At 40.7% G+C, this 143,465-nt stretch overlaps 1 protein-coding gene across 1 annotated transcript; it reads right to left on the bottom strand.

Moving 5' to 3' along the window:
* Positions 1-27,198: 27,198 nt before the first annotated feature.
* On the bottom strand, positions 27,199-112,982 carry LOC117725719 (protein unc-13 homolog C). The gene is made up of 33 exons (XM_034525724.1): positions 108,932-112,982; positions 98,523-98,545; positions 97,816-97,868; positions 96,605-96,683; positions 94,120-94,125; positions 93,838-93,909; positions 89,775-89,994; positions 88,686-88,913; positions 85,300-85,441; positions 83,650-83,819; positions 82,120-82,235; positions 81,678-81,841; positions 76,958-77,114; positions 76,445-76,513; positions 69,068-69,157; positions 67,930-68,058; positions 62,812-62,945; positions 60,716-60,801; positions 50,584-50,710; positions 49,061-49,157; positions 48,092-48,235; positions 47,846-47,923; positions 45,842-45,919; positions 45,065-45,091; positions 41,814-41,902; positions 40,622-40,759; positions 38,662-38,785; positions 37,283-37,342; positions 35,469-35,549; positions 31,869-32,016; positions 29,196-29,288; positions 28,652-28,811; positions 27,199-27,484 (listed from the first exon to the last, which is right to left on the bottom strand). Exons 1-33 carry the CDS (start codon positions 112,977-112,979, stop codon positions 27,199-27,201), a joined length of 7,716 nt encoding a protein of 2,571 aa, XP_034381615.1. The 5' UTR covers positions 112,980-112,982.
* Positions 112,983-143,465: the final 30,483 nt, after the last annotated feature.

Below are 143,465 nucleotides of genomic sequence, written 5' to 3'. Positions count from 1 at the left end.
TTTTAGATTTTACAGCCTTTGGTACGTGCAGAAACATTCATTCGTACTTGTCAAAGGAATTTATGTTGCTTTCGTGCATTGCACCCTCCTCTAAGATCTCTGAAAGATTGTATTGTTCAGTATTATGTTACTGTAAAACCCCTCCAAAAAAAAAAATCCAGTAGATGTTGCAGTTGCAGTTTGGGATCTGATGTTCCAGTACAACTAGCACCTACTATGGACAAGGAAAGTAAGCCACCTGCAAGCAATGAGTGTTAGTGCTCCCTTTCTTTTTTACAGGCTCTATTTAAGTGCGTTTATGTTGGATGTTTTATGGAACATGAAAAGAAAAAATACACACAAAAAACAATGAAAAACAATACTTTAAATGCCTGGTCACAGCCAGCATGTAGAGCAGTGATAATGTAGAATTCAACTTCAGTAAAAAATGGCACATAACATAAAAGCTCGAGAGTCCAAAATGGCGGATTGTTGTTTATTAGCTTTTTTCACCATTCACTTTTAGTTAAACTCCCATAGATAAAAACTGTTCCACAAAAGAGCAAAATGGTTTGCAGTAGACACGATTTGATGGTAAAAATACGTCATTTAAATGAACTGAACTTGTTTTCCTGTTAGCTTGGTAGCTTTGCTCAGTCGCTAACTGACTGTTAGCACGTGTGTTAGCTCAGAGAGCTTTTTTTCTCCCTGTTCAATAACCTTATCGAACGAAATGGTCTGCATTGCTAAACAAAATGTCAGTAGAAGAAGTTAACATTGGAGGTGAAATATAGAGAAGTTCCGTAAGATATTGAGACTGACCATCGCAAGCCTGGCCAGGCCAGCTACTGTTGATGTTAATGTTTAGCTTATACAGCTATAACTGTCCCTGCGAGTAGTCACAATGTCACCAAGCTTTCAGCTCCAACGAATTTGTCTGGACAAAGTGAATGCCATTTTGTGGTGTGAATGCCGCGTAACTCTCATTGCCTGTAGGTGGAAGAAGTGTTAACATTTCAGCAGTTTTCTTTGCCTGTAAGAGGCGATGATTGGCTTGTGTTTCCTTGTGAGAAAGAAGGAGTTTGTGAGTTAGTTACAAGTTGGTTCCACTCAGTGCTTCACATCAAAAGGTCTATTTTAAAGATACTAATATTATACTTTAACTCATTTCCCTTTTGGAGGAACGAAAGGATGAGGGTTACTATGAGTGTGATAACAACTGTAGATGAAACAATGTCGTACATCTGTATGACTTTGAGATACCAAGGTTGGGGTCAGTTAATAATAATAATATTTACTTCAAAGGTTGACAGAATAAAGCAGAGCATTGAGTCCTGCCCTGTTGTACATGATGTCTCATATTTTCTCAGGTGGCTTTCTTGTCATCCAGCAGTGAAAAGGGAATGGATAGACTCCTTCCATACTGCCCGTGTTTCTACCCATGTCCGATCAAGTGTCAAAATCTCACCAGCTCAACTCAATCACATCAGCAACAACAATGTAAACTCGCTTGTGACATATACGAGACGACCTGGACATGTTTCTCACCAACATAATTGTGTTTTTTGTAAAGTCGTATCATTCTTGATTTTCTTAACAAAATGCATGGTTGGTACCTCAAAGAGAATTATTTTTGTATTCTTGCCGTGTATATACTTACCTTCACAACAAGATTAACATGTTGTTGTTTTTTGCTGCAGTAGCAGTCATATAGGGACAGAAGTGAATGTGTTTTTAGCAAACCTGGGTCAAACATTGATTGCAAGATGTTTTGGGGATCAATTAGTGGGGTTTGGAGAATCCAAATTCAGGATTATTCAGATTTGACCAACTGTCAATGACAGAAATGTTTAATAAATACCTTCTTATCAGACTTACAAAAAGATATGTATGGAACCCACGCTACTGTGCTATTTGGCAAACGAGCAATTCAACAGCAAGTTCCACTCTGGCAGCAAACTGCTGCTGTACCACTCAACTCATCAACACTAAGTGACAACCATGTTTCACTTGTGGCCCCATTCAAATTAGTGATGCCAGAAGCAGGTTTCCATCAGCCGTTAAAGACAAATATCTGCTGTGACATCATTGATTCGGGCCACTATTTAAATGTAAAAAAAGCAATGCAGTCGCAGCTTTCCGCCCTGAGGTTCGATGATCATTTGCCCTTTATATGCAGTAAGCTAAAGCAAACCACCAAAACTATGTTTGTATGTGTGTATGTTTTGATCCAGGTTCTCTACAGACACTGTTCTGTATTGATGCTTTCTCATCATCCTTAAAAGCCAGAAATAAGCATAATATTCTTAAAAGCATTCCAGTTTGATACCTTAAACATACCTCTCTCAGTCCAGGTCAGCCATGATGATGAACCTTAAGAAGAGAAGTGCTAAGATTCCAGACTCTGTTCCTGCTCTGATCGGGTTCAGTTCTTCCATTCACCATTTGCACACACTGAAGCCTGAGCTGCAGTGTTTGCAAAGCTCCTTGGGACTACAACCAAGTGGATGGAGGTCACTGAATCAGAGCCTTTTAGATAATGTTTTAAGTAAGTTGTCAGTCACTGTGACGAAAATTAAATTGACCTTCCAATTGTGATTGTTGAAATCGTTTGAGTACAAAGTTTGTGACGTTGTCTCTCATCCAACATAGCCATTTTCAAAGGACAAAAATTCACAAGTTTTACTTTTGTATGTATATTTCTAAGTGGATGCCAAGCCACTATATTGCTTTTCATATAGCAACGGTTCATCCTTCCATAATTTGTCACTGAAGAACGACCACAGTTAGACGCAAACACAAATGTAATGCAGGAGTTGGATTTTGTGACAATGTAGCGGTCAAAGTCTAACATGCAATGATAGTTGGAAATTAAACGGTACAGCATAGAAGTAATAAGAATAAATAAGGGGGTTTCACAAAGCCGTTTTGCCTATATTTCCAGTTATTGGATCATTATGGTACGTGGAGCCGGGTCTGAAATGGTGATAAGCATAAAACCTGCCTCCAGCATAAAGGATGTATGCTCTCATTATAGGAGCTCCGTTAACTATTTATCCCCCTCATTTTAATACATGTACGTTATATTGTTTTGATTGTCTTTTTTTTGGCTTGAACAATCAGATTTTTGGGAGGAAAAATTACTCATACTCTCATTTCAAAGAGATGAGAATTCTGATCAGTTTGTTGACACTGCATATTTTTGTAATAAGTAGAACATATATATATGTACGCATCCCATGTTGTGAGCCAAGAGAGGACGAGACAGACTGTTTAATTTTACTCTCCTTTAGTCAGAGTTTATACTCATTACAGGGGCCTGGGTGGTCCAGTGTAGTGGTGAAGGGGTCATTGGAGGTAATCTAAATGGACCTTCACATTGCTATTTTGCAATAGTAGTTATTACTAAGCTTTGTAAAGAGTTTTAAAGCATGGACTCTCTTAAACCCAGACGACTGAAGTGCTAAGCAGGGAGAAGGGCTAAAGGGACTTCCTCCTCTCAGTGCAGTCCATTTAAATAATACTTGTCTCTTCTTTACTCAGGTGCCCCATCTTTGCATAAGCATATTCAACTCAGATACAAGTCATTTGTTGTCAAACAATGTCTCATGTTGTTCTTTTGGAAAGTAAATCAAGGAAACCCTTATGCATACATGTTTGTTTTGTACAAAATCGCTCAGTGTATTCCTGTCTCTCTGGCTTTTATCTGTACATTCTGGTGCTTTGGTGGTGAGCTGCTTTGTCTTGTGATGTCACATTGTCTTCTGCGCTAGTTTTGTGTGTGCCGGCTCAGTCGTGCTTTTGAGAATACGTAAACTCAGACTCTTGACAATTTTTTGCAGATACTCAGACACCTTTGTAATCATTATGTGCTGAACAAGAACTTATCCACGTCAAAATGTGCTGCTGTAGGAGCAAATTGTAGGAGCACTTAATAGATTAGTACCTCTTCTTGGGCCGTGAGCAGCTTTGGATTGTCATCTTTACATTTCTAGAAGTGCAATTTTCTTAGTCTGTAAACAACAGATGGATTACTCAGTGTTAGTCATGACGGCCGTGGTAATGATTTGTAATAGAAACATTGCGTGTTCAGCGGTATCATCACACGATAGGTAGTACTCGTGGTTTGTAGAAATAATTCCACTGTGTTACCATTTTTGAAAATGTCCAAACTCATAGCGACTCTCAAGTTGTCTGTTGAAACTACTCTTCTGTAAATAAACATCAAAGAAAGAACAAAGCAAGGCTCTGTGTGTTTAAAAAAAAACTAAGCCACACTCTGCTCCCTTCAGCCTAACTTGAATCTCACTTTTATTATATTTTCTATCAATTCCAATGTGACAACTTTTGCATTATTTGTCATTTTCTAATATATTTTTGTATCTTTATGTTATTCCTCAGTGTATGATATATTGTGTTGTGCAGATTTACATTCATAGACTATGAATCTTTGTCATGATGCTACAGTAGCCCAGAATGGACAAACGAAACACTGGCTCTACCTGAAGGCAACTGTAGTTCTTTAGACATGTTTGTGAAACTGCAGTTAAGTGATTAAGTGTAAAACCATGGTACCGCCAGCCGCTGTCTCACTTCCTCTGCTCCAGTGTTATTGTGGTAAGGGTGGCCTCTGAGCGAGACAAATAACATTACAATGGTTTAGGACTGTGCGGCTCACGTTACTGCTGCCTTTGAAAGGGAGGAGTGAGCAGAAGGGTAAGCTGTTGGTTGCAATTTGCAACCACACCACTTGATGCCATCAAATCCTAAATCCTACACACTGTGCCTTTAAAGAAATAGTCTACAATATGTTGTTTTTACAGAGAAATTGAATTAAGTTACTTTCTCAAAGTTACTACCCCAGTAACACACAATATAATGTCTTATGGGAAACAGCTAAATAAATCCTGCATAGTAATAGCTGGTCCAGCTTCCCTTTGGGCACACTCAACTTGTTTTTTCGCCCACTCTTTTCACTCCAGCAGAGACTAATAATCAGTCATGCTTAAAGATGTTGTTCTTTAATTTACCACCGGAGGGCAGTGTGCTCCTTCCCATTGACTCTTGAGAAGAAGCATTTTAACCTGGTACCACTCCCATTTGGAGAGATTGCTGCCTGAGTTTGGACCTCATGTGCTGCACTGACTTCACACCTTCCTTGGTTGCAGGATTGTGTAATTATATAGAATATAGTATATTCCTTCCCTCCTCATTACTAGTCATCACCACAAGCAGCAATGATAAAAGAATCTCGCCGTCACACCAATTTCCCCTTCAAAAGGGTGTGAAAAATATGTGCGCATGTTTACATTTTGTGTCTTTTTGTCAGTCTGTCTATGTTTCTTCTGTCTGGGTGTGCATGCGCTCGTGTGTGTGTGCATGTGCAGAATGGGGTGTGTGGGTCTGATCATGTTTGCATGTGTGCACAAAGGAGGCAGACAGACTGACACGGGAGAGGCAGGTGATGGAGATAAGAGGGTGAAGCGAGGGCACAGAACTAAGACGGGAGCAGTGAGGTGACATCACGTGGCAGAATCCCCAGAGGAGTTCGATAAAAGCTCTCGCTGAGTGACAGAGGGGTCGTGCTCACGATCGTCCGCCACTCATCACCGTTAATCAGAGGGCCAGGCTCCTCTGCAGAGCTCTGAGAGAGGACATATATGCACAGACCTACACATGAACACACCCACAAGCATATAGACAAATACAAGCACGCATGCATGCATCCTCATGCTTTACTGCACTCGCCAATGCACCTGTCTGAATGTGGTAATGTGTATTGTTAAAGTGTGAATTGTGTTTCCGTCCTCCAGCAGCAGAGTGGTCACTGGGCTAGTTCAGCATGCCTCATATTTCATCTGGGAGGCAGGCAAGAGGGGCGCAGTGAGTCAGGTGAGGGCTGAACTCATGAGGTAAAGTACAACTCACTACTTGTGGGGAAATGCTCAAAGCTCTTGAATCGGTCCAATCATTACGCCTCTTTCTGCTTTGATAGTAATGTACAGCACTACTACAGTCTCCACTTTCACCCTCAGTTTTGCATGTTTTACTGAACTCTGCATGCTCTCTGACAGTTCAAAGCGTACAGTAAGACCCCCTGGGTTGGTGCTTGTGGAAACTGGTGGTTGTACTATCCAGTTATAGCCACAGTACAGAAAAGAAAGTACGGGGCCACTTGTGGTTTCTAGAGTCCAAAAAAGTAGGATGGGAGCCAGAGCATTCATCTATCAAGCTCCTCTTTTATGGAACCAGCTTCAACTTTCAGTCCGGGGGGCAGACACAGTCATCACATTTAAGAGTAGACTTAAGACTTTCCTCTTTAATAGTGCTTATAGTTAGGGCTGAATCAGGTTTGCCCTGGTCCAGCCCCTAGATATGCTGCTATAGGCCTATAGGCTGCTGGGGGACGTTTTAGGATACACTGAGCTCCTCTCTCCTCTTCTCTCTCTCCTTATGGACAAATTAACATCTTTTCATTGCATATTACTAACTCTACTTCTTCCCCTGAGTCTTCTCCTGGGCCCTGCCCCCTGACTGCTTGCCCCTCCTTCCTCATTGGCCCTGCCTCCTTCTTTGTGCCTCCTACCTCAAAGGCCTGGCCTCATGCCTCATTGGCCCCGCCTCCTTTGCAATGCCTCCTGCATAATGGTCCGGACTCGTGCCTCCATGACGCTGCTGATGCCCCTCCTCTCTACCTCTTTCGGTTTACATGGATTGTGGAAATCTGGATCGTGGTCCATGCCTAGTACTCATTATTCATAATTTCTGTCATATTCATTGAATGTGTTGTAACTCTGTAACACTGTTCATTCTGTACAGATGACATCTATTGCTTCTGTCCATCCGAGGAGAGGGATCCTCCTCTGTTGCTCTCCTGAAGGTTTCTTCAAATTTTTTTTGCGAGTTTTTCCAGATCTGATGTGAGGTCCTGAGACAGGAATGTCGTATGTGTACATATTTTTAATGCCCTCTGAGGCAAATTTGTAATTTGTGATTTGGGGCTATACGAAATAAACTGAATTGAATTATAAATTAAATCGCTTAACATGATTTTTCAATGTTGGCTTGTTCAATTTCAACCTCTTACACTAAACACATCCAATTGACATTTGGCATTCCTTTTTTTTTTTTACTATTCCTGGTTTACATGCCCATTTAAAAGCTGCTGCTGCTGTCAGCCGCTGCCAAGTGTTTGGTGTACGACATGTGGCGATGGCATCATGGTAACAGGTCTGGCGCATGACCTCAGCTGAATGTCATTCCATCTCTGCTGTCTTTCCTACTGTTTGCCTTTAAATGAAACCGAAGAGAAACCAGAAAGAAATATAATAAATATCTAAGAGTGTGTCCTTTGTAAAATGTACTTAGGGATACACACTTTATATGTGTGTCGTCGATATCCAAGACGTCTTCTTCCTTTCAACTTTCATAGTATTCTAGAATTCTGAAAGGTTTCACAACAGCACTCATAGTAGTCATAGTTGTCTTAATGCATGTCCCTGTTTCTGTCAGGATCAACATAATGTGTCCGCTCTCTTTCCCTGCATTCATTTGGTTATTCTCTGAAATAACTATATGAAGTAATGCCACTTACAAAGACAATTTCTCAATGTCAGCCGTACTGTGGTTTGTAACCTGTCAATTAAATATTCCCCAAACTAAGAAGCGACAGCCTGAGGAGAAAGAGAATGAAGGAGGATGAAGCAGAGGATGAATGAATGAAGTCAAGCGAGCGGGGGATTTGAGAGGACGATGAATGAGGGGAAAGTCATCTGCTTTATTTGGACCACGTATCTCTGGAATCATATTAAATCCGGTGTTGTTTACCATAAGCTTTAATATACCTTATATGTAAAAGGTGAGCTCACAGGGCCATGGCCGGCAGAGAAACCAGGGAGCTGTCATTGATGGCTGTGGCCTGTTCGCCCCGGCTTCTTCTCTCCCCTGGGTGCTGTGTGCCACTCTCCATTCACTGTTGACTGGCCACAATAGGACCCCAGAGGGGGAGCAGCTTTACAACTCACTGTATGCCAATGTTACATACTGGAACCTTGGGCAAAGTGTGACACTGTTATTTAAAGTGAGGAAATGGTGCATCCTTGGTCCCACCCTTGGTTTTATTATGTTGAAAAATACAAGAGCCAATGTAAGATTTCTAAGATCAATAGGCCTATGGTGTTTTTATTTTTTTACTTTTACCAGTCTTATCCTTCATTGTCTCTCTCCTACATCAGTCTAAACCACACAGATCCATGGCTGATACGTGAATGTCTTGAATCTGACTGACTGCATGCCTGTCTCCCTGGCTCTACATAGGGCCAACAGTGAGTTGATCCAACTTTAGCTGAGAGCCACGGCAATGAAATCCGTCAGCTTTGGGCGATGCATGTGGATTAAAGCCTGCGTGGTGCCTGCCAGATACAAAGTGCTGGCTTCTGGCCATCAGTCATCCGACAAGGCTTTTACTTGCCCTTACATTATATCCAACTCTGACCTGACGTCAAAGCTGCAAAGCTCAAATCTCTGCATACGTAGAACCAGCCTGGCAGAGTCATATAAAAACAGGTTCTCTAAACACCAGGGATATAGTTCTACCAGTAAATGTTTGCTAGCAACACAACCTTATGTATTTATGCTGTTTTGCATTCAGCAACAGCAGTGATAGCCAACTTTATGCGGCTAACTCTTTCCGAAATATGGGACTTGCATGAGAGTTTATGAGGTTGATGCAATGCATCCTCTTTGCATTCTCCTCTGCTTTTGTTGTTGGCTTTGCTGCATAAAGGAAGAGGAAATACGACAGAATGCCACAGAAATAACTTGGGTTGTTGCATTGCCAATGACAAATGGCAATGACAAAAAGTCATAAAGCAATTTCTTGGAGAAAGCCAAGCATTTATGGGCATGTGCTCCATCCAGTGATAATAACCTCAATGCTAAATACTTGCATAAAAAAAATAGATTAAATTTTGTGCACAAGCTAAGCCTGCCATCCATTATCAGTGAACGGTTTCCAGAGTATGTCCACTAAATCTCATTATAGTAGTATATTTTTTAAGGCTGAATTTTCTTTCTTGGTGAGAATACATTTTAAACACATACATGTGCACAATTTAGCGCACCATGCACACAACACAGCACCTTACCCTCTGAGCATGCGTTGAAAATGACAAAACAACGACTGTATTTCTGTGTTCTAAACGTGGTGAGAATGAGTCATTCTTTGGAGGCTTGTGTAGCACAAAGCTGGCTGCTGACTGGCAGTGTTTGTTAGTTTGCTAGTGCAATCCCGCTAGCTGGGCCTGATGCACGAGACCTATTTCCACATCAGTGAATGATACAGACTAAATCTCAGTGGGCTGGGTGACCCACTTTTCAGCTCTCCAAGTGTATGTTAGCGTTGTGCACTGCACACCACACAGCACCCGACCGTTATCTAGATTCACTCACATTACATACATACACTTATACAAAAGGGACAACAGCAAGGAGTGCCAGCCATTAACAGTGTATCATAAAGAGCACCAAGAATGTCAATAACAAATAATGTGTTGTTTATCTTACATTAGCTTTAGTGTTTCCATCAGAGCCCTGATTATGAAGCGTTGTTAGTGTTGTAGACTGAATTTGAAATTAAAGAACAACGTCATGAGTTGGCTCCTTGGTCAAGTCAAGTAGGCTAATTCTGCAATAGTTGCGTCACCAATGTCATCCACTGTAGCTCCAGTTGCTAATACATAGCCCAGATTATGCTAACAACTCTTATGCTTTACACAGTACCTTAATGCAACCACAGCTAGTTCAAACTTGACTGGTCACTATTACTCTGACTACATATGGACGTATGAACAGAAGCAACAAGGCCAAATATTGTCAATAACAAAGGCTTGTCCCGTTGCCAGCAGCTTCTGTATTGATTTGCAGATATCTGTGTATTACCTTGCAGCACTCCCTTAAAGTTGTAATAGAAAGTAAAGTGGTACATCACCGCCAAGGACAAGCTCCTCTCTGGCATACCAGTGAGGGGCTTTCAGGGCCATGTGCCTGTAAAATGTGTTATTAAATTATTGTTATCTGCCCCATTATTATTATTATTGCCATATAATTCACACATGGGGCTAAAGTGTGGGGATAGTGATAGGAATAATGGAGGAGGGAAGTCTTATTATTTGCAACCTGTGTCATTAGGGGTAATGGCAGACGACTGGTATAAAAAGAAAAATCATGTCTTGCCTGATTTGATATGTGAGATCCAAAGCACTGCTGTAAAAAAAGATCCATAGTGTGAAATGCAAAGCACATATCTAATCTGGTTAACACTGCTAATGCAAAAAGACTGTCAGGGTGAAGGATGATATATCTTTGCTTATTAAGGGCTCATCGACAGGGTCCATGTGTAGCCCCCACCATGTGATGTTTACACCAGAGGCTCTTAATCATGAGATCATTTTCATTACCTTGTCTTTAATTTTTCCCGGATTAACACAAGTATTTCTAAACATTCGTCATATCAACAGTAGACCTTTACATTTTGGTTGAGAGACAGACAGACATATTTAATTTGGTTCAGGCCCAAATATATCATTAAAAAATTCAAATACGTGAATGACAAATACTTCTGAATATTAAAATGTATAATACCCATTCAAGTGGAAGCACATGGAATTCAGAGTGCTGAGAATAATAAGATGCTTTGTACCTTCCCTTTTCCACTTGCCTGACAAGAACAGCTGGCACATTGTGTTGAAAGATACAGAAAACTGAGATTAATTACATATGTGAGATGCTTGCGCTGCATCATTCTGAATCTCTACGATGTATTTGAGATTCAAGAGGACTTAGAAAACCTTCAGGAGTAAGTTCAATTTAATTGTTTCACTTCTAATTCAGAAGGAGTTATAAAAGGCTGTTTGCTATTGGGTCAAACCTGGGAGCATCTGCAAAGCAAAACAATTAAAATAATGACACAGAGGCTGTGTGATTTGAATCACGGTCCTGGGTAGTGGCCTTCTATTCATCAGCATTCATCTGCTGGACATCTCACGGAGGCTTTGTGCAGCAATGACCTGGGCTTGACCCTCAATTAATTTCTTTATTGTCAAGGGTTGGCCCTCTCCCAACACCCTGGAGAAATATCCCGCAATTGATCAACTAATCTTTCAGAGAGGCCGCTTCATACATCCTCTAGATGTCTATTCCAGAAAAATGTTTTGTAAAATTCTGTTGTGATTTTTTGACAAATATATAGCATATTTGGCATGCTCTGTTTTAAAAATATTTAGATTAAAGGTGTTTCTATTGCAATATCTTTGCATGAATGGAGGTGCATTAAACATACTGTTTGAAAGCATTACTGCTTTGCTACTGTGGATGAATGCCATTCCGTTTTTCTACTTTAAGTTATCGTAAGAGAAGATTTAAAGTGTACGGTTTAGTTCAGGGTTCAAATATACAGGCGATCCGTCATGGTGTGTTGATGTTTTTTTGTAACCCAGTTATATGTATATATATATATATATATATATATATATATATATATATATATATATATATATATATATATATATATATATATCACTGCCAGTGCAGATGAATTGGTTTCAAACCTGACATTCACACCAAACAAAAGCAAGCTTATCTCAAAAGGCTGCTGCTTCAATACATTGCACACCATTGAGCGGAAACATCATTCAACCAGAAACTGTTGCAAACCGCTGAAAGCTCCATGAGTAATGTGTCAGCGGTAGTTAGGTACCGCAAGCTGTCAATCATAGAATCTTTTATTAAATTGACTTTCATATAATATAATGGTTTAACCTTTACACTGTGGTAACAAAGTCATATAAAGGATGTGCAAACACGATTTGACTTGGGCCAGCACAGTAGGGACACAATGGCATATTGAAAAGCTCATCTCTCATGTCAGACTGATATTTTAGGCGGGGGCATTAACAGAGTATCGTTGTCCAAGAGAAAAGGCTCCGAGAGCCAAACAGATGACTTGAGGCCATCAGGACACTAGCTCAGCCTGAGCCCACTCAGCTGATTTATGATTGCAACGCTCTGCCTGAGATGATTATGCAGGCAGCTCCCTGGGCCCCAAGCAACCATAAAGGTTAAAGGTTCTCCACCACTCCACACCCAGCCATATGGAGAGACCGTGGACAGATGAGTTCAGACCTGCCGATCGTGGATCCAAGCCCTCAAAGGGGTTTCCATTCAATACAATTATCTTATACAAATGTCTCTTCTCAGGTTGAGTTTAGGCTTTTCAAAGTGTCACTTGTCGTGCTATCTGATAGCAGCTGAGCCACGCAAAGAACCTCACTGGCTTTTGCAAAAGGACGTAATCCAATAATTAATGTTATTCTCTCGTTTCAAGTAAAATAAGTGATCCATTTAGGAATAAATTACATAAGAGAAAGCTTTTGACCAATGTGCATCTAAAAAATACAGTACATCATTTTAGAAAGATTAATTGAAAAGAATTGACCTTGCCCTGCAGCTTAAAATTCAGTTAATTCAGGTGTGAAGTGATGTCACCCACAAAAAGACCCGATATTATATTATTCTCATCCTCGTATAAGATAAATGTGTGTGCAGGGACTTTATCTGTGGTGATAGCAATCACTTATTTCAGCCTCATTCACCACTCCATTAACATCATTGTTGGGCAGTGAATTAATGTGTTAGGATTCTAATGGATCAATCATATTGGTCTCATAGATTGTTTATTTTCTGTGCATTCATTTCAGATATGAGTGGGTACGTTTGCTGTGGCGCTGAACATTGCCCCTTTGAATATTTGAATAATTTTCTAGGTCGAGACCCGGACCGCAGTCCACCTATTAGTGACCCTGTACTAAACAGCTATTATTTTATAACCTTTTATTACTTCAGCATGCTATACCATGACTTTTGCAGACATACTATCCTAAAACCAATGTCTGACTTGTTTTTGACAGTGCTAGCCACTATACCACCGTGCAGCCCGTTAGAAGAACCAGCGGCTCTGTGAGAATAACTTTCTTTGACTTCTCCAGTGCATTCAACACCATCCAACCACTGCTGCTGAGTGAGAAGCTGCAGGTGGTGGGGGTCAACGCGTCCACTGTCTCCTGGTTCACAGGCAGACCACAGTTTGTCCGACTGGGCCGTGTGCTGTCTGTGAGGGTGGTCCATCATTGGCTGCAAACAGGACTATCCGGAACAGGTGGTGGAGAGGAGGACACTGAAGAAATTATTGTTCATATTGGATAACCCGGACCACCCTCTCCACCACCTACTGCAGGGACAGCGGAGCATGTTCTCCAACACAGCTCTGCTGTCATAAGGACAGATACAGGAGAACATTCCTGCCAACTGCTATAAGACTGTATAATAAATCACCTCTGGCCAGATCCTCCTCCAATTGAATCAACATCAATAACCCTTGCACCGCTTCACTTTATATATACTTCATACTCACTGAATATACTTAGCTTTTTTTTAAATTTATATTATTTTATTTTAATATATTGTAACCTGGTTAGCTGCTGCTACAAAGACATTTCTCCCTGGGGATGAATAAAGTATATATCTATCCATCTATCTAGAATTGCATAATATTACAGTTTCCTTTCTTGGGCTCACCTTTTTCAACTCATTGTGGCCTCATTCCAAAATATGTCATTCTTTATTGCACAGCAGTAGCAGTACTGGCCTAATACAACCAATATCTCAGAGGACATTCTAATGGGCCATCACTTCCCCAGCTGAAACAAACAAACTACCAGCCATATTGTCAAGAACGATAAACCCATAATATGACAAGTCATATTATGGGTTTATTTTCACAGTGAAAGAGAGAATGTTTCTTTCCATAAGTTTCTGACTTAGAAGCAGTATACATGATTTGTATTTTTGGTATACTGACGGTTAGGTTGGAGTACTGATAATAGTACTTCAGCTGGGTAACACCGTACATGAAATCGTGAGTGCTAACTAATAAGGAATGGTCTGATGATTGATGAATCGTGACTAATAAGTATGGGGGCGGCTTTGGCCCAGTGGATAGAGTGGGTTGTCCTTTAACCACAAGGTTTGATCCCTAGCTCCTCCTGTCTACATGATGAAGTGTCCTTTAGCGAGACACTGAACCAGGTTGCTCCCAGAGCACTTCAAAGAAACCCACTGCTCCTGAAAAGCTTTGGATATGTACAATGCAGAGATCAAATTTCATGTATATGTATTTGAGGATTGTAATACTATTTAAGTTCCTAAATAACTCTGATTGCAGGACTATAGTCTCATAATGAGTTGCTAACAGACTGGGAGATATATTAATGAATCATTAGGTACTGATTGGTATCTTGGAACTAACACTTTGAGTTGTTCCAGATTAACAATGAATCCCCCAATGATTGGTGCAAAACAACATATTAATTAATCATTAGCGAATCATTAGTTACTTATTTTTGTACTCCCTCAAGTAGATGAGTGCAAGTGGTACATTATAATGAGCTGTTATCAAATAGTAGTGCTTTCTGATGACAAGAAGCTAGTCAGTTTTACTGGGGAATTCATAAATAGATCCTTTATAATCAGAGGATCTTCAAAAATAATTGTATTTGCTAATATTACTTATATATTAATATTTACATGCAAGTCATTGCTGTAGCATTTGGGATTAATATATCCTAAACATGTCATAAACAATGTATGTACCAGTGTAAGTATGCCTAAAGATGTGACCAGGGAAAGGCAATCACTCAAAACACAAACTTCTTTTACAAATACAATGCATTAATAAAATGATCATCAAAGACATATGTGGTGTCAATGGGCGAAACACCACACCACACCGGGAGGGATTAAAATGCACCGGCTTTAGCAAACACTTAACTGTTACCCAATACGAGTAGAAATCATGTTTAATTCCACCAAAGCATCACAGCTCTGGTACGTTAAGTTCCAGGACTCATTTCAGAAGATGACAGAATAATGACAGTAAACATTATGCTACATTATACAGGGTAGGTTATTCAGGTAGTAATTTTTAAACGGTTGTTCCTGATTTGTTCCACAACAGCTTTTGAGCAGCTACTCACAATTGTGTGCACCATATTGTAAAAAAAAAAAAAAAAAAGTTTTTACTCTTCACAGTTATCGCCACTGGCCTGTAACGACCGGACATTGGTAAGTCTGTCTTACTTTTAAATTGAGCTAGAGATAGTTCAGGTCATATGAGCTAGTTCTGTTATGAGCAACATTGGAGACCCCTCAACAAGCAATCCATTGTACCAGAACTTGCTACATTGTCAGACAGCCACTCCTTAATATGCAATTAAAATATCCTTTTTATCCACCATAAACAGAACCAAACCATTTTGATAGATTCTCAATCATTGGTAGGGGCTTAGCAGAGCTGAAGAAACATTTAAATGATTGAATGAAGGTATAGAGTGTCTACCTTAGCCCTTAGCTGATGGGTTAACAATCAACTATTGGCCATAACAGCTCACATCGTCCTTAATTGGCTCGCTGCAGTAGACTGCTGGTTTAGCTGCAAGACTATGCATTGTTCAGTAAGTTACAATCATAGAGACGGAAATGTGGACTTGTGTTTAGAAAGGCCATCCTAACTGTACTACGTATGTAGCAGTTGTGTACTCTCTCTCTCTCTCTCTCTCTCTTGTGTATTTTTAATTGACACTTGATCTTGAATTGGCTCCAATCAGCCGTTTATTCTCATGCAGACAGCTCTAGCGGACTCGTGACACGGCGATAGCTTACTGGCAAAGTAACACATTAGCCCGCCTTGTGGCAACAAGCTCCGGAACTGACAAAGCAAACAATTATTTTAGCTAGCACAATGTTGCAGACATTTTGGTAAACTCACAAGTCAACTATAGTAATCAATTCTACAAACAAAAATAAACTTATTTAGATATTATTACAGAGCTTGTTACGGATCAACCTACCACGGAGATAACGTGCTGCAGACTGGGAACATTTTACGTGGTGCACCGCTCAAGTCTGCAGGGGCCCAACAGAGGGCGGTAATGTCACACAACACACTAGACTCAGTGGGAAACTATTACATTGTAAATTATATTGACAAATATAAGAGGAAATATTATATAAATGGTAGGGATTAGTCTTAACAGTAATAATTGCAAATAATGGCCAGTGATGGCAAGTAGAATCATTAACTCTGTTACACGTAGGAGTCAAAACAGCTAAGTCACTCCTGTTTACCATTTATCTTCCATCATTCTAAAATCTGAACCTGGATCAGTCTCTACCTCCCTGCTCAATTCCATCACATCAGTCTCGCTGCTCTGTTTTCTAAAAACAATAAATTGGTCCCAATTCTACTCAACTATTCCATTTATTTCCCTTGCACTTTTAACCCAGGAATAATCACTAAACATGACTGAGACCCACACCTCTCAACACCTCCTTTGTTCACCGCCTGTGATTTTGCTGATTTAGAAATTAAAGGTTATTCTCATGTGAAGTCATTAGGTAGATCCAGAGTCTCTTGATTGCAACCACGTTTTCCTCACTTGTGTCTTTTCCTTGCGTCTTAGTCCCTCTCCTTGTATCTTAGCATGGAAACCATACGAGGGGAAAGGAAACAAAGAAGTATCGAGAATGTGTGCAGACACAAACTCCATCAAAAGTCTCTCCAGCTGTGAAAGCCGACAGACAGCTGAACTAGCTGTGATCAGCGGCCGCCATCATCATGAACAGACGTTACTTCACGTGGCGCTACTGAGAAAAGGACGACTCGTTTCTCTTAAAACATATGTCCTTATTTCCTCTCTCCTTGCATGGAATAGGCACAAGTAAGGGAAATGTGGATGCAATTAAGAGACTTGGGATGTACCCTAAGTCTCCATGGTGACATACCACCTGGGGGTAACACAGATTCCTTCAGATCTTAGTTTGATGAACAGTCTCTCTTCTTAAGGCAATCATGTGAACTAAACCAGAGAAGTGAACACAAGTAGATGTATGAGAGGAAGCGAGAAAATAATCATATCACTGTAACAAAGTGTAAGGTTTTTAAAGATTGTTGCCTCAAACATAGGCTATATGATACATGGGTGGGTGTTGTAGGCTATGCTACATCTTTTTCATGCACAATATGAATCTATCTTGCTGGTAAAACTACTTTTTCCCCACTTACTATGATTTTATAATCTCTATAGTGATCTAATATATCTAAATATGACCATATATAGCTGTGTTAGATCAAATGTAATAAGATACAATAAAACGTTGTGATTTACAAACAGTAGTATACATATGTGACCATTAAAACGACAAGACTACACAGATTACTGTACTCAGGCACAATGGTACTTTGAGCAAAATATTTAGTCAGTTGGTTAAATTTGCAAGCATTTTCTAATCATCACTAAGGTCGTTATAATTCCCGAATCCCGAGGAGTCCATGAAGGTCTGCAATCCATGAAATAGTTGCAAACATATTTCACTTAAAATAACAAAACAAAATGTTTCAATCCAATGTATATTTTAAATAGTAGTGCTAGGGTTTTTTGTTGTAATTTTCCTGGGGATGCCGTTGTGCCACATGCCCATATCGAGAACCACAGACACATGTGCTGTTTTGTGGAAAGCGATGTGACCCCTCTCTCTGACCATCTGCCATGGGGCTTTCCTTCGTACTCTGCAGTCTGGTCAGAAACAGCGGCAGACCGCGGTGACCTAATGTTGAAACTGACACAGACGCCTTCCAACTGGGCAGTGCATCCCCGCCTAGTTATTGATGGTCAGAGTGGGAGATGTCGCCACTAGGAAGTTGTACATCTTAAACTTTTGCCTGCCTGAATCCTAAATTCCATGCTGCACAAACACAGAGCCTCACACACTCATGTACAAATGTACAGTTAACACTGGACACAAATATGCACAATTATTAAAAGCCATCATACCCCGTGTTATTGGGCAAATGGGCAACTTGCATATAAGAATGTAAGAAAAAAGTGTGAACGATTTTGATATTTCGGTGATGATGATATATAGCAAAACTGTCATGTCCAACAGCTATGAGTCCGGGCATATATACGATTATGTTCCACTAGGTTTCATAAGCTTTGTCACACTGGTGGTGGATTTGTGAGGTAGCACCTGCATCCAATCATTTCCTCGCATAATTTACATTAAACATGTTGGACAGCCCTCATGCTACACAGAATTTTATGTGGCATTAAAAACATTATATGCAGGAAGTCCATGACGCTGCCTCAACCATGACAGAAATTACCAGAGGGGATCTTAATGGCTGCTGGGTAGAAACAACTGTAAACATTACCTCTTATCTTAAATAGTGAACCACGGTCTGATTTTATTTTTCCTTTTTAGATTTCCCTCATACATAAATCCAGGAAGCTAGAGAGGTATTTAACAGCTCATTCCTGACTTAAAACCATGTAAGCTGCAGTGCAAGAGACAAAGCCAGCATTTACCTCTCAGCCAGGCTACAGGTTGAAGGGGGGCCTTGATTCAGACTGAGCAGAGGACGATCTAACTGAGGCCCAAAGCTGTAATCACATATGAACAGATGGCCTTGCTGGAGGACTCTCCTCCTTCAAACCCTCCTTCGCTCAGACCTGCAACCAGCAGCGCGCCGAGCTCTTGCTGCCCTCAAAGCGCTGTTACACATAATGGTCCACAGTAAAAGGGTTGATTTCACAGTTAGAGAGATGGCTGCGTTACCACGAGCGATGAGCTCCATCACTGAAACAGCCGAACCATCATGCTCACTTCATTGCTAACCATCTTTGGGCAATTTATAAAACAATGCGTGACCCAGAGCTTTATGTTGTGTTATTGCTCCTGTATACCACAGAGAGGTTTTACATTCCTTAAGACATTTCTGCACCCCAAAATGTCTTGTTGCATGGGATGCCTCTTGGACTTTACATGGAAGGCATTTACTCTCTCTTATATTTAAATGAAAACTACATTCACTGAAAAAAGAAAGGTGTATTGTACAGTGGACTTGCCATTTATCAAGAGTCTTTATGTGGACTCTCATGAGATAAAGAAATATGGAAAATGATAATAAATGGAAAAAAGGTCCTATGTCCTGTGTTCTCTCTTTGAAATCATGGCGTTGATTTATGACTGAGGAACACAAATAATGCCTCTGTTGTGTTTTGCTGTGTATCGGTGGCCCAGTGCAGACAGAAACATATTCCAGTCAAGCTTGAGCTATTTCTCAGGCAAGGACAATAACGGGTACAAAAGAATGTATTTACTTGTTAACTAAAGTTTCATGCAAAGTACCGAGGGGCATCTCACAAATGATTCAAGTGCCCCAGAGCTCCAGAGCAAACAAGAGCTTGTAGATATTTACTGTTGCACGAGCCCAACTGAGCTATTTCCAAGGGCCCTGGGATAAGACAGCTACAGGGTTTAAAATGTAATGATTTGTCAAACCAAAGTGATATACTTGCCATTGAGCGATTTAGTGACCGGATTCTATTTGCAGGCACTTACTTTTAATCAAAAGCTGCAAAATGAAACTGTGCGCAGTCGACAGAAAACTACACCCAGATGACCATATCAGAGCCGGAAATAAATTATGTCTCCCCCTCCCTCGTTGTCATATGTGTTTGCAATAAAACTGTCAACCAGCAAAAGTAATAGAGCATTCATTGTTTTGCGCAAACGACACGCTAACGGTTGGCGGCTCCGCGTCATGGTTCAGTTCAACATCTCATCCGTCAGGGTCCAAAACGGCAGCTCGGTTTTCCCTCGCCATGTCTAATCACCCTCAGATCCCACCTTGTGCTTCTAGGGTGGTGTGTCACCTAGTCCTCAACCATTATAGTGTCCATCTCTGTGCTTTAATGGCTTGCTCTTACATCACCATTGTGGCTGCAGACCTGATTTTGTTTTCTGTTTAATGGCAGGAGGAGGAGCAGGCTCTCTCTGCCCACTGAGACACATAGAGCTGTAATTACACTCAGCCATATTGGGTAGGGAGAGAGGGCAGGGCAAGTGCACACCCATAGGACACTCTCAAAACACAGACTCAAGCATAGTTTATAGGCTGTATATGTGATACACATCAACGTACACACTGCTACACACACAGAATGAGTTTTTAAAAGCAGCGAGAGGAGAAAAGGAACAGCTCTATAGTCCAGTGATGGGGAGAATGGATCAGCCAGGGGAGATGAAACCTGGACAACTTGTCACAGTGATACTGGACAGTGTGTTGGTGGCTCCAAGAAGCGTGGCTTTCAAGAAAGAAAAGTAAGGCATTAAAGTAAAAGCGAGTCACCTAGTGTTAAAGGTAGTTGCTGTAATTACAATCCGCGGCGATCTCAGGTTTTCTCCATGAAAATACATCTGAAGAATACCAAAGTATGATATGGTTTGAAATGATATCATTTGTAGGGCAATGAATCCCAGGAACTGTAACACAAACTTTTCTCACTACAGTCGTTTTCAGCCGTGACAAATAACATCAATGACTTGTATTCTATGGCATCATAGGTCTGTCAATAGTATTAACCTGGAATAGTCACCACTGGTGCACTTACCTGGCCTAATAGCACACCTGAACTACAATGTTGTATGAAACAGCCATCATATGAGGCCTTTTTTGAGGAAGACATTTTGATGTGTCACACAAAGGTGTACACATTTAAATGAAGGGTACTTTAAATTCAGGGTCCTGGTATTGTTCATGCTTGCTCTCTGTAACTCATTGGATCACATGATTAGAACAGAGTCATCGTTAGTGTTATTGGTAACACCTGTGCTTGACTTGGTCATGCTGTGAAAAAGGCCGATTGTCTCTTAAATTGCATTCCTTTTCCACTCAAACACAATGGCAGATGGTAAATGTAGTGCAGCCGGAGGATCTTTTTTTCCAGTCAAAACAGCTAAGTCACTCCTGTTTACCATTTATCTTCCATCATTCTAAAATCTGAACCTGGATCAGTCTCTACCTCCCTGCTCAATTCCATCACATCAGTCTCGCCGCTCTGTTCTTCTAAAAACAATAAATTGGTCCCAATTCTACTCAACTATTCCATTTATTTCCCTTGCACTTTTAACCGAGGAATAATCACTAAACATGACTGAGACCCACACCTCTCAACACCTCCTTTGTTCACCGCCGGTGATTTTGTTGATTTAGAAATTAAAGGTTATTCTCATGTGAAGTCATTAGGTAGATCCAGAGTCTCTTAATTGCAACCACGTTTTCCTCACTTGTGTCTTTTCCTTGCGTCTTAGTCCCTCTCCTTGTATCTTAGCATGGAAACCATACGAGGGGAAAGGAAACAAAGAAGTATCGAGAATGTGTGCAGACACAAACTCCATCAAAAGTCTCTCCAGCTGTGAAAGCCGACAGACAGCTGAACTAGCTGTGATCAGCGGCCGCCATCATCATGAACAGACGTTACTTCACGTGGCGCTACTGAGAAAAGGACGACTCGTTTCTCTTAAAACATATGTCCTTATTTCCTCTCTCCTTGCATGGAATAGGCACAAGTAAGGGAAATGTGGATGCAATTAAGAGACTTGGGATGTACCCTAAGTCTCCATGGTGACATACCACCTGGGGGTAACACAGATTCCTTCAGATCTTAGTTTGATGAACAGTCTCTCTTCTTAAGGCAATCATGTGAACTAAACCAGAGAAGTGAACACAAGTGTGTCAGTGAGAGTATGCAAAGCATATGACATTATACATGTTATTGAAAACACTTATTAAATGTAGTTTGCATTCTTTGATGAATATTCTTTAAATCATATTTGAATAAGTGCTTCTTGTTGAACCACTATTTTCGCTTGAGAAATGTGCTTCCTACATTATATTTGCCTGAAAGAACAACATGCTGTAGAATAGGTAACTATGACAGCCGGCTGTGAATTACAATATTGCTCCATGTTTCATTTAGTGTTTTAATATAGTATTACACTGTATTTTTATTATAGTAATTGCATTTGATGAAACTATCTTATACACTGTAAAACTGGATCAGCTTGCATTCTCTTGCACCTTGTATCATATTGCATCACATTACATGAAGTGATAGTTTAAGTCATTTAAATCAAGTTTATTATGTATAGAAATCATGTATAGAAATCCACCGCTCCACCAGTTTAGATCTTTGGCCTGGCTTGAAAAACATCCTGCTGTGAATGGTGGGTCATGGGACTATAGCGCCTTTCAACCACTCAAAGCACTTTAACATTACATGTTCATTGATACACTTATGGCAGGGGTTATCAAACCATTCATACACTGCATGAACAGCCTATGGAAGCAATTTGGAGCTCAGAGTCTTGCCCAAGGACATGGACTAGCAAAGCCGGGTATTGAACTACCGATCCTCTAACTGAAGGGTGATCCGCTCTCCCATTTAGCCACATTCACCATCAAATGACTTATCCCTCCCTTGAGGTGAGCTCCATCAATCTTGCCCTGAAGAATAAACAGCCCTCTTGGTTGAAGGACACAGAAAAGTCCAGGCTGGATGCTTCATGTCTGTAGGTCTGTGAATCATAACAGCTGGCTGCCTCACATTATTACGCAGTTGGATATGTTCCTTTGGCCCATAACTCATGGATAATGTGTCCTCCTCTTGCCTCTTGTTGCGCTTCATCCTCAGACTCAATTAGTCATCCCTGGAAATCCTTTATTAATCTAATCCAAATGTATTGTCAGTAAGAGAAATCCGCTGCTAGGTCAACACAACATGGATGTCCATAAATTATATCAACCAGCTCATCCTCGGAGATCAGTTTGTCCTTTGAAATGTGCTGCAGATAACCACAAATTCCAGGAGGAGTTTGCAAAAAAACATGCAAATGAGAGGTCAAGGTTGTGGAAGTTTATGTAATGTTGCTTCTTGGCAGCTCTACGGTTCGGATGAGTCAGGTTAGTGTTTTGCTCTGTTTTCCTTCTGGGGGTACATGAGTGACAGTGTTTACCTTTGCTCTTTGCTGGTGTGACTGGCATACTGTCCTAATAAAAACTGTATAAAAGTAGAGATGTACTAACTTCTAAGGCCTTGCATATCATTTATTGCTCACTTATGCTTCCATATATATTTTATTGTGTGGAGGTGTGGGGGTCAACCTATAAAACATTTATAAATTCAACAGTCTTGTGACAAAAACAAGCAATATGTATCATGAATAAGGCTGGTTACTATGGTTACTATGAGCATTGTTTGTCAGATTTCATGTTGTGAAATTTAATTATTTGGTATATTATAAAAGAATGTAAACAATGTACAGATCTAAAGCAAAGTCCCTGCCTGACTGTGTACAAAGGTTGTTTTCAATACATGAGTGTAAATATGATTTGAGAGATGTTTGTAAGTTTACTGTACAAAAAGCTAAAATTGTTGTTTATAAAACAATTTTTGAGGGTCACACATGTGAATTAAATATATATATATATATATATATATATATATATATATATATATTCTTTGTTTCTTTATATCTAATTAATTATTTGATTTAATTTATAAGAATTTAGGATAGGAATATAAATATTCTGCCTATACCTTTTCAGTCATTTAAATTGTTTTTGTATATTAGATTGTGGCTTTAAACAATGTAATGTGTAAAGCCACAATCTTTACATAGTTTGATTATTCAGTCTATCTATGTAATGATTGACTGAATAAAACACACAATACAAAAGGGTTAAGTAAGTAATGTCGTCACACTGTATTGACTATTTTTAATATGTAAATACCTATACAATCTGTATCTATTTTCATGTTATTTGACCTTGGTGAGAGTTGGATGAAAGGTTGATACCATTATTATTATTATATCTAACTCATAAAGAGAAGCATTTTACAGGATGTTGCAATACTGCTTTACAGATTTTAAGCCAGATGCTTTATTATTGGTGTTTTTTGTTTTTTTTCTTGTGTGTGCATTTTAATAATTAAATAGGCTTCCCCCTGTTTTATGGCAGAAATGGTTAGTTGTCGTAGCAGGAAAAATGAAGGTGAAACATATTTCAATAACGATGGCTCAGGTTCCCAGTAAGCCAGGCCATTAGTGTCTAGAAAAGCGCTATATCAATTCTAAGTATTATTAATGTTATCAATTACACTTTCAAAATGACTGCTGTGAAAAAAAAATTGACTTCTCTTCACACTCATTAAAGAATGTTAAAAATAGAATTTACAGTGCAGAAAAGATTGGTATCTGTGTAGATGTTCATACATCAAATTATACGGCACACTAAAAAGCAAACAAATACTCACCCCACGTGTCTTTAATAATCTGTGATAAAATCCCTGTGGAGAAACATGAGCAGGGCCATCATGTCTGCACGAAAGACATTGATTTACCTTATTGTGCATTAACTCAAAACTCAAAACACCCCCACATCATCATTTTCTCTGAGGGTTATTTCCCCTCTGTTTGTATCTCTTCTCTTTAGAAGATCTTCACTGCGCTCTCAGTGTTTTCTCTTGATATTTCTCGTTTTCTTTCTTTCCCCATCTCCTTGAGTATTGCAAAGCAGCTGTAAAGAACAGACACAAGGGTGACACTGACAAATTGACTTACTTAGTTTGGCTCTCTTATGTGCTGGTTCCAGGTGATTACATTCACTGCGTGGGCTTTTTGATCAAGAGACCGACTGTGCCTGTTATTGGTTTCAATGAATGGCAGAACAATTTTTGCAGTGATTCTTTAAAATAATATGTGTGTATTATTCTGTATTGTAAAATGTACCTATATTCAGACAGTTAGATTTTCGCAATGACAGGTACATGTATACTGTCTTTAGGGATTACAAGTGTTTGGATTCAGGCTACATTCTCGCATTTACCCAGAAACTAACTGCTCTCATGCGTCTCTGAAGTAATAAAGACATGTAAACGTGGCATTAAAGCTTTGGAAGGTGACATGTCTTTTAAAAATTATTTCCTGCCACAGAATGATTGACACTATATGGAGCATAACATCCACACACACTCAAATGCACAAGGCATGTGAAAAAGGCCCACCAGGCCACGTGATGGAGAAATCAAGAAAGCCAAACGTTCACTGTGACGGAGGCCCACTCGAGAGTAACTTTGACAAAGTAGGCCTTGAGAAGACCCAACTAGGGTGATGTTATGCAGTAGGTGGTAGCAAACATATTTGACCAGGTAGCCCATGTGTGTCTCATCCAGGAACTCAAAACCATTACATATTTACCCTTTAATATTATTTGAATGATTGCAGGAACAATGGAAAACTAAGTTTAAATATGTGTTTAATGTTGCCAAATGTGCTTCACGGTGTATTGAGGGATGTCTGTATCACTTAAAGGGGAACTCACATCAAAGTGTGTCAGGCCAAAGTGTGTCAGGCCAAACTATTACTAAAAATGTAATAACAATGTTGGCTAGCAATGTGGCTCCAGTGGGAGCTGTGAAAGGGTGACGTATTGCCTCCAGTGTCGTCTAATGGGGCAGTGTTGGCCCGGGACTCCAAGATGGAAAAGGAAAATTAAATCTGTGTTGAGTAGTTAGAACGAAGTGAGTTTATCAAACCTTTGCAGCCTGCTCCTCATCTGTTTGAGGCTAAGCTAGCCGCTATAGCAGAACACCTAATCTCTGACTGAACTTTTGGTGAGAAAGAAAAATGTATGGAATATAAAGATGATACTTGGTTTTTATCCTTTTTCTTCCTTTTAACCCGAACACCTCTGCAAAGCAGTGATAATCATTTTCAGATTCTTTCTTCAATATCAACATTGATTGGTTTCAGTCAATATGAATGCATCTGACCACATTTTTCATTATGTATACTGTAAGCTATTGGATAATCTTCCAAAATGACCCAGATGTTTTAACATATTTGCACATACTTTATGCACATTGAAGAAAAGTAGACTTTTGTACAATATCTCACTAAATATATTTACATGACATACAATTCGCCATCAGTGCAATACATAGGAATGTTGCATATTTACCAAATGTTAGACTCTTTCCTTTATGAAGAAAAATAATTTCGATGACAGAAGCTGCTATAACTAATGTGTAAAGTAACATGTGCAACTTTCATATTGGTTAACAGCTTCACAGGAAATAAAAAAAATAAAATCTTAGTACCACCTTATCAATAATCACATATTAAGCATTGAAAAAGTAATAGATCACATGTACATATTTATCTTCATACATGTAATGGATTGCTTTTGTACAAATATTTCATATAACTTTGGCAGTTTATCAAGAACAAAGTTATCGGAAAAATATTAAACAATAATATCAAACTGTCAGCAATGTCGTGTAAGCTTGCCTTCCAAAGCTCATGTTCACAGTGGTCATTCAGAAAGGCTGGAAGCTGATGGCCAAAAACAAAGAACAAAAAGCCTAAGAAAAGGAAAACATTTCCATCCTTTCTGCTAAGACTGTTAGCACTGGAGGCTGTCGTCATTGTTGTCATGGTTATAAAATTACAAACACCTATGAAGATTTACATAGCAGTCATCGCCATTTAAAAAAACATGGTCTATTTTCAGGTCGACTTAAAATACAAACAGTTTGAAGGCAAGGGGACAGGACCCAGCTCGGTGGCCACCTTAGACTCATGGGAGAGACATGACCGAGAAGAGGACATGCACAACAGTGCTTTGTGGAAGAACGTGAAGCCAAAAAACGAGGATGCAAAATTAAAGACTTTGCAACAATCAAAACGCCACACTGTCAGAAAATGACTTACACCGGACAAAATAATCGAGCAAATTTCAAACATACAAAGTTCACCATAATTCATATACGTTGGTTTTGTTCTTTTTTTCACTGGTTTGGCACTTTATTGGAACAAATCTCTGTTCAAAAAGACTAAATGTTGTACAAAAGGTATTTCATGTCTCGTTAACATAACTCGTAGAATATAGTACTTGATAGTAAGCATACGGTAAGTAAACACTTGTACATACTGTAGTTTTAAAATGAACATTCCAACAGATGTTTTACGCACATGCACAAAAACAAACAAACAAACAAACACAACTCTTTCTCTCTCACTGTCTTGCTGCCTTAGCCACATTTGGGCCTCCTGCGCTTCTCTTTGGACAATCTCATTCCCCAGCTTCTATCCAGAAAGAGCATCTGCTGCTACTGCTTCCTCTCCTTCTCCCTTTTCTTTATATCTCCCACTTAAGACAACACAACATTTTTAATACTGCATTTTTTTTTTTTTTGCACATTATGATACTTCCTCCGCCGAGCGTGTGTCTGTCTTGAGACGCACAAACTCTTTGGCCACCTCGTCATTGGTCCTTTGAGAGAGTATCCTCATGATGGTCAGGCCAGTTTCGTCCATGGAGATGCTTTTCACCAGGGGGTAGCCGGCGGAGCAGCTGCCCTTGTCTGCAAGCTCTCTTAGCTGGATGACCGTCATGCCGATGATGCGGTCCTCGCGGGCAAAGCAGTAGTCCTTTACGGAGACGTGCAGCTCGTAGGCCTCCGGACCATGTTCGTTACTTAGAACACTGGGAGAAATGACACGCAGGGATCAGAAAGGTAATTCTCAAGAGTCTAAATAAGTTCACAAAAGGCTAAATCACTAGTGTTTAACTATACTATAATTCTTCAGTATTAAAAAGGAAACCTTTTAACCGGGGATAAAATAAATGTAGGGTTTGCCTCATTGTGACAGTTTAGACAATGGCAGGTTATCTTTAAGTCTATTCAAATTATAGTAACTCGACTTTGAGTTAATAACAAAATAAAAAAAACGGGTTTTAAACATAATTAAAGGCCATTATGAAGAATCGTACACAAGTGCACACAAATTGCTTTTTGGATAGTGACATTCGGCTCACAATGAATATAGTGTCAGACTGTGGCCGGGTGATATTTCCACAGCTTATTAAATGTGTGGCTGTGATGAGACAATTCATTTGTGTTTTACAAGTGAAATGAATGTCTCATTTCAAATGAGCAATTATTCTGAGGCAGCTTTTTGGTTGGCAGCCACAACAGCGATGCTGGTATTGTTTTTCACCTTTCAACAGTCTGTGTGTGAGTCACTATGGGATGTGTGGTCCTGAATACACCTACTGTACACCCACTGTATTGCCACAGACACGGTTTCAAGTACTTTGACATATTTTGTCACAACTGTGCAAGATGCAGTCATGAAACTACGTTAGATCAAGTTTAGTTTGGATCAAGTTTAGTTTGGATCAAAATGAAGTCTTAGTTCTAAGACAGGTGTGTTCAGAGCAAGGGTGCCAGAAGTATGGGGTGTAGGAAGTGGCGAAGAGGCCATTGCCCCCAACGTCAACCATTGCAGGATAGCCCCTGATTTAATTTATTGTTTTTAATAATCCACAGCAACTTGAACAGCATCTTAAATGATAACGTTCAATATATATATATAAAATGTTCAATATATATATTTATAGAGAGAGAGAGTAATCTATATGCAGACAGCACTGAGTCTGCACTGACGTTACACTCTGCTGTTGATGGTCACTTTAGCTCAGTGACTACCTTCAACAGTTTCATGCAATATTCAGAAGTGCTGGAAAGGCAATTGCATTCCCAGCTTAGACAAACTTTGCCAGGTATTATGTGGTATATATGTCGAAATCCACCTTAGCTTTGCTCCAGCGTCCTCTCTGTAACTGCATGCAGGTTGGATGATTACTCACTATTGGAATGTTTCATTGTACTTTGGTGACCAATTGTTATTCTTGGTCTTGGTGCTGAATTTGCGCTTCTTGTCAGCCAGGTGCGGGCCCACGGCGTTGACCTCCACAAACGGCCGGAACATGGCGTTGGTTTGCCAGATAAGGTTGTTCACTTCGAACACTGAGAAATACAGAGGAAGCAAACATTGTAGATATAGTTTAGGATGAAGTCAACGCCAATGATGGTTGAATATATATTCCTGGCCTTATTCTCTATTTTTCGTGTGTATTTATGTGTATTTATCCTTTTTCCAAACAGAGAACTGGTTAAATATAGAACATATACTATGCTATACTATGCATAGTCAGAGCAAATAAAATACAATTTGATAGGGTAATTTATCTGGTATCTACATTAATAGTAAAACATCTTTGGATATCCATCATATATTCGAACTGCGAGAGTTTATTGTAAACCATTTTAAACATAAACAATGTGAAGGGATCAATCGATCATACAAACTGAGATAATGATGGATTGATTTTTTGCATAGGAAAATCTCACCCTTTACGCTGACTTTGTGCTCTCCAGTGCCAGGGTGAGAGATGAGATTCACTTGCATTGACACCTCCCCCACGGATCCGTTGGATGACTGACCTGAACACACAGCAAAACAACAGGAGGAGAATTGGAAAAAAAGAGCACAATGAAAATCATTGAGAGGAGGCAGAGAGGAAGCCAGGGAGAGAAATAGAGAGATAAGGAAGTAGAATAATAATAGAGATTTAGAGAGAGAGAGAGAGAGAGAGAGAGAGAGAATTCTGATCCAAAACTGTGGGTGCAGCTTTGTTCAAAAACAGCTCTCTCTGTGTCGGTAAATGAATAACTGAAATACTAAACCCATGAAAAACAGTCGGGGACTAAACTTGAATTCACCATACGGCAGCCAAGCAGCAAGCAGCGCCAGGGTTTCCTTTAGCTTGAGGCTGAACAAGAGCCACAACAAGAAGAAAAAATAGAAAATAAATAATCTGCCGGGTTTGAAGGCCATAGAGGAGGCAGATGGTGTGGAGGGATGCACTGAAAAAATGTTCTGCACAATGAAATCCTGTTCAACTCAACAGAAATACACACACACACAACATCGCATTTGACTGTATGCAATAAACTCAAGTGAAATGAAAGGAAAAAACAACTTATCAGAAAGGTGGTAGAGAGTGAAGGCAAATATATAGTTATGGGCAGCACACCCTGCACAGGTACATCAGTACAGTTTCAAACACATGGAGATAAACTGCTGCCAGTAACCAATTAGGACTCATTGCTGACCATGTGCCTCACTTTCCCTGATGCAGGGAGTTGAGTTTCATCCAGCACGGGAAACACACTGGAAGGCGAGTGCCTGTCTGGTTGATGAAGGGACATGTTGATCCAATAGCTAATCAATATGTACCAAGCATGCAGTACCCATTATAACTGGTAATGAAAAATAAGCCTTTTTGATGTATTGTAATTGAAATTAAGCCTAGGGGATAGGAAATTACCTGGGCACATGGCTAAAATAATGTCATTAATAAATAGATGCTGCATGTTTTCTGACTGGGATTAGAGACGAGACACTGGAATGAGCAGTTTGAGGGTCATGGGAGAGCAGAGTGTGAACAAGATGAATGCCGCAATAAGGGAGATAAAAAAAACCAGACACAGATAAAACAAAAGGTGACAGTGGGGAGGGTCAGCAGATCAAGTGAGGAACATGCTAACAAAAAGAGGTAACAGATATGAGAGGTCAGTTGTAAGCATTCATTATTGCAGAGCTGTGATTTAATTCATTTAAATGTTCCCCGTTGCTGTTTAGAACAACTGAGATGGTATTCTAAACCAAACAAAATGAATCAACAGGCGCTTCCTATAGAAGCAGAAAGCTGGGAAATGGTCACATGAAATGACTATGTGTTTATCTTTGCTACTACGGTTCTGTATTGTAGCTTAAAGCAGCTACAGAACAAACATAAATAATACACTTGAATGCATCCAGACACACACGTTACAGAAACAGCACGCCATGGTCTAAACGTGTGGGAGCACCGGGGGTTGGTGATTAATGAAACAGTGTCCACTGTGCTTCATCAGGCATCAGCACATCGCCACACGGTTTAATGACCTAATGCACCTCATCTACTACTTCACTAACTCCACTTACAGGCATCGTGTTGGACCGCCTCAGATAAAAGAGCGACGACATGGTGTCAACTCAAACAGAGGGAGAACAGAACCGCATCGTGCAATCTCCCATAAGCGAACGCAGTGAAACGCGGTGCTCTTATAGGCCCATCTGCCAGTCAGGGAGCACGGGACCGCTGGTTGGGCCTGCCGGCATTCTCTCGTTGACGGTCTGTTCCCTGCTGCCTGCCGATGCAGCGTTCTGCAAGGCTGAACACACTGAGGCAGCCAGGAGCTTAAAGCTTTAACGCCACACTGGACTGGATTCCCTCTCGAATCTCGTCGTACACCTGAAGGTATTTCCTGTATGTATTCTTGTAAATGTGTCAATGGCAGTGTTGTACGTGTGAGAGAGAGAGAGAGAGAGAGAGAGAGAGAGAGAGAGAGAGAGAGCATGGGAGCATTCAATCCCTTCAGGGTACGGGGGTGAAGTGGCCATTGACAAATGTGCTTATTTTCTATTTATTTATTAACCGTGAGGGGATAAATGCAATCACTGCAATGTCCTCTTCACATACAAGCCTTAAAAAACAGAGAGATCCTTTAGAACAGATTAACTGCTTTGTAGAGGAAGTTAAGATATGTGGAGGACAAATTGGGCCAGGAACTGGAGTCACATTTTTAAATACCGCAAGGCAGAGCTTGTGATTTGGTGATAACAAAGCTTTCCTTCCCAAGTAAAAAGGCTCCAACAACAGCAAAAAAATGCCTTTTGGATTTAACTACCAGAGTGTATCAAGTTTACAAACTAGTATCTGAAGAAAGTTATTAAGTGCTGTGGTGTAATAGCATCCACAATGTGTGCTTTTATCCGCACATTTACAGCCACGTTCACAATCTAAGCGTCTTCTAGCATCACTTGGTCCATCCATGCTTCCATTTCTCACCTGGAGCTACCCCATGCGACACTCTCGACAGAACACAGCTCTTAACCTAACACTTTTTCATTACTTTCCTCCTGAGGTAATCCCACTCCCTGAACTGAAACCTAATTGAGCCCATTGAGCTCATTACCTTGAGAGATTTGGGTGCATATATATTTCTTGATCAAGGCATCTGTAGGTTGAGTGTAAAGGCTGAGAGCATATTTGAGGGACTTCATATCGGGGCTTTTTTCAAGGAAGGTTTTCTTCAGCCCATTTCCTCCAGCATGGAAGTATTGCTGAAAAACAAATAAACAGAAAAAAAGCAGCTTGGATTTAGAATTTCCCACGGTGAACAGAAACTTTGGAATATAACTGAACATGATAGCAAACTCTTTTGAGTTCATATACGGCAGCGGGGTTGCATTTGGCTGACAGTAGCCTAGGATTATGTGGACAGGATGCATTTAAAAAGGAGGCGAAAACACATAAAGACACCAGACAAGAGGCAGCAGTAATAGCCACGTAGCTTAGATAATTACCATGTATTTACATTTGAACCCCCTGCTTGGGTGGTTAATGCCCAATTGTGCTGATAAGCCTGATAGCCGAGGACCGAACAGGCTTTGCTCTCTTTTCAAATGCTGTCACGCCCACTTGTGGAAGGTGGGAGGGGGGCCACAGACAGGAGGTGTTGCTGAAAAGTTAAGATGAAGTACTTGGAAAAGCATTTCTAAACCCTTTATTCTTTTGTGCCAAAGCAGTTATTTTCAGATGTATTGAAACCCAATCTCATACCCTTAGAGGCACTGAATACAATAGTACAGTAGATGGAGGGTCCACAAATTGTTCAGCTGACATTTAAGCCACACCATCTCATCACACATAGAATGACGCCCCCAATAGGGACTGGTTGGTATTTATGTTATTTGACTAATTATTTGACTTAATCAGCATCGAGGGAGGCATTGTTTTCTGCTTCATTATTGACTCATGTGTCACAAAATTTGACTGACGTGATGCATAATCTGGCATGCAGGTGGTTAGTCATGGGTGGAGTTCATCCAGAGAAATAAAATCACACAGTAAATAAGGAACTGCATTTAATTAATCTACTACGAAGCCTGCAGTGAACAATATATATATTTTGGATTAAACTTTATGCTAAATTGCTTTCTATAGCCTACCCTTATGTCTATCATATTAACTCAAAAACATGCATTTGCAATAATTATTGTACATTTTCAATTAACAATTACAATTAACTTAATGACTACTTTACTAGTGAAAGAAAAACCCTAAACCTTTGTGACTTTGTGGGTTAATCAATAATCCTGATAATATTTACTGCCATTTCCGCATCACCTTATAAACCTACGTTTGATATATCACAACTTCATTTTATTAATGTGTTATTGAGTTCAATCAGTGCAACAAACTGAATGTACGCAACCTTTCATATTAGATTCAATGTTAGAAGGTTATAAATCAGAACAAATCTTTAAATTAATTTGTAATCTCCCGCAACCCACCTGTGGATCCTGACCCCGTCTATGACTGCTCACAACAAACTGCTATTTTCATTAATGTACCGAGAAATTGGTCACATCGGTCCACATAGAATGGTCACCTGGTCCGCAATTTGGCGATGCCCGAAAGCTACACTCTGAGGGGAAGTCAATAGGTTGTTGGGAAATCTTAAGGTAATGTTAAACATTCATGTTGTAGCAATGCTTATATTGTTTATTATTATGTTTGTTCAAATGAGGTAAAGCCATTCCAATCACCTCGTCGTTGCATTACTGTTTATTGGTCAGGGAGTGTGTTGCTACATGTTGGAAGACGCCCAGAGTGATTCTGCTCGGCTGCAATGCTGCATTCCCTCTGACAGGCGCCTCGGCAGCATCGCCCCACAAGCTCAAAAACATCTCCCTGCCTCTGGCAGAGTTACCTGCCAAGCTGCCATCCTTCCTGCAGAATACTATATTTCTTCAGTCTCGTATCTTTAGCCTTTACCTTTCCTTCTGTTCTTCCTTATATTTTATTTTCCCTAATTCCTACATTTACTTTTTGATTTTGTTCATCTCTTTTCTTGAGGGCTTATCAGCGGTAGGCATCTCGTGGTGAACCAGGTGAGGTTAAACTCCTCTCTTGAGTCTTTAATAAATCAACACAAACAGGTACTCCCATGTATTTTCCATACACCGCATTTAAAATCTATATCTGACAATAGACACAACTGGGTCTTTTCTTGAAGAGAAAGACAAGTGGCGGCGGGGCGTGGTTAGGTTGAGCTGCAGAGGGGACGGAGCGATGGGGTGGTTCAGGGAATGGTGCGGGGATGAGGTTTAATCAGCCTCAGCTGGGGTCAATCTGTGTGTGTGTGTGTGTGTGTGTGTGTGTGTGTGTGTCTGTGTCTCTTCCCGATAAAAGCAATAGAAGCGGGGAGCAGAGGGATCGGAGTGGATGACCGAAGCGACCGGGACTGTGTGCTGCCCTCTTTTGTACCTGCCCGACACTCACGGGGACGACGAAGGATCGTTACAGTGGCATATTCTGATGTGTAGACCATCCACACACAAATGTATTGAGGAAAAAAAAAAACTGCATTTGGAGAGAAAGAAACAGCTGGCTTTCTTTGACAATCCCTCACAAGCCGGAGTTTAAAGAAAGAACCTGAGAGTTCATTATTGGGAATCAGTTGAATAGATTGCATGCCATCTGCCGTCCCAAATGAACTCCTCAATGGAACCAGTGCATTTACCCATTATCCTACCCATTAGCTTTTGCAGGGTCAAAGTTTAGTCTGGATAAAATATTTTCAGTGGGATAATCACTAAATGCACTCAAAGCAAAATATTCAAGTCTCACATGTCTTTGGGGTAACATTTGGGCTCACTAGTGAAATAGTAGAAGCCAATATTACATATTTGTAGTCAATATGTACAGTATATTTTGCCCCTTTCAAATGCATCACTCTCATTTTTTGTCTTTTGTAGATAACAGGTTGTACACTGTTGTGCACTCAATATGAAAAATATGATGCAAATAACTCTCTGAGAAGCATTTTCTTGGTCTGATCTTCTAACTCTCCGAAGGCATTACTGATCTATGTTAATTGATTGTTCTCATTGGAATACTGATGAACAGAATTCCAGCAGCATGATTGATCTAAACCGTAGGTAGTTTCCTTGGAGACAGCAGAATCAATTAGTTGTGTCTGCACTTTATGATGCAGTATTCCCTGAGTGGCACCTCACCATAACTCTCTTCTTGTCCCAGTAGAATGAGGCTTGGCCTTAAAATTGTCTCAAATCCCTTTACAATAAATTAACAGCGCTGCATTTTACACTTTATTTTGCTGAGAAGCTTTGGCAAGTTCCCATATTACTGGATATCCTCTCGTCTCTTTGCAGCTATTTTGTGTCTCAAAAAGAAACAGCAAGGAGATAGAAATGCTATAAAAAAAAAGACGAGATTGCAAGTCATTAATGCCAGCTCATTTGCAAATTGTGAGGTGACAGTGAAGGATAATACTTCTCTTCATTTTTTTCGGTTGACATTAAAATAAAGAAATACACACACACACACACACACATGTCTTTGATCTACACAATTCTCATTGAAGGACATTTGCATATCTCTGCTCTGCTCTACCTTAGGTGGCTCTCCTGTCTTTTCTTAAGGTCAAGTTTAGCCCACCCGGTGTCTCTCGCTGTACAGCCAACACTCTAATCTACATAAAACTCACCTTGATGGTGGGAAGCACGAGGTCCATGGCGGCACACTGCCGTGGAGTCAGACTTCTGGCTTCCTCTCGAGTTACATGCTCCTGGAGGGAGATCAGTTCAAGTCAAACACTCTACAATTGGCAAAAACGGGAACAGAGTTGCACAAATATTAAGCTGTTATTCCAGTTTAATGGTAATGACCTTTAGTGAGCCATGGCACTCGAGATTGAGTATTTACTGTTTACAAAACGGCACCAATTGCAGTCATTTTCAAACTGCGAGAGTCTGATACATTTGAGCCTCGCTGTCTCACACTTGTTCTAATAATCTATTTTAATCATGAACTGATTTGTGAATTGATTACAGCAAAATAGCTTCTGGCTCTGCCTTGTTTCCCAGGTGTTTGCCCTAAAAATGGCATTCATGTTTCATGAAAATGATCTTCAAATCACTGATGCAAACATTACCACAAACGTGGTCCTAATCTGCAGTTTCATCCGTCTGGCTACTCATGTGTACAAAAAAACATTTATTAACACATTTAGAAAAGGGATTCACAATGTGGTAGAGTGTGAAAACGCACATACCATTCCCTCAAATGTTAGGCTGCATGTGCTTATGTTCAGAATATGATATAGATTTATCTCCCTGCAATTGATTTTATGAAGAGCTGGTGTGAGACAAGAAAAGCTTTATTCAACATCTGCGAGAGCTCCAAAATAATGAAAGGCTGCATGGAGGAATAATCTACTTCTCTCTAATGAAAACCACATGATGCTTTTTATTCGATGAAACAAAAATGTTGTGTTCAGATATAATTGATTGAGTGTTTTATGACATGTATCATAATTGAATGAAAAGAAAGGGTTCACTTTCTACCAAATTTGAGGGGGAGCAAATAAAACACAACAAATCCTCCCACGTGACATATGCTTTGGAAGATACGTGCAGCCCAAAAAGGACCAGCTCAAAGGATTGATGCACACAACCTTTGACATTGGTCAAAGTTCAGAGTGCTTGAATAGTGATTTGAGAGGTATTCATTTTGAACATTAAAAAAATGAATTGAGCTGAAGATAATCAGTCATAATCATGAATGTCAAGATGAGGAAGAAACCATTTTTGAATGCTTGAGGTGCGAAAAACACCGATCTGTGTACTGACGTACTGTAAGAAGTCTCCCCATAGAACATCTGACAGACTCCCACAAACATTAGTACAAACAAACACACAAGTATACACATACTTGTATATAAATGCACATAAACACACATTGCATCTGTATTACTCAGAGCTAACATACCTCTCTGTGGAACTGTCATACCGCTGTTGTTAGTAACACCAGTGTAACCACTGATCCATCCCAATGCCTCACTACACAGAGCTCAAGGGATTACACGTCCTCCGGTCACATCAGCAATTAAATATCAGCCAGTGTTGCACTGTACAATGTAAAAGCCTACAGTCGCTTACAGAGCAATGCTTCCAAATTACATAATCCATCCATCCAAATGTGTAGGTAAAGTGAATCTAAGTGCACAATAAGTTGCATGTGCTAACTGATCCTTTTATTTCTATTTCAGACTGTGGTTGAGAGAAACATCTATTTTACATTATTGGTAGCTTGTCATGGTGTTATTCACTCCAACATGTAGTTACATATCTTGAAAGCTACAGAAAAGAGTCTGGGTATATTTGTAGTATCTGCCTTTATACTGTTTACAATATAATACGTAATGTTTGGCATAATTAGAGATGTTCACTGAGATGACAACGAGTGGGCAAAGCTTAGCTAAGATTAGCTAAACCCGCCTTTGGTTCATCCAAAAATTACCTTCAGTTTGGACAGCTGTCCCAAGTCCTTGGCAGCATTGAAGATCATCTGAGCTCCCTGCTGTAAGCCAGACAGAGATGTTGCCATTAATGCAAGGAAAATAAACACTCAATAGATGAATATGGAAACATTTTTTTATAAAAAACAAACCAAGCAACAGAAGACGGGGTAAAATAAGTGTGTTTTAAAAGGTGAAATGTGTAAGATATAACATTAAAAAATGAGTTAATGTTATCAGTAGAATGTGAAGAGGTGACAGATATGTTAAAGTCTATCTACTGGTTTAGAAAGATATCTATGCTAAACAGGTATGCTAAACAGCTAGACCCGACCTGTTCTGTGTTGTAATACCACTCGATACTCGAGAGAGAGAGAGAGAGAGAGAGAGAGAGAGCGAGAGAGAGAGAGAGAGAACGAAGAAGTTCGGCTGCACCGAGCTTGTCAATAATACACTCAAGGCCCGTGTGGGTTTTAGTAGTTTTTTGGGAATAAATCAAAAGTGGCAAAAAACGAGAAACTGTCTCAAACCCTCGTCTTGTCCTCCCCGCCGCAGGGAGGCTGCATCATAGGGAGAAGAGCTTACCAGAGTTACCAGTTAGCTCATTCTGATTCAAAAGGACAGCCCAGACTCCCTGCCAGATCAACACAATTGATGTTGCTCAGGTTACACTCCACCGCCCAGCTGTGATTCCGGGTGCTGGGGTCAGCGTACTGAACTGTATAGAACAGCCCCCAGTTAATGGAACATTAAACACACAGATGGCTGATGGACAATATAGGCTGTCACCTCACGTGGAGATTATAACATAGGAGTGTTATTTTGTCCATCTCTGATTTAGCAATGATGTCAAATTCCATGTATTCTTGCATTGCTATTAGTGGGTAGTTGGCTTCTTTAAAAAAATATTTTTGGGATTGTGCTGGCTCCATTTCTTTGGAGCATGTGGCTTTGCATCACATCACATTACACAGTGCATCTTTAAAGCTACATATTTTGGAAACTCCAAGTGCCACAGAGATGAAAATGTTGGAAAACAGCTTGACATGATGGCATTAAAGTGCACATTCATGTTTCCATAGACAATAAACAAAGAGCAACAAAACCGTAAATAAGATATTCCTGAGATAAAAAAAAAAATTCAACTCTAACAGAAGGATTAACAATTCACCCCACGCGTGTGAAGATTTAGAGATGCCATGTTTCATTTCCTGTACAGTAATTTGTATGTTATGCAGGAGCATGAGAGAGCTGAACAGATGGAGGATGTCAGAGACAGAGAGAGAGAGAGACAGGTGGAGAAGAGGAGGTAGGTGGAGGGCAGGCCAAGAGATAAAGTAACAGAAGAAGAAGGAAAAAACAGATGATTGATCAAACTCACACTCTGGTCACTCAGTGGAGGCAGAACAATTGTTCTCTCGATGGTGTTCAGCACGATTTTCCAAAGCTCTTTGAGGACTCGCTTCAGCACAGTCTTCTCACATATCTTGGCAAATAACATCAAACTGCAACGCGGCAAAATAATAGCATGTGTCAGGTCAACACTCCAAGCACGTGTCTCGAACCGAGCCAACACGGCTAAAGACAACAATAGGTGACGACGCTTTCATAAATAATATGATTGACGAAAAGAAAAAGAAAAAAACACCTGTGATTCATAGACTAAACGCAGCAGCTTTATGCTTTAATCTCACCCCATTGTGCAAGCAGGGTTGCAGAGACAAGAGGGAGGATTTGGTATTTCCATATCATTAAGAGGATTCCCTGTAATACCCTATTGGCCTCAATGTTGCTTTGACAAATGGTTGAGAGCAATTCCCAGAGTTCAGCTGAAGCATATCAGCACTATGGTTCTTTTGAAGAACGGAAATAAATACATTCCTTGAAGGTTGAACAGATAATGCTGGTCTAAAAATAAAAGTCAATATACTATACTGCTGTATTCATTTCATTCGGTATTATATTTATTTTTGATTTATCAAACAGTTAACTGGAAATAGAAACAAATAAAATGGAACTTCGAATAACTCATCATTGGTTGAAATCTGTGGGCCCCTTACCATCTACCTCTCCTACCATTTGTAATTACCTGTTGCTCCAACTACTTCAATAACTACATCAAAACTAGATTTCGACACATGAGAGTCGTCTATAAGACAGGACCATCATTAGCTAGTAATGGAGCACGCACTTCAGTGGTCCCACACAACATAATTAGGCAGTTGATGAACGTAAGCCAATTGACATGCAGTGAACCTAGGACTCTTGGCCACATTGAGATAAATAAAGAGTTTTTCTTTTTAACATTACAGCATGTAAACATGTTCTAATAGAAACCAAAATATATGTATCTACAACCATGCCTTTGTTGTACAATACATGTGTCCTTGCTTTTGAGAAGACAGGTCATACACATTAGTGGGTAGAGGTAGCTGAAATCTGTGTAACTTCACCTTATAGATTCTGATACAACGACACCAAAATGAACCGTGACTAATTGAACAATTCAAAGTTCAATCTGACTGAATTTTGACACCAGTCGGTTTGAATGATATGGAGTGATTGGCTAACCTGACCCACCAGATGGATTGTTCCATGAAACTTCCTGAGACGCTGTCATTGGAAACTGTTTGGAAAGGGCAGGCACTTTCACAAAATACTTGGCAGGTGATTGGATGACCCGTCAGCTCATAAAAACGCTTACCAAAGCCAGTCGGGAGAAAAGTGAAATAACTTTTCCCATCAAGAAATGTCTCCATACTCTCCAGTTCTGATACATCTGATGCTATACTAGTATAACCTCTATAGGAGTCCCTGTGTTATTTAAAACAACAGCCTATGTCCCATCACACACACCTCAACAAAGTAGCTGCCAGTATCTCGTCTTGGCACGCAGATTGTTCTGTGCAGACTTGCTGAACACAAAACACATTACTTGATGTCTGACAAGATGGATTTTCTTGTGATAAGTGATTCTCATCTCATAAAATCACGAGAGTCCAGCTGCTGTGCAAGATAAGGAATTGGCCTGTCAATTGTTTTATCATTTGGTGATATAACTGACACAATACTAGCAACATGAAAAGTGACAAGTTAATAACTGTAAATAAAAATAAGTCTAATTATGTTAGGCCACTAGCCACGCAGTACATTTTACCAGGTGAAATCCTACTCTGACATCACCTTAAAGCCAAAATTGAAACTTGATGGCAGTGGATGGTTGAGCCTATTGATGCCTGAATTAATGACTTTCAATTGGTCTGCAAACGAGGGTTGGCACTTGTACAAAGTACAAAACTGCCACACATGTAAGAGGTTAAATACATCCAGTAAATACTCACTTTTTATCCAGGAGGTCCATAAGAGGCCGGAGGACAGTCTCTGCATCCATGGCAGCGTTGCTCCCTTTGGCCGTTCCTTTCATCTGAACCAGCTCCTGGTTCATCTGCTTCACACAATCCTCGATCACACCTTGGAAACTGTGACAGAAAAAAATAATCCCTTAAACCCTTCTCTACTGGGTTCATATTTTCTACTGCAGCAGTAGTGTAACATTGAGGCTCACTAATGCCATGTTCATATTACACGACTTTAGCCCTTTTTTTTTCGCTCTCCAACAGTTTTTGGAGCTCCTGGACAAAAGCCCCAGATCAGAGGCAAATGTGCGTTCAAAGACGCAAGCCGAGATTCTCCCCGGTGCATCGTAAACACATTCCACATATCCAGTATGCTAAATATCTAAATCTGTCGGGGAGCTACAGCCAATGAGAGTGCAAGGCACGGGTGAGTGCAAACCTGGCAAGGGGAGGGGGGGTCACCTCGCCTGTTGCCTATTTGTGTGTGCTATGTGTTGCATTTGCAACATGGACCAACGTCGTTGTTGTTGTTGCACTATTTCAGACATGTTGATCCCTTTAAGCACACTTTCTTTAAGTCTGCATTTCTGCTCGAGGGAATTACCCACAACTCATAGTATTTTGAGGCTAAACCTGCAGTTACCGGGGGGAAGCTCGGAGGCGTAAAAAACAGAAGAACATGAAAGCAGAGGAATGAAAGTATAGGCTATATTACACACAATTCAACTATTTCTTTGAATTCTGCTTATTGAAGCCATTTTGACAAAAACAAGTTTATAGATTGGACGATAACCTCTGAAGTTGTAAGGCAAGAGCCAGGGAGTAAAAATGTGAAATAAAAAATTCACAATTGTACAGGACATGTTTTGGTGTCATCAATGTAACGTAATAAGTCGCAGCAAAGTGCTGTCCTATTTTTATTTATACCATTTCAAGGCCACCTGTACCAGGTGATGTCAAGTAAGTCCATGAGGGTGATCAGCAATCTAAACATTTTGAAAGTCGTGTCGTGTGAACTTAACACAAGCATGGTGCACAGCGAGACTTCAAGTCAATTGTATTTTGAGTTCATGTCAGTAACTTAACAGTCTTATAGTACAAATTCTTTGAAAGAAATGAATCGATACGTTAACCTTAATGATAATGATCCCCAACACACACACACTTTGAGTCTCACCTGGAGCCAAACACTCCGCTGAGCTCATCCAGCACTGTGTTGAGTTTATTCTGCAGCTCCTTAAGTAGATCACTGGCCTCTGCATCCAGCTGTCAGAGGAAAATAGACAGTTACTACACGATTACACTCCATGCATTAGCCCACACTGACGAGAGCTCTGAATCTCTGCCTCAACTGGGGTGGGGGTGTTAGATGGCAAGACAACAGGAACAGAGAAGTAACCTGCCTCGCTGGTGGCCTCCCACTCATTTTGCCTGCCATCTGTGCCGAGCGATGTTCTGAATGCAAATGACCGCCTCACCTCCAAGTGCTGCAAAGATGACTGCTTGCCGAGTAATGAGACACGGCAAAGAAGCAGCCAGCTAGTGGTCTCTCGAAAGGAAATATTTGTATGCACAACTACACAAGTTACAGTATAGAGAGTTTGCTGTCAGTCAGCCTTGAAATGGTTCCATCTTAGGGAATAAAACGTACTGTAATATATACATAAATCCTACAGATGTTCTAATACTGAGATCCTCTGACTGGAGCTATAGTTTGCCTCAAGCTTTTCTAAATCCATATACTATGTGCCTAAATATCTGTTATAATATTCTGCAAAATCTGACATGACCTTGCGATGAAGTATTTTCCATATACCAGCTCACACAAAGACATTTGCAAAATTGATTTACAGCATGTACAGTATATATGCCCATGCATGGCATGTGTTGGGTTTCTGCAGCACCATTTTTATTTGTATGCATGTGCATGTGATGGATGTACAGATGTTTGTGGTTTGGCGCCTATTATAAGCAAATGCATGGGTGGTTATCAAAATTGTGTGCTGTGCTTTGTGCGCGTGCATTTGTATGTCATTAAGCAACTGCATGTATGAGTGCATCTGCATCACAGTTGGTCTCAGTGTTTATGAATTACGCTCGCCATGTACAAATGTCTAAACATTGATGTTTTGGATGGGGGTGGAGAACACACGTCGCAGAGGCTCAGTGCCGGAGATGGATGTGCGAGGCCAGGCACCGCACCACATGCACGACAGATCGTCATATTAGAATTGGTAAGCTTAGCCATGGAGCCGCTCATCTCGCACATTATTATGGCGGATGGCTCAGCTGGGAAGCAGATGTGTAAACTAAACCTTTTATAGATATTGTTATTTAGCAGACATGCCTCTATCTGCAGCACAAACAAGATGTATGTACGTATATGAGTGTGTGTGTGTGTGTGTGTGTGTGTGTGTGTGTGTGTGTGTGTTCATGTGTGCACACATTCGTACTGCTGTCACCTCAATGGAAATGATCGCGGCATTCTAGATTTTTCCTGTCACAGAGGAAATTGACCATAGAGGTTGAAGTTATTTTAGTCTTTGAGTAACGGATAACATCTTTTCCAGTTATAGTAGAAAAATACTGTAGGCTTTGGTCTTTTATCAGTTCCTGTTGGCCTGGGGAAAGTTTGTGACCGGGCTCTAATCTGCAGCTTGGCAGTCTCTGAAATTGAGATTCTCCATTTCATTTCATTTCCAGGAACACTGTGTCTTAATGTGAATCCTGCTAAAGGATATTCGCGCCGCTGTTATAGAAACCAAGGCACCTGTCACCTCCAGAGAGGAGAATACTCCATTCTGACTGTGTGTGGTTCTTGTTGTGCAAGTCAAATGTCTCCCAGGATGAAAGGCCTCCATTCAAAGCTACTTTGACTTGCCAAGTGAGGCAATTTTGTAGATGCAAAATATCAAAAGGTTCATCCTCTAAAATGTCAGGTTCATGAAAGTCTTGGATTAATTTAAAGCAGGGTGTAATGTCAATAATAAGTGAATGAATGCTGTTTACATTAATGTATATTGGATATACCAGAATACATCCGATGTCTAATGTCCTTCACTCGTCATGTGTACTCTCAGAAACTGGTTTAAGTAGTCAATATGTGTACCAAGACATTCAAATACTTGTTTTGCAATTAAGGATTACCTACATGTTTTATTATGGTAATTAATGTTATGCAAAGGAAACATCAATTTTAGAAAGTATAGAGCACCTGGCTCCTCCATGGTAGCGAGTTTCACTGGACGCTGACTGATATCCAGAGTCCCCCTAAATGCACAAACTCTCTCCTGGCTGACAGCCTATCAACAGCAGCCCAGCTTCGCTTCCCTTTGCCTGTTTCAACAATACAATATCTATTCTCTGGCAGGGTTGCTATCACGGAATATAGTTTGTCCTGAACAGTGCCATATATATACAAGGTTTAATAACCACCATCTCTAAAGTGAGAAGAGAAAAGCATATCAGCAAACCGGCCAACATCTGAAAAAAGCCTTATATCAATCTATGGAGATCAGTCCATGATGAGTCTATGAATCTGGGCACTGAAAGAGATTATTGCTAATCTCTGTTATTGGTAAGACTATGATAACAGCGCTTGGTAATTACATTTACTCTCTGGGAGTTAATTGCTGATAGGAAAACATTCTGTAATGAATAGGCTACTCTGCAGAGAGGACCCTAATGGGAAACTTTTAACTGAAACACACCTCAGCTGCAAAAATAGTATTCTAGAGAAATGACTTAAGATGTTCTTAAAGATACACCGGATTGTCCATTGACAACTGACATTGCTTTTCAAAGGGAGTTTAAGACTTCTGGTGTCATTATTCTTCAGACAATAATGGCCGGGAGGGATCCAGGACAGGTCCAGAACTGCTAACTGTGGGGAGGTAGCAGCACATCAGCTGAGGACACAGCTGGAAAGGTTTGTAAGTGTTTGAGAAGCTCATTAAACACGGTCTGAACAATCCACTCAGAAGCATTTTGTGGCTGCAGCCACAAAGGAATGGAGAGAAATGATCAAAACCACTGCCAGCAACTGGGCGAGCCTCTGACTCCACTTTAATGCGGCAGGAAAAAAAATACGAGGAACAACAGACCAAAATAAATAGCGCAATTCTAAATTAGCCATGGATAAAGAAGTGGCAGACGGGGGGGAAGCAAGCTAAAAATAAAGATGGGATCGGGTCGGTTGAGCCACCATCCCCAGCGTCCTGGGGATGGTGAGCTTGAGCTGTCTGTCCAGAGGGGTGATGGGTAATTCAGATTCCATATGCTCTGTGGCACATGCTGCTGGAGGGGTTTGGGGAGCGGCGTGAGAAGCGTGTGAGGGGTGGCGTGGAGGAACAGGGGGGAGGGGGCGTGCTTTTTGGTATCATTTGGTAAATGGTGGGAAGGGGTGTTGACGGGTCCTATTGCACACACCTTACAGAAGGACACAACCCCCTCCTCCTGGAGACAGAGAGAGAGAGCACAGAAAGGAAATGGGGGGGAAACAGAAGACACAACGACGGGAGACAAAACGCAAGGCAAGACAGGCGTTAGATACTGGAGAAGAGAAACATGCGTGTAAGTTATAAGAAGCCGAGGCGGCTGCTTCTCGGGTTAGACTGACGGGGGTTTCAAACCCAACACACAGACTTATAGGGTTTTAACTCAATGTTTACAAAAATGCAACACATTATACACAAGGTGGGGGTTGGGGGGGGGGTTAGTGGAAGGGAAATAGTGATTGGGTACAAAAGAAGTTATTGAGGTAGTTGTAGACTGAACTACATGTCAGATTAGTCTATAACATCGATAAGTGCAGAACCGAAGGGAAGGATTACAGCACATCACTGTTGGGGTCAATTCACTTTCACATGATATAAATGTCATCTGAAATCATCATTTACATGACCATGACTCAGCATGTATTGCACAGCTCAGAGCTGATCTGAGGACGGAGGTTTAAACCTGGCATCAACCTTGATGAAGTGTCCTTTTGAAAGACACTGAATTCTCTGAAGCCCTGGGGGACACTGTTCTTTAGCTAACCTTGTGGTTTGACCTTCCAGTGGAAGAACGCAGATCTTTGCAGCACTACATTATAATAATTCATACAATATTATTAGTTTGTAAAACGCTTAGTTTAATTGAAAGTGAATTGCCTCAAAACGTCACACAGACACAGCTGACGGACACACTGAAGTAGGCTCAGACCTGTTTCCCACCCATGGACTCAAACATCTTCTCCAGTTGCACACGGAGCTGCTGAATGTTGTTGAGGATGATGCAGGGCTGTAAAAGTACAATTATTACAATAATACAACTAAATTGTTTTGTATCGTACAACCAACTACATATTTATGCTATTTAACAGTGTTGACGTCCTACAAAAACATAGAACATGAATTTCCTTCTTTTTTCTTCTTCTTTTTTACAGCTATTGACATCGTACACTTGAGACTAGCCCATATAATTGCAACACAGTTTCAGAAGGGTACAACAAGCAAAATGATTTTGATCTTTTGACACTTCATCTATACAAAGATGGTAGGTTTCAGCATGACATCGTCAGTCAGCAGGGAAATGCAATACATAATAAAACAGCGAGAGGAATGTCTGCAGTGAGTATGTCAAGCGTTATTGATTCTCAGCTGCACAACAAGTTTAACAGATGACAGACATTAATCGCACTGCGTTTTATGGAGACTGTGAGTAATTATTTTCAGTCAGCACATTATCTGCCCAAAAGACAAACATACAGCACACCAAAATGATGATAGTGGTAACGGATGTTCGTAAAATTATTAGTCTGTGCCCCAGAGGATAAGATTGGTGTCTTTCAATCCAGAAAGCAGCCAATAGTGTCTCTGCAATGGCACATAATGGCTTGTTCTCCAATAGATTCATGAACATATGTGTAAGGAAGTGATAAGATATTCCCAATCTAAATAAAAGCAATGGAGATGAATTGTAGATGCAAGCCAGCTGGCTGGCTGGGACTTTCTGTATAGAGTTTTAATGTTCTCCCTGTGTCTTTCTGTATAGAGTTTTAATGTTCTCCCTGTGTCTTTCTGTATAGTTTTAATGTTCTCCCTGTGTCTTTCTGTATAGTTTTAATGTTCTCCCTGTGTCTTTCTGTATAGTTTTAATGTTCTCCCGGTGCTCAGATTTCCTCCCACAGTCCAAAAACATGAAGGTTAGGTTAACAGGAAACATTACATTTCTGGTAGGTGTGAATTTAAGTGTGAAACTTTATGTGTCAGTCTTGTGATTTACTGCCAAACTCCTGCCCAGGGTGTGCCCCGCCTCTCCCCAATGTCTAATTTGTGCTTTTGTATTTCAAATATATGTATACTACATATGTATACTAGAGGATTTTGAAAATATTTAAAGGCAAACGTTTAAAAACTATGGCCTTTGTTGCAGCGGTCGCAATAATTAAGGCTGTACGATCGCTGCTCTAGATCTTCATCTTAAATAGTGCAATAACTGCACTCCTTTAATGTATGTGTGAAAGACCGACACACAGTAAGTTCTTGGTAGAAAATGGCTAAAATGTGGGTCATGTACTATATACGTGACAGTCTAACAAATTAGAGATTTAATTTGATGTAATCCCGCAACTGTACAACTCCATCTGCCTCTTATTTCCTTCTTTCCATCATCTGTCAGTTCAGCCCTGTCTCGGGGAGGGAGATTTTAAAGCTTTCTGTGGAACAATTGTAATGAGCCTGTCAACTCTGGAAAGAAGCATCTGCCTCCTCCGCTAGCATCCTGTGTGTTATCTCTCATTTCAACCTCAGAGACCTGCAAGGATAATTAGGTCACTCAGAACACAGTGCATTTAGTCGTCCATCACATTAAACAATGGACAAAGGGCACAGAAAATACAAATGACTTTTGCCCATCAGCTATGGACTGTGAGATTAATTAATTTGTGGTCGTCCTTTTGTTTACACTTTGGCAGATGTTTTGTTAGACAGGACAGATTGGGAGTTAAAACAGAGAGAGACAGGAGACCTAGAGACCATTCATGAAGCGCATTACAAAAGGCAGGGCAGCGTTCAGGGTAAACCGACTGGGCTGCTCACGGACAACGCTGTTAGAGACCGGCATGGAAACACCATCATCTGAATAACCATATTTGCATTTCAACCCAAAACAATCAATGTAACCGTTGGTATTATTAACACCAGCAGACTTTGACTTAGTACTCACCACGTTCTCCTTACTCAAATACAAAGGAAAGTCCTTGGATATGATTACAGCATACTGCAGAAGAACTTTATTGATAGTCTGTAGGGAGGGAAAGAGACCACATGTTGTTTGCTGATCTATTATTTAATTTCTGGAACTCATTGCAACCTAATAACACGATAATATTAAACTGAATAAATATACCACAGTCTCTCCTCAACTAAATGGCAAACTCTTGACACAGGAGCGGGTTCCAGAGAGCCTGACCTTTGCAAAACGGCACATGAAGTGAGCCAGAGCCTGTGGGTTTGGACACTCCAGCTTCTTGATGATCTCAAAACTCTGGTTTAGTTGAGTGAACACGTCCACCACCGAACATGAAAAGAGGGCGTGCTCCGAGGTTTGCTGGAACTGTTGCAGGATAGCGAGGGGGAGAGAGCAACATCGGGGTAGAGAGAGCGAGAGATCAACATCGGGGTAGAGAGAGTGAGAGATCAATGGGGGGACAGATGTAGGATCTCAGATCTGAAAACATTTAAGCACCTCCGAATTGTGAGACATTATTAAGGCACACTAATGAGAACATAGACTAACGTGCCAATTACTTAATAATTACGTTACTCACAGAGCAATCTATACCACTTACTGCCAACTTACTAACTAGAAGGTGTACTGTTAACCCTGTATACATGAATACCCAGTAACAACTGAACATATAACACTTAAACTCTCTGAAACTCTACAGAGTTATATCTTTGACACGTATGGATTTCTGCATTAATCCTGATTGAGATAACAGTCATGTTCACTTAAAGTAAAGATGAATCACGGTTTGAACTTTGTTTAGTGGACATTCTGGGTCACACAAATCAAACGCGTAAATCATAAATATATAGTGCTGTGCAATGCTTTCATGTTCATATTTAGCTAGAAGATACATCAATATGTGGCAATGCTTTATGTGCCAAACTTGTTTTGTGAAGCTTGGGCACATTTTCTCTCCTCATACGCCTTTTACTGCCCTGAAAATCTTGTTTTGCTTCCTTTTTTTATCAGGCATGATGCCTCTGGGCGAGGAGTGTTTTTTTACTGCAACATTTCTTTTATCCCCCACACCCTCCTCCGCAAGACATTCAGTCTCAGCAAGCTTTCCTTCTGAATAAGTAACAGTCTTAAGTGGTTTGGTGGGTTAAATATAAAGTTCTATATTGAGAAATAATTCAATGCTTTACTCACTCCATCTTTCTTGTCCCTTCCCAGTGCTCCATTGAGGAAATCCATGGAAACGTCTTCGTTCTCATCAAGCCACTGAATTACAAATGGCTCGAACCACCTAAAAAAAAGAGACATTTTCCTATAGTCATAGTGGGAATCTCTTCTTTCAGAAGCACCAGAAGAGTCAGGGTTTGGTATATGAGAACATTTCAAAGGCTCTTGATTTATTTAAAAAGAAAATTAGGAGAAATTGAAGGGAGATTGTTGTGTTAAATACAAAAAGGCCATGGCTGAAATCCATGCAGGCATTGATATCAGGTTTGAGTTTGTGGACAGATTAGACTGCGAGGCTCAGACAGAGGACGGCAGAGGACGGGCCGGGGTGGATGAGGACGTACTGTACATCTGTAAGTGGAATAATATTGCTGTTCTGTCTGTTTCTCTTTGCCATTTACTTGTGTCATATGATGCCTGAGCTTGTCCTCAGAGCAACGGATGTCCCCCCAAAACCGCTTTGATCTCTGGCTAAGGGCATCTGCTACAGGAGGGACAGACAATAAATAAGGTGGGTGTGGTGACAAAGAAAGAAAAGAGCGACAGACAGAAGAAAAGAGAATGTGTGTATGTGTGTGTGTGTGTGTGTGATGTATATAACTCTGGAAGAATCAATCCTGATGGTGTCTGAGTGACTGGAGAGGGGGAGGGGGAGTCATTAGTCTGACGAACTGGCAGGATGGAGGAGGGCATTGCGTTCCCTGCTTGCATTACACGTGTTTACATTGCAGCTATCCCTGCTTTGTTGCACACAATTATGCATGCACAATGGAACACAGAGTTATGGGTGAAGAAGAACATGCTTTTAGGTAATACATTTTTTCTCCTCATCCAAAATAGGTCATGATCGTCTGCCGGCACAGATTATATGAACATTGACAGATTCAGTCTTGATCTGAACTACTATGATTGATAGTCTCATTCACTTACATTACTGACTGTTAAATAATGTGTATCCTTGTGGTTTATGTGGTAATGGAATACAAATAAAATATTTTCAAAAGTATTTGAAATGAAATGCATAATGATACAGTTTTGGTCAAGAGAAATGTTTTTTTCAGGCTGTAAAAGAGATCAATCTTGGGACCCGCCTTTTTGTCTCAATTATATTATATATATTTTATATATATTAATCAATTATGTATAATTATATATATATATATAGATATATATCTATATCTATAGATATATATAGTTTAGTTGTTTGCCAATTTAGTTGTTTGCTAATTCCAATACTATACTGGTTACAGGAAATAAGAAGAACACAGTTGTCACTCATCTGAGGATAGCAATGTGCTTTTCTTCTCTAAGTCAAGGGTGAGGATGTAGCATCTAGTTGTTCTCTCTCTGCTTTGTAACGTTACTACTCCACTGCACCTTTCAGTCGTTACTGCAAAACCTCACCTCACTAAGTCTGTAAGTCTGTTTAATTGATTGGCAAGTTATATATGTGTATATGCTATATGAAGGTGAAAAAAGAGGATACTTACAGAGAATACTCAGGTGGAACATTCTTGAAGGCCGGCAGGTCACGGACATACTCATTATGGAACCATTTGACTTTGAAGTGAAGATTCATGTATTCAGTACTTTTGCATAGGCGGTGCTTGTCATGCTCTGTAATGTTGATTGAAACATAAGAAGCATACGTTAGCATATAGAGTACATCCACTGGAGTCTTGATTCTACAGTCTCACACTCTGGATTGACCATGAAGCATTGTCAGTGTATAATATAGTAAACAGGTTTAATGTGATCAGCGGGATTATTACATTATCTATCCATCCATCTATCCATCTATCTATCTATCCATCTAAGAAAAAAAAAACAAGCTTGTGATTTTGTATCCAGCTTCTTTCAAGGGAAAGGAAGCACCTGAATGACTGCAAACAAAATTAATCTAAAATGATTTAGACGAGTCATTTAGTTCAGCAAAATGTAGACGTTCCAGAATAATTAAAAATATCCATGGGATCCCCTGGAGAAGAGAGGGATGGTGATGGCCCAGGATATGAACATGAGATGTGGGAAAAGAAACCAATAAAATTGGATGAGAAAAAAAAATATAGAAGAAAACTATTCTGTGCTACACATTGGTGCAGATGAGACACCGACATAAGGAAGGAGGAGAAGAAACAGAGAGAGGAAACTTTGTGTAAGTATGCAAACATTTGCTAACTAGCACTCAACACATTACAACTGAGAACATTTTAATTTTTTTCTCAGTACAACATTTCCTGGCAATACACCCAATATTGGGATATTTTTGTCTGGATTGACCGACCAGCATTGCTATTCACTGAGCTATGCTGATATGCCACTATGGCTAAAATGGCCTGGGTGGTTGGTTCACATGCTTAGAACGGCCTCTCTTTCCCTATCAGCTGCTCTCTGTAACACTTTATTGTTTTGTTTCACTTCTTTTCTACTTTTTAATTCAGTATGCAAATATCCATACACTCCCTTTCTCTGTGGCACAGTGTAGGGATCTATTTTTGGTTCAGCAGCTGTGTGAGTTTTCCACTGCTAACAATCTGGGTTGTGGTTAAGCTACATCTAATCAATATTTGAGACCCATTTGAGACATTTTGGATTAGCCAGGTGTGAACTCTAAGCCATCTCAGCTGTACTGAGACACAATCTGGCTATACCTGGATACAAGTCTAGAGAAGCTGGTTTGTGGATTTTGATAGATTTCGTCTTCATTTTCCAGCAGGTTCTTCTACATGGTGAGGTGGAAATACAGACACACATAATCACACATCCTTTTGCATATACAAGATTCATACATTCACACAACATCAAAGACGTGTTTAAATCCACGCATTGCACCCTGGCTGGCGTGTCTTAAGCCTGATAAGAACCTTTGTGCTTACTTTGATGAATAGTGCATCGGCTTACCAGCCAACACTCCTCTCTAAGCTTGCAGGAAAATATTTACATATGTGCAATTAACATATCTACCTGTGGATAATGTGTAGAAATGCACAATGCAATATTTACTCCTCAGAATGGACACGATTCTGAATGCTCCACCCAATATATATATATCAGTGTGTGCTATATGTGTGTGGTTTGGTGTAACTTTAGAATAAGGATCATCTTAAAATTCATAGAAGACAATTTGTTGAAGACACTGTGTAAGAAAAGATGCATCGTTGCCATAGCCACCATGTCCTACCACATAGGTAGTCAGAAATAGAGCCTTGAATAGCTGAAAATCAGAGTACGGGTAAGTGGTCTTAGCTAAATGCGTCACTAGTAACATCTTGAAATATCCCATGATATGAGGAATGTTTTTTTTATTTTTTGAGCAGCAGCCTATTCAAGTCATTTGATCCACTTATACATAACATGTTTGAGGTGGAATTTGTTCAACTTGCACGTAGAGATTTTAAATTATAATTATAATCTAACAAATCCCAGGAGCCACACGAGGGGACTGTTTAAAGTGTTGCAATGGCCTGCCAAAGGCTGATATGAAACGCCATAACGATAACGGCACCTCGGGGTTATTTTCTTTTTGGAGCCAAACACTGGGAAATGTCGAGGATCACTTCTTTCATCAACACCTAACCTTCAAGGCCGAAGTGGTTTTGATGGCTGAAATTGCCATGGGATTTAAGGTTTCACCTGGATTCACCGAGTCAGTCTTTGTCACCGAAGGAGCAGGTGGCTTAAACATTGAGAATATTGAGTCGAGATTGTTTTACTAGAGACGGCCTGCAGTTATTCTGCTGCGGAGGACATGTAATACCTGAGCTGAGGTATCCACTCTGGCTGTGCCACTTTAATATCTGAGCTGGCACTGCAAGGCAGCTTATACACAAACAGGATGGACACACATGCACACACACAATCACAGTTTGTCACCCTCTCTTTCAGCACAGTAGAGCTCAGCCAGTGTTTTGTTTGGTGCTGCTAGCTCGGTACAGGATATGTGTGTGTTTGCAGAATGTGTGTGTCTACATTACATCCTCTCAAACAGCCATAGCATATAACTGTACATAATCAATGTTTCCACTGCCCCACATGACAATTTGACAGCAGTGCTTGACGAGACGTTTTTCAATGCATCAGAGTTAAGACAAGAGTTGGCATTAACCATTGAACTATATATAAAGTCTATGAAGGGAGATTAATTTACTGGAACTGGAAAAATACAAACAGCATGAAATGAGTTGGAGAAGTCTCAAGTCTTGTTTTTCTGCTTGTGTATGTTCCAGTGATAACTCCCTATTGTTGTGGCAGTGGCTTTAGAAGACGCTCAGACTCAGCAGAAATGGACATCCTTTAAAAGATCATGAATGTTCCATAAGTCAAACTCTGCCTATTGTATGCCTTTGTTTCATATCTACAAGTGGGAATGTTACCCAGGATCACAAAAGATAATAGGTTACATATTCTGAGAAACTTCAATACTGCTAATTTATTTTTATTTTAAGCTTCAAAATATGTGGTATGAGGACATACATGTAAATGTATGCCAGAGGTTAAACATGTGTCATGTTCTTTAAAAGCTTCAGTCTTCCCGAACTCTTCACTTAAGGAGTCATAAAGCTCATATCCTCTCTCTAGGAAATGGAGGCAGAGAGAGACATAATGCGCTTCTTTGCACAATCTGAATGAAAGAACAATTATGTAATTTTCTATTCAATGGGCCCAATGTGATTGTTTGAATAGTGGAGAGAATCTGAGGGAAATGAGGCCGCAGGGGGCAGTGTTTTAATAATACTGCAATAAAACATACGGAAGATACTACATCTGCTTTTTTATTGTAAATGGTTTTGGTATGGGTTTTCAGGTAAGACTTCCACATAAAAATGTTGGGAGGCGAGAGACATTCCTTGTGTTTTGAAAGACGGTCAAAGCTTCCTCAAAACGTTTATTACAGGCAGTTGAATGTGATCAATTTATCATTCATGTATACCATGATGGGAATTATATTAAAACAAAATTCAAATGAGCTAAAGGTTTCCATTAAAAATCACTCTTCTCTCCACAACACTTAACCCCTCACCACCCTTTGTCTCTCACTAATTTACCGGCTGCAACAGCTGTGTGCCTCATCGCCATCTTTACAACAGGTTGGATTGTCAACAGCTTTATGATGTGATACAGAATAATTATGACTGTAATTGCAAAATGCAAACTGCATTATAATGGTTGATTTTCTGTTCATGTAATCATGCAAATGGTTGGTGGCGCCATCCATTCACACCTGTCCACTCTCCACTTCTTCTACGTATGCATCTGTTTCATTTAGTGAGACATTTTTATTTTGGGCCATTATGATCACTACAGCTATTTAATAGATAATGTGACTGGCTGACAAGATAATGATTTATCTCCGTACCCATCCTATTTATTTTTTATTTCACCTGCTGATGTATATAAACATATATAAACAAAAGTGTCAAGTGTGCTTAAATCATATAGCATTGCAATTAGGCACTTAAAATAGCATCCTCATATCTGTGTGTGTTACAATATGCATGTTGCGTATCTGTGCAGAGTATGTGTGAATGTGCCTTTGTGCCCTGCTGGTGATAAACAGTGTGGGCGGTCCTGAGGGAGGAGTAGGCTCAAGGTCCCTGGTGAGGATGTCATCTCATCGGAATCAGCCCACAGGGACAGACAAACTCACAGGAGACTCACCCACTCTCCGCCTCATTGATTTAAAAGCCGTGGATATTATGATGAACTCCAGCGGGTCTCCAAAGAATTTTTATAGTCTAATTGCTATTCAGTGAATATATCTATAGGAACGTGTGGTTGGACAGGATCATTAAAGACAAAAGGCTAGAGGACCAGAATGGCAGCTGAGGCCAGTATGGTTCTCCCTGTGACCTAATTCCTTCACCTTAGCTTCTGACACAGTTATGTCAAAGTACCCTTTAAGATGTATCACAGGGTCCGGCTGACACAGCTCTGCTATAACACCGGAGCCCACAGAGACCCTAACGCCTGTTGATGTGACTCAATCATGTAATGCATTAGGACACAGGCAAACCTATGACTTAATAATGTAAGAGCCCACTTTACTTTAGTCTGATGGATCACCTCTGTGGTGTAATATTTTAATACGAAGGTCCACAGCAAAAACACATTTGGGAAATCACTTAACATGTCAAAAAAAAGAGCCATTTGCTGTTAGCTGAGGCACAGAAAGATCATAATATAATGTGAAGTGTAATGCTGAAAATGGCAAAGATGCATTAGAAACTCAATAACTCCATAAACAATGTCTTTCTGTAGGATCAAAACTCCCCTTGGAGAGGTAATTCAATTAACATATTCTATTGAGTAAACCTGTTCCAACAGGCTGAAGATGAGTAAACGGACTGCTGGAGCATTAGATCTTTAATGACCTGCTCCAGGGACCACGGACATTATACAGTGGATGTACAGGGTGTACTGTAGAACTTTATCACAGAAGTCCAGAGCTAGCACTACGTGTTCTACATTATATTAAGTATAACTGTGATCTCCCCCCGTCCCCGTTGTATCTCCTGTATCTCCAAAGCATTTTGGCCAACATAATAATCACCTTGCCTCTCAGGGCTTCCGTAGAGTACCCGTTTGAGTGTTTCTCATGAAGAAAATAAAGATTAAAGAATAGAACAAATAATTGATTTTGGCTATAGCCTTATTCATTCACTCTCTCGGATCCTCCTCCTTTACTTGGTTTCTTATTTTATTCACTCTCTGTTTGTCTCCCCTCTCTCTCCCTCTCACACATTCAGAGATTCACACAGAGATGCTAAAATTAGCAGAATCCACTTCTGAACCAGCTCTGGCCTCCGAGCAGGAAGCAGAGGATGCATCAGACTTCATTAAGTAATTCACACACACACACACACACACACACACACACACACACACACACACACACACACACACCTACACACACTCACTCGCTCACTCGCTCACTCACACAAACGTACAAATACTCCTCATTCATTCATTCTTTCTTACTTGCATGCCTAACTGAACACTTGCACAGCTACACAGACACAACGTGGAAAAACACGGACCATCGAAGCAGGACATTTTGGCCCGCCTCCTTTAGGATGCCTTACCAGTCACTTATATGTGCCTTCTTAGGTAAGCAGATCATTCTCAGTTACTTCTATTAGTCTGAATGAGAAAGGCTTGGTATACCTACTCTTACCACAGTACATACACAAATAAAGTATGTGCATAATGCAATTGCTTATACATGTATGAGCTTGCATACATATACAGTGTACTATTTAAAAACGAAGGCACTGAGAGAAACTTCAAACCAGGAAATAAAGAAAACTTCCTCTGCACTTTTTTTTTACACGACAGCATTGAAACATTGAATCACAGATGACCTAATCAATCAACTGCCGCTGTTCCACTAACAATTTCTGGCCGTGAATGTGCAACCGGATGATTGTTTTGTGACTGATCCCTGTTGAAACCAGTGTGCCGTTGTGACAGTAATTAAATCCTGTGTGGTTTCACTGATTTCTTTACAGTACAACCAAGCATGTTCATTTTCATATTTTCTGTAGACACATCTTTTTGGTTTTCGAGGGCTTTAACGCAGACACACTTGTGCCTGATACATGTGTCCCTGATCCGGCCAATATGAAGAACAATTTACTTTTCATTTAAAACTCCCTGAGACTTCATATGGGTAACATTTGCATACACATTTGCAACTTGTATTACTCTGCGTGTCAACGTTAATAATTACCGATACAGAATTAATTAACTGTACTTTGTTGCCACCCAGTGCAGTAGCAATTTGAAAGTGTCTGAGGTCTACAGTGTTACTGATTTACAGTAAAAACACAATCACAAAAAAGCATGTACTACATTCCTTTTTTTACTATAGTAAATTACCACAAGCAGACATTTTTCACAGGACCATCTATCGATGAGGTGCATTCTCAACAGTAAAATGTTTTCAATAATACATGAACACCAGTCATACATCCATTTGTACAACTGATATATAGCCACGCTCGTTACACAGCAGCAATGTATTGTGAGGCACTCTATAATGGTTAGTGGACAGGATAGTCAGATATGAATGTCAATGTATCATATATCTATATCATAGCTACAACAAAAACTATACTCATATACCGATGGTATTCGGTACACCGAATCAGCAATTTAAAGTGGGCTCTGCATTTAAAGTTGCAACTGCCAACATTGTTTTTTTTGCGTGGTTTTATAATCTATACAGTATTACACAGTCTACATCGTTATGTGGTTTATGAGCTGTCAAACTCTCCGTTTAACTATCAACCTGACGCCACCAAACCAAACCTAGGACTCTGCCAGCCAGTAGGACCAACAAGAAATGAGCAATAACTCATACAAAGTGCCCCTTTGAGGAACATGACAGTCATGTCCTCCTCCTGGCACGTGTCGCTGTGGGCAGGCAGTGATGTACTGACAAGATGATGCAAGAGGAGGCACAGCAAGGGAAGAGGGTTCAGGCTCAAGGAGCGAGAAAGAGGGTATATGTGACTGAGTGCGTCCATGATTCTTGGCTCCTTTTGTAACACGGACACCCTCAGGACAATCAGACACACACACACACGCACACACACACACACCGTACCCAAACCTGCTGTGACAGCACTCAATGACACCTTAGGTGGTCACATGTCCAGCTGCCCTGACTCAGATACGCACACATACACACCGACAGTAACACTTGCTCTGGGTGACTCTCTCTATCTCTTTATTGATCTACTTAAATGTGTATGTTATCGTTCATAAAAGTGTAAAGAGGTGGTCTAAATAGTTATTGCAAAACCATGAAAATGGGCTGTTTAGCAGAAGTCTTGTAATCATGTGAAAATAATAAACGTGTAGTTCTGTTTTTTGTTCAGGTTTAGTAACTCTTTACTTACAATTAGTATTCATCCTTTTCCCCTGAAACTAATAAGCAGTGTCCACAGAGGTTGTTATGGCAATTTGTGTTGATTATCTAAAGAAATACATTTTACATTGACATTTGACCTAAGCAAAGTAAACGCAATGTGTATCTTCCTGCTGCTGACAAAGTTTCCTGATATTTATTTACTGAATACAATAATGTCGCCAATGCTGAATGTTTCTTCTCTTCTGTACATCTCAAAAAGCATTTAATATCCTTTAACATTAAAGTAGACTCATCCATCCATCCATCCATTATCACCCGCTTATCCGGGGTCGGGTCGCGGTGGCAGCAGGTTCACCAGGCCGACCCAGGCTTCCCTCTCACCCGCAACACTTTCCAGCTCATTCTGGGGGATCCCGAGGCGTTCCAAGGCCAGCCGGGAGATATAATCCCTCCAGCGTGTCCTCGGTCTTCCCCGGGGCCTCCTACCAGTTGGACGTGCCCGGAAAACCTCTAATGGGAGGCGTCCAGGAGGCATCCTTACTAGATGCCCGAACCACCTCAAATAAAGTAGACTCAATACAAGCTAATCTCCTGTATGTAATATGGAATTCAGAGCACATATATTGCCTCCAAACAGCTCTCAACATGGAGACAGCTGAACCACAAACAGTGCAAACAATGGCAACGGTGCTGACAGAGTGCTCTGTGTGTACCGAGAGGAGACCGCACTGATCTGGACATTGTTATAAGAGCTGACCACCGTATGAGTGCAGTGAGGTGCGGCGGCCATTAGCTAGCCAGTGGGGCCAGTGGCACTAATAATCATGTGTGGCCATGGCAACGCACAGGACTAACACATGTCCAAACTCCGACTTTGTGTGTTACAACAGCGTAGGAATGTATTGTATTGTATTCATCATGAAACTTAAAACAACAGATTAAAGCCTCTACCCTAAATTTTACAGAATTCTGTGGGATTGGATTTTGACAAGATTTGGTAGATAATACACCACCAAGGTATCAAAGTACACTGTACAATAATATGATGAATGTTCCATGTGGAAGTGTAAAAAGGAATCAGGATTAGTGATTTTATGTAAATCTCAGTTTCCATAATCCAAACCGCACCACAGAAATACATATCCATATGTGCCACACACCAATGACGCTGTGTCTCTTTAAATCTGACGCACAGGCACCTTCATATGCATACAGTCACTACACATCCTGTATCCAAAACACAGCCTAAAACCCCCTCATATATAAAATTATGTGCAGAATCTATATGTGTCCTTTGTGTGGGTATATCAACGCACTGCAGATCGCAGTAGCACCTGGTTACCATAGCAACCCAAGACGACTTAGCGCGGAGAAAGCAGCAGGGACTGTATATGAGGATAAATCACCAATAAGCTCTTTTGGTGCATCTCTGCCTTTCTCTTACGCAGAATCTTAAGAGCATTTTCAATCCTTGACCTCAATCAGATCCAATGCTTCTCTTACAGCTTCTTCACTACCTTCTCTGTCATCATTAAATACCATGACCTCTGCAACTTTCTAGTTTACAGGTTCCACTTGGATTCAAGCTATGATATGTATGAAACAACACCTGCATCAACATAAATGTAATAGTGTGGCCGAAGCTGTTAAAAGCACCGAGTATCTCTAATATGAGGTGCAACACATTTCCAATGTACTGATTTCCAAATTGTTGCTGGGAATGGTAATGTTGTCTGCTCCCCCCCCCCCAAAAAAAAAATACAAAACATGAAACATGCATTCTGTCCAGATAAAGTCTGACGTTGGTTTGAATTTATCACAAAAGGGAGAGGACTTCTGAAAACACGAGCATGGTGTGTGCTGCATATTAATGTCATATTGCATGATTTCTGTGTAATAAAGCTCAAGCTGAATGTGAGATATTGAGCAGGTGGGGGTTGAAGTCAAAACCCACGTTAAAATCGCACATATCCATCTTCTTGCCAGAAGAGCAGATCTGAGAGTTATTGCTTGATCACTGGGAGTCTCTGCTGTCTTTGGGAAAAAAGACTACTGAAGATGACAAGAATCCTAAATGTGAAATATATTATTAAAAAAAAACACTCTTGAGTAATTAGCGATAGTGGAAGAAATTGATTGATTATTTTGGCTCATGCTAGATTACAGATTGTAAATCACTCATTTCAAATTTTAAAAAATGTATATCTTTATCCTGAACACTATAGGCAATTCTTCTTATACACTAAGTGTCCAGTTGCAATGTAATATAATGTGTAATATAGTTTAACACACTCACACACACACACACACACACACACACACACAGTAGTACACTAACCTGAGTGTCTCTTCTGATTTGGATTATACCATTAATCAATAGTTTATCTTGATTAAAAGAAGTTCCAGTTCCTCTATAATGATCAATAGAGTGAAATCAGGAGATTGTAATCTAGATAGGCAGTCCAGCTGACCACAGCCAGACACCGCCGATAAATAACAGTCACATCAGCCAATAAACAGCACAGAGGTACAGCACAGTAACACGTCACACTTATTCCTGAGTAGTTACACAGGAAAGCGACAGGAACCAATTAGAAACAACTGCTAATTAGTGAATAGTTAACTAGGAGCTACTCATAGGGACTACTCTGGAAGTTGTGCTTTATTCTCAGATCTCATTCACCCCCTTCCACTTACAAGCATGCCCTCAAGCAAGAGATACTTGTCTGATCAGCAGCATTACTCACCTTCCATTGCATACTTCATATCTAGGGCAAAGAGGCTCCACATGATCTCAGCGCTGATCTTGCCCGCATTCAGCTCCTGTGGAAACCTGATGGAATTGAAACGGATTCCAATCAGACTCATTTCCGTACAATGACACGCTCGACTGGGTGGCCTGATGGCTTAGCCCAGCCTGAATCTCTAACAGAAGACTTAACAGACGTGCAAGGAGACACGGGCGGGGAATCTCGTAATGTAATAATCCTGGGTCATCGCCAACCCTGGTTGAATTGGGGAGGGACGGAGATGCATGCACATGGCATAGAGATTATAAAAAGTGCAAGAGGAAATTACCACAACAAAGGTAAGGAAATAGAGAGAGAGAGAGAGAGAGAGAGAGAGGGGGATGCAACCTATTTGGAGAGTGATCTGCTATTTTGAATGTCTATAGATTTTCAGTCAAAGCCTGAATGCGAGTTGTCAGTGGTTAAAACACCCACATTTTCCGACAGTGATAGGAGGACATTTATAGACGACAAGGCCTTGGCCTGAAAAAGGTCAATTTATTTGGAAATGTTTTACTTTTGGTGGAGACCGCCCTGTTTCCAACAAAAAAACACATTTGTCTGACGAATTCCATTTAAACAGTAATCATCTGCTCAGGCAGGACATTGGCTACAAACCACTGCACATACACACACACACACGCACACGCACACACACACACACACACACACACACTTTCCTCTTCCCTCCCCAACCTACAGCACATCCTTTTATGGAGCAAAGGAACAAACACTGAGATTAGAAGGCAAATTAAAAAACAAGAATCAGATAAACAATTGCTCTCTCTTTCATCTCTATCATAGATTCTGTCTCTCAACCTCGATTATTCTTTGGTTTCATCATGCAAGTGCACTGTGGGTGAAGCAGTCAATAAAGAAATGGCAAACAATTACAAACATCTGCAGCTGCATGCTTTCTACTCTGATGTGAAATAAATGATGTTATGTGGTTTACAGGCTGAATGATGAGTATTCATGGGATTAATCTCAAAAGCTTCTTATCTTTCACAGTATTATAAACACCTGCAGAATCCAATTTTATGTTTCCAATCATAAAAAAAATTCTGTAGATCAGTGTATTGCCTCAAAAAGCTAAGCAAGATTTCCAATAAATGTTCTCAGCACAGCAACAGCATTACATGTCATCAGTTTTCCCTCTGGCAACAGCTCCCATTATTTAAAGGCAACAAGTCCACTCCTGGGTTTATAGTGAAAAAGCATCAGAGTTGCTGTCACTCTGGAACTTGACCAGGGGACTATGGAGGAAATGGGCATGAATATTGCAAATCTATCATTAGACAGTGTAGGAGAGAAAGCTCAGGGCATAAACAGAGTCTTAATAAGCATCGTAAATCAGCGAGAGGAAGGAGAAAAGGGAAAGGAGGAGGCGAACGCGTGAAAGGATATGTATGAGCCAGGCAGAAAGAGAAAAATATGATTCATCTTATTTATTATAAAGTGAGCTCCACAGTAATTTGTTTGATTTTATGAACCAAATCATCAGAAGGACCCAAACACAAAAGTCCCCTCAACACCACAAAGAGCCCTTGATAACTCTTTTCTACTAACAAATCTCTCATCGGTTATATAATTTAGAAACTCTGCGTTCCCTTTTTATCCATCCATGCTATGGCTCACCATACAAACTGCTGACTTCTCTGGCTGCCTCCCAACCTTCTTACGCAACACTGTGCTCATTCATGCCTCGACTATATCAGTAAATACATTTTTCAAATTTACAGGCGCAAGAAGGTTTATCATTTTCCCTCATATTTTTTTTACAATCGTTCCATATCAAACAAACAAATGTTTTTTTTAATCTCCTTACCAGTCAACCACATTTATATCCATTTGTCACAAATGGTTGTCATAAACCCAACACCACCGTGACGCTTTATAGCAAGCACTGTGTTCTTGTGTGGTCATTTATACCGTTGAAATTAAATGGAATTTGGTTACATAGAAATAGTGTAATATCCGACTAATATGTTGAACATGTATTTAATCAGATTGCTTGGTAAAACATGTGGGTGGTAAAATAAAGAAGTACCTACTGGTTAACGACGGGGGTGTAAGCTGTCCGGTCCTCATCGATTACTGACACCATGAGAGTGATGAGTTTTGGCCAGAAGTCCAGGTTCTTTATAGACGGACCCTGCTCCTCTCGGGGAATGTCCTGTTTCCGGCTCTACAGAGAACGAAATAAGGATGGTGAGAGTCCAAATACCGTTTGAATGTGTTGAAGGTGAAAATTCACATTTGGGGATTTTGCAAAAAAATAATAAATTGCCTGGGATCACAAAGAGAAATTGTACCGACAGTAACAGACTTTAACACATTTATTCTGTCTTGCATGTCCTAATATTATCTCGCCAAGACTTTTTTTTTTATACTATACAATCGATAACATACTTACATTTTATTATAAATTGAATTTAATAAGAAGTAAAGGCAGATTATCAACTGAGCTCTTTATTACAACAATGCAAGCTTGTTTGGCTGCATCGGAAGCAGATACACTGAACATAAAACCTTAAGGATTACAACTTTAAAGCATAATCACCTTCCGTAATGTGCGTATGTAGATTGTGGGTGCGTGTCAAAGTGTGTCGCAGAAATCTCTGTGGCTGTACCTCGTGAAAGGCGTTAAATATGAAACCTCTCCCTGACTCTACCATCTGCTCAGCTCAATCTGAGTGTAACCACACTGATCTTCGGTCAGCACCTAACTGTCACAGTCAGTCACTCGGCCATGAACAGGTTCTACAGAAAACAAGCAAGGCCACGCACACAGAAAACACAAATCTGAGAGCACATACTGGAACACACTCAGCCATACTGACGGGATGTATCTGTATCATACACAGGCATGATATTATGCAAACACACCCACGCTGATGCTCAGCAACAATGACAAATATTATCTACTGTATGACTGTGGACTATGGGAACTTGCCCTCCCAAGAGGATGCAGTACACATTCTCACATTTGTGTGTGTAACTCCAAGCTAAAGCAAAATATATGCTTGATGTATGTTGGTGAGAATAAAATTGTGTTAAAAATGAAATATGTTCCAATCGGTTATTGAATAATTTAGGTTGAATTATTTAACAGCCTGAAGCCTTCTGTGCAGCACGGAGAGGAAATGCTTTAGTGAGAGCTTGGAAATGGAAATGCAACTCGAGTCAATTCATCATTGATCCGATCCTTACAATCGAATCAATTCCTACAATAATCAAATTGTGTCTCGTGACGTTGATTGTTGTTTTGAATGTCTGGTAATGCAAGGCGAACGTTTAAGCCCAGGAGCTACAGAATTTAATCTCACAGGAACAAGAAACGAAGACACGGTTTACAGCTGATTCCGTGACAGTCAGTCGTTCCAATCATTTGGGTTTGAGACTGCAAATGTTAAGTCACCGACTGTGCCGTGGTCATAAAAAAACAGATTACTCCTCGTTCCATGGGAGGTTCCATCCCAGGCATCATATTGATCAAAGAGTCATTTAACTTCTAATTTGCATATTCACAAGAGTTTGCTCCATAGCAAGCATGAGTAATGCACTGGTGTCCAATGTGGAGGCAACAGGGAGCTTTTACATGTAGCAGAATCAAAGACTGTGTTTGAAGCTGGATGCATGATGACCTTCTAGTTCACAAATCCAGTGGAGTAAACCCTCTTCAGTACGCACTGCTAGAACTGGTCAAGAATGACCGGGATGCTATACAACATTGCTTAGTCTCATCATAAATGAAGGCAAGAAGCACCTGAAACAGATTTGTTTGATCCATCGATTATGAAATTGAAAACAAATTGAGAAGGTTAGCAAGAGATTACTAAAGAATATGAGCAATGTATAAGTTTAGATCAACGCTATAGAAAACAGACCTGCAATCCACTTTGGCCCTTAACAAAAAGGAAGTCCTGGCCTAGTATGAGAGACCTAGGCCATTGGTGGGAGATGTGCTACTACAAGATAAATACCTGTTAAACTGGAAGCATGATATAATTAAACAAATATCTCTGCAGGAGGTGACTCAGCTATGCAAAACCTGTCAGTGGGTGTATAGCTGTATGCATGTATGAAGGACACTGAAGGTTGTGTCATCCCTATTAAATTGGATGCAGAATGCATCCTGCTAAAACACAGAGTCGTTTCCCTTTGCTCATCTGTATTCACCTCAAGTAGGTACAACACATTGTTAAAGGTGATTAAGTAGCTTGCTGACTTTTTACAGTCAGCAACACACCCATGGGCTTTACTCCTAGTTGTACTCGGAAATGAACTCAAGGCACATGGTAGTTTCACTACTTCCATTGCATAATGGCGGTGGGTGCACACTGCACCTGCAGAAATATACACATCAGTGTATCACTCCTCAAGAGGGCAACTAGTGGTTTATGTTTATTGTTTAGCACTTTCAGAACCTGTGTGGGAGGAATCATCATTAGCATATCACTTGCTCCTCATCAATTCTCACAATGTGACACTAATTACAGAGTATCTGATTGAAAGGTGTTTGTGGAGAATGTGATCACATCCCCAAGAGAGAGAGAGAGACAGAGCTGTGAGAGGAACCAAAGCTGTTGCAATGTATTTTAACACCCAGAGGAAATAGGTGGTGTTCTGCACACATTCTTAAAAAACAAACAATGTGTTCGTCAAACACAGTCAAATCAACCATGTGGGTATCGTTGGCAAATATGTGAACATTTCCATTCGGGAGATATCAAATCAATTTGAATTGCCTGCTCAGTAACAAGTAGAATCGTCTTCTAGCTCCTCTGAAGACAACGCTACTCTCACAAACAGGCATAGTGAGTCCCTGCTTTTGCATGCCTGTCATCAATCACCAAAGTCCCTCTTCCAAACCAGAATGCTTCTATTCATATGTCTACATACGAATGTGTGCATATACGTGTACATTTATCAGGCATTTCAGGCCTGTGCACCATTATTTGCCTTTTGCCCTTTTCCATGATTTCTTTGCCGTCCTTCCATCCACCATTCACCTTGCTTTTCAAAATCATACTTTTCCAACCAACGGTTAAGCCAGATTCTCCCTGTCCTTCCTCCTCCCAGCCATTTTACGCCTAAGCAGAGGCAGAAAGCTTTGTTGTTTGTTATGCAAGATGCCTCGTTGGAGTTGGACATTTCACCGCCTGCCTGGCCCCCGTGACAGCTCTTGTGTTCCAGCATTCAGTCACTGGAACACAACTGAGATGTGCTCCATCCGCTTAGTCAAAGGCGACCTAGTGTATGTGAACATAATAAGTGAGATTTGCTCTGCAATGTAGTTGATGTCTTTTTCTTTCTGCTCTGGAGGAAACAATGATGGAGAGGCTGTCAATTGTGAAACTGTGGTGGACGAAGACGTAATTAGGGAAAGTGTCTATCGCTCCGGTTTGGTAATTGCGTACAACCCCTCAGGCTGTTTAAACAAAGAGCGCTTATTATTCAACTTTTGAGCGGATTGCACCCATTATCTCAAAGGACATTATCTTCTGAGGTGGGGAGGCCATTCTCCTTGGGAAGTAAACCGGAACAATAATTCAGCTGATTATTAGTAAACTAGCCCATGGAAAATGTTCACGTGTTTGGAGAAGCTAACTATAACTGAGGACTGGATGATGCCGTGTTTTCTGAAAATAGAAAGAGTCTATGAGTGCTAAATATAAAGACATGCCTTCAGCTGCTCGTGGCATGCTAGTTCCTACATGAGGAGGCAGTATGGCACACATAAACACAAAGGACACTAAAGCTGAAAAGGGATGTTATTTTTTTGATAGGACGAAGGTGAAACGGGATGAAAGCACGGCGTGCGTGCCAGAACCTGGCAGTAGATTTGGGAAATGTTTTACCTGGAGTTACTGACAAATTAATGGCAGTGGTCCCGAAGTCGTAACTCAATTCAATTTTATTGTAATAACTAACACTAATGGACTACTTGTAATAAATACAAATGTTCAGGTATTCTACATGAATTTAAGTAAGCTATATCACGTAGCTCACAGCTCAAATATTTGCAGTGATGGATGTAGTTTGTTCATAGAGACTCCTTAAGGATGAGTTATCTGGTTAGTTTTGCCTATCTGTCTGGCTAATTACCAGATGTTGAGTTGCTAGTTTGTAGATTTGAAGATTATGTAATTACATAAACCAGCAGAGCAGGTATATTGTCAGCTGCTTTCCTTTAAGTTTAGCAGCTCTTCCTCGCACTGTGTTTACTCACACAATCAAGTTTCAGAAAGGCAAAAAAATATTACAATAAACGTTGACAATAACACTTAACAAATGTGCATACATTCTGATAGTCTGCTTGCCAGTATCCTATGTTTACTATCCATAAAACAAAAAAATCCTCTTGTTAGAAATATAACCTTTGTATTATCTGGCTTATGGCTTTCAACCCAATGAAGTTGTAACAAGAACAACCATAATGAAACAAACACAAGAACCCTAAAGCTGAATAGATGGCAGACATATGTCATACTGAAAAAAATCAAATATATTGCAACAACAGTTTTAAAATCACAATCTGAATTCACATTCAGATTTTCAACTTTTTTCAGCAAGATGCACGAAGGTTGCATCAGCCACCGACAAGGCAATGTTTTTAAAGGTGAAAAGTACCTCAAGATGAGGGATGGGCACTGAGACCTAAAATACAAGGACTATCTGATTGGTGGTGTGTTAAGAAAGTATTTGCGTCAAGGGTTTAGCTTCCCAACGAGCGAATTATCAACAAGCAGCCAAAGCTGAGAGGCCCGGAGCTGGAGAACCATGCAGCAGGCCTTATTTTGATTCGACTCTAACACTATCCACACCTCATAACTGACAGCTTATGCTCTCCTTCCTCTTTTTGGCACAAATGTCTTTGTTGTAGATTTCACTACACTCGAAGGTTTCAAGATACATGCTCACTGAATCCAAGTGAGAACTCGACAAGTGTTGCAATGACACATTGTTTAGTGTGTGCGTGACTACATCTGCTAGATGCTAATGTGAGTAATACAGAGATCTCAAAATGTGGCACTTATTCACTTTTTGGACTGTCTATGAATTTGCTGAGAAGCTATTGGTACCTGTGCAATAGCAGAGGTCTGCTTTTAATACGCTATAAGGGTTGATTATTAGGGATAGTCAAAAAGGATCTGGAAGCGGTTTACCTGGTCAAGAAGTTGGTTGTACAATTCATGACAGTTATCAAAAATGTATTTGTATGTGGAGTCCAGACACGCCTTCATGCAGTCCTTCACCACCATACTGGCTCTTGGTGGACTCTGGAGCTCTTGTACCTGCACACACACAAACACATGCACATAATTACAATGTTTGTTGTTGTCTTATAGGTCTCATAGCAATTTATACAACATTAAATCATCCATTAACTATATACAATGTTAGCAACCCAAATCAATGACAGTTACTGTGTCTTAAATGGATTTTTCTATGTAGAGGACCATGGAGTGATAACTTAATGATATCATATTACATGTACATGAAGTATTACTCCCACGATATCAATTCCTTGTCGAAAAAGGGCAGCCTTCTTCCATCCATTATGTACCATAATTGGCATGTGGCCAGACTGTAAATGTGCAGTAAATCGTAGCGTAAAACTGTAGCTCCTGTGTGTGAGCAGCTGGGCGTATACACAGTGCAGTGCAGCCTGGGCCTGGCACAGAGTGAAAGCATTGGTAACCTAAAGTGACAGATTTCATTCCTTTGCTTATAGCTGCCATCTTAGCTTTGCTCCAGTGCACCAGCGCTACTTCCCCCACTCACGGCAAAAGAGAGCTGAGCGGAGCCGAGCTCGTCATAGCGGAGCACGTCAAGACGTACTGTTGTGGGAGTGAGGGAGAGGAAACAAGACAGAGCTGGACGCATGTTCATACCGGCTAGCTGTAGCGTGCAACACACGATACACAAACATCAGCCTGCAGTCAAGAACATGGTTAAGCCATAAGAAATTTGGATTTGGATGGCCAGGGGTGTTGAGAGGGACAGGTTTTCAGGAATGATGAGCGTGAATCGATTATACCTGAACGAAACATGCCTGAAATCAATGTGGTTTCATGTTTTTAATAGAATGTTGTGAGATTTCACAGACATTGGCCAGTATTGAAGGTGTCTCAGTCACTCAGTCACTGCACTGCTGTGGTGAAAGGTTATAGATGATATATACAAAGGATAGTGTTGTGCTCCATCATCGTGTATCACGATGCTTATGTTTCCTTCAATGTCGCTTAAATCGAGTGCCAAACTCCATCGTCTCCTATCAAACTGTACTCCACTCCTCGCTACCTTCATCCTGAAGAAGGTGATGCTGGTCAGAAGATCAACAGTGGACTTGAGATCTTGGAGACGCTCTGGGTTTCCTGCAGGGAAATTATCCTAGAGTAAGAAAGAGAGAGAGAGGGGGAAATAACATGAGGAGACATCTTGTTGAAAGCAGCCTTTTTTAACGTCACACACCCTTAACCACCACATCACATTGCGTGGCCCGAAACATTGAAATTGATCACAGAACAATGCCCAGCAATCATAACAAAATGGCTGTCTATCTAATCGTTTAGTGGACAAGGGAGGTCTCCGTTGATGAAAGCCTCTACTTTGGGGCCATGAAGTCATCAGGCAGTGCAGAGCACCGTGACGGGGAGCATATAAAGCCCTGACAGCAGTGAGGAAATGCATCACTGCCCCATATATTATACTACTTATCCTACATCTTCAGTGCTCTAATACAACTTGGCTTGTTTTCTATCCCTCCTCTACCTTGTCAATAAATGCACAATGGGGATTCATGAAATCCTCACAGCAGCCTCTAGGTCTGACAGCCCGAGCACAGGAGAGGTCTATTCGAGATCAAGGCCGATCAGCGGAAACAAAACTCGCCTGACATCTTTTTCGAGCCGCATAGAGGATAGAGGTTTCTATTGGGTTGATAAATGATTCAAGATGACCAGTTTCCGAAGAAGAGGCAAAAACAAAATTGAGTTTTGATAAAATATCGACCCGGGCAGTGGTCTCAAAAAGAACAGTAGAGAAGGGAACGTGGATGGCTTGTTAATGCCCTTCAGACAGTCAGCTGTTCACTTACAGTGCATTTCTCAAGACACATGACAAATAGGAGCAGTCAAATTTAGAAGTGAAAGTGTAGAGCCTAGTAAAGATTCAAAGCCTCCAGGACTCCAGGAAAACAAGCTTGACACACTTTCTGCACAAGCAAATGTGGACCAGTTATACTATATTTGGCTGGTGAAAGGGGAGAAATAAAAAATAAAATCTGTTTGGAGCAGGCAAGTGAGAACATCGGTCCCTTTGAAACATGGACTCTGTAGCTTTCAATGCAACCTTGAATGCCGCCGTTAGCACACACCCTGAAATCGCTGTGCTGGAACGGTTACGACAACCGCTCAAAATGTGTTTTATCGGTTTACTTTGGTTGTAGGAATTGCAACTTTTAGAGAATGAGGCCAATTGAGATACTATAAAAGTAATTCTGAAGAATAAATGTAAGGTAATTCACGAAGACCAATGCTCCTCCAGTATTACCGGACTAATATGTGCTTTATTGCTTTTCCAAAATAGGCATTAACACTTTTTATCTATCACCAATGAAAGAGCTGAAATAGCACAGCAAAAATAAATGGAATTTCCACTCCTGTCAGTCTGCCTTTCAGTGATAGTGGAAGTCTACTTTGGTTTTAAATGAAATGATGATTAAAATTGCACGCTAAATAATATACATATAAATGAAGAAAAATATGCTTCACAGTGTAGCATTTTAAATCCGTTAATTAGTGGATTCTGACATCGAAAGGTAATCCAGCTGTGCAATTATGGTGATTGAAGTCACGGAAAGTCAAGTGCTCATTGACACTCATTATATTTGCAGCAAAGGAGTTAGGTGGGTTCTTCACAAAAAACAAATGTCAACATGCAAAATGTTATGATCACAGCTACCAATCTAATTAGGCATTTGACATTCTGTTTTGATTGCAGATGGCAAGATGCATTTATTATAGACTATATCTGTGTAAAGCAAGGAACAACTGGATTTATCTAACTTACAATCACAGCTTCAGACAGGGAAGCAAGTGTGGGATGGTTATACACGGTTAGCTTAAAAGGGCAAGGCACGTTAGCACCGTATCATACACAGAGGTCATTCAAAGTGCTTCACAGGCAAAAGAAAGACAGAATGAAGAATGAAACAAGAGAGTAACAAAATAAAACAGCATGCACTGGAATGTTGCTTCTTACTGCTGCTGACCAACATAAAAATGATAAATCTAGTACCTTACTTTACAATTACTAATGTTTAACACAGATGCAAACCTCTTTTTCTCTGCAGAATCATATACTCTCAATCTGTAGTGTTTCTAAAAGCAGTGACAGCGGTGTAAATAACTTTGCCTAACTTTAACAAATTCTCTGTCGCAACACACAAGGAGCAGAAATGAGAAACTCCAACTTCATCAGCAAAAAGAACAAAGGAAAAAGAAGCAGATTTATTTCCAAGAAGCAAGTGAGGATACTAAGAAAGCAAATCATCCACCTCAGAGCCAAAAGTAGACAACATAAGCTGTAACTTCCAAAGATGACAGAAATCCCATTATGAGAGGAGACGAGGAGTGAGTGATACTGATGAGCTTTTTGTTCTTTGTCTTTGTTCTAGTGTACAATGAATATAACGTTGGGCCAGAGCCTTTGCTGAGTGCAAAAACTTAAAAGCAGTGACTGCTTATCATCAAACTAATTAAAATAAAAAATACACTCTACAGATTCATAATGACCATGTATGAATATAACTGTGTTTAAACATTTCATATTTTTACAGGTGCAGCATAATGGATAATAAAATGTTGCCTGTCAGACACCGGGCATCAAGTGGAGCAAGTGAAGGTAATTATGTGGAAAAAGAGATCAAAAGCAGTCATGCTCTGACGGGTACTGGATCTAAAACTGCCACAGGGACACTGCACTGGTCACCCTGCACTCTGACCATCCGCAGCATTTACCACAGAATATTTGTCTATCTGTGTGGATGAGTGTCTATTGAAGTTAAAAGGTATAAAAAGATTGCTTAAAGCTCGGGTAAGCAGATTATTTTTGCCGTTGTTGGGAAAAAAATCCATAATAACCCTTCAGCATATTGTAATTTAAGTGGTCTGAGGGAAAACTAGACTAGAAATCCTGAACCGATCCCTTTGGTGAAAGCCTCATTCAGCGGCAGGAAAGGTTGCTATTCCAGCATTAGCAACAACTGCCCATAATGCTAAGCGACCCAAACAAGTAGGGCGGACTTATCAAAAAGAGAGTCTGACAATATCAATGAAGCGTTTCAGAGATAAAGAGAATATGTGGAGCCTTTTACTCATGGCTGTGGTTAGCCTTAGTGAGAACTTTTGCATCGCGAATAGCAGGGGGCTAAGCGATTAGCAAATATTTCTCTCAATCTCTACAGCGCTTCCCCGATTCCTCAAATCACAGATATGTCATCTGGAAGGGCTTTACAGGGTCACAGGTTAGCTCAGAAAATAGGACCGTAGCTTATAGAATTGTCCGGTTCAGAGGGGCTGAAGAGTGGGGAGAGCTGCAGTATGAGGGAAGTTGTTTTTTTGCCTTTTCCAGACAACTGCCTACCCTGGAGTATCACTTTGATTACAATACCCTGAACGTTTTCAATGGAATTTTCATGTTACACAGAAAATAATCATTTTAAACCATGTATATATGCTTATAGAATACATAATGATGCAATGATTATTATTTTCCTTCAGAGTTGGCACAGATGTTTCTTATACTCTGCTGGTGTTACTAGCTTATCTCTTATACTTGTCTCCCAAAGGGGGGAGTTCTGGATTATGCAAGTGTTACTCTGCAAAGAACAAGGTTCGCAGTAAAAGTGTTATTCTCTGCAAATATTTTATTTCTCAAGAAAATAGAAACATATATTTGTCTGCAATGTTGGGATACCAGAAGCCAGTTGTTTGCTTCTATAGCAGACTGTGAGATGTATAAATACATTCTGCTGTGGAGCAACCTTGTGGATATTACCCAGTAGTATACCTTTTCATGTTAAGCTTTAGCAGCTCCCTTAACAACTCAATGTTGCTGAATATGACACAGTCCTTCTGTAGAGAGCTACAGTTACAGCATGGAACAACTATTTTCTTTTCTGCAACAAAGCAGGTGTTTGCATTAAGTAACCTGTTCTCGAATGGCCCACTGTAAGGCTGCACAGAGTTACATCTTAAGATAATATCCCAGGGGAGCTTACTGAACAAACATCACTTTATATCAAAATGTCCAAACTAAGCTAACAGCCCAACTCCCTCGCAGTGTGCTATGAATACTGATATGTTCTGTCTTAACCAGAGAGACCTGCAAATCCCAGCTGGGACAGACTGGCTATGCAAGGTGCCACTGTGTATCAGGGCCGTTAGAATAAAGTTTACAAGGAAGAAACGCATATGTAGCAAAATGTAAAGCGGCAGGTGTAACCCTGCTCCCTCTCCGCTGATTCGAGTCCCCTGTTTTACAAAAGCAAACTCAATCTCCCTCAGAAAGTCATTATAGTGAAATCCATACGGTGAACGGACGGAGTAGCCGGATCTGAATTGTATTACTGTCCAATAGTGGCAGGCCGGCTCTGTGAGGCGGCTTCAGAAAGGGAGAGAGTGAAAGAGAGAGGAGGAACTGTGTGCATGAACCACTGGTCTGTGGCAGGCTTCACAAGAGAGCAGCAGGGCAGCGCTGGCAGGTGAAGCCAATGTGATATTCTGTGACTGCTCTCATCGCCAGACAGCCAGGCCATCTGAAAATAAAAGGGGTCATCTCTCCTTCACTTAACCCTCTGTTGCCCAACCACCATGCCTCCTTTCATTCCTCATCTGTTTCTTCTCTCCCATTCCAAATCAATCTCTGTTTCCCTCCAACTCTCGCCCTCTTTGTCCAAATCCCATCTCGTCCAACTCAGTCTGCTTATTTCATCCAACGTTTTTTTTCTCCAAATCCTCTCTTTTTTTTATCCCTCACTCGCTATTTGCCAGTCCATTCTCTGTCTAACTCAAGTCCTCTCTCTTCCACGCCATCTACTTGCTGTCCTTCTCCCAGCCTCTCGTTGTTCTCTTTGTTAGAAGACAGGAGGATCTCTCTATATGCCATCAAGGTGTGTCTCTGGAATCCTATGTGGCTTCACACAGAGCGCCGTGGTAAAGAATACGGGAATAATAGCAACAACACACTCAATGTCACATTGCCTTTTGTTCCACACTAAAGGTGAGAGGGTCATCTTACAGTTCACTGTGTGATGCCACCAGCTGGGGAGAAGATCTGTGTGTGTGTGTGTGTGTGTGTGTGTGGGTGGCGGTTCAGGTGCATACCTGCGTCAGTGAGCAGTTGTAGCCAAACAGTAGTGTGGGTGTCGGCTTATTTGTGTGCAGACATCCACATCTCTGCGAGCGGGAGATGTGGGTTTGTGTGCTTGTGTGTGATGTCTAACAGGTTTAGCTCTCCTGGGGTTGCTCCGGAAGATTATGTGCTGTGTGTCAGGATTTCAATCTGCCTGAGTAGAGTACAGAGGACCTTTGACCTGCAAGTGGCAGATCTCTAGCAATTAGAGATGCATTTCTGATTGCAAGATTCCAGCTTAACAATTGTTGGGGGTTGTTTATTCTTAAGGTATATGTTTGATTGGCACCTCTTTTGAGTTAGGGAGGGGTAAAAATGTTTCACTACATTTATTAGTCAGTCTTTGGATAAAATGTGCAAGGGTGATGGTTGAACAAAAACGTCATGTATTTTTGTTCATTCTTATTGAACTTAATTTTATAGTTTAACAAAAAAAGTAATACGCTTTATAATTGTTGTTTATAATGTTAGATTTTAGTTACTATATGTATGTAATTGTAATGAACAATGTATAAATACAACACAAATATGCAGGAACAATATATCTATATGTAAACAGACAAGACTGAGCCACAGAGCAGAGCTTCGTGGACACAGACAACGTGGAGCCTACTGAAGCATCTAATAGTGACCTTCAATAGTTTACATCAAAGACGGCTGAAACAAGTCAAGCAGCAAATTCTCTACATTCAGAAGTTAGCAGTGCAGCTACCAGATGTAGCCTGCTGCTCATCATTCAGTGACAATCACCGAATGACCATGAAGAAAGGTCATCATACAACAAAAGGTCCTACAAGCGTGACCGACTCAGTGGGGGATGAAAATCACTACAACTGTGTACATACATGTTATTTCAAGCGTTTTATGCACCGTAACTTCACCAGTTCAACGCTGCCACAAAGACTTAAACAATGACTGTACAGCGTTGCCCTGCTGGGTCACCTGGTAGAGTGCTGCCCTGTGTACCTGAGTCCTTAGCAGCATGTGTTCTGTATGTCGCCCCTTTCTCTCCCATAACATCGCATTTGCCTGTACAGGTAGCTAGAGGTAGATTAGGTCATTTGGCTTTAAAAAATAAAAAAAAGAAGAGGTCATTGATAAATTATTAATACCTATGTCCAGTTATGATACACAGCTACTGGCTACTCCTGCATGGCACCATGCCTCATTGTAACAGCAGCTTATAGAGTTGAGCTAATTCCTGAACACGCATGATGGTGTTACTGATGTAGTCCACAGCATGGACATTATTTTGAAACAACATGAGCTTTGTTGTATAAATTAGTATAAATAAATCTCCAGATGCTATAGCCTACATAGACATGTGGAAGCACATAGTCTAGATTATGGATTCATGAGTGTATGGACACAATATGTCCAATATCCTAAATCCATGAACCACCATGGCACACAGAGTGCTAGACACTCACGACAGAGTCTATTTATTGGACCATGAGGAACACTATTTCCTGAGCTGCTGATGAAGCACTTGACACTGCCGGCTGATTATTGATATTTAAGTGCCTGGCTTCTCCTCTGCTGAAAACTGAAAATACACTGCACCGTCATTCGTCATTCTATTATGTCAACTGTATTAAGTCATTTAAATGTGTTTTGGTTTCTTTAAACAACAATGTATGACATGACATCTGTTTGGGTAAATACGAATCTATCTCACACTTTCCACAAATCTTCCGTCATTGTCACATCTTAAAACCACAAATTGTTAAATCTATGGGAACATGAGTGTGACACTCATCTTAATCCCGGTATTTACGCCTTAACACCTGGCATTGATGTGCCTGCTGTGTGAATACATTGTAGGATTCGAACATGGCAAGCGTGCATAAAGTACACTCTAAACGGCTTCCAAGAAAGAAGAGAATCCAGTCAATAATCAAGTTTGGAGGGTGACAGACACACACATTTGGCATCAGAAACAAAGTGTTGAATGAGTTGCAGCTCTAAGCCAGTTATCGTAAGCACACAGTGTCCTGTAAACAGTTCAATCAACCCTGAAGCCTATCAAATCAACCACATTGCAGGTACTTTAGATGGCAACACATTTTAAAGGGTGCAACTGATAAACAGGTAGTACTAAATGGCAACCTGCATTTTCCACAAAAATGAGAATTGCTTCTGCTCCTCTCTTAATATAAATTTGAGGTGAATTGTAACATCATACTGTAAAAATTATCATTATTTTTAAATTGACAAAAGTCACAATGAACAAACACACCGGATGCAAAAGTTCATACATACCCGATATTTAGAAAGGTCGATCCTTAGTGAGTTATGCAGCTGGTCCAGTAATTTGACAAATTTTTCCCTCTGTCAGGATGAAAAATTCCATAATTCAGTTCAGCGTTCAGAGCACACAAAAACATTCTGTCCAACACTGCGTACTCCTGCGTGGTCTGTAGCATTGATATGCCTGCAGTGATTAATTTTTTACTTCCTGGAACAAAATATAGTGGCTTAGCAAGATCGCCAGACTCGGCTTACTGCCTGGAAATATTATTTAAAGTTAAATCGGAAAGCACTGGCAAACTCTTGAGATCTGGTTGAGTTCAAATGCACAACTTGTTTTAAACAAATAACTCTTCATGAGTTTAATGACAACAAGTAGTGATGTAAAGGGTTTAATATCAGACAGCAATAGATGTTACTTAAGTCTAACTGGAGCCCATAGAAACCCCCTTTTTCATTTAGTACTCTATCACTGTTGTAATGTGTGCGGATGTTAGACTACAAGACAGTAATATGTGTGCTTACCCCAAAGTTAGAGGCAGCAAATCGGTCCGAAGCGGAGGCAGTGGTTGTGGTGGTGGTGGTTGTGTGGGCGAAGTAGGCATTGATATTAGCGAGCAGGTTGCTCATCACTGCTGGCACACCGGGACACATGTATTTGGCGGACAAACAGGAGAAGTGCCTACAGGAGAGAAGAGACAGCTATTATTCCACGAAGCATAAGGGGCACTGCTGTAGCCATGTTTGGACAATGTCGGATCATTTCTCCACCAAAGATCAATAGAGAATTTAATGAAAAAATAGGGACAGTGACAGATACCACATCAACGGCACAAATCCAGACAGAAAACATTATAAAGACTCGCCGTTCAGTCATCCTCATAATCAACAAAGTTACTCAGCACTCGAATAGAACGTGGTTCGGAATTAAGAAACATTTCCCTCAAAATATAAATCTAGAAGAAACTATATCATATCATAATAAACAGAAAGTGACAAACTGAAGTACAACATTTCTTTTTTTCATTGACTGCTGGAGAGAAAACATTTTGAGTGTTCCAAACAATTACTTCTGATGGAGGGGACAGTGGATAAGTACTGCACTGCTCTGTTCATGTACTATAATCATGTCTTCAGTGACTATCTATAGCCAATGATGTAATATATCACAGCTGTATACCCTCGACTATTAAGGACATAAGGCTGCGAAGTAATAGATGGAGCAGGTTTGATCAATGGATCCTATGGAGCTGTGATATAATCTATTCCAGGGCCACAGAATAGAGAAATGTAAATCTTACTGCACACCATTTAACTTATTTATTTGTTTCCTGCTGTAACAAATACAAGCGAGACAAAGTCAAGCGCAGTATGCACACTTTGCCGAGGTAAGTGTTTTCCATCGAGGTGAATCCACAAATGTCAACCCAGCACAAACTCCATCTCAATACTTCGCAGTGCACTAAAACATCACAGAGGATCTTTCCAAGCGAAGGGACTGAAGCAGGCGTCTCCTACTGTTGCAAAACTTAGTCTCCTCTGTTTTCATAAATCTCGTTTTCTTTTCTCCCGTCACCAGAGCTCTTTTAACTTCCTGAACTTCAAACTTCACACAATGAGACAGGTTCCTGTATTGCCACTTCGGATGTGTGACGATCGTGCGCTTTCTTTCCTTGTCACTCTGACTGAGTGAAGAGCATACGCTGCTTTTAACACTTAACAATAATTTTCCACATTATGAATCACTGGTATCGCCAGTGAACAAAAAGACTGGCTTTCATCTCCAAACCCATTCATACAGCAGACAAAAGGATCACGTTATTCTAGATAGAATACCACATGTCAAAATGTGCGTATGCAATAATCTATATGTTTACTTTGATGCAGCTGACAACAATATACACTGGGCTTTTTTTCTCACCCTCTGGCGAAACCCATAGCAACCAAACATTTGAGTGCATTGGATGCTTTGCCTGAGAGCGTAGAGCCAGCTGAGCTTGATAAATATAGCATTTGCTAATGTTGTTTTAATATACAGAAAGAAGGACGCCTTCACTTTTAAATACTGCAAACATTAGGGTTTGAATACTAGAACCAAGCATTTACTTTATATATATATATATATATATATGAATATTAAGGGAGATTTGTGTTATCAACGTATTGTTTGATCAACAGTTTTATATATCACAATCTAGAGTGACCACTAGGATTTTGAGTCTGGGGAACAGATATTTTGGAACATCCTGCAGGGTGAGTCATTGGTTCATACAGCCAAAGTGTTGGGAAAGTCACTGTGTTATGGGGAGTAATGATTACAGATTTACTCCCCCTCCTGAGTGCAGCCCAAGCACACACATGCATACGCACACGCGCTCACAAATAGAAACACAACCATGTTCTCATCGGGAGGCCTATTTAATTACTTTGCTTTCAGCCTCCAAATTACCCAGGAGCACTTGGGGTTAGGCGAGCAAAGAGAGTGATGCAAAGAGAGTGATGATGGCATCCGCTGAATTCCCACGGTGCTTTTAGAGCTCGATCTCCTGAACCAATTTTTCAAGAGGAAGACGTTGCTTCTCCTCCTGTTACCCTGCCTTAGTTTTTACCAGAACAGCACTACGTACACACTCACATCTCATTTTACCATTTCAGATGGCTGGGAGAAATGAGAAAAAAGGATGACGAGAAACAGGATGGTGGGACGTGAAGGAGGTAGGGAGTGGTGATAGAGTGAGATGAAGGAAAACAAACATTAGTGAGGGATATGTTGGAGGTTGCTGTGTGGGGCACAGGAGGGATAGTTGAGTCTTTGCAGCTACTGTGATTTATGCAGCCATCATCTCAGGAGTGGCTGGGAGTCAAGGATCTATGATGAAGAAAATGGAAGGCAGGGCCTTTCATAAATTCCTGATGAAGCATAATAAGCGCTTCTATGAGAAACACCAAGCTTAAACAAGGTTCTAGCCTGAAGCATTACCTGAACCTGAGAGCGCTGGTAATAAGGCAACTTGCTGCCTCACTTGTCTGCACTTAAATAACCCCGCAATCCCTCATGCGCTGCAATAATCTGTCACAGTGACACAACCGTCCGTCACCTGGCGCGGTTTACAACACCAAAACAATCAATTGTGTCAACCCTTATATATAACGCTTTATACATGTCGTTATTGTAGCAGTTCTCCCCCCCCCCCCTTACTTATGAGGACACAATGGCGATGGGGCAAAGGGGTGTTGATAGAAACAGCTAAATCAAGCTTTAGGTGGCTCAAAAAAAGAAACTCAATGGCATGCCTGCCTTATGGGGCCAGTAGGAAGATCAAAGAAAGCAATTGCTGTGGGACATATGAGGTTGAGTCATAATAATCACTGTGATCAGAAAAGTGGGAGAGAAGGGGGCGAGGGATCTTTGGGAAAAAAATCATAAACAGGATAAAGTCAGGGTAACGGTAGCGAATATATTTATATATAAATTGCAACAAAGAAATACCCTTGCTATTTTTTGTTTTATTGTATATCAAGACCATTAAAAGCAACACAGTCTATCAGTGATTCTTCATCTCACGGATGAATGCGGACATATTTCTGGACATGAAAGTCAAATGTGAGCTGTGCCTTTCATTCACGTTGCCAATGCAATCAGTGTGTAATTAGAGGCTGATTTACGAAGGCAGCAGCTAATTACATCGCCAGCTCCTGGGACTTCCCAACATGCCTCTTGTGAAAGGTAAGCAGAGTCTAAAAGGCACAGTTTGGTGATTCAAATTGACATTTTAGGACCGACTCAGATTCACTAACAATTAAAAATCATTAAAACAAACAATAAATAAGAGATAAAAGGTGTAATCCAAAACTACTATCGGTACTTGTTTATTTCACTAAAATATCTGTATTTGGATTTCTACCAAAAGTGGGCAGGGCTTCTACCAAAAACGCCTTCATTCTCCATATTTATCTGCACTCAAAATATATAAAATACAACATATATCAACCATCTACCTAATTTAGCAAAATTATGAATCATGATTTGTATAAAACATCGATATAAAAACTGAGTTACTGTTAATTATTAGTGGGAACAGAAGGGGAGGTTAATTATATATTATTGTTATACGTTATTGCATATATAACAGGGGGACAACCAAATGAATATAAAGGTTGGTCACATGTGTTTCTGATACAAGTGAGAAACCTCTCTTAGCCTTTTTGCATGAACTTCGGCTCGTCTGTCTCCTGAAACGGGAGCGACGATTATCACAGCAAATCTGAATATTAATTTGTTTAAACCCCACACACAGAAAAAAATAGCATAGTAAAATAAATATCCCTGAGGATGGATGACATAGATGGTGTCTGATGTCTTTAATTAATGACTTCCAAGTAAAAGCAAACAAATACAATTTCAGAAATGGCGCTCTTGCTGTAGTTCATAATCAGCTTTGTGAGACAGTTTAAAGCTCAAGTTCAATAACCACATGGCCAAAACAGTGGTCAAATATTCTAAATTCCCTATTCTGACTACTTTTTTCAATCAACACAGTTTAAACAGAATGTACCAGAAAGAGTTTTGAGAGATAAAAGTATCAATGTAAAATCCTTTTGGATGGGGGCAAATCTGTTTCAGTGGGCCACATAAAACACTTCTATATGGGAAACACTGCACTGACTTTATAAATCTGCCCACCAATGTCTGCTGTTTAAAGACAAAAGCTACGATGGAAGCTAGTGCACTAGAAGACTCTGCACATGTAAGGATGGATGCATGGCACAGACTTCTGCAGTGGCAACCATTACACTGTTAACATTATACAATGTTACATGGCATTGTATGGCCGTGATCAATGTTTAGTGTTCATCATTTTTCAGGTGGTGTTTGTTTGTTTGTATGTATACCTGCGAGTCGACTTGTTTGTATCCATGTGTGTCGGAAAGGGAGAGGGACACGTTTATGGATGGACGGGGTCACAGAGGATAAGAGAGACAGACAGTGAGGGGGAAACAAGACTGTGTATGTGTGTCCATGATCAATGTGACCACGGCAGGTTGGGAGTTTTTCCAAGAAATTAATCAATCAAACTTAGGAGCTCGATAGTCCTCCAAAGCTCTGATTCTGCTGAGGAGACATCTTTACTATTTCTCCTCTACTTCTGCTATCCTTTTCTCATCTCCTTCTCTCCTTCACTTTGCCGGATGGAACAATGACAGATTGGTGAGGTAAAAGGCCATAGATCAGGGTGGTACTCACGTCATGGCCTGATAGATGGACTCCACTCCGTATCTCATGGCAAACTCATCCACTATCTCCTGAGACACGTCATCAAAGTAGACCTTCCACGCTTCGTCCCCTTTCACCTGAGGGATCTTTACCACCCCGCTGTTCTTCACCTCGGTCAGATAGTGGAACAGGTTCTGAGAGTGGCACGAGATATAAGACAGAGGAGGTTACGGTGATGGAGCACAGTGTCACAAAAGGAAACAGCAAATGGAGACCCTTATCACAGCTGTTTCTTTTACAACACTCTTAACTATTGATTGCTGAAAAATCTTGTTAGTTTGCTTTCCGATGTAATCACAACAAATAATTAGTTTACTTAAGTACCTGTCTTTGCAAACGTAATGCTTAGAGCTCCCCAAAGACAATGACTGGACTCATTTTGCCTAATGCTGAATCGCATGATGATGGTTACCTCATGTAAACAGGTGTATTGGCCATGAGGAGGAACCACATTCTCCTCCCCTTTCATTTCCACACTGATTTTGAGTCTGATGGCACCAGATACCGCAGACTTGTCAGTCCTTTTATCTGTAACACACAACCACGCTGGGTTAGTCATACACAGAAAATACCTGAGGAGTAACTAACAATTACAAGCTGCATTTTTGGCAGGTTAGCCAAAATGTATCATATCAAAGGAAAGTTTATGCTCACTCTATTCCGAGACATGCAGTAATATTTCAATGTTCTGTATTATATAGCACACCACTAAGCACAAGTCTCCTTTTCTTTCTAATTTAGCTTTCTGAATTGTGTGTAACAAGTTCGGCATAACATTTTTCCTCATAATAGCTGATATATCAAGTGAAAGACCTATTAAAACAATATTTTCTAAAAGCTGTATTGCATTCAGCGCATATGGACTAACGCCAGTAAGTGAAAGACAATAAACAACATTGTTGTCCATCTCGATAGAAACCTGTCCTTGCAGAATGACATTTCTGAGAAAACGCATGAATGACAACAATAATGACCAGAAGATCGATGGCGTAAAAACACAAGTCATATCTTCGTTCACAGCGATGCAATTTGAACTTGCATTTGCAATATTACTGGCTATAATGCGTGGGCTGTGGGTATGGAGTTCATTTCATGCGTGCAAATATCAACACGCGTACTGCACAGTATATGCACACATTTCTTGCATTCTCAAATATAGCCCCAAACCCACACAGCCACAAAGATGCAGGCTTACACGTCCCTGACCGGTCTGAAAGCTAACGACTGCACCGCTCCTGGGGTTCGTTATAACTTTAAATGCCTCCCCTCTGTGTTTTAATATGCAATTAATCTATACCATATTAAATGAGGGAAAGTTCCCCCTACTGTCAGTTGGTCTAGAGACAGAGAATTGAAAAATAATGAAGTGACAAAGCGACGGAGACGCGCCCATATTGGAGAGGAGCTGAAGAGGCTTAACGAGCAGAGCAGCTGGGAGGCTGGACACCCACACCAGCAAAGGGCTTTTTAAACATTCATTGTGGACATTTAAAAAGGCAGAGAGCAGCAGTAGTGGTCACAGGGCAAAATTACCACAAATTGCTTCCTTTTAGCTGGAGAGGCAAACAAAGACAGCACCCGCCACTCATAACACTTAAACAGAAGTGGGAGCTCGCATTATGTGGCACATTCAACCTCATGTAACATGGAGATACTTGTGATGGTTCAGAGTGGAAACAGTGAACGGCCCCGCATCAAACCTCTTGTGTGCTTGATGCATCCAGACCAAATTAGACATTTAAGACGGTTGGCTACTTTTGCAAAATGGAGAAGGAAAGTTCCGTTGTTTGGATATCAATCCCAAAACTCAGGTATCATATCTGTGTTGTAATGCATTAAAAAAAACCAATATATATCTGATAATAACCATGGTAACTGCTCACATTATTTAGAGTTAATCTATATCTCCTTTAGCGAGACTGAGCTCAAATGGGTAACATACCTAGATTGTACCAAACGTCCATCTCTCCGCTCAGAGTGCGGACCTCGATGATGGTCTGGCCCAGGAAATCGTCTGACTCACGCTTGAAATGCTGCTTCACCCTTGATTTAATGTCATCGTCCTCGTCCCACACACGCACCTTGATACGGTCAGTGGCGTTGTGACATTCACTGCGATTTGGAAGATGATTATGTCAAGTCAAAACAATCACAACGACATGAACACATACAGCTCATCGGGTTGGAGTATTCAGTTGAGCAGAATGACAGTCGAATGCATAAATACACGTTCAGACACCACTTTGATCCTTTGGACACATATGGAGAACAATTCTCGCCTAAAGTCAAGTGAGAAAAAGTGTGCATTTGTGTATGATTTGAGTGTGTATGCTTAGCATGCATATGTGGAGGAGGCCTCTCTGCCTGGAAGGAGGAATTACAACAAGCATGCACGACCTTTACTCTGCGACTATATATGTTTACTTCCAATGCTCGTTAATATATGCAGAGAACAGCTGAATGTTTCACAAGAATGACTGCATAGCAGCCATTACCATTGATTATTTGTTTGTGAAATATTAAAGTCTGCCTCTTTGCATCAGTGCAGCTGACAGATGTTTCACAATAATGACTCTGCTCAATAGAACGAGGTGGCCAAAGCACTTAGCTACAGATGGGGTCAGACTCCACGGCTCTGGAATTAAAACCGACAGATTACATTTTGTTCTAATGACATCTTGGGTGCAATAGTATCTGCAGTATTTTGTTTGAACTAATCCATTTCCGGGGGAAGCACTGGCTGCTGCTGCTCCAGTACTTTGCTCTCTCTGCCAAGCGCACAGTAATGCATCGTTCTTTTGATCTGCATCCTCGCCATGATGTCAAGGAGCCACCACTGGAGGCACAATACAGGTGAGGAGCCTTGTTCGACACTGAGATGGGACATGTACAAATGCACACATACACATTAAAAAAAACCAGTTTCTCACAGGAATATGACCTAGAACTATGGACAGATAGCGCCAAAGGAATGACTATACATGCTTCCAACATATCGCAGCATGATAAGTAATTGCAAGTCCTTTTAGTCTACATTTTCTCTTACTTAAGTCCTGAAGGAAATGTGATGCTCAAAGTGTAGCAGAAAAAAAACACGAAGAACTCCTGGCAAATATTCTCTTGAGCTGTTGAGTTCTACAGCTCCTAAAATTACATTTAATTAATAATTAATTTCAGATTTCTGTTCCTCTGCTTGAAAAAAAAACTGACTTTACTTGGGTAAGCAAAGCAAGTTTTTGGGTTCTCAAAGGCTGCACGTGTTACTACTCATTTGGGGGTAAAGTAAGTGTTTAAAGTTGTCTCCTGGAAACTCACTTACAATCATTCCTTACATTTACAATCTGATGTGTGTTTTACAGAATAACCCACCAGCTGAAACTGTTACATTTGCGGGTGTGTTTGTGTCTGCATCTCCAAACCCTCTGCAGTGTGGCTGGTGTATAAGACGTCACAACTGGGAGTAATTTCCACAGCAAAAAAAAGACTTGTCGATGTATTTACTAAAGCTTTAAGATTTCCTTGAACAGATGATTCCTAATCTTAGTGAGGATAGTCAGCTCAGATACAGGTCAAAATAGTAGAGAGCACTCACAAGTAGAACTTCTCATCCCAGACCGGGTTGAGGTTGCCGAAGATGGTCTTCGTCCTCCGTTTGGTCTTGCCCACCTGGACGGTGACGTAAGGGTCGCTAGAGCCAGTCTTATCCTTGGCCTGTAAACCCTGTGCACTCATCACTGGAGACAAGACAGTTAAAAAGAGTAAATAGTACTGTAAAAACCATAAGCAACATATGTGACCACCTTACTTATCCTGAAATGAAACTCACTTACTACTTATATATAGCTCTTTTCACTCAATTCTCAGAGGCATATTATTTGAGGGAGGTTTTACAACAGTCTCTCAAAATCCCAGTCATGCATCTACCTCTATATTTTAGTTTAGTGCTTACTAGTCAGTTTCCTGAATTTTATTTATTTGATTCTCTGGTGTCAACTCAAGAATTGAGAGCTTGTTAGTGCCTACAGCAACTTTGTGCACTTGCCAAAAGCCGAGACGACTGAGCAGCTCTTTGGTTCATTGACAGCAGCAACATTTAATATTTGTGTGTTTATGTGACGTATTAATTATAGCTATGATTTATATTTTTCTACATCCAAGCTATAGGTAAATAACATCCCTGTGTGTGCTCAGTGAAGACTACAATTTAGAATTGTACTTACGCACACACACACGCACACACACAGGAAGGTGCAAAGGAGAGACAGTAGTATTTCACACCGCCATAAAAGCGAAAAAGGACACTGAGGCATTAAATATGCATAAGTGACAGTCTAAATAATTCAGGGTACATATATATCCCTCAGCTCAATGCTGACAGAAGTTAGTGGGAAGGATATAGAGGCTAGAAGAGCAATGGCCTTCCTGCTCCAAGAGCACTGAAAAACAAATGCCTTCTGTAGTCAAAGTGACATACATATGGTGGGGTACTAATGCTTCAAAACAAACAAAGTGCTAGTCATCTCCTCCAGCAGCATCTAAAGCCCTCAGCATCTACCTTTTCGATGTCGGAGCACAGAGGCTGCATTCGACAATTCAACATTCTCAGATGTGGAGAGTTGAACAAGCAGGAATGCTGCTTCCTTTGTCCCATGTCTGATGTGAGCCCACACATGATCACAATTATCACAAAGATTAGCCCTTTCTCCAGTCCTCTGTATGTATGAAGGTCCTTTTGTACATCCCCCTGCCTTAAATGGAGTAAACTGGGAGCACAGTTGGGGTTTGATAGCATTTTAATCCAGTACTAAATATGTTTATCAAGTTTTAATCCTTTTTGAATCCTTTATTGAGTCCGTTTGGGTTTTCACAATTTTAAGCAACAAAAGTCAGATATACTGTAGCTTTCAAAGAATTGAAAGTTCCTGAAAAGTTTACAGGACTGCCTCGTAATACAAAAAGGTGGGAAAAGGCCAAGATTCATAATTCAGAAGAGTAGAGTAACAAAGAGGACATACTCAGAGGCGTGGACAGATTGTGGATTGAAGAATAGAAACAGAGGGCATGACTACATGTTTTCCCATTTTATACATTAACGTCTGTTGCGGTGAGTTTGAGCAAAGCTTTCAGTGAACTAACTGTTCTATTTAAGGAAAGGAAAATAGTATGATGTAATATACTCATACTCCTTCTTGCACATTGTTTGATAGTGATGTGATCAGTGCATTGGCAGCTACAGTAGCAGATTTGGTGATTAGCAGATATTTTCTAATTAGCGTAACATAGTATGTCTGATCAAGGTTCACATTCACTGACAAACCTTGTGATGTGCATATCAGACAGAAACAGAATGTCTCATGGTCGCCGTGAGAGTGCTGCAGAGTCAATGTCAGTCCGTATTTATCGAACAAATGAGACGTAAACAACAACTCAATAACTATATTTTAAAATAGGATGTTCAATAAGCCCGTGGGAAATTGACCGAGGCAACCCTAGGTCTCCTTAATGTCTCTTTTAATCCCATGTTCCTCTCTCTGTCTTGTTTCTTCCTCTCTTAGAGTCATTTTCCTTGCTATTCCTAACCTTTCCATCTCACTCTTTATTTGTCTCCCTCCCTCCCTCTTTGTTTCTATTTCTCTCCAGTGTATTGGCACTGTGAGAAATGCAAGGTGAGCAATAAATGAGCTGTTACCACAGAGATAGATTGTAGGCCCGGTGTCGAGGTTACAAAGCTAACTCCCTGACCTTAACTGGGAAACCCAGAGATTAAGTAATAATATGCACCACATGTATGTAAATGAGGTGGTTAAATGAAAAGAACATTATTCATTTTACGGTCTTCAGATATAGATGGAAAACCAACAGAGGTCATATAATCAACCGAGTGGGAAAATAGTGCCGGAAATTAGACTGAAATATGGATATGGGATTCAGATCTACTCTCTTTCACTAAGAGGGTTGGTAAGCAAAGACAAGAGAGGTTTGATGGGAAAAAAAGAGAACAAGTATTCTTCAACAACTAACCTTTATTATATCCAAGGAACTAAAACTGCCCCAAAAAAGATACATACTGGATATGCACGACAACAAATAAATAAACTAAACTAAATCATTTTTCTTCTGAGAGTGCTGTCCTGTCAAACTGCACGAAGAGACATGACATTTTGATTGGCATCTCTGAGAGAGCTTGCAGGGCAGCTTTGAGGGGTTCATTTTCAAAGTACACCGTACAAATCAGTATGCCAGTGAGCTCAAAAACAGAATCTCTGTCAGTTGCAGCAAGTGCTCCCAATATAATAATAAGTCATCATTGTCTCTTTATTGCTGCCTCTCAGATGCTTTGTATTTACCGTGCCACCATTTAACATTTGGCAAGCATTGTTGCGATCTGATAAGCTCTCCCACTGTTATCCCAACTTATATCTGATTTTCATTAGAGCTGCATGTTCTGCACTGAGCTCCAATTCAAGAGCCACCCGTTATTAAAAATATGTATTTGCCTAGGTACACGAGTAGAGTAGATAGTAGATGAGTATACAAATCAGTGTCATGTTTTCAAAGTCTCTACATGATAACCAAAAAATCATCAGTACTTTCCCACAAAACAGTGATGCATTAGCAACCATCACAGCATAATCCACAAATTACTTACATACATTTATTATGAAATTTATTAAATTTCTGATTGTGGTTCAGAGGTTAATGACCAAGAGCTTGAGGTTCATGACAAGAAAATACTAATTATAATAACAATGGTTGTCATTCAAGGTGAGTCTGACTTGTAATGGCAGTTTTATTGATTTGTCGACGGAGGACCGAGCAAAGGGTAACAGATCATGGACCAAAGGTCAAGGGTCACCAGCAGCAGTATCAGGGCTTTTATCACGATCATTTATCAGGATATTTCTAAGCTAAAATACAAAATACAAATTTTAGCAGATGGTTTGAACTTTTTGATGTGATTACAGGAAATGTGCTAACCTGTGATGCTGATTTTGGCAGACCACTTGGAGGTCCCATCCAGAACGGCCTGCTTGGCTGTCTTCAGGTGGCTGGTGAAGTCTTCTTTGGAGACAATGAACATCTCCTTGATCACCTCGAACACTTCAGGACTGTTCTTCTCCCTGATCTTCATGCGCTCCTTCATAGCCATGATGATGTTCTGGGTCTTGTCCTCCGCCCCGTGCTTGGAGCTCTTCTCCACTGCCCCTGAAAAAAGCCCAAAGTTCGTGTTTTGGCTCAGTCAGGCACATGTTAAATACTCAAGAATTGTTAGAAAAACTGGTGATCCATCCCAGTGTCAGCGTATCTATCATATGTATTCAGCACCTGCCTCACTGTCTTATCATTTTTAATAACCATGGTTACCCCATCCAGAAACCTATCATATATGTGCCACTATGTCTTTGACTGTGAGTGTGTTTGCCATTTGAGAAATCACAAATTCACGCTTTAATGTTTATTTATGCAAATGTATGTCTGTAAGAAAAAAGAGAAATAAATATCGGGTAATTCCCTGTATCTAATCACAGTATCATGTATCTAGTGTGTGTTCATAAGTGCAGATGAAAATGTGATAAAGACAAATCGCAGTTTGAACTATAAGACATTGTAATGCTGGTATAAAACCGTGTAGCTAATCCACTTGGAGTGTGTGAGGATTGCCTTGGGGATCATCTTGAAGCCTGAAAGTCACATTGTTCCTATTTGACGACACTGTAACAACAGGGCTGATTGGGTCCTTTAATAAGTGCCAGTGCGCAGTGTAAACTTGTAGTGATAAGTGAAAGAGGATATGTAATATGTATTACACAAATACCCATAACAGCATTAACATGTACTGTATGACTTACAGTAATAGCATGAGATAAGACACATTATAAATGAAAATATGAGAATGAATGCAACTTATTTTGAATGCATTTTCTCCTCTCTCCGTCTCACACACAAACGACACACACCCGTGTAGTACTTGACACACAAAGGCACATTTGTAAGAACATAGCTGTGGGTTTCAAAGTCTCTGTGCGCAGTACAACAAAGCATTATGGGATGGATCTACTTTCTTACTTTGTAAACAATCCGCATTGAGCAGGTCCTGGCACTTGTCGTGGCATTTAACGCCGCACTCTGAGCAACGCATGCCCTGACGGGCGATGCCCCACAGCAGCCCCTCACACTCATGGCAGTAAGTGGGTGCAGTCGCCGTCCACACCTCAAAATTATGGGGTGTTGTGGATGAAATCGGGTAGATCAAGGCTTGGAGAGTCTTCTTGAAGACATGTAGTTTCTGAAAAGATATAAAAAAGCATTCAGAAATTGTGAGAAATAATGTAAGGCATAACAAAGAAAAATATAGACAAGGGAAATATACTGGTGGTGCGAGAAACAGCGGAGTTACGTCTGAGTCATGGCACTATTGGCAAGAGAAAATGATTAGTAATGACTTCAAAAGTTAATAAATAACAACTCTGTACTTTAATGGATTTTCAGAAACTTTCAATATATCTTGAGATCAGCACTAACAAAAAAGGAATACTTTTGCACCTGCTGAGGGACCACAATATAAACTAATATCACATAGATTTTACAGTCTAAAGTTTGAAATTAAGTTTGAAATTGATCTGCAGTCTGAATAGGATGAAAGTTACAATACACTTCTGCATTATAGTCATCTTAATTATAAGTGTATAAGTTGTCCAAACTGCAGCTATCATTCATCAATACAGGAGCCTTTGTTTTTTGTTAGAGAAAGCGATCGAACAGATACTTTATTCCCAGAGATAACATGGACGAGGCTGTCATGATCCTTTTCTGATTACCTTATCATCAATGTAGAGGTCAGCCGTAAATCAGCCTTACATCTCATTAAGCTTGGATTAACAGCATCCTTAGCCCACAGGCTTTGTTCACATTGAGTGGTTACTGAATAAAGCGCCTACAGACCAAAAACTAAAGTCTTCTCAAGGCCTATCTGGAATGATTGCTGTGCAACGGAAGCCTCCTCAAATTGAGTGCTTTACTGCAGCAGCCCTGCCATCCACGAGGGCTGGAAAACGGGCCGGGGCCAATTCTTGAAGGCAGAATCAATGGATGCTGTAAATAAGGTTTTTAAAAGTGAGCATTATCCAGATTGAGAGAGAGAGAGAGCAGGCGAGAGAGAAAGTGACAGAGGAAGAGAAGAAGATGTATAGTGGTTAAATAAATCCTCAAGAGGCACTTGCTCTCCACTTTCGCCGCGCTCCACTCCTCACCCCGTCTCCTCCGAACCCCTCCCCACCCCTCCGCTGTCAGCCCCCTGTGTGTTGACAATGGGCTTTAACACCTGAACGGTAGCTCTGCACTTTACCACAAAGCCTACTGCACCACTCACTGGAACACACTCACAGACATAAATACACTCATACACTTGCAGAGATGATTAAATGACACCAGATGACAGGCCAACAAGGCCATCTAACATCGCGAACCTCCGCTGATGCAACAGAGAGCCGGCCGAGTCCTGGAAGACATTTAATGAAACACAGCAGGCAGACAGAGAGATTCTCCTTTTAATCTCAGAACGATGAGATGAAGCAGATGTCTGAGATTAACTCACAACTTGCACACAAGCTCCATCGGGGCCACACCCGGGAGCCTACGCCTCAGCAAATGTAATGCTGAACTGTTAAATACTGACACCGCCTGCAGGAGATGAGTGAGCCAAAATGTATTTGAGCGTGGGAAATCTACAGACCTATTTCATTCATTTCATTGTTTGCCTTGGCATTTCTTTGACCATTGCATGAGCGCGTATACTATTCATCCATTTCATAAACAACAGTACATTTCTGTCTCTTTAAATGTCTCTGTCTACACCCTGTGTCCTGACTGCATCACACACTGTGCAGCAGATGTGGGAGTAGTGCTGCTTCTGTGAGTCTCATGTGTTACACTGGGAGGTGACCCTGGTGATTGTGTGCAAGACACAGCTGGAATTGATTGACAGCTGCAGTCTCTGCCTGAGAACAACATGACAGAGAAGAACACTGCCATCATCCCCATCCTCCTCCAGCCTTCTACACCTCCAATCTTTCGCTTACTGTACCATCTCAGCCCTAGCAAGGAATACATGTTGCAATTTAAACATTTGCAAGTATTAATCTCTCAATCTAATATGCTTTTCTGTCTGGCAAGATTCAACATTACCTGGGTGGAAATCAGAGGCAAAGATTTTCAAGTCTATGTTGTTTGTAGTTTGTTAGTAACAACTTGCCTGATGATATCTGACCTGACTTTAAGCAATGCATCACATGCTATTTCCCGATACTCCTTGATCCATGTCAGATTGTGGCTCCCTTATTCCTTTGAACAACTCAGGGAGTCCCTGCCTTTGTCTCAGCAGGTAAACACAGCCTCAGTTTAGGTTGACAGTTGCTGTTAAAAGGCTCTGGTGCTTGGATCACACGCAGCATAGAACATTGAGTGGACACACGGTCCGTTAGCCAGCCCACACATCATGCTCCTTTCTGCTCTAAAAAGCAGATGCATGGGAAACATGACGCAGAAAGAGAGACGATAGTACGAGAGTACGATATTTCAATCAAATTAAAATGTCATATGTTGACGGAGGAAAAACAATGGAAGAAATAGGGCAGAGACGAGACAAAAAGAGGATGGAAGATGGATGCACTCTAAATAGGTTCAAGCATCTCTCCCGGAGTTGGGGGCGGATTGTTCAACATGGCTGCCTGATCAGTGACAAATAAAGGCCAGGGGGTCGTGATGACAAGGGCTCTGATCCTCTCTCATCTTCTTCCTATTGCCCTCCTTTTCTCGCCCTTCCTCTCCCCTCTTGCCCTAACTCCTCTCCACTCTTAAACAGCATATGGTCATTTACTGAGTACTTTTGCAGTCCTCACAGGAAAGCACTCTCCTGGACTTAATGCAGCAGATAAAACTCTGACATCTGCTTGTCCTACTTAGCAAGCCCGCACAATCTGCAGCTTTGCTCGGAACCCAGCTTCCCTCAGCCACCAATTATTAAACTACTTCCTTGTTTGCTCCGAATCAGAATATTGGACATCTATCCCTGTTCATATCCTCATACACTGTGGTGCAATCCCCAAATGTAACCAAGACTCAGCTCCCTTCCTACACCAATTAACACAGTCCATCTATCACGTCATTTCTCCCTTATCTGGGATATGAGTTGTTCATCCCTAAAGCCCCTTTCATAAAACCCATATTAGTAAGCAATCAAGACCCTGTCACTGGAGGACCACTGGGCATGGGGACCATGAGGACCAAGCCAAGTGTGTGAAATAGATAAGTGATAGGTTCATGTACACAAATCCGTGTGGACAAATTGAGGGTCAGGTCTCCTGAAATATTTGTGCATGATGTGCGGAACACATTTATATCTAGTAGTTGTTTTTTTTATTTAGGCAGCCCCATGTTGCACACCAGTGGATATGAAATTGTCTGCTTGTTTGTCTTGCTGAAGAACTTCTTTCTCCTGCTGTTTGCATCCTATAATGCTGTCTTCCCTCTGGGAGGAAAGGATTGCAATCAATTAAAGCAGAGAGAGCTTTGGAGGTCAAAACAAAAGTGCCTCACACCATCGACTGAGACATTCTGCTTTTTCCTCGATGCACAGCACTTATTATTTATCGTAGGAATTGAATAAATTAAATGGTGGGGCTAACTTATAAATTCTGAACTCAGACAAATAATCTGAAAGAAGGAGCACTGCAGAAAGAGCGAGTAGCACAGGCACAATTTTAATAAACTGCAGTATGTATTTTAGATACGACAGTGACAGGCAGACAGGCTGAAGATGGCATGCTGTATAAACTGTACATCTAAAAAAAAATCATTCAAACACTAATGTCATCCACCTAATTTTCACTTTCGGAGCCCTGTGTTCCTGGCTACGTGATCCCGGGCCCTGAAGTACTATGGCTGCAGCAAACAGCACAGCTATAAAAGTTTGTCGGAGTTCCAGCACCCTCTTCTCAAAACAGCGCACTAAAAAATAATGAGCGAACATGGGTCCAGCATCCCATGTCCCCGCAGAGGCCTCCATTTCCCAATTAGACAACAAACAGACAATGACGTCCCATGCAGGCATTGCAGGCGTGTAAGTACTCACCAGATCCTCATTATTCAGGGTGGACCGGTTCACCAGAGCGAACGAGATGCCTGCCTTTCGAGCAGTGAGGGTCTGAGGGAAAGCGAGGAAAGGAGAGATAATGAAGAGGGATGAAGTCTGAATAGATATGGGTTTCATATATATATAAGAGAGACATTGGCTAAATCACAGGAAGATAGATCAAAAAAATACAAGACTCTAAGTTTCTGTAATGGATGCAGATGACACATTCATCTTTTTCTCTTAGCTTGTGCAAAAAGTGCAGACGTAGAGTAAGCTTACCAAAGCCTGTGATTTCCAAGAGGCCACGAATAGAGAAGGAAATAAATAAAGAAATTAAATTAGACAAAGAGCAGGAGGATGAATGCTAAAAGCACAAACAGCAGAAGAATTGTATTTACTATCCATTCTGAGCGCATAGGTGTCTCAACTGCCATGCAGGACTGCTGGTTAGGGCACTGAGCTCTAGAAAGATTCAACTATTCATCAAGAGAGATTAAACAGCCGTTGCATGATTCTTTATCCACTCATGCACTGGTAGTTACTTAACTGCAGTCATGCTTGGCATTTATTTTCAGTTCTCTGTTGGATGAAGCTTTGATCATATTTTCTGCTGTCTGCTCTGCACATTAGTTTGACACAAACAGAGAAACACAAGACACACACACTCACGTATGGGTGAAGCCAGCTGTACTGCACGACACAGACTTACACACGCTCACACTTAAAAAATTAATTAAAAAAGAAACACACAAACATTTGCTCAGACATTCACAAACGTACTCAAAACATTAAACAGCACACGCCCATACAAACACTAACAGGTAACACACAGACGCACACAGATACACAAATGTAAATTAGCTGTTATATCCACTGAGTTTGAGTGACCAGAAATTGATACACATTAATCCCATACTGGAGGAAGTTACGTAACAGAGGAATGCAGACATGGACAGCTGACAATATTGGATCAGTCTTTACCACGACCCTCTTGTCAGTACAGCCCAGCTATGGTAAAGATCCATGGAAGCCATGGAGAATGTAGAAGGGAACGTGACCTCTACATGAACCCTGAGTGTTGATGTTATTTTATCAACATGCACCAGCACTGTTGAGGTTGCTACGGGCAATACAATAAGTCCCTGTGTCCAGATGTTATCTATTCATCTATAATACAGCGTTAAATGCTTTGTGAATCCATTTACAACGCTCGTTTTTTTGTTTATGCTTTTGCTTCCCGCCATGGTATGGGGGAACTCTGCTGTCTGTTCTAATCAAACGCTGTTGCTGCCCGGAAGCAATCACACAGCAAATGGGGGACATTGACAAAGGAGAGGCATGAAAGGGGACCAATTATTTTGCTGACTACTGACTTCATCCCACGTGTAAAAGGCTTGCTCAGTGTCACTTTTACATGATTTAAAAGCCTCACACAGTTAAATCAGAAGTCAATGAAGTCTCTCGGATATATTTTTGGGTTGAGTTGTCAACATTTCAAGTTAAATGCAATTTATCGAGACCTGCCGAGCAACAAAAAAAAAAAGAGGAAGAAAAATGGCAAAGCATCGGCGAGGCAGAAATCTGACAACTCACTGAAAAATATCACCCATAGCTGTTATGGGTCTATGTAGGAATGGCAAATATACACGCAAAATTCAAAAAGATTTAAAAATTTTAAAACGACAACCCATACTTACCAAGACATTGTTGGTTATTAATTTCATGAGAGATATGGACAAATACAGCATCAACTCATGTTGTTCACCGTGATATAAACATTCATCAGCATCTATGTGTATGACATCAAGCTGCATAATCATATTATTTCACAAGAACATCTACGGTAAATCTTTTAAGAGTAGAATGTTTAAGTATTACACAGGTTGTTCTTAAATCAACTTAATTTTAGAGTTCTGATCTTTTCGTGCATCCTTTAGACTAAAATACATGAAGATGATAAACAAAGAATCACAAGACAGACGCACATGGTGCTCACATAAAGGACAAACAGCTATAAACATGTAGACATATAGACATGTATACTGTTGGCATCACGACAGCATGCTGTCTCTCAGAAGGACTAACCATGTGGCAGTGCTAAAGTGGACTCCACTGAAACAGGCCTCTCTGTCGGATATGTTATGTCACATTATGTAGTAATAAAAACTAATGGCGGAGCATCACTGTGATGCAATGTCTTAAATGCCCTCTCTAGGCTAATTAATCAAGCCATAGAGTTATTGCTAAGGTTACATTAACATTCCCACAAAGCAATGCTCTCCACTAAACAGCCATAGTTTTAAGTGGGTGCTTTTATCACCCATGAACTGGCATGTTTCTTTCTATCACAATTAGAGTTAATGGTATTTTCAAGGCTGTTTATTTTTTTTAACTACATAGCAGGACTACATTGTGAAGGAAGTATTTTTAATCATCCCAATTGTGTGCACATTTAACAAACCTTTTAAAATGAAATTACAAATCCAGCTCGAGTTATGTTTTAATAACCAGAGACGTCAGCCTAAAACATAGCCAGGCTTACAATTAGTCCTAGGCTAGTCCTCGGGTATTGTATATTGATAAGAAACAAACTTTCATTCTCAAGCTCTATAACATTTGATCAGGTACCCAGTAAAGTTATCATTGTCTTCTGCAGTAGTTCATACTCACACAGGGCCGGATTCCACCAGTGTGGTATAATGTGGGGTCACTCAGAAAGATTTGACATAAATCACAAATAACCTTGTTGAGGCCGATGACTCACCAGGTCTCGGACAAGAGGCACTGTCCTCTTGCGGCGTAAATCTGGCATGCTGTCAATACCATAAAGAATACTGCCAGCCCTGGAGAAGCAGACAGATTTAAAGTGTATTAATATCATAATAATGCCATGTTGGGGGAGACACTACAACAGTGAAAGGGGGGGGGGGACTTGATTTACACAGCTGGCAAATACCATGTATCATGCCTCCTACATAACCTGTCTCACCCCTTCCTCTTCACTTCGACCACCAACACGGGAGTTCCATGTAATCCCTCTCACCCTTTGCCGTCAACTTTTTCACTTTATCTAAATGTGTTTTGGGTATTGCTGCAGCGATGCCTGTTATGATACATATGTATACTACATTTTAAGAATACTGAGAACTTGTAGAACTTTTGCACACACCTCAAAAATGGAAACTTCAAGAGGAGTTTTTCTCAGACAACACTTGTTGTCAAGTGACAACAAGTGTTGTCACTAGTGTTCCGTGTCCGTCATCTTTCTCTCTCGATCCTTCAATTCTCGTGTGCACACTCCGCGACTCCCTCACTGCTTTCCCACCAGTTGTGCTCCTTTCCCCGTGAGGCTCTCTGTGGCATCACCTCAACTGTCACTCAAAGTCTCTCTAATGACCTCAGCATGACATCAAGGCCCCAATGCATCCACAAAGATAAAGCTCCTCAAGCTTTTCTGCCAGCCTTCTGAGCGACATCAGTGTTTACACCCTAAAGTATGACCCGAAAGACATTGCCTCACCCTAGGGCCCCTGGCTCTCGCTGCATCTTTACTGTATGGACAATGTATGCTGCAGATGGCTGTAAAGTCAGCGCATGAGCTGAGATAATGGAGGTTAATTATGAATATTAGCTATTTTCCCTTATGACAGTTGGCTTCATCTATCTTTCACACAGACCCTTTACTTTAATCGTTTACACACATTCTGAATAAGACATCAATCAGATGTGAAGCCAAGAGCATGAATTCCTAAATATATGTTGTGAAGGCATGAGGCATCTTGTATATCCATCCTCTCTCTGTGGTAAATCACAAAACAGGGAGCATACCACCTTAATTGGGGTGAATGCCAGAGAATCAGCATGTCTGCAACATTTCATTAAGGGACTCGGTATGGGGATACAAAACAGCACAGCAGCTAAGATGTATGTAATTGTATGTAACCGATCCGATCAGGAAGTGAGCCACAAACTCACCCTCCAGTCTGCAAGCCGAGCACTTTGGGGTCCAAAATACTGCAGAGAGAAGGCTGCACAGAGAAGAAACACACAATGTAAATAAAGAAATAGAAGGTAAGTGCACACAACTAAAAACAAAGCAAACCGTAGCATAATTAAAACAAAAATACATATAGAGTCTGACAAAATGAACGTGGACATATACAGTACATTGTGAGGTCAATTCAGGATAAGATAAAAGATAGGAGGAGTACAGAACAGGGGGAATAGAGGGAAGATACCGCAGGCAAAAGACCAAATTGTTCCACATCAATGTAATTTGTGGGCTCAAGACTGAGAGTTGTGCCGCTCTTGGTGCTTCAGGCCAGATTTGCCTATTGTGTAACACTCCCCATTTACAGACCAAAATGTCCAGTTTGAGACACAAATCATTTTCTGAATAGGAATAAAAGGATAACCAGCTCAAAGTGACACCAAGAGGGCTCAAGGGCACATGCTGCATTCTCTTTCATAACTACAGATATCACTTCAATGTATCTACAAACAAACACACACACACACACTCGCACAGACTCACTCAGGTGGATGTATTATTTCAAATCAAATTCAAGTGAGATGCAAAATCCACACACCATCACAACGTATAACACAAAACACAAACATATACACATGCCAAATGAAATATCAAGTGTCCACATGGTTGATGATAAAAGATGACTTAAAACCTGTGTGTCCAAAGCACTGCTGTCTGAAAGGAGAAAACGACAGTAGGGTGTTGTGTTAGGAAAATACACACTCTTAGTTAGGACACTAATCTACTATCACTGGCCCCCCGATGACACAATTATTTTTTGCGAATTTATTTATGCAGAAATGAAGACAGAGTTAACATGTGCCTCAAGGAGAATGTGTATGAATAGAGGAAGACCATATGTAATAAAAGCCGTAGAGAGAGCTGAACAGAAGGCTCTCAGCTAAAGGTTGAAATGATGAATATCATACTTTCCATATAGAATATTTTAAATCAATACAGCATACATTTCAAAAATGATGCCTTTGATGGATAGCAATACATGAGTTAACAATCCTAGCTATAGGGACATGGGACATTAGGTAAGCATAAGCGGTTGGTATCATATTGCCATTTCAGAGAAGAACTGTGAGAGGGCAAGCCCTATGAATAAGCAAGACTGCAGAGGTGTAATTACTGTGCTATTGATCCATGGGTGATAAATGGCAGCATAATCATGATCTAATGTGCTACAAACTGAAAACAGCTGTTCACAAGAGAAAGATCAAATTGCTGCTTTGATTAAAACAATATGATACCCTGTTTGTTGTTGATTGAGTTGCTGCATCACTAATACTAATACTAATACAGCAAAAGGCAATGTCAAATTATCTTTAATTTTGCCAGTATATCTTTGATTTTGTTTGATCTGTTTGATCATGAAGACATTAATTGTTAACTGTTAAAAAGCAATAACTCTGGACCTGCACATTAAATGAGAACACAATACAGAGTATTTGGTGGATGCCATTACCTTGAGGGCTCTGCAGTACCATTAGTGTTCCAGTACATATATCTCTGTGCAAGAGCATATCTTTTCATGACGATGGTACTCAAAGAGGCACACTGATCATTTAAAAATATATTAACATAAGAGTTTTGAATTTATACAACCTGATATTTTAGGCATAGGTACTATACGTTCTTGAAAAGGTTTATTTTTGGTACAACTGTGACAATATGTTGTCCCTGGGTGAGGTGAAATCAAAAGCTGCACGAATGCAGACACACAGCACTGCAAGTTGGTACCATGGACAGCGATCAGCTAAGCTACTTTCAGCACGGCATACGAGATAGAGACATCTCCTGCACCAGATAAAGCCAGACCACAAAGATAGACAGAAGGCTGCTGATATAATAATAATAATAATAATAATAATACATTTAATTTATATAGCGCTTTTCATAATACTCAAAGACACTTCACATAATTAAAACATCCTAAAAGCTAACAATAAATAAATAAGAATAGCTAAAATGCAGGTAAAACAAATAAAACAAATAAATAGGGACTTTTGAGTCGCTCGGACCCTGATAAGAAAGATAAGATAAACCTCATTGACCTCAAAAATGTAATTGACTGGTAGGAAACCCTCTGTGCGCGCGCGCGTGTGTGTGTGTGTGTGTGTGTGTGTGTGTGTGTGTGTGTGTGTGTGTGTGTGTGTGTGTGTGTGTGTGTGTATGGGCAACGTGTTGAGGTATCAACAGCAGCAGTAAACCTGCTCTTCAGTGCCGACACACATGGTTACAGCTTCCATAGATCAGAGTTTGCCAGAAGAGAAAAGCCTGCACATGGCTGATGGTAAAACAAGGACCTGACCCTGCATCAACACCCCCAGGTACATGTCTTCTCGTTTGGACATATTCAGGCACATATGTACAGAGATACACTAACATACACATAGTGGTGGTGGTTTTGTACTCTCGCTGTGTTTGTGTGTGTTTATTTATATATATATATATCCATCCATCCATCCATTTTCAATACCGCTTATCCTCATATATATATATATATATATATATATATATATAAATAAACACACACACAAACGCAGCGAGGGGATTGTAATTGACTGGTTGGAAACCCTCTGTGCGTGTGTTTATATATATACAGTATATATAAATAAACACACACACAAACACACATATATATATATATATATATATATATATATATATATATATATATATATATATATATATATATATATATATATACACACATATACATATATATATATATAGAGAGAGAGAGAGAGCGAGAGGATTGTCCTTTATTACAGCGCAAACATCTTGAAGAAACCTCAAACTTGTGAAGACTGATTTCCATAAGTCTGGTTTTGCAGCATTCGGCACATTGACAAAAGCATTTCATGATCAAAGTCCAATACTGAGCGTGTGAGCGCAGAAAATCAAGATAATAAAGAGCATGTGACAGCAAATCAAAAGAGCTAGTCTTACTTCTAGTAAATCCAAGGCTCAAGTACGAATGCTACAAAGACCACAGCAGCGTAGGGGCATGATAAATCTCTTTGGCATGTTGTTGTCATTGTAAGCTTTAGCCCAAAAAGCCTTCTCAGGTATTGTGACAGTGGGTATTATATAGCTTTGACAATACTATCAGTGAGATAACATCTTATGGTCCTATTTCATGTTGCCGTGTCTTACGTTGAGTACACACAGTAAACTGAGGTGCAGTTCAGACTTTTAGAACAATGAAAAATAAAATAAAAGCCTGACAGTATCCATCCATTATCAACCGCTTATCCGGGGTCGGGTCGTGGTGGCAGCAGGTTCACCAGGCCGACCCAGACTTCCCTCTCACCCACAACACTTTCCAGCTCATTCTGGGGGATCCCGAGGCGTTCCAAGGCCAGCCGGGAGATATAATCCCTCCAGCGTGTCCTCGGTCTTCCCCGGGGCCTCCTACCAGTTGGACGTGCCCGGAAAACCTCTAATGGGAGGCGTCCAGGAGGCATCCTGACTAGATTCAGTTTGGGAGTCTCGGGATCGCCTCTCTGCTGTTTGCGGATGATGTGGTCCTGTTTGCCTCCTCGGACCGTGACCTCCAGCATTCACTGGGGCGTTTTGCAGCCGAGTGCGAAGCGGCAGGGATGAGAGTTAGCACCTCCAAATCTGAGGCCATGGTGCTCTGACGGAAACCGGCGGATTGCTCCCTCCAGGTGGGGGCAAACTGCCTACCCCAAGCGAAGGAGTTAAAGTATCTTGGGGTCTTGTTCACGAGTGAGGGTAAGGTGGAGCGGGAGATCGACAGGCGGATCGGTGCGGCTGCAGCAGTAAAACAGGCGCTGTACCGGTCCGTCTTGGTGAAGAGGGAGCTGAGCCGGAAGGCAAAGCTCTCCATTTACTGGTCGGTCTACGTTCCAACCCTCACCTATGGTCACGAACTCTGGGTCGTGACCGAAAGAACGAGATTAAATCTATAGCTTGACTTAATTTGTAGGGATAGCAGAAGTTTAGCTAATCCTTCACAAGGTGTATGCTACGGAAGAGGAGTGTGCATAAGTGGAGTCACTGGAGCAGGAGGGTTGAGAGGGACCATGAGGTCTGACATGACCACCAATTTGCGGTCGGGCTCATCGGATCAGAGCGCCAGCAAGATGCCGACGCATTCTAGGCTGTAGGCCTTACAGTGAACACATCCTGATAAAATAACAAGCTCACCAGAGCAGAACTGCATGCTGGTGTCAACTCTTACACTCAGTTTGAAATCTCACTGGAGGAAACTCCTGTCCTATAACTTAATATCTGACGTTACAGGTGAAACGTTAAACTTTGAAACAAGTGTCAATCATGCAAGCAATACTGTTAAACTGTTAGCTAACTATCAACACACATAAAGTAATACTTTAATATTAAAAACATTCGGGTAAAAGTTAAATGTTATTATTGACATTATATCTAGAGCATTTCACCTTTTAAAAGATCCATGATTAATGTTTCTTTTCTTCTCAAGATACCTGACGTTACCGTGAAAAAATTGTTTTTCTCAACTGTTTTACCGTTACAGTACTTCCTGAGTTAGTCCAGCTCAACTGAAGGTGCCTTCGAATCACAAACACACTACTCATCTTTGGTAATTAATATGCGTGGCAGTAAAAAAAATCGTCATCAGCCAGACGTACGTTCAGCACTTGAATTAAACTTGCATATTCACTATTAACAGTTAGCTTAGCCTCAGTGATAGTGTGCATATTTCAGGGTTCTGCACTCTCATTACTCTTCACAAAACCTAGATGATGCCAAGAGGACAACCTGTATAGCCTGCTATGAAAATATGTTAAAAAGACAACTTTGGAGTTAAAGACCGTACTTTCTTTGGCAGAAGCTAGCCACCTCACACAGGCTGCAACAGATAGCATGTTTCGATCCCATGGCCTCATTTCACAAACAAGATAAAAGATGTCCGCACAAACACACATTTTTGTATGTGATTTAACATGAACAAAGTGTGAACATTGTTAAATCGTAATACGTATTACGGTTCAAAATATTGCTTAATGCTTGTGAGTTCCCTGAGCTACAGGAAACAATCTATTATTCCTATATTTATTCATCAATTATTTATGCTAGAATTCCATAGCATGCATGTTTTTGTTGTCTTTATAATTATACAATGGTGCATTGCGTGCACCTCTTCCATCAAATAGCGGTTGACCATTTGTTCAGCTTGATACTTGCAACATGACAGCAAAACCAGGATACTTTGTGTTTTACAACTTAAAGGTTTTCTCAAGTTGGTTTGCAAGGAAATATACAGATGGAGATAATACAAACACATTTCACTGCATCACATATTACACCTTTGAAAGCTGTGTCATCAATAATCACTGCCTTACAGGGTTTGTGATAAGAAGAGAGGGACAACGGGGACATGTGTGTATTGAGAGCTTGTAGCCCTCCAGGCTTTGATGTAATAGAAATGTGGTGGCTTCAATTTGTTCACTTCCTGTCCATCCAATACCTCAAAACAATATCACATAACCAAACCATGTTTGCGCCAATCTGATGTGAGAGGGTTTATTTTGTTCAATTTCAGCGGAAAGAAAGAATCCTTGTCGGCAATAATCAGGAAGAGAGCATTTGTGTAAAACAGGTTATCGACTCTTGTCGAATCAAAGATACAGGGGTTTGTTTTGAAAACGGAGATCTAAATTGTACACATAAAGGCCAACCTATTGACATAATCCAAGTTATGAGTTATTGTGAAAGTTTAGGTTAAATAGTATGATGGAAATGATGATGATTTGGCAGCACAGCAAAGCCAGAGGTAATGTTTTGCAAATTATAGACAGCTCCTCCAAGTTTATAGAGTAAACTATGGAGGGGAGGCTCTTCCCATTTACAGCTGTCAAATGAAAACAGCGCTACTGAATCAGTCAGTGATTTGAATTGGACGGTATCACCCACAACAACAGACAACAAACATTTTTCCTATCCACACTTTCTCGAGAAATGGTGCACTAAGCATAAAGAGGGTCTACCTCCTTCACTCCCCCGGGAGCAAGCAGCAAACTTCACGAGCAGCAGACCTCTATAAATATTCCAAGCAAGGCTGACCTGGTTACAGAATGCCCTTGGGAGTGTGAATTTGCATCTGAATACAGACGCTGCTGTAGCCGGTTAAAGGCAGGCCTGGCAAGAGTGGTCGTACAGCTGAGAATCCCTTTACAGCTCCCACACAGACCAGCCAGCATGCTTCAGAGCACAAGCATGAGGAGCACACATCAGCAACACGAGATGAAGGCATACAGCTAATTAGGGGGGAGTATATAGTGTACCAGATTCATTTATACTAACATGTCCCTTTCTTTGGTATATATTTAATCCTGCCTCATATTCCATCTATTCATATCGGCCTGTCTTATTAAGTCTTCAATAGTTTTCAATTTGTTGGATAAAGTGAAAACTAACAACAGCTATGGCATCTGGACTCAAATGTGACTGTTCATAGAACCGGGAAACACTGAACAGCAATAAAGTGTGACAATAGAATGCTATAGACTGCTAACTAATAGATAGATACAGAAAAGAGCCAATAGCCATCGGCCAGTAAGGACAATTGGTCACACATTTTAATTTGGAGTCATATGCCCGGAGTCTACAGCATGCCTCACCTCACACAAGCACGAGTCAACACTGAGAAGTGAGTCAATCACTCAATGAGACAGACTGTCGGATGGACTGTTAACACTTCTTCTTCATTTTTTGAACCAGCAAACAACAATACTGATATTAGCCTGGAAAATCTATTTTCAATTGAGACATAATTGAAGTAGGTAACACACATTGGACTGAAGTGAGATTCATTTAATAATTTTAATGAGTGTGGATTCAGTCCCGGTCGTGGAACAGTGGACCAGCTCTTTATCCTCGCAAGATTACTGGAGGGGTCCTGGGAGTTTGCCCAACCAGTTTACATGTGCTTTGTAGACCTGGAGAAGGCTTTCGACCGGGTCCCTCAGGGGTTTTTGTGGAGGGTACTGCGGGAGTATGGGGTGCTGGACCCGTTGGCATGGGCCATCCGGTCTCTGTACGCCTGCAGTAGGAGCTGTGTTCGTCTCCTCGGTAGTAAGTCAGACACGTTCCCGGTGGGTGTTGGCCTCCGCCAGGGCTGCCCTTTATCACCGGTCCTGTTTGTGACCTTCATGGACAGGATATCTAGGCGCAGCCAGGGGGCAGAGAGGATCCGGTTAGGGAGTCTCGGGATCGCCTCTCTGCTGTTCGCGGATGATGTGGTCCTGTTTGCCTTCTCGGACCGTGACCTCCAGCATTCACTGGGGCATTTTGCAGCCGAGTGCGAAACGGCAGGGATGAGAGTTAGCACCTCCAAATCTGAGGCCATTGTGCTCTGCCGGAAACCGGCGGATTGCTCCCTCCAGGTGGGGGCAAACTGCCTACCCCAAGCGAAGGAGTTCAAGTATCTCGGGGTCTTGTTCACGAGTGATGGTAAGGTGGAGCGGGAGATCGACAGGCGGATCGGTGCGGCTGCAGCAGTAAAACAGGCGCTGTACCGGTCCGTCTTGGTGAAGAGGGAGCTGAGCCGGAAGGCAAAGCTCTCCATTTACTGGTCGGTCTACGTTCCAACCCTCACCTATGGTCACGAACTCTGGGTCGTGACCGAAAGAACGAGATCTCGGATACAAGCGGCCGAAATGAGCTTCCTCCGTAGGGTGGCCGGGCTCAGCCTTAGAGATAGGGTAAGGAGCTCGGACATCAGGGGGGAGCTTGGAGTCGAGTCGCTGCTCCTTGGAGTCGAAAGGAGTCAGCTGAGGTGGTTCGGGCATCTAGTCAGGATGCCTCCTGGACGCCTCCCATTAGAGGTTTTCCGGGCACGTCCAACTGGTAGGAGGCCCCGGGGAAGACCGAGGACACGCTGGAGGGATTATATCTCCCGGCTGGCCTTGGAACGCCTCGGGATCCCCCAGAATGAGCTGGAAAGTGTTGCGGGTGAGAGGGAAGCCTGGGTCGGCCTGCTGAACCTGCTGCCACCGCGACCCAACCCCGGATAAGCGGGTGATAATGGATGGATGGATGGATGGATGGGAATTTTAATGAGAGTAATGGTGTATATATAACCCTATGGTAACATGTATAATGATGCATAGTGTATGTGTACTATATCTTTTATGAGTTGCAGTTTGTTGGTCTTAAAATGTTTGTAAAACTGGTCGTACAACCATATGACAGTGAAGTAATCTCCTAATTTAAGAGTTTCAGTAAATAACATAAAAGGGTTTATGCACACATCTGTCACACGGTGTTCAGGGGTAGCCTGTATTCCCTGAACAACAGTACCTACCTCACCATGAGTACCACAGCTGCAGCTACATATGAAGGTCAGGAGCTTTTTCATTTTAAGTAAGAGTGGAAATCCCCTGGTCTCTTCTTTGATTCCTATTGAAAGACTCCTTTTCCTTAAATGTGTAAATCTTAACCATTTATATACCGGTACCTACATTGATTTTAAATTGCATCCTTTTTTACGGAAGCCATCACCTTTATCGCATTTTCATTCAAAGCTACTACTGCAGTGAGCAAAAAGAATGATACAAAAAGACAAATGAGAGCATAAAGCATAATCTTCTACTAAATGTAGAGAACAAAATAAGTGACAAGCAGAACGTTCTCTGTGGTAAGTCAATATGTAAAGACTTTAACTGTCTGCCAGTGCCAATGTAAAGACACCCAATAGCAACATTGTATTTATTAATTATTAGTAATTGATGGTAGTTTAGGAGGCTACCCTAGTGTAGAGCTTAAAATATGTTGTTGATGATAAATGATAAACCTCCAGAAAACATGTTTGACAGTCTTATCACTAGCCATAATCCGCTATGAGAGAATGTAGTGTTTTGCCATAGGAATACAAATACAAAGTTAATGCCACCTATAATACCGCCATCCAGAGAGAGTCCCCTCTTCAGTTCTTCAACTCAACATAAATTACCAATTTAATGAGACATCCTTCAGGTTGATCAAAGTGTGAGGGTCCCATAAAACCAAATATATAAAACCTCCATGTCTACGGTTTGTCTCCACCTCATTAATGAAAGTTATTCACTATGATTTAGACTTCCACTGACAACAGAGAGGACCCACTGGATGTCAAGGATTACCACAGATACCAAATCATACTAAACTGTTATTATATAACAGTCATAATGTTCTGTTAACATTCATAGTCATAATATTGTGTACTTTTTTATTTGGCAGAATCGAGGCCAGACGCCAGACCGGACAAACAGTAAAGCGTTGCGAAAAAAGAAATCCTCCAGAGTGAGTTTAAAAAGGTTTCACCAGGAGAGCTTCACATTGGGTGACGTCTGTGCTGCAAATGTACACAGGGAAAAAGAGGTACTATTGGACCTCACCCGAGAGAAACGGAGAACTGAGGAGGAAAAAAAAATGCTGGACGAAAAGACGATGATCCTTTCGATTGAGGAGATCGTAAGGATCGAACCAATACCCAGACCAGACAAGGAGCAGACCCGCTTACTGAGACGCAGTTGCCTGAAACCCAACATGATTAACATGAATGTTGACTGTCTGTCACCACTTCCCAGAGCCACCAATCTAAGAGATGCTTTGGCAGCAGCAGGCAATAGTTCCACTGTCGATTCTGAGCGGTCCGGCTACCGATCCAACTGTACAGGTGGAGGGAAATCGTTGCTCGGACAAAACACCGCACAAACCTCCGTCAGAGGACGAGGAATTATCCCTGATGGGGAGGAGTGGTCCAGCTATTGTGAACATTTCACAGGAAAACCTCTCCCTAACTAGATGAAACCCAGTTAATCAGGCAACACCAGGACTGCAACGAGCTGCAGCTTCGGTTTGTAGAGAACAGCAATGTTGATCCTCAGTCGTGTGGTGAGGCCACAACACTACTCGGCAGACACGGTACAACCTTTACCCAGATATGCCACCGTGGAAACCAAGCGTATCAAACAACGCCAGGAACGCAATAAGCTGTAGCTCTAACTTTCTCGTCTCTTTATCTATCGTAGTCCAGTTTTCGCAGCTTCCGTTCTGGATTGGCTTTCCTCACCATTAATGAATCAAACAACAACTGTGTGTTCTGGTTTTTAAAATGTGTATAGTGAGTTCATCAGAAGTTTTAGTACTGATGTAATCTGGTACTGTGTTAAAAGTCAGGGTCAGCTTAAGACTTACCATTTTTCCTCCTTAAAGCACAAACATGTATTCACTTTCCCATCTTTTTTAAATGTCCTTCCTTCTGCATCAATCTCTCTCTCTTCTTGGACATTTTGGGATTATTTTGGGATTATTTGTTGATCTTTTTTGAATTTAATCAATGTCTTTAGTTAAAAAATCGAAAAGCATTGTGAGGGATGTAGTCTATGGTGACTGTACACTGTAAATCAGCATAGACTTTAATTTTAAAACGATCATATGCCTTTCAAGCTGTCGCGGGCCATATAAAATGACGTGGCGGGCCTTGAGTTTGACACCTATGTTATAGGTTTATGGATATCATTTTCAACCTCGGGACTACAGATGAAAAATGGCCTCTTGGCTAACTGTGGCGCATTTACAGAAATGTTTTTATTAATTTTCAAATAAATCAAAGTAAAAAAACAAACTTGTAAGCAACCTTTGAATTCAACTCAGAGAAACTCAAGTATGCTCCAAAATCTGAGATGTAAGAGTTAATTGCTGCATCTTCTCAGTGAGAGACACAACATTGTGAAGTTGCCCTTTCCCAGATGTCCATGTTTGCTAGTTGTTTGTCTTTTCTGACAAGTCTCAGAGAGCAAACTTGAATGCACAAACAGTGCACCAACAAAACCAAGAGTTTTCAAAACAGTTGAAGGTGAGATGTTGGCTACTGTTAAGTATTCACAATTTGTAGTTAATGCGCTGTAACACAAGTCCTCAGACTCTTCTCATGGTGCTTGGTTTTGACGACTACTTACAGTTACCATTATGATTGTATCCATGTATTATCAATGTAAAGCCTTGTCAAACAGTACAACATTAAAGTGACACTGACAAACAAAAATGAGTAAAGAGTCATACCCCCTGCCAGGATCTGCTGCTCCAGTTCAGCCATCTGTTTCCTGTAGGCCCTCAGTGCTGCCTCCTTGAATGTGGGCCTCACATGTTTCTTGGGTGGGGCCTCTGTAGACTTCTTCTCTGGAACATTTTTGTTTTCATCCTCTTGCTGTTTCTCTACATTTTCAGATCCCTCAGCGACCTCCTCTATAATCTCCTCTACCTCCTCTAACTCATCATCACCCTCTTCTGTCTCCTCTGTCACATCATTGTCATCTGGATCTTCTACGTCTACGTACTCCACCATTGCGTCATATTCAGCAGTGTCCTCTGTGAGTTGGGTTTCATATTCTTCACTGTACTCTTCATTCAAACTGCCATCATACTCCAGAACACATGCCTCTTTACCTGTCTCATGGTTTTCTGTCACTTCAACATCTTGAGAAGCATCAACATCCTGAAAGACATCATTGTCTTGTGAGGCCTCAATGTCATCAGACACATCATAGTCCTGAGAAGTCTCACACTCCTGTGCAGGGTCATCTGTCTCATCTGTCTCATTAGCATTACTTATGTTCTCTAAGTTAGCTAATACCTGCTCCATCACTTCAACATAGTGGGTCTCATTGTCCACTGGTTCTTCCCCAGCTTCTGCCTCTGCACCTGCTTTTTCTCCCTCTGCCTTTTTGAAGACATGCTCAGTGTTAGCAGCAGAGTCTATTGTAGAACTAGAGGACAGGGTGCGAAAACGTCCCATAAATGATGAATTTGTGGTCTCCTCAGGAGGAGCAGGGGTAGGAGTTTGAGGGCCAGATTTCCAAACAACTTCCAAAGCTGACTTAGCCCTTTGCAGTGTAGAGCCAAAGCCAAAGCCAAAGGACTTCTCAGTGAGATCTATGCTCAGCCTACTGCTCCAAGATTTAGGAACCTCTTCAACCTTCTCTGTTCGAATCTCACTCTGACTGCGGTACATAGCTGTAGACTTAGTCTGGGTCTGGTGGAAGCTATGATTGACATCCAGTTCAGGGAATTTATCTTTAGGAATGACTTTGGGGGTTTCCTTAGGGGCATCTTTAGAGGCTACTTTGGGTCCTTCTTTAGAGGCTTCTATTTGGGTGGCTTTAGGGGTCTCTTTGGGAGACACCTTAGGACTCTCTTTAGGGGCTACCATCGGGACTTCTTTAGGTGGAATCTTAGAAACTTCTTGAGGTGGAATTTTAGAAATTTCTTTCGTGGTACCAGTCTCCTTAGATGCTACCTTAGGCATCTCTTTCAATACCTCTTTTGGGGGTAGTTTTGTAACTTCTTTGGTAACCTCTTTAGTAACAACTTTCACACCTTCGTTAGATGCAATTTGTGGGGGATCTTTAGCAATAACTTTGGGAGACTCTTTAGGGGATTCTTTAGGGGACTCTTTAGAGGTTGAAACAGGGCTCTCAATTGGGGTTATTTTAGGGCTCTCTTTCGGTGACTCTTTCGGACTTTCTTTCGGAGTTATTGTAGGGCTAGCTTTTGGAGTCACTTTAGTTGTCACTTTAGCAGCCTCACTAGAGGTTATCTTAGATGTCACTTTAGATACTTCTTTAACACTAGGTTTTGTGGCATCTTTATGTGTGACTTTAGTGCTTTCTTTAAGGACGGGTTGAACGAATTCTTTAGCTGCTGATTTCTGAATCTCCTTAGGTGACTCTTTAGTAACTGTTTTAGAGGTCACTTTAGATGGAACCTTAGCAGATACCTTCGAGCTTTCTTTTGGCAGTATTTTGATGTTTGTTTCTTCTTTAGGTGCCAATTTGGTCTGTTTATGTGTAATTTTACCAGCAGCTTTATGAGTATCTTTAGATGATATTTTAGTGTTTTCTTTTGTGATCATCTTATTTCCCTCCTTGGACTGCCGGGGAGATGGCTTGATGACAGGCTCACGTTCTGTAATGGGAGCAATAATGTGAGTGGTTATAGGTGGTAGGGAAGATTCTCTATCAAGCATCATGAATTCTTCATCTCCCTCAAATTGTAGATCAACCTCCTGACATTTAGTGATGTTTTCTGGAAAACCAGGTATGGTTGATGGGTCAAAAGGACTGCTAATCTCTATGGAGGCTTCCAAACCAGAATCAGCACCCTGCTCTAGATGATGCCAGTCTTTCCAGGGTGATAAGTCACCTTGCAGAGACAACTGGGAGCCACTGTGGTGGCTTCTGTCTCCAGACATGCAGACCAGTCCATTGCTCACCCCACTGTCAATAGTTTCCGTAGTCTCAACCTCATTGTGTTCATATGCTTGATTCTCATGCCTGAGTTGGTGACTATTGCTAGCATACCAGGAGGAAGCCATGTCTTCCTGTTTTCTCTGCCACAGTTCCTGATCTGAGGAGGACAGCAGGGAGCCGCCATTTGCCCGTGTAAAAAACTGACTTTCTGAAAAATCTTCTGAGTATGACTGACAAAGTTTTGAGCAGTCAGACTCAGAGCGACTGAGTTTAGGGGTGGAATAGTCACTCTGAGAAAGCCAACCAGGGGTCATATCAGAGTAGTAAGTCTTTGTATGCTTGTCTGGGTCATAGTAAGAGTCATCAGCATAGGCACCTGAGCAGCCTGCTTCCTCTCCTGACCGGCTATGGGCATGGGATCGTCTCTTCTCTGATTTGCTCTTGTGAACAGGCTTTGAAATCACCAATGCATATTTATTTTGGCTTAATTCATCTAATTCTTTATCACTGTCCATTGAGTCCCAGTCATCGCTCTCCACTTTATCCTTTCCTGAGGCCTTTATATCCATGCTTTCATAGGTTTGTGAGGAAGACATTGTTTTGTCTTTTCGCTCCTTTCCATCATGAGTTAAGCTATCAGTGGAGACTGTAATGCCTGTTCCTTTAAGTTTATAGCACTTTTTCAAGACTATATCCCTCTCTTGAGTTGTTGCAAAAATAACAATAATAGGGCGGGGTTTTGCATTAGAACATTCTCTTTGTTGCCCTAACCTGTGAGCAAGCTCAATTTTAATTGTTTTAAGGGCATCAATGAAACCCATTTTGTCTTTTAGTATTTTATAAATTAGGCTCTCTGTTTTTTCCAACTTTTCTTCAGGAACATTAAGGAACTTTAAGGTTGAATTATTGGCCTGATGGCTAATTTGTTTTATGTAGTCATGAATATCTCGTGTTTCCCTTCTAGACTGGACAAATCCTGTGCGAAGCTGCTCAATCTCAGTCTGAACTACTTCCACACTGCTGGAGATCTCATCAATGGAGCTTTTTAGGGCATTTACATGGCCACGTAGCTCAGACAGTTCTGTCTCTATCTGGCTGATCCCCTGAAGCTCCTTAAAGATCATCTCCATGACATCCTGGGTCTGACTGATGCAACCTGTGGAGGAGGATCCAGGCTCCAGGGTTGAGCTCTTTTGCTGCCGTCCAGCGCGGTCCAAGGACTTGCTCCGGATGCCCAAGGTTTTCCTCCAATTGCTCACCTCGGAGTCTGAGGAGACACATTCCTGACTCTTTTTCCATTTTCTTAACTTGCGTAGAGCACCCAGCCTAAGTGTGTGTAGACTGGAGCGTTCCACTCGCTCGCCCTCAGAGCTGCCATCAGAGGGAGCCAAACTGATGAGGCTCTTCCTGTTTCGTCTTACTGGCATAGTGTGTGATTTATGCTCATCCAATCTCCTGACAAGTTTTGTCTCACTCAAAGAGTTAGAGTAACTACCATCAATTGAAAGAACCTCAGGAAAGATACTTTCATTATTATTTAAAAAAAGAGAGTTTTTCGGCAGTCCATTTGCTATAGCTACACGATAACTGAAAGTGGGTGACAGGGATGAGCAGTCGTACTTTCCGTCGTCTTCTTCAAGAGATATTTTGCGTGCCAAAGAGCATTTTGAAATCTTTTTAACTGTAGTCTTCAATGTGGTAGAGAGAGTTGGATTGTGTGCTTGCAAATCAGTGGTCAAGTTGGGCTCTTTATTTTCACTTCTCTCTTTCTTCTTTATTGGGTTTGCCAATTTCTTTGTAAACATTCCTTTACAAATATTTTTAATGTAGGATGATATAGTATGTATTAGGGCAGGGACCATGGATGGCAATCCTCAGAACAGTTTTTATCATCTATTGAAAGGAGAAGTTGGCTGAGAATACAGCAGTGGTGAGCCAAGCACAATCAGCCAGTGCTTGACAGTCGGATCCCAGCTCAAAATCACTGACACCACAGTCCACGTAGAGACTCACTAATACTTTTAAATCCAGTGGCCTTTCTCCCGAAAAGGAACATCTCTCTGAAAGACAAGAAACAACAGATATTTACAATTAGGCTGCAGATTCTCCGTTCAGACTTAAACACAAGCAGGAGGAACCTGAGATATTACTTTTGCAATTAGACAGTGGGCAATCTTTAACATGGAGAAAATAAAATGTTTCTCATTAACGAATCTCCAAACCTGTTATACAAGTAAAACAATTATTCAAATGCAAAAAAAATCTTTCAGTTTTCATAAATGAATGTTGGGTGCATGGATTTATAGCAAATTTCACAGAGCATCCTATTCACCCTCCATACTTAGTTATCACTTAAGCTGTATTCCAGATGTGTTCACAGATAATGAAGGCATTGGGTGTATGAGTTTGCATGTGGTTGGGAGAAGGGGTTGGCGGGGTATTCAATTGCATGTGTATATGAGCAAATTCATGAATGTATACACTCTATGTGTCAGTCAATGTCAATAGACACAGGCTACACGGAAGTATCCAGCTTCTACAGCAGAAGTCAATTAATATAAATGCTTCAGTACTACAATACTTTTGTCGGAATGGGTTAATCATAAATTAATATCCAGCATGAAGAAAGAACCTGGACACTTTGCTATTTATACATGTGTGTTTCTTTTTTCATTTTCTACAATCTAATCAAATCATGTCCAAAATCTGTTTGTTAGCTATTTTCCTTATATTGATATAACGATGATGATGTTTTCACTAATTGAAATGTTAGAGTTAATGACATATTGGTGTGGTACAGTTTAATGTCCCAATTAGTTTAATTGGAATGGTTCATCACCTTCACCATTCAGGTGTCATAATGTAAATGTGCAGCAGACTATATAGCTATGAAGAGGACCAAATGGCCATCTTAGTCTCATTGAGAAGTGGCACTTCTTGACATGCTGCATAGCGTCAAGCTTTCAACAGCTTGCAGTTGCTCTGAGAGGTGTGTGCTTTATATCGAGTGGAACTGGCCAACTGAGTCGAAAGAGGGATGTTTGTTGTGTAGAGAATCTGACAGCTGCTCCACATTAGTTCAGGGGTATAGAGCTCGATGTGTCTACAGTCTCATGACCACAAAGACATGATCACTTCAAATGAGCTGTGAAACAGAATCACTGTTACCTTTTAATGCAAGGCTCAAAGGACGGACCAGGCGTTAGCCAAGAGAGCTTAAGGCTATAGGCTGCCAGCAAATGTGTGGCTGATGAAATGAATCAAGGGGCTTGACTATATGTTCACTTCACAGTATGTCATTCTGACAGGACTTGTGCAATTGTACCAAACCTAAATTCACAAACTGACGTTACTTTTACTTTAAATAGTAAATGACTGACTCCTCGAAATTGGTATTCACACGTCAGTATTGTCTTGAGTTGTATGAATAACAAAAAAGCAGTATAAAATGTTGTCATTACAGAAATCGAATGGCAACAGAATGAGGGAGAGAAGGTTAAAGGTTAAAGTATATTTTATGGTATGAAAGTTCATGACTCTCTTGTAGAGTGGCGTAAAGCCAAGATACGGCCTTTTGCAACTGATGGGTCACGACCCAAAACTGTCTCCATCATAAACAAATCACATTAGATATTGTTTATATATGTCCTGACATTGTCTCAACTACTTTCACTGACAATTTTAGCTCTCATTAATATCTTTATCTGCATGCAAGGAAACAGATGTGGCAGAGCACAAACAGTCAACTTGTGTTCACCAGTGAGCGGCTGAGGGTTAAGTGCCTTGCTTAAGGGCACCTGTAGTTGTTAGAGTAGGAGAGTGATGGCGTATTCACTTACTCACCAAGTAAATAGGCCATTCCATTGTTACATTCATTGTTTTGTCAATGGCATGGTGTCCAAATGAAAGAAAATTCCCAAACTAAAAGATAACACTTGCAATTCAGTTGAATATGTAACGCTTTTACACACCCATACAGGTGTTTCCACTTATTTTTGACTGATTAGACCTCTTCTCATGACTGTGTGGGCGTGTACAGGCTGCACTTGATTGACAGTGTTTTTGCAATTGTTAGTGTTGTTGGAATTGTTATAGTGGGAAAAGTTATATTTGTGTAACTCAATATTGTTAAACTGTGCAAAAGTTTGAAATGAAAAGGTACAAAAGTGGTTTTGAAAATAAATAAAAACATTTAAACATAGTACAAATATGAACCCAATATTGAGAAGAATACAGCATCAAACGTTGAGCTCAAGCAAAATACAGTAAAACTGTGACTTTCGGCCAAGCTAATGTTTTTGGAAAGGTTTATAATGATTATCTTTGAGTGAACATGTGTCTATTGCTGCGTATGAGGAGTTGTGTAGTTCATAGTCCATAATCTTAACTCTACATTCTGTTTACTAATCATAATAATAATAATAATGCATTGAACTTATATAATCATGGTTCTTTTCATTATCAGATGCTTCAAGGAAGGAAGTTGGACATGAAATGGAATATGTACAATGTATAGCTCATGTTTAGAAAGCATATGAACACATACATCATTTTTAAGATGCATCTTGTTGAATGACTCAACCATTGTGGAACATTATCGTATAATGCTCCAGACAAAATACACATAATAATGACTGATGGTTCATTTTGACCAATTATCTTAACGCGTTTGAGATGCAAATGTTGTAATGTTTTTAAAGTACTGAATTGAGCTGCAGTCAATATCCTGTCTGACAACATCTGGGATATGTTGCTGGTTACTGCAGCGGTGACTGGAACATCACTTATATAAAGGGTTGTGGCTGCACTCTGTCAGGACAAATCACAATAAAAGAGTACTAGTGTTTAATGAGCGTTGATTACCAATTAGGGAGCTGACTTTCTCTTTACAGAGCCAGCATCCTGACATCTGCATGTTAAGGTTTGACAAATGAAGCATTCACCCTCTTCCAGAGCGAGAGTTGATTTGCAAACAACTTGATAATACCCACAAGGTATCGCCTGTATCATCCAATTAGGGCATAATGATGCAAGAATTAGGATGAAAGGATGACAGATAACTAGATCACCGTAACCTGAAAAAACTGTGACTCGGCAGCAAATGGGCTACAAAGGAAATGTTACCATTTATTTTCGAGCCATCATGACAAGCACATGTGAGAATGAGATTACATGTTGGCTAATCTAGGTCAACAATATGCTGTTATTGTTCATCCTCACTTTGTAGTGTAATATAAGCAGATTCACTATGATAGAGCCCACTCTGCTGCACGTAGAGATAAGTGGACAGTCAATCTTTTGTATAGGATAGGTCATAAACATTTAATATATGCAACACAATGTATGCAACACACACACACACACCCTGCACACCACACATGCCCACCATGTAAAGCCTTCTGTGGAACATAGTCCCGACAATGGGTAGCTATTGAGTTTATTACATCATGTGTTCAAGCATGTTATATGTTTAAAAGGCCTGTGAATTTGATGTGAATATGTAGGTTGTTGGTGTTTTTAGTTGTTCTATCCTCATAAACTGCTAGTTTCATCCTTAAAAATGTAAAGGCTATGTCCCTTTTAGCAAGGCTAATCAACTTGCTTGGATAGATACTGTAATGGCGTCCACAAAATAGTTGCCTGCAACTGTGACAAAATTAAATCGGGAACTCCTGTGGTGGTCCTGAGAGAGCAGTTGTGAGTCAGACTAAAGAAACCTCCAGAGAAAGGGGGAGCACCTCAGCCACACCCACCCCCTATGCTTTGAGGCACTGCTGCCCCAAGCCCTGCTTTAATGTCCAAGGACCTATTTTCTAAATGCATTTGATTAGCAGAGCCCTCTAAAGTACTAAATTGTTCACAGTCGTACAGTCTCTGCCACTCTCTTTGAATGAAAATAAGTGACATTTGGAGGCAGGCTAACCTATTTTTCACAATAGTACAATCTTCTCTTCTCTGCTGATGAAAACTCAAGTATGCCAATTTGAGGTTATTATGCTGTCAGCCATTACACTACATGCTGTGATGTTCATTCTCTAACCATACTGGGTGAGACTGAGGAGTATATTATGGTAAACCTTTACAAAAAGATGCAAATGATAGATGCTCATGTGTTACGTCATGTCTCCATGACACATGATACAGAGTGTGAATTGGTCTACATGTGGGTGTGTGCATGCCTGCGGTGGGTCTGTGTGTGCAGCCTTGCATGCACACACATGTGCGCCATGCATGCCTCTGTGCATGATTGCTTTAAAGCATGCATTTGCTGCTTCGAGAGAGGAGCGAAGCATACCAGTGGGGGATGAGTATGTGAGGGTGTGTGCAGATCATATTGTCCGCACGCCCATCCTCATCTACACTCTGCCTCTCTTCTACTAACCTGTGTATTTCCCAACAGTGAAATAACTGCCTGCGGCCCTAGGAAACCAGCCAACATCACAACAGATGTCTCGCCTCATAAATCAAAATATTACCTTTTCTTTGGCTGGCATGATGAGAACCAGTCCCATCGCATTTTCTCAGTGTGAAACAGCAGCATTGCTCACATGCATTCATGTTGTGCGTTATGCATAACATAATGGGATAAGGTTAGAATGGGAGCATTGGGACATTTGTGGAATCGACTGTGATAGTATCAGATTCGGATTTGAGAATAAACTAAACGATTAAATAACACCTTGTTTTTTGTAGTTTCAACCCAGTTACATCGAGAGATGATGCCATCTAAACGCATCATCCTCAAATATCGTTTCATTATTCCACTGACAGGGCCACAGAGGGAGGGAAGCAACAAGAAGATATGGGTTGAAGTCAAACAGTCGAGATTCCCCCCCCCCCCCCGCATGCAAACACGTATCCAGCGCCCAAATAGGTTCTGCTGCTGCACATACCTGGTTGTGTCAAATCCCCGTGCAGGACGCAGGCGGTAGTGCGCACAGCGAGCCGTGTGGAGCCGATTCCCTGGTTTCAGCGAATGGTCGGCGCGAGGACGGCAACTGAGGAGGGGAGGGATGGAAGAGAGCGGCTCGGTGCGCAGCTGCCTGCTAATACCAGAGCTCACAGCATCTCTCCGCGTCCGTCAGACACCACAACCCAGAGCCCTGCCTCCGCGCGCACACACACACACACACACACACACACACACACCTCTCCTCCATGCCACCTCCTGTACCCCCCCCGCTTTCGCTCCGCTGCTGTGCTCCCCTGGACGCGTTATGGGGTACCGAAGATGCTGCTTTTTAATGCCGCAAGCTGCTGGGTTATATGTTCTCCACGGTTGACACACCGCCACACATCCCTGCTCGTAGACAGTGTCACGGCAAGGGGTGTCTAGTCCAAAACGCGATGTCGGGTGGTGGTGGCGCTGATGAAGAGGCAGACAGCGCTGCTCTTGGCGGCCCAGACTGAGGCTCTGCTGCCCGGCTGGAGGATGTGTGTCCCTCCCTCGAACAAAACTCACTCACAGTCTCGCCCTCTCTCTTTCCCTCCCTCTCTCTCTCACACACTCTCTCCCTCTCTCCCTCAGCTGAAAGAATCAAGCCCAGAGTCTCTCTCTCTCCCTCTCTCTCTCTCTCTTTCCCTCTCCCTCTCTCCCTCTCTCTCTCCCTCCCTCTCTCTCTCTCTCTCTCTCTCTCTCTCTCTCTCTCAATTGTGAGGGAAGCAAATAGAAATGGAGGGAAGGGGGAGTGAGGATAACAAAGTGTGTTAGTGTAAATAATTTTTGGCTGGATAACTGCACGTTCACACACCCCTGCAAAACCTACACATTCCGATGGAAACATAAGTGTGATGTAATGGGTCAGAAACCCTTAAACACCACACATACACGCACACACACACACACACACACACACACACACAAACACATGGAAGAACAATGTTACATCTACAGAGGGATATGGCTTAGATTTTCATCAGGGCTCGTGCATGTGTCGTGCACGCACGCCGCTGCTTTTGTGCTTGCATACATTGGTTCATGGGCATGCCTGCGGAGTGCACTTTCATCCCTTTCTGTCAAACACACGCACTCACACACACACTTTATGATCCGAGCCACCCTGCGGTGTCCACAGAAGAGCATTCCCATCAGTGGGCTACACCATACAACAGAGCCTCACGTACACACATCATCTAATTACGTCTCTCACTGGAAATGTCGTCATACATGAACGCTCACCCCCTTTGCAGATTACTCATCTCTGTACTCTGGTGTATTAAAACACCATCAGCGTTGTATAATGCACGTGGCTCAATTGCACAGGTATGAAAAACAATTATTAGGAAGAATAGTCAACCTCAAAAGGGGGTCATTTCATAAAGGTGTCCTTGTGTCGCTAATTGATGCTTTCGTTTCATGTTGACAGGGACACATTAAGACGGACACGGTGACGTGAACATATTGCAGGTAGAGTGTCACATGATAGTTTACATCATTCCACCGCCTCTCTCTGCCTTGGTGGTGATTAAGCACAAAAAAAAAAATCTCTTTCCGTCTCTCTCTCAGTTGCCCCCCGCGTGCATTAGTATGCCTGCCTCTTTCAGTCGTGCTCCCCTTCTCTCAGCTGGGTTGTGTGTCATTCGTTCCTCCAACCGCCACTAATTGTCTGGCCTTCTAGCGAAATCATGTCGAAGGGGGGGTGTGGGGGCTAGGATGGAGGGAGATGTATGCACTTGTGTGCGCAAGCGCGTGCAGGGGGACGGGGACGGGGGGGGACGGGGAGGGTTGGAGGAGGAATGGTGCGGATACTGATGCTGTGCATGGTTGCTGTTCGCCCCCCGCTGGTGATGAAAGCAACTGCAAACCGGAACCTCAGCTGTTTTCTGAGCCACTCTGACCCAAATGATCTCCTCCAATCACTGCGGTGCACTTGTGTTCAGCCAAAGATAGCAAAGGCTGATTTATGTAAACATTTGACGTGGCTCAGCTCAAACCTGATGTGATCTAAGACTGGGGCAAATTAACAAATTAGCGGCGTCTGGAGAACATCATTGAGTATTTCAATTGTGCAATATTTACTGCTGAGCTGCCTGTCACAGTTATTCCGTCAGTACAAGGCAAAACCCCCCTCACATTACAATGTTTTCATATTTCAGTTTCATTCTCATGCCTCCCTCTCTTTTGTGTGTTTCACTATTCCACCACCTTGCTTCGGTTTGTGCCTTGAGCTGCCAAGGGACAGCAAGCCAGGACTCCTGAGGTCTCCTCCTCCTCCACCCCCTCTCCTCTCCTCTCTCAGCTTGTGTAACTAATAGCATCCTGTTCTGTTCTTTCTCTCTGTGATCACCCACAATGTTTAATTTGTATTTCAAAATAAATAACATCAATACATAAAGACACCAAAGCCTCTGATTAATGTTATTTGCGCTCACTTACAGTGAATGTACTCAGAAATATTCTGATTTGGCAAACAGTAACCTCTAACATCATCTGTACAGCAGGTTGATTGCTCTTCAACAGATTTAATAAGCATCCTTTCTTACCCTTGAAACTCCAATGAGCCATTGGAAAATGCTCTGTTGCAGTTGACAATCAAAGAGTAGAAGAGTAAAAGACTTGAGGTGCATCTGCTATAACTGAAATAGCACCTGGCTTCTTACAACCATTAAGTTAAGGATGTTTGACATGCTCATTTCTGTGGGCTCAATCACTCAATATTTGTCATACATCGAGTAATGTTTTAATCTTCATTAACAAAATCACTGGCATTTCTAAAAAAAATGCCATTTTGTATTCAACATTCAGAAAACAGAGTTTCCTGTTGTGAAGAGCTAATTTCACAGAACTTCTAGGCATTATTTCAAATATGAAACCCTCTTATAGCCTGCACGTGAACACATACTGCCATCTGTTCTGAAAGGAGTCATTGACGCTACCTTGTGCATGTGGAGAGCTCTCCTGTGACTAGCTTTGTACCAAACTACTATAAAATCATTGCACCTCTATTGTACAAATACGACTAATTAATTAAGTTCTCAGTCTTGAGAACTATAGATCTCTCTCTATTCTTGTTCCTATCCAATATCCCAAATCCCCTGAGAAAATAGTGCCTGTGCAGCTTCTGGGCTAACTCCACTTTAACTCCACAGAGACCACCTTTCTTTGTGCCATGAATGACATTTTGATGGCATTTGGTTCGGCGGACTCTTGTGGCTGTATGCTGTTCCTCCTAATTAACAGTGTTGCATTTGACAGTATTGATCTTTCTGAATATGCTGTAAAGTATATATATCAGGAACTATATGATTTACATATCTGTCTCACAGAAAGTCCGAGAACTTTTACCTCAGTAGCTCATTTAGTGGTGTGCCTCAGGGGTCATTCTAACATATTACAATTGTTTCTCTTCTTCTCATTTACAAGGAGAAGTCCCAGAGTAGGAACTGTTGCTGCCTCAAGGCCAAGGCTAAATACTTTTCTGTCATCTCTAGGAAAGCTATATTGTTTTTTTCTCCATTGGCCAAGCTTCTGTGATTATTTCTAATAATCTGCCCCCTTATTTTTGTTTTTCTACCAACGGGTAACTCCCCCCCTCCTAATCTGTTAGCTATAAGCATTGCTTTTTAGAAAGTGTAGAACCAGAGAACCATATCTCTGGCTTATCTTGTGTCAATATAGGCTAACGTGTGTGTGTGTGCGTGTGTGTGTGTTTGCTATGTTTTCTGATTTGCAGAGGAGACGCCAATGCTGAGCCACTGTGCGGTTGTGACTGCAGATACAAGATTTGTTACAAGACTTGGAGCTTTCATCTTAACCCATAAGAATCAAAATATCAAGACCTTTATTCTCTCGAGGCAGAAACCCAGGAAAGCTGGCACTAATGAGACCGGCAGATGGCCTTTATATAGCCCTTTAGTGGTTTAAATCCTTCCACCAAAGCATAACGGGATAGCTGTGGGCTGATGCAGCATTACATCTAGCACATGACCATCAGCTTGAAAGAACATATCTCTACATTTTTGTTGAGAAGAGAGACCACATTACACAAGTGTTTTCAGATCACACAGCTGTTAACATACAGCTGGCATCCATTCACACTGCATGCTTTCAGCACTATCATTGATTATCATTTTCATCATATTAGCACCTGGTGGACCAAGAATAGTTTAATATTGTTACTGGTCTACAAATAGCAAACAAAACATTTTGTGAATTGAAGGGGACGTGAGAAAGTGATGGCTGCATATTTTGTTACATCCATCCACAAACAGTCACTGGTCCAGGAATGATGGAGTTTACAATCTGTGCTGTACTTCTGCACAGCTGTCCTTTGAGCTAAAAGCCTATGTCAGTATTCTATAGTAAAAAGTACAGCTGAGGTGGATGGAAACGTCATTCATTTTTAGGTATTTGGTAATATCAATGCATCACCAGAGTTTTTACAATTCACCCTGAAGGAGACATGAATGGCTCGTCAAAATGTCATGGCAATCAATCCAATAGATGAAGAATAGAAAAGTCATTTCACTCAAAACCACAAGTGTAAACTTAAGATAGCGTAAAGTAAAAGTCATATCAAAGTCAATAGGATTCATCCTTTCGGGACTACGGATGCCTGTACAAAACTGTCTGGCAATCCATTAAGGAGATGTTGAAATATTTCTAAAACTCTAAAACTGGGACCTGCTCTGCTCACTACAGGACGAGTTAGCAGATCATGAATCTGAACCATGGATGGCTGGACAAAATGTCATGGCAAGCTATATGACAGTTGTCGAGACATTTCAGTATGTCTGCTTAGAAATGTATGCCGCTTAACTCACACAATTTGTGAGCAGTACAGAGGAGATAAGAAAGCATATTGGCAAGTACAAAAAATTAAATTAATTAATTAAAAGAATTTAATTAAATTTGACAGTTAAAGCATTGCAGTGTCCATTTTATTCTCAAAAATGTTAACATTGAGTATTGCTGGCTTTTATGACCTAGTCTTCATTTTTTCTTTAACAGTCAGAGAAAGTGAAAGTGTAGGGATTAAGTACAGGATTAAGAAAACAGGAACAATATTTCCCGGGAGAACCCTGGGTTTCTATATAAAATGCTCATGGGGGAGTGAAAAAGTGTATTTGGTTCCCCTCCTATTTATAATACTGTAACAATGTAAAATGCTCAAGTGCAAAAGCTGTAAAACTGTGACACCTCTTCATATTTCCCAAGTTATGTTTTCCTTGTTTTCACATGCCATGTTTTCTTTGTGTCTTCCTGTTTTATTTTGTCACTCACCTCTCCCTCTCGATAACTTCACTTCCTGCTGCCCTGATCGGCTTCACCTGTATTACCCCATCCTCTGCCCCGGTGTATTTTGTCTGTGTGCCCCCCTTTTGTCTAGAGGTCCAGCATTTTTCTCCCTGTTGTGTTTGTTACCTGGCTTTTTCCTGACTGCCTTTTGCCTCTCCCCTGTTTTGGATGCGTTTGGCTCACCGTACTGCTTGCCTGTGTACCGAACCTCTGCTAGTAAAGACTGTGTTTTTTGGAACTTTCCATTCTTGAGTCGTGCTTTTGAGACCTCGCCTCAGTGGTGGCTTTGGCCTTTACAAAAACAGGGAATATCCAACTTCTATTTCAAATACTCTCCCCAGTGTCTTATGTTCAGTACGTATAGATATGTCTGTTTGTATCTAGATTTTTACACATGTTAACATCCTATTATAACATTTTTTTTTAAGATTTACCTCAGTTATAAGAGATTTTACAAAGCAAAAAGAGAAGGTTAACTGATATAGAACATTAGCAGAATACTTCCTCAAAGGTCAAGGAAAGGTTCAAAGCTGAGAAATTCAATCTGAGGGTGAAAAAACACGTTTAAAGTATCGCTCAGTATAGAAAGCCTTAACAAGAAATAACTGCTTTAAAATAACGGATAGGGCCTTTTTATTCTGTGAGTGCTAGGATCAAGAAGAGTTGAAAAGGGTTATGCTTTGATAGAGTTTTCAATTTGAGAAACAAATATGAATGTCTCGTACTCTTGTGTGTATTCTTTCATGGAATGCAGGATTACAAAACACCACCAACATCTTTGGGTGGCAGCCTACACTTTTTTGGCTTCATGTGAAATTAAAGGAAAATTGGAAAAATATTGTAAATCTGCAGTTAACCAAACAAACAAATGTTGAGCTAGCTCACAATATATGTGTCTATTCAATATCACAATTACAATACAAAATAAATCCTCATGCTAAAATGTATGGTTGAAATCTTTCTTTGTTCTTACTGGAAGGAAGCTCTATCTTACTAGTGTCAGATCGACACAGGTGTCATTTTAGTTCCAGAGGCTTTTTTCTAAAAGTAGCAAATGGGTGTTTTGGTATTAAAATTAGGTCTCTGGATTCAGCACCACCCATCAATCAACAGTGACATTCAGTATATTTATATATATATATATATATAACAAGATCATTCTAGTGATTTACTATAAAGTTGGAAACTTTGAAGCTTCGTTCTTAATGTTGACCTTCAAATGCTGTGCAGTTTTCTTTTCTTTTAATGCATTTCTTCCATTCTGGGTAGCAAGTGGTGTAGTGGTTAGCACTGTCGCCTCACAGTGAGAGGGGTCCAGGTTCTCCCAGTGTCAAGTCCAAAGACATGTATGTTAGGTTCATTTATGACTCTAATTTTCCTGTAGGTGTAATTGTGAGCATGAATGGTTGTCTATCTCTATGTGTCAGCCTTGTGATAGCCTGGCGAACTGTCCGACAAGGAATACATACAAGTGTGGGGGCGTGGCTAGGCCCAGCTGCAGAGGAGAGTGGGGGTGTGTGCTCAGGGAACGGTACCAGGTGGAGGCCTAATTGGCCTCAGCTGTTGCTAATTGTGTTTTTCTCCCCAATATAAATGGCAGTAGGGATGAAGGAGAGGGGTGGATTCTGCCAGAGCACCGGACCTACGCTGCCATCATCCCGGCAGACACAGCGGGGCGCAGCAGGGACGAGGCCGCATTTGCCCTAAATAATAAAACAAAAATAGTTCCTGTCTTCGGCGTCTTTGTGCTAGGGGGAACGCACTTGTTACAACAAGGAATTTGACTTTGAAATAAAAACAAAACATAATGAAGACAACATTTAAAAGATAAATATGGTAAACAACAAACATATAACAGTACTTTAAAATAAGTATATATTATAAAATAAAAGTGGCTTGTGTATTTTAATAAAGAAAAGAAAAAGATGTGCAAGGGTGTTTGAAATTGTCCTGGGGATGTGAGAGTCAGACTCAGTCAGTGGGCTCTGTTGATGAACCCGACTGCAGCTGGAACGAAACTGTTCCTGTGGCATGAGGTCTTGGTCCTGATGGACTGCAGCCTCGTGCCAGAGGGAAGGGCCTCGAACTGTTTGTGTCCAGTGTGAGAGCGGTCGGCTCCAATCTTACTCGTCCGCTTCAGGGTCCTGGAAGCGAACAAGTCGTGGAGGGAATTGCAGCCAATCACCCTCTCAGCAGATCGAATGATACAATCTGACCTCGGCAGTGGCTGCAGCGTACCAGACGCTGTTGAAGGAGCAGAGGGTGGACTCAATGATGGCGGAGTAGAAGTGCACCATTATGGTCTTTGGCAGGTTGAACTTCTTCAGCTGCCTCAAGAAGAGCATCCTCTGCTGAGCCTTTTTGGTGATGTAGCTGATGTTCTGAGGTCACTGGGTTATGGTGGAGCGCAGGAAGCGGAAGGACTCCACACCGTCGACGGGGGAGTCTCAGAGGCTGATTCTTCATGAAATTTACAACCATCTCCACCGTCTTTAGAGTGTTGGGCTCCAGGTTGTTTTGACTGCACCAGGTCACCAGATGGTCAGTCTCTCACCTGTAGGCGGACTCATCCCCACCAGAGATGAGTCCAATGAGGGTGGTGTCTTCCGCACACTTTAGGATCTTGACGGACTGATGACTGGAGGTGCAGCTGTTGGTCTACAGGGAAAAGAGCAGAGGGGGAAGAATGGCGCCTTGGGGGAATCTTGTACTGATGGTATAAAGAGGCTGCGACATGTTTCCACAGCTTCACATGCTGCTTCCTGTCAGACAGGAAGTCTGTGATCCAGTTGCTGGTGGAGTCGGGCACGTGCAGCTGGGAGAGCTTGTCCTGCAGCAGAGAAGGGATGATGGTATTGAAGGCAGAGTTGAAGTCTACAAACAGGATCCTGGCATTCCTGAGGAGTCCAGATGCTGGAGGATGAAGCTGAGAACCAGGGTGTGTCGTTGTTTTAACTGACCCTGCTGCATGATGGTACACAGCTGTCTTCACAGAAGCTGATATATGAAGTCACAGCCTCTCATCCAGACTATCGGTAGCAGTCCTGATAGATGGATGTCTTTTAATTCAGTTTATACCAGTAGTTCTATACAGTTGCAGATAACAATTAAGCTACACTAATATTATCAGTATCATATTTGTAGAATTATATTCCAAACGTGGCTGCCGACCAATTTTCATCCGACAAAATATTCAGCTTTAATCCATATTTGTTTGTGTTTAGCCTTTCAAAAAACACATTTTAACAGCAGAAAACCGCTCGCTTCTCCAATTTGCTGAATCTGCCATTTACATATCAATATCCTGAGTTTTTAAAGGAAATGCCAGATTACACTGACTGACTCACTTTAAAATGAACCACTGTAGTGTTCTCGTGCAGGGTGTTGGAACTCTGGACTAAACACCGAGTTAAACCACAGTCAATGAAGACGGAGTCGTAATAAGTTTCACACATTTACTGTAACTCTTTTCCTTCAATCATGCTGGTGAAAACTGCAAACAAAGACAATACAAACATTCAGTGTACATACGTAAATATAACATTTCACAGTAGAAAATATAAATATACATTGCATCTTTATACATTTACAGCACTCACGAAATTGCCTCTACGATGCTTCCCCGTGGATGCGAGCAGATTCTGGAGCATGCGGTCCACTGTCAAATGTTAACCCGAGCTAGTGAAACCAGACACCATTTAACCGGAAGTCCCGCCCCGAAAAGTGAATTAACCGGAAGTGACGTCATAACATGCCATGAACAGGAAAATCATGTTACCAATAACTGTCTTGAAATAAACCCCATTAATTAAACAAAAATGAAATAGAAAATGACGTAAAGGCAACACAACCACAGTTAACTTGAGCAGACATTTGAAAGTTGTATTGCTTAATTGCACTTTAACGCTGGATGGATACAATTAATCAACAGTCAACTCTCCCTGACTGCCTACATTACTGCGACAACACGTTCCTGTAGGTCCATGCTGCACAACATCGGGAGAATACGTCCTCTTCTTACTCAGAAGGCGGCACAGGTTCTGGTCCGGGCATCTCAAGCCTAGACTACCGTAACTCCCTACTGGCAGATCTACCTGCTAAGGCCATCCGACCTCTGCAGCTAATCCAGAATGCAGCAGCTCGACTGGTCTTCAACCTCCCTAAATTTACCCACACTACTCCACCCCCTTCACTGGTTCACTGGTTCACTGGTCCCGCATCCGCTTCATAAAATTGGTTATTGCGTTCCGTCCTGTGAACAGATTGGGTCCAGTATAAATCCAGGACATGGTCCAACCTTACACCCCAGCACGTTCACTCCGCTCACTTCGCTCAGCATCTACCAATCTGCTTGTAGCTCCTTCACTTCGAGCTAAACACTCAACAAAGTCACGACTGTTTGCCGTCCTGGCACCTCAATGGTGGAATGAGCTCTCCATTGACATCAGGACAGCAGAAAGTCTCTCCATCTTGCACCGCAAACAAAAAACACATCTATATCTTGAATAAAATTGTACTCATAACAATGCACTTATTGTAAGTCGCTTTAGATAAAAGTGCCAGCTAAATGACATGTAGGACTATGTACACATGTCACTGGTGTAAGCCTTTGGCTTTCATAATGATAAGATGTGGTTTGTTCAAACTGCCATTTGGGAATGAAAAAGTATAACTAATCTTTTAACTTCTCTTTAAATTATGTAGAGAATTTGGTAAATGTTTGCTGCTTCACTAAATGTATTATCATCTTTGCTGTTGCCTGAGGCAAGTAAACCAGAAGGTTTTGAGAAAGTGAGTTGGGCATAACACTAAAGACTTTAAAGGACAATATTATTGCATGTTTTGTGTCTATTGTGTTCTTTTCACACTTTATCTGTCCCCATTTTATACATATGAAAATGTATTTTGCAACCCATCATGATCTGTACTCCCTGGTAGAAGAGTAATTGTATCTTTATTTGAAAGTTCTTGTTAAATAAAGGATACAAAAATAAAAATAAACGTCCGCAAAGCTATGCTTGAAAAACAGCATGTCATGTCCCACACAACAAACTTTCCTGCTACTCTGAACCCCTCTCGCTTGAAATCTCTAACAGCTAGAATCACAATAATTATTTTTGCTGCTCATGCTGCCGAACAGCAAAATTGTCCGGATTACCACTGCTGTTTGCACCCTAACTAACTATGATTGGCTGCCAGTATGGAGTTGGAGTTGATTAGTCAAATTGTAATGATAAATGGATGATGGTGACTCCATGTGGCTTCATAGACCAGCATAGTTCAGAACATTACTCCCAGTGTGGCCCCAAATTGGCATTCCTACATTTCAGTTGTACAGATCAAATAAACAATACACAATTTATTATTAATCAGTGAGTTTTACAGGTGCTTGCCATGTTACTGTAGCCGTTACACCTGTGTGCTAAAATAAGATAACAGGCAGCTTAATATTGAGGAAATAAACGGGAGCCTAAATCACACTGCAAAATTCAATATACTATTCATTTAAAAATAGAATACAATTTAAAACATACGGTTTGAAATGAATATTTTTTCATGCATCGTAACTCTAGCACTTACTAGTGCTGACAGACGATTTCCTTTATCCCCCGGGCACAAATCTTATTTCACTGTGATGCTCTTGTAGCGGATTGCTTATTGAACTAAATAACGTATTACTTGAATTGCAAACTAACATATTACAACAAAAAAAGTAATGCTTACTTGCAGCTGAGTCACTACAACACACATACACATACACTAACACAATATTGCACAGTGCACAACTATAACCCCTCAGGTGAAACATTACAACCAATAAATAGCATTAAACTAATAAAGAAACTACCTAAAAAAAAAAAATGACACATGCAAGAATTCAGAATAATAATACAAGGTTAAGAAATGCCATCAAAACACTAGTAATAAGGTAACCACGAGCCAAAAGATTACATATCATGATTCACACAAAGAGTTCCTCCTCAACAATGAGAGAGCATAGATGATTATCACTAGAATTTACATGGCTGTGTCAGCAGAGCACTTCCTGTTTACTGTTTAGTCCCGCAGCAGGCTGCAGACGCCAGATAACACAGGCACAAAGCATGCTGGGAGATAAAAGTGTCACAAAATGTGCTGGTGCCCCCGTAGTCCCTTTCGATGCCTGATGTGGCATCAGCCAGTAGTGCTGCTTTGTGATACAGTCAACATACAGTGCTGCTCAACAATTACAGAACATATACAGTCGTTTTTAGACTTAGTAATTCATACTACACTGAAATTCGAATGTCAACACTTGTGCTTCTCATCAAATGCATATTAGATGACAAACTGTTATTGGAAACTGTTTGGAAAAGGGTGGGCACTTCCCAGGCGATTAATCAACCATCTGTCAAACAAACTCTTAACGAAGCCAGCTGGGAGAAAAGCGAAAATATATTTTCCTTCAACAAAACCCCTCGGTGTCATTTCTTTGCTGCTCTTTTAAATTAATAAATACTCTCCAGTTCTGAAATAACTGATGCTACGGTTAGCTTTTCAGGAGCCGCCATTGTTGTTCTGAACGAAGCCTCTGTGTGTGGTATCACACACACCGCAGCCACGCCCATAGTTTCGGACACATTACTTGAAGCCTGACTATATAGATGTTTGCCTGATCTCATGATATTGCAGGAATCCAACGGCTGTGCAATGTAGGTAGGTTTCTGGTTGGTTGATCACACTTTTATGATAAGGAAACCAAAGTATGTGAAGGATAACAGCGTGTCCAAGATTAGAGAGATGACTCGTAAAGTAAAACACAGATTTGAATCCCAAGCAAATCAAATACTGGGGCAAGTGCTTAAATTGTCACAAAGTGTTAATCAGGTTTCGCTTTGAGTGAGACAGTTATTTCCTCTTCTACAGGGTCATAAAAGTTATGAAAATGTAGTTGTGTTATGCATGTGGAATATATATGACGGTTGTGATGGAAATTAATCCTTAGAGAAAACAAGTGTAGTGTCGAAACACTTTCTTTAAGTATTTATTAAACAGAAACTTGGAATAATTCAATCGAATGACCAGAGCTCCACCCCACAAATGGTTAGGAGATCTGACCCAGAAAAGATGCGACATAGTCTTTTACATTCATAGTATTGGTGAAGTGTTTGCCCCTCATCCCTCCTCCCCCTCTTCCTCCTTCCCAAGGCGTCCATGTGAACAGGTTCTCTCTGCTTTCCCAGATGGTGTTGTGGTGCGTTCCCGAGAGAAGAAAGATAGGAAGAAATACAAAATACAAGAGGACTATAAAATAATAAGATCTGTTATAGTCCCCCACAAGATGAGCTGAACTATGCTCTCAGTCACATTAAGAAGAACACTAATGATACATTTTCCACCTTTTTTTTTTCTTCCACATTTTCTTCTTCTGAGCTATTTTAGTGTAAATACAGAACAGCCATGACAGGACAGTAAGACATTGTTCATTGTTTTGGCTCTGTACTCTGAAGTCACAGTGCCGACTCTTTCATTTAAGTGCGAGATGAATCGGTCTTTACACACAGTCCACTATTTCTAGTTGCAGGAAGCTTTTTTTAGTCAATGACTGCTGTGACTGTCCTGTATTGATAGCAGTTTTACTTTCTGCTTGATTTGAAGCTTTTGGCTTCAGTCTGGGGAGATACGATTCCTTCACTATTCAACCAAACACCTTTTGGAAATGCCAGTGTTGATGATCCATTCACACTAACATATTTTCCAACTACAATGACATTTGTTTTTATATCTATTTTTGAGGCTCTTGACTTGCAATCTGTTCCTCACACTTTCACTGTAAACACCAAACGGGCAGAAATTACAAGACTAACAGTTGAGAGCCATTTCAGCAACTCTGTGAGGCATGATAAGATGCTGTGGTGTTATTGCTGGTAGCAGATTAGATTATAAATAATTCAATTCTAATTTATAAACCCAAACATTTGTATAAAAGAACCATGGTACTCAGCTTACAGTATAAGACACCATTAGTTTAACTCACAGGATTTAACGATGAACCATAAATAAATGAAAAGGATTGCATGTGATCAGGTAGAATCAGTGACTCACATCATTGATTGATGTTTATCAATTAAATCCACCGTTTGACGTTCATACCTTACATTTAGCTCAACACATTCATCCACCTTTCAGCAGTTTGAGAAGCACCTTTATAATAGTTTAAATGTAAATGTAATTTTGATTTTTAAGTCTAAGATATTTCTATCCAAGAATTCTTTATTATGAGACTTCAATTTATCTGGCATCAAACTTATTTACACTAGGACATTGTATTGTTTCACCTGACGGTTCTGATGGGCAGATGGGAGGTTAAGCTGTATGCAGTAGCGGCTGTTCCTCTGTGGACATCTGCATCTTGTTGAAAGATAATAGTTTGTTGGATCATATTCTTCCATCTCTCACTCTGTGGCAGTTGGTTTGGCTTTCTCCGATATCTTCGGAACCTGGTCGTCTTCTTTGTTCTTGTTTTTCGTCTCCATTTATCTCAGCAGGATGCTGAATCATCTTTTTACCCCCATTTGTAGCTGCAGGGGTTACTAAGGCATCCAATTGTCTTTCAATTTCAGAGTCTCTTGGTCTCAATAGTTGCAGGAATAAATCTTCAGCACGTTGGTGCATTGCAGGTCGGAGCTGCATGGCACATTAGACGGCACCGGATGACTGTGGTCGTCAGGATCACAAAGCGAGAGAAGAGGCAGAACAAGCAGAGCCGTGCAGGAGAGATCTGGCACGCAGGATTTAAAGTTATCAATCATACTTGGATCTGCTCTCAGCCTGTAGAGCTTGCAGATGGACAGAACTGCCCGCTTACCCCCACCGGGCCTGATGACCAAAGTCCCGATGTCGAAGAAAAGAGAGTTGAACTATCTTGATTATTTCATTTCAATTCAATTTATTGTGTAAGGCCCAACATCACAAATTAGCCTCAGAGGGCTTTACGAAATGAATCAAATAAGTATCCAACATAGACGTTGTTATCATGATACAGACAGGCATATGTAGAAATACATGTATGTGTACAAATAAGCACAAACCAGTGTCCTGGTTGAGAGGCAAGATAGGGAGGGCAGAACATTTCACTTTCATCAAGAGAATTCTGGGAACAACGCTCACAATAGCCGTGTTTCCATTGACTTTTTTTATACGCACAGTTTTAATTATGGCATTCGAAAAGAAACATGGCCGATAGCTGACATGAGAACTGAAATGAGAATTACAACAAATTCCGTAAGACCTCTCACCAATTTTCTACTGAACATGAGTTACATGACTTGTTTTGTTCATCGAGAGTAAAAGAGCTACTCTGTTTACTGGCAGATTACAGCCATATGAAGCCAATTTATGACGTTTCTTATTTTCAAAAAATATTTCAAAAGTTTGCTTAAAATTTGCGAATGAGTAACTTTTAAAGCAGTACATAATATACATACATTTAATATTATTATTATAAATTGTATTGCTAACCAAACATGCTCAAACATGTTGCAGTTTGGCAGGTATAATATTCACACTCTTAGTTCTGCATGCTAAAATGTTCATACACTTAGGTTGATGGGAATCGTATTTAATCATAAACTAGAGTACTGGGACATTTTAACCTGATGATGGCACTAGATGAAAGGTCAGGGGATCAAAGTTTTTATAAATCCTCCTTTGGGGACCTATAGAAAAAAAAACTCTCGGCAATCCAGCCAATACTCAATGAAGAAGATGATACTCAATGAAAAAACTAAATGTCAACCTGATAGTGGCGCTACTGAAGAAGAAAAGTCAGAGGATCACAAAAGTTATTAAAATATATCATTGGGGAACCAAGAATGATTGAAATTGTGTTGCAACTATGGTTGTCGGTAAAATGTCATGGTAATCCATCAACTACTTGTTGAATTTTTCAGGTTAAACTAAAGTGATGGACCAACCGACCAACCGACCAACCAACATTGCTATCCCCAGAGCCGTGTGCTAGGGCAGTGGTTCTCAACCTTTTTTCAGTGATGTACCCCCTGTGAAAAATGTTTTCAGCCAAGTACCCCCTAACCAGTGCAAATCATTTTTGGTATAAAAAAAAGAAGTAATACACAGCGCTGTGCTATCAGTGTCTGATTTATTGAACTGTAGAAACTGAAGATTGCATTGTTGCATTGAACTGAGTGCTTTTGCACTTACATTTTAGTGAGAAACTTATGCTTATGCTTCACTGATGATCTTTGTCAGTCTTGGTGACAGGGAGGCGACTGCTGTGATCAAGCTCTTCTCCAGGCACAGTCTGTTGCTTTGCTTCGTTTTGATCACAGTCATTGCAGAGAAGGAGGCCTCACATAAATATGTGGAGACAAAGGGTAGCAGCTGCTCCAAAGCTTTATGTCCCAGGTCAGGGTGCTCCTGCTTCACACACACACAAAACTGTGTGTGTGGATGTGGCAAACTTCATCTGGAGGCCACGGTCAGATGACATGTCCAGGACTTTTTCCTGATAAGTGACAGGTAGCTTGCTTCCACTAGCTTGCTTCCACTTGCTTCAGACAGAAGAAATGGGTTTCTCACCCAATCCAGCTCTGCAGATTTATCAGGAAAGAAGGAATGAAAATCTTGAATCAAGTTGGTCAAATGTCCAACTATGACCGACTTAATTGGAGCTCTGTCCACATCCTCACTAGAGAGAGGTGAACTCCCCCTGTGCAGAGGACCTTCTTCACAGCTCGGCTTTCTTCAGGAAGCCACCCACCTTGTCATAGAGGTTTAAAATGCTGGTGTCCTTGCCCTGCAGAGACACATTCAGTTCCTTCAGTTTGCTGAATACATCTGCCAGATAGCACAGCTTTGCAAGCCAGTCTGTGTTCTGGAACAAGGTGGCATGAGGAGATCTGTCGATCAGAAAGGCGTGTACTTCAGATCCTAATTCCAACAGCCGGTTGAGTATTCTCCTGTGTTCAGCACCCATGTGTTTACAGAGGCGGCAAAACAGGCGTGCATTGCGTGGCCTTGACTTTATGAAGTTGATCACTTTGATGCTGTCGTTCAAAACGTCATGTAACACAGGGCTCATTTTCTTGCACGCCAATGCTTCCCTGTGTATAACACAGTGAGTCCACTTCATGTCGGGGTTTTCGTCTTTAATGCGCGCTATGAGTCCTTTTCGCGCTCCCCGTCATTGATGCCGCTGCGTCCGTGCAGATGCTGCTGCAGGATTTCCAGCTTATGCCGTTTTCACAGAAGGTGTTGACAAGTTGTTTTTCCCTCCAATGTGCTCATAAATGTAGTCAAAATCAACACAAAAGCAATACATTGTACATTTCCACTGACCTCTGTGGATTCATCCAGCTGGAGTGAAAAACATTTTTGCCACAACTTGCTGGACAATGTCTGTTCCCATTGCATCTACTATGCGGCACACAGTCATTCGACAAAAGGCACAGTCTTAAATTTCTCCGCTACGTTTGTGTCCAGCATGGTCTCCGGCAGCACATCGCCGGCTGGAAGGAGCAGGTCTTCGGGTGCAGTGAAGGGTTTTTTGGCCTTAACTATGAGCAATGACACAGCATAAGAGGCCTCCAGGGCTTTGACTGATGTTGTGGAGACTTTGTGCATCGTGTCTTGAGATGACCTAAATTCAGAAATTTTCCTCTGAAAGAACTCAGGTGGCTTACCAGCATGATTTGCATGTTTGGCCTAGAGATGACGCTCAAGATGTTCTGGCTTCATGATACTGTTGGCTAACCTTTCTCTAGAGGAAAAACACAACGGCTTGGGTGGGTTGCAACTCGGACGTAAATCCAATTCAAACATAGTCGTCTAAAAACTGACGGAAGTTTGCCGGCTCTGGTTTCGCCTTCTTTGACTCATCTCTCCGTGTTTTCAGCAGCATTGCCGCTACGCTTCAACCACGGCTCCATTGTTTAAGTTTTCAAGGCGGCAGTGATTGGCAGGTGATGACAGGTGGCATGTGCCAGGTTGGGTCAAACCATCCTGATATGGGAGGGACGCAGCGTTTTTAGGATAATTACTTCAAATAGCCTTCTTAACATAGAATTACGTTTATGAACTTACACTTATGTTTTATTGATTATTAATGAATTTTTTACGGATTTTTTCATGGATGCTAATTTTTAATATTTTTTAAAAATCTGACGTACCCCCATTTGAGAACCACTGTGCTAGTGGCAGTAAACCCTGGTATAGGTCAATAAAGATAAAGTTTGAGGATAGTTTCCTCATTCCACAATAAAAGCAATTTAAACTTTGTGTCATAGTTTTGGCATTTCATTATTAATGGACAAATTAGAAGCTCTGAACACATACATGGCATGGTAATATTTATCAACATTAGTGTGGACATAAATTTATTGAATGTGACTCTAGCTGCAAACATCCATTCAACTTTAAAAGGTCACACCCATTCCTTCAAAATAGCAGTTTGTGCTGGATAAGCTCTCTGCTGATTCCTCTCCAAGAGTCCAACAGCAGCTCTAACCTGTACCATGCACACTGTCAAAAGCCTCCATTGGGAAGAACACTGGGGACCTGCTTCATTAAGAGTCAGTGCAAACTTACACATACACCCACACTTTTGTCCTTGTAAGATCCCTCAACTAACATCTATGCCTGTGTCATTGATTCAAACCATAAACATATGTAGGCCTACCCTATGCCCAATGTGCAATGCTTACCCCAATCAAAACCCCAAATGACCTGTCTTTGCAGAACTGTCCTAACTCAAGTTTAAGTGTGGATGTCCAACACAATGTTACAAACATGCAGAAGTGCACAGAAAAAGAACACACACACTGTGCTACCTCAAACAAAAAAAGCACAAGCGCACTTGACATACTGTAGATGACGGATGTGTTGCTTAATAGTCTAACCTCCTGGATGTTTCCTTGCCGGATGAAGCCGTAAATGTCTGGTTGGAGAATATGCCTGCCCTTGCTACAACAGGCTAATTACGTTTCAGCCTCAGTGATAAATGTGGCTCTGCTTCGATTTACTTGCAGCTGTCCGACTGCATTCATAGCCTGTTTTTTACGTCTCTCTCTCTCTCATGCACACATACGCAAAATTGAATTCCCCATGAGAGCAATTATCATAGTTCTACAGTATGCACTTGTGTTATTAATCTCTTCACTGACTTTGCTCTGACAATACAGCACTTTCTGCGGATATTTACAGAACAATTCCTCGCCAGTGGGTTTCGCTGCAGCCTATAATTACAGGCACAAACAAGCTGATGTTAAGAAACGCAGCAGCTCGACGAGTGAGTTAGCTTGTTATTGGGCAGCTGTGGCGGGGAGTGGGGGAATGACTCAACTCTACGACTTGGAGAATCCATGTGTGGAGAAGCTCACTGTCACATGTTTACATGTCAGAGGACGGTTTACAGTTGTATTCACTGTATAGAACAACTGAAGAACACAGCCAAACAGCTGAATCAGTGGTGATGGCAAATGTTATGAAAACCATAAAGTGTTGAAGTCTGCAGAAGCAGATGACAGCCGCAGCTCAGTAAGAGTGGCGATTAGAGTGTGAAAAGACATCAAGGAATTTATTCAAACTGGACTGGAATTACACCTCCAATACACTATTTAAGTTACTCACATAATGGCTACCAAGCAGATACAAAGCAACATTAGTATTTGGAGTTAATCAATTTAACTCAGCCATCCAGTCGAACATGAATAACTAGCGGTAATTGTTTGTGAATAGTCTCACTCGGCCAGGTCCCAGGATGTCGATAATATATATATATTAAAGCGTCTTTGTGTGTTTTGAAAAGCGCTATATAAATTCGATGTATTAATATTAATCTGGCTTAGATAATCAAACATGGTGGTTGGCCTCACATGGCTTGTGCAAGGTGCTTTCTACTGTGTACTCCAGTGTGTGTGTGTGTGTGTGTGTGTGTATAGCGTGTTCCAGTATATGGGATGTAGTGTGGAGCTTTAAGGTTTTTTTCTTTTAATGGTGTGGAGGATTGCCCTTATAGCTCATGGTTTAACCATGTTTACTGAAATATGTGTCATGTTGTGTTGCGTCTGAATGTACAGTGTTGTGAGTAGTTATGGTTTTTAAGTAAGCTGTTCACCTGTTCAAGTTTAAACAATGTTTGAATTTACTGTGTGTAGGGAATAGGAAGTTAGTGATACTAACAAGAATTACTTGATGTATTTGGTTATCAAACAAATTATTGTATGTTAAAATTATGGTTTGTGTTTTTGCACAATTTAGATTTGAAGTAATTCCAACAAAAGAGAAAAGAAAATCTGATTTTCAGGACAGTTTTCCTAAATTCGACAACTAAACTGGAATTCATATAATGACTTCAATAAAAAGCTATTTAATACATTTTCTTGACTTTCATGAGCTATATTCAATTTCTAGTATTAGAGTGAGTATATTATCAAGTTTTGCTAAGAAGTTCACTTAACTTACAAAAAAAACCATGAAAACAAATCCACTTGCCTTTGAAGGATAAATGCTAACCAAATATAATATGACCAAACTTAACAAAATTCAGCTTTCTAATCCAAAGTCTATATTTCAACATTAGAAATCCTAAAACAGCTGGTCCTTCTCAGCCCCCATGAGGTATGGAAAAGCTTGTCATTTCCATTAGTTCTTGGAGGCAGGCGTAGTTAGTGAGGTTATTAAGAGAGGAGGAGGAGGAGGACGTGGGAGGGTAAACAACAGGGGTTTGGAAAGCGAGAGAAAGGCGAGGTGAGATCGTAACAGATGGCCTTTCTTTGGACTTCGTCCATAGGCGTCATTAACACACACACACAAAAACACATTCACAGCCAGTATTCTAGTACTAAAACGTCTGTTGGAGAACCACCGATGACCGTGATATAAACTTCCTGTTTATTTGCAACTAAGAAACAGTGAAAGTCTACCAGCTCCGGGGACACTGCTCTGCTGACCATTCATCACTATCATTAAATAGGTTTTGCTTAGTATTATTCTCATCATAATGGGAAAAATAAAGAACTTGATTTTGTTCCCCTCATCATTGCTGATGATAACTGAGTGTACCCTAAAAGTGACTTTTTTTTCAACGAGTCAGAAAGTGTCAAACATATATTATGATGAAACCCCTTGAGATGTACCATCTTGGTTTTGAGGTAGGGTCAACATATATCACAAATCATACATAACAAAAGAGGAGTGCCAGGTTTAATCAAGAAAAAAAACACAATTATCAGTATATAACGTACAGTTGACGTAAAAATAAATTAAAAAAAACAGACATTAATTGATTGAACACATTACAAATATAATGATCAACAGTAGAGTGTAAGTGGGTCACCTCATACAATCAGGGCTGAAGAACAGATATAAAAAGGTACAAACAGAATGTGTTCTGATATCATATAAGAGTAAAAACCAATTAACTTGATCATTGAACGTGTAACCTCCTCTTCTTAACATAAACTAATTGTAAGCATCGTTTTAAAGCTCTTGTGTATTGTTCCAGAAATAGAAAGAACAAAATAGTGCGCTGTATGAGAGTTTCATAAAGGTGCCTGCTGAGGCTCTCACTCCAAACCAACTCCTGTTAGAGACTTTGTGAAGGAGCAAACACTCTAGATTAGGATTAATCATCTGAGAACTTTTTTGCATTTTAATTAAAACCAGTGATGCATGAGGCCACAATCAAACATGTTTTCATCCAAAGAAATGTGTAATAAAAACAAATATCCCCTGCAATCTTCCCAACAAATAACTTTTGGAACTTATTACCAACAGGAAAATAACTATGTTGGATGGTAATGTGTTTTTGAGTTAAGTAAGTTAAGAACATTAAGAAAGAAAGTAGTATTACATTGTAGTAATACAATACAATTTAAAAAATCAAATATGTTTTATGCATTCATTCTTCAGTTCAAGTTGTATTTGTTTTGCTCTCGGAGACGTTAACGGTCAACTTTAAATCTTTGTTGTCGGGTAGCAAGTGGTGCAACGGATCATAAAACTCACTTTTCGGATAGGATCACGGATCAGAATGGCAAAAAGAAAAAAGGGAGCAAATTCAAACATAGCGAGATTCCGGATCATGTTTCTTTGCCATTCGATGATGATCCTTATTGGCAGATACAGATCCCTTTGTTGTTTGATTATAGCAGCTGGTCTACAAGGCTATAATGATTTTTACAACTCTGAAGTCAGTGTAAACCATAACAAATTCGAAATGTTATCCTTTGACTTTATATTAGTTTTTTTTCAATACAAAAGCACAATTCAAATAAAGAATTTAAAGTTTGTATTTTTATTGATGAAAACAAATCTTGCCATTAGTAGATTTAATGACGTATTATATGCTGCTTAGAGCTAGTGTTTGGAAGTTAAACAGGTCATAATTAATCTCTAATACTTAATTGTTGTTGTGAAAACATCTTTTATTAACATTAATTCAAGTTTCTCACTAAAGCTATATTTTACGAGATTACACCCAACGTTATAATTTACCTACGCCCAATACTTATTTTCACTGAATAGAGCTTGAACGCATCATAATGTAACTGAACAAATCCTTCATTGGTTAGCAGTTAGCGATGCTGCTACCGTTCTGTCAATTTAAACACAGACTCGTTGTTTACAAATACTGTGATAATAGGATTAGATTACTTAGTAATTGTAAAAGAATACATTGTTAAAGTAGCCCTCCCAACCCTGGTTATGAATAATGCAAACTAGCCGAGTCAACGCAAGCTGCGGTAACTTTTGAAATAACTAAAAGAGTTTGGTTTGGATTTGTATGCATATATGTAAGTATTTGTCTACTCCCATGCATTGCGACTGCAAATGTACAGTTTTTTTTCAATTGAGTCGATATAGAAACAATATACCGACATTAGCTGCGAACGAAAAAAGCAGAGAACTTTGCCATAATTCATAATATGGTCCACTTAAAAAGAAAGAATCGTTATAGTCTACACTATATTTAGAATATTTATCACAGTTTTAACTTTACCACATGGATGGGAGTAGTTTGCATCACTGTCTTCAAAGCCACAAATGTATTGTAGGTAATACACACAGACTATGGCTATAGTATGTATGTATATGTAGCAACATCCTCATGAAGAAACCTACTTCAGGTCATGTGGGGGAAATATACATACTTAGAAAATGTGAATGTTTTTGTTTAAATACATAAGGAATACGACTGGAAAGCTTAAGAATGCTTTGAATGCTTTTTAAAAAGTTGATTTATATAATAGCCATACAAATACATGTATGTCAATTTCAGACACAACTAGTAAAACAATATATTGCTGATGTTGTAAGGCCATCCTTAGTGTTTGGGTTGTGTTCAAGAGCAGCTAGGCTTTGCCCAACCATTCTCAGCTATCTTAAAGTGCAGGAGAAAGTATGCCTGCAAAGTTACAATATTTTAACTGGCATCAAAAATAGATAATCCAGTAAACACCGTCTATTACTTATATTTTGATTGATTTCCCCCGCAGGCTGTTTTAGCTGAAGGTCTCTCTTCATCTTTTAATTTTAATTGCCCTGACATGGGGGGAATCATGCAAGTCAATGACATTCCGAAACATTCTCTTTATACAAAAATCTCATTATTTCTTTCAATTCAACCTCACAAATATCTCAGTCATTAGCCCTGAGGAAAAAAAACAAAAAAACAGGATATATTTCATTGTTCAGCACATCTCACCATTTAAAATAATATAATAAAATAATCATACGACACTCATTTAATTTGTTTGATTAGGACATTGAAGTATTATAATAATAGGGTTGTGAACAATAATCTAAGATGAGGTGTTTTAAGGGATTTAGCTTTTCATAAATCTATATATATTTCGGAATGTTTCATTAAAGTTTCTACAGTCTGTTTAAGACACAGAGTTAGGACTATTTGTTGACGGGGATTTGTGAACTTTGCCAAATAATACCCAAGCAATTACATTTAGTGAAAGATTTGAGATTTGATTTTATGCCTCATTACAGTGTAAAAAGAGTATTTCAATAGTAGTTGATGTAACGTAATGTTTTAAATGAGTCTCAATCAGATTTCTGCTTTAGTGATGGTAATCTACTTTTGTGGATCATATCAATTTGAAATTACACTTTGTTCCCTTAACCTGCTATTTCAGTAAATGCGCGTCAATTAGGTTTCTTGTTGTGTTTGTGCGTCTGACGTCATGACAGCCGCATCTTAACAGTGTATATAGCCATTGTTCTCTGTTTTTAATCCTTCTGCAAACGCTTCGTCTTGGATTTTCTTTTGATTACCTATATTGCACCTGCTCTCCACCGCTACTGTCTACTCCCTGGACAACTAAGTGGCAGTCTCTCGCTAGCCGGTGGCTACCAATGAGCCAGCCGGCGGCACCCAGCTGGATACTCCTGTCTATGCTCCTGCTCTGAGGCAGGACTGTCCTGGTGCGGTCAGACTGACTGCTGCTTGTTCAGCTAGCTGTTAGCTTGCTGCCCTCCATCTGTGCCCTTGACCCCCTCCCCTCTTCCTTAGTCACAAATGACATACTTCGCGTTACTGACTCTGGCTTCCTCACCAACCTCATCCTCCTTGACCTCAGTGCCACCTTTGACAATATCAACCACTCCATCCTCCTCTCACTTCTCCAGTACTCCCTTGGCATAACTGGCACTGCCCTTTCCTGGTTCACCTCATATCTCTCAGACCGACATCAATTCATTGCCATAAGCAACTGTAAATCCTCCACCTCCCCAGTCACCCACGGTGTCTCCCAAGGTTCTGTGCTTGGTCCCCTCCTCTTCATCATTTACATCCTTCCCCACGACCAAATCATCCGTTGTCATGGTCTCGACTTCCACTGATACGCTGACGACACCTAACTCTACTTCTCCTCCAAGACCATCACCTCAGTTACCCCCTCCACTCTCACCATCTGTCACTGATATAAAATCATGGATGCAACAGAACTTTCACAAACTCAACTGTAAGGCAGTAATGTGGCTGTATGTAATTTCAACAGTTAGAGTAAAGGTGATCAGTAAAGGCACTGTTTTAACCTCATCTTCAACACAACTTTTGGTAATATACTAATAGTTTTACTAAAATGTTATCTTAAAACAAACAAATTAGTAACCCATGCCAGCTTGAACTGTCTTAAGACACATCTATTTTATCTAGCACAACAAGGCCATGTGAGCTGTCCTGAAAATGAAGCCTCATACACATGTAAAAACAAGGCCTTGCATATATATCCAAGTTGTCTCCTTGAGCTTTTATTTTTTATTCCCAACATTTTTTATGCAGCCTGCTAGAATCCAGTCGCCAAAGGCTGACTAAAGTAAGATAACGCACTTGTTCTTATACAGACTCAAGCGTGCAAAGTCGTTAAAAAATAAAGAAATAGACTGAACACTCACCCACATGACTATAAATGGCTCGCAATTCATTATTTAATTTTTTTTAGAGACATAGAGAGATGATACCATCCAGAGAAAGAAAACTACAATGAATAAGATTGTATGATAAAGTAAGAAGGATGTAAGTTGTGTTTTATTTCCTGACATAAGGGAGTTAGCGGAGAAGTGACGATATGGTTATAAGATGGTAAGTGGAAAGTCTTTGATTAATATTGGTCACATAATTAAGCCAAACATTTCATAAATTAAGGCGTTTACAATGAGAAAAAACTGCTCTTTCATTGGCGGGTCAGGTCTATCTTTACTTTTGTGTCCATAATATACTTAAATAATTGATCCATTTCTTTCTTTTAAATAGAGACAATATGGTTGACTAAACTATCGATTTTAAAACTTTTTTAATCTAATGATTATAATAAAGATTATTAAGTTTCCCATATAGAACAAAGCTAGAATATGAACTGACCAGAACATAGATAATGAAATGTACAATGGACAGGTGGGATCATTAAAACACAGATTATTTTTTAAATGTGAAACAAGAGGTTTAATTATTATTATTAGTAGTATTATATTAAAAAAGGTAAAAAAAAATAAACTAAACAAGTTTAAATATTTGGAAATAAAGAGTTTTACTGAGTTATACACAGCATATCTTTCCAAAACAACAATAACGTGCAAACTCTGCAAAACAACATTA

Source organism: Cyclopterus lumpus, chromosome 3 (assembly GCF_009769545.1).
Source record: "Cyclopterus lumpus isolate fCycLum1 chromosome 3, fCycLum1.pri, whole genome shotgun sequence".
Classification (NCBI taxonomy): domain Eukaryota; kingdom Metazoa; phylum Chordata; class Actinopteri; order Perciformes; family Cyclopteridae; genus Cyclopterus; species Cyclopterus lumpus.
The sequence above is the reverse complement of the archived record's forward strand: the minus strand, read 5'-3'. Positions and strand labels throughout refer to the sequence as shown.

Coding starts and splice junctions, on each gene's coding strand:
- LOC117725719 (XM_034525724.1), bottom strand. CDS start 112,979: ATGGTCCCTGCCCTAATACATACTATATCATCCTACATTAAAAATATT. Junction 82,236..83,649: donor GGACGTTTGGTACAATCTAG/GTATGTTACCCA, acceptor TGTGTGTTACAG/ATAAAAGGACTGACAAGTCT. Junction 35,550..37,282: donor GACAGCTGTCCAAACTGAAG/GTAATTTTTGGA, acceptor ATCTCCCTCCAG/GAGCATGTAACTCGAGAGGA.